We start from the raw sequence: 121896 nt of genomic DNA, 5'->3' as shown, positions 1-121896 counted from the left end.
TATAAGGTACAGATATGATTTTATTATTGTTTGTTTGGAAATTATATTTGGCTAAGGAGTTATGTGAAAGTTCTAATTGACAAGGGGCGGTCTGTGGTAGTTACATAATCTGGTATCAATTTGAGGATTCAGAGTGAAGGGGTGGAGTCTAGGCTATCAATCAGTCATAGCCAATAAGGCCCCTGTGTGGACACGGCCTTCTCCTGAGGATTCTGAGAACTCCGATATTCCTCCTTGGAGGTGGGAGACATTCTCTCTCTTGGTTCACTTCCTGCAAGACATCCTATGGAGAAGGCCCATGGAGAGAGGCCCATGGAGAGAGGCTGATGGAGCCAGAGAAGCCATGTGGAGACCCCTGCCACGCTGGATTCACAAGACTTCCTACCCACTGGCCCGTGATCTTCCTGCATTTGGTGTCATTGCATGTATTTCATGAGTCTCAAGAGGACTTTATAGATTGGTATTAGACACATGGGCTCACATCAGACTTATGGACTTGATCTGGACTGGGCAAGGATGTTTTCTCAATATTAAACTGCTCTTGAATGTAAAGCTCTTTCTTATACACATACGAGTGTCTATGAGTTTTGTTTCTCTAGTCTACCTGAACTAACACAGCCCAGTAGGAGGATTGCTGGGTCATATGGTAGCTCGATTTCCATCTGTTTCAGATGTCACCAAATCAATTTCCATAGTGACTGTACATCCCTACAGGTCCACCAGCAGTGGACAAGAGTTCCTATCTCACCCAGCCCCTCCAACACTTGTTACTTTCTGATTTTTTTGAATTGGGCTATCTTTGAGAATGTTAGGTGGTATCTCATAGTTGTTTTAATTTGCATTTCTCTTATGGCTAATGATTTGGAACATTTTCTCATATGTTTATTGACCATTCGGATTTCTGCCCTTGTGAAATTTCTGTTCAGATACTTTGCCCACCTCCTCAGCGAGCACTTAGTTTTTTTCTTTTTGGAAGCTAGCAGAGTATTGTAGTAATAAGGCCTTTGTCTGATGTGTCATTGCTAAAGATGTTTTCCCGGTCCATGAGCTCTCTTATTACTCCCTTGGTGATTCTTTCAATGTGCACAGGTGTTTTATCTTCAGAATATTCCACTTGTCAATTTGTGCCTCATCTGTATTTGTATCCTTCCCTATTTCCGATAGCTTATGTATTCCCTGCACCAAAGCTCTCAGATTTGTCCCAATTTCTTCATTGATGGCCTTAATAGGATGGGGTTTTACCTCAAAGTCTGCAATCCACCTTGAGTTTATTCTTGTGTATGGAGTGAGGGTAAGGGTCTTGATACATTTTTCTATAGGTAGATAGCCATTTTTTTTTCCAGCACCACTTGTTGAAGAGGGCATCCACTTCCCATTTGATATTTATCAAAGATTAGTTGTCCGTATGTTGATGCTTTTATTTCTGGGTTGTCAGTTCTTTTCCACTGGTCTGAGTATCTGCCATTATACCAATACCATGAGGTTTTGACCACTGTGGCTGTATCATAGGTGCTAAAGTCAGGTAAAGCAAACCCTCCCACTCTGTCCTTCTTCTTGAGGAGTTATCTACTAATTCTGGGCTTCTTCCCTCTCCATATGAAGTTGGTAGTCAGTTTTTCCAATTCTTTGATGAAAGATGATGGTATTTTTATCAGGATAGCATTAAACATATATAGTGCCTTGGGCAGAACTGACATCTTTACTATATTCAGTCTTCCGATCCATGAGCGTGGAATATCCTTTCATTTGTTGAGGTAACTCTTGGTTTCTTGTAGCAGTGTTCTGTAGTTTTCCTTGTACATCTGGTTTTTGTTTTTTTTCAGTCTGGTATATCCCTAGATATTTCAATTTGTGCTTGGCTATTGTGAAGGGTTCTGCTTTTTTGATCTCCTCTTCTGTGGTCCTATCCGATAGACTTCGGTTTGTTGACCTTGCATCCTGCCACTCTACCAAGTTCCTCTATTGCTACCTTGTACTCCCTTGTGGAGCTTTTGAGATTTTCAATGTATCAAATCTTATCTGTGAATAAGGATAGTTTCACCTCTTCCTTCCCCAGGCGAATGAATACCTTTGATGGCTTTTCTTTGCTTAATGCTGTTAGCTAAAACCTCCAGTATGCTGTTAAATAAGAGTGAGGACAAGAGGCCTCCTTGTCTGGTCCCCTTTTTCAGTGGGATTGTTTTCATCTTTTCTACATTGACTACAATGTTGGCTGTTGGTTTTTCATATATAGCTTATATTATATTGAGAAATTTTCCTTCCATTCCAATCTTCTTGGGTGTCTTAAATAGAAATGAGTGTTGGATGTTGTTGAAAGCTTTATCCACATCTATCGATATTATCATGTGGTTCCTAAAATTTTTCATGTCAAGGGGCCCACTCCCTTCTGATAGGGATCATAGATTTTTCCCCTGGAGAAGAGCTCAAAGACACCTAAGCTCAGAGAAGACCAAAGTTAGGCTGCCATCTTGACTCTAGAGCCTGCCCATCCTGTTACATACATCCTGTCACATGTAAGCCTCTAGTACCTCCCTTTCTATTGCGTGTACACCCCTAGCTCATTCCCCTCATGTTATGTGTTATGTGTATTTTAGTACAACCCTTCCTATTACATATGAGCTTACCGAGGCTTGCTTCCCTGAGATTCTATAAGTCTGTGAGTGAATACAGTATGGGCTCACTCTGGTTCCAGTCTCCCTTGGAAGAGGTGAGCCTGTGAATGCTTTATCTTGTCTGATGGCTCTTTAATTTTCCCCTCAGTTGCACAACTTCCCCTTGGGCCCATTTGGTGGTGGAGGCTGGTCCCCCACAATCCACTATCTAAATTGTGGTCCTTAGTGTGCAATTACGAATCCCTTAACATCCATGCTGCATTCTATGAAAAAGGGCACCATGTGCTTGGGACGCAGTTCAAATACCACGTTAAAAGTTCCTGGGAGCCTGCTCCGGGTCAGAGGACACAACGTAGATCTTCTTGGCCAAATTCTAAGCCACCGTCCCCCATAGTCATCCAGAGAAAATGGGTTCTAACCAAAACCATTTCCCCTGACCTTACTAATGAACTCAAGCAGGCAGGCATGAGCTTTTAAAACAGAAGGGAAAAGTAGTCGTGCATCACGGAAAGTCCACCACACAATTCTGTAAAACCTCATGATCTGCATGTCACGGGAGCAACGTCTGTCTGTCCTTCCCGAGCAGAATTCCTGGCCCTGGGTCCGTCCTTGCCCGTTGGCTGTTGCCGCTCTCCCTGGCATGGGCCATGCTGCATTTGGAGAGTAATTTCTGTGTCAGACTCAGAGGAGGAAGCTGGATAAATGCACTGTGGCACATCTGCAATGGGATGTGATGATGAAAACGATGAAACCCCTGGTGACGTGGCAGGACTTGGGGGACATGATGCCAAGTGACGTTAGCCCATCTCTAAAGGGCAAGTACCGTAGGAGACCGCGGACACATGTTTGAATCGACAGAAGGTTTACCTACCAAAGAAACAGACTTTGATAGTTAGGACAGGCAGGAGGAGAAGGGAGGGATGCAGTGGGCTGGAGGGTGGGCCCGTGTTGACTTGGGTGAAGGGGAGATCATGCACTCTAACAGGGAGATGGGAATGAGGGAGGGGAAAACAGGGCAAGCCATGGTGGGGTTTGATAAGTCATTGTATGCAAAAATGATGATCCAATATGTTAACCTCATTCACAATAAAAAGTTTTGTTGTTGTTTAAAGAAACACATGATACATGAGATTAGATACTACTATGAGTCGAATCATATGATAAACTCTATTTTTAAGTAGGGAAAGTTCACATTAAAATAAAGACAGAGGCACCAATGAAACATAGAATTTTCCTCTAGTTCTTTAATGTTTCCTCCCCACCACCACTATCATGACCCCAATTCTAACTTACAATTCCAGCTAGACCAGAGTGTGTACACGGGTACAGATAAGAGCTGGAAACACAGGGAATTCAGGACAGATAAACCCCTCAGGACCAACAATGAGAGAAGCTATACCAGGAGAGTAAGGGGAAGGTGGGTGGAGAAAGGGGAAGCCGATCACAATGATCTACATATAACTCCCTCCTAGGGGGAAGGACAACAGAAAAGTAGGTGAAGGAGACATCGGTCAGTGTGAGACATGAAAAAAATCATAATTATAAATTATCAAGAATTCATAAGAAAGGGATGGTAGGGGAGGGAGGAAAAAATGAGCTGATACCAAGGGCACAAGTAAAAAGAAAATGTTTTGAAAATGATGAGGGCAACATATGTACAAATGTGCTTGACAAAATGGATGTATATATGGATTGTGATAAGAGGTGTAAGAACCCCAAGTAAAATGATTTAATAATAAAAAATAAATGAATATAGAGTACAATACAGTATATATACGCCAGCCATCAAAAAGCGCATTCATGATGATTATCAAGACATGTATTCTAGGTTTTGCACTGTACCATTGGACACCTGGGAGCACAATTACTTTGTGTGCGAGACTGTGTGTGGGGCAAGCTATTGTGGTCTCTGCATCCATTTACATCTGATGCGTTCCATTTCCCCAATGGGGATTTCTGAATCTATTATAGTTTTATGTAACCCCAGACATAGATGCAGCGGGATGTTGCCCAAATAGACATGAAGTGGCGCGATACGGCCATCACTTCATTTCCGCTCCCGTCGTGAAGAAGTCCGGGTCAGCAAACCAGGGTGATGGATCACAGCTCATGCACTTTCCTTGCAGCCCGCAGATGTGTGCCCAGCTTCCATCCTAACTGCAGCAGTCTTTCAGGAGAGGCAGCCCATGCGTGGCCTGCCCTTCTCTCCATCCAAACACCATATCGCAATGTCTCAGAGACCCCAGGGTCAGTTGCTGCTCAACACGCAGGAAGCAGTGATCTTCCCGCATTCAACATCATTGTGTGAGTTGTATGAGCCTGAAGAGGAATTTATAGACTGGTATTGGACATATGGACTATTATCGGAATTATAGACTTGATCTGTTCTGGGCTGGGATGTTTTCTTAATATACAATTACTCTTTTATATAAACCTCTTTCTTATACACTTAGGAATGTCTCTCGATTTGTTTCTCTAATCAACCCAGACTAACACACTATATATGTGATACTATATCACAAAAGTATACAAAAAGATGCACCCCAAAATGTGTGTGTGCCAAAATAGGAAATCCCAGGTAGAAGCTGGAACAATGACAAGGTGATGAGTTATAACCCACTAAGAGTCCATGAATTCACACAGCCAACAAGCAAAAATAAATGTCGAAGCATAATGTGGTTAGAATCATCATTTGCAAATGCCACTGTAAGTGCTTTAGGCAATGTCATCCACAGTTGTTATTGATACATAGTATGGGAAGGTCTTCAAAAGTTTCTGGGCAAAAACTTATCTTTTGATTCCACTTTTTTATGAACCTTCTGAAGCTTCCTCATACCCTATCCCCAAAGGGTGCCCTGGTGGCACACAGGTTAAAGTACTCTGCTGGTAAGCAAAATGTCTGTGGTTCCAACCCACCAGCTGCTCTTGGGAGGAAGATGTGGCAGGTTGGTTCCGTAAAGATTTACAGGGGTAGAAACCACAGAAGGAAATTCTGCTCTGTCCTATAGGGTCACTATGAATTGGAATCAGTTTAATGGCACCAGGTTTTTTTGGTATAACAAAAATAATTGACCAATGTTCAATCATTTCAGGAGGTACTATCTGATTAAAACCAAATGCTATGATTGAAGGAAGAAGTTCAAGCTGTACTGGCACTGGTGAAAAGCATTGTTCCAGGAATTGAATTAATACCAAGTGAGATGATTCAGCAAACAGATATTGCACTGGAAATGGGTCACCATAAAAACAAAAACATTATATATATATATGGAGATAGTTATTTGTTGAGTTAGTTAAAGTTTATTGTGCCAACCTGGCCAATAAACATATGTGGGGTTAATTGAAAGGCAGAGGGATAAATAGATCCGTGAGGTTTGCCTTTCTAGTTCTCAGGTCTCTTGCTTTCTGATGGTCGGACCAGGGTGCAGCTGCCTTAGCCAGTTCCCTGCTTCAGCTGGCAAGGCTCACTTCCTGCAAGACATCCCCAAAGAGAAGCCACATGCACCTACCCCATTGCAGGACTGGGTGCTGGAGCAGCCATGTGGAGATCCCTGCCAGCGCTGAGATGCTTACACACTCATTGACTCAGCTTTTCTCCTGCAGTCACTGTCATTTTGTGTGTTTTGTGAGATGGAGGAGGACTTTGTGGATTGATGTTAGGCATATGGGCTAATGTGGACTTGTGGGCTTGGGCGGCACTGGGTTGGGATGTTTTCTTGATGTGCACTTACCCTTTATACATATAAGTTTCTGTGGATTTGTTTCTCTAATGTCCTCAGACCTACACACTTGTCTATGCCAAGAAATTGGGGTGAACGTTCCTTGGCTCACTTGTTAATCAAGATCCATTTTTGTACCTGTTCCAAAGAAAAGTGACTCAACAGAATGTGGACATCATTGAGGGATATCATTAATATCACCCACAAGGGAGAAAGGGGTAACGGATCGCAATGATTGACATACAACCTCCCACCCCCAGGGGGACAAACAACAGAAACATGGGTGAAAGGAGATAGCGGATGGTGTAAAATGTGAAAATAAAAATAATTTATAAATTATCAAGGGTTCTTGATGGTAGAAGGGTGGGGGAGGGAGGAGAAAAAAAGAGGAGCTGTTACCAAGGGCTCAAGTAGAAAGTACACGTTTTGGACATGATGGTGATAACATATATACAAATGTGCTTGATACAATTGATGTATGAATTGTGATAAGAGCTGTAAGAGCCCCCCATAAAATGATATATTGAAATAAAAAATACGTATCAGGCAAGAAGATACTTCGCAAATGGTTGCAGCAGTGTATTGATAAGGAATTGCAGAAGTCCACGCTGGATTCAGAAGAGGATGTGGAATGAGGGATATTGTTGTGGTGGCAGGTGGATCTTGGCTGAAAGCTGAGAGTACTAGAATGATGTCTACCTGTGTTTTATTGGCTTTGCAGGAGCACTCAACTTGTTATGGGGCCGGCAACACATTAGGGACAGCATCGGGAAGAATGCGGACAACTCTGGAGCACTCCATTGTGCTTGTGCGGAACTTACACCTAGACCAAGGGACAGTTCTTCAAACAGAACAAGAGGATACTGACTGGTTGAAAAGTCAAGAAATGCATGTGTCTGGGATATACCTTTTCACCACACTTACTCAGTAGGCGTCCTGATGGTGTAGTGGTTATGCCTTGGGCCATTTGGCAGGTTGGCAGTTTGAAACCACCAGTTTCTCTGAAGAAAGACTGGGCTTTCTAATCTTGTAAACGGTTACGGTCACAGAAACTCACTGGGGCAGTTCTCTCCATGGCAGTGGGTTTGATGTGGGTTTTATTCAACCTGTGGTGAGCAAGTAAACCCAGAAGGTTGCCTCAGTGTCACTAAACCACAACAGCAGCCGAAGTTGAGCAATAGCAGCAGGGAAGTTGCACTCCTTAGAGCAGTCAACCACGCGAGATCACAAAGTCGGCATTCGCCCGGAGACAAAACTCAGAAGGCAGGAAAAAACCAAGAAAGAAGGACACAAGGAAGAAATGGGCAGAATGCTGTTAAATTGTGTGAATCACAATCAGTGTCAGGAATCAAAATGTAGAGGCACCGTTGAATGGAAAACCAATTTGTTTCTGTAAACTTTCACTCTATTCATAGCAGAGAGAGAGTGTGTGTGCATGTGTGTGTGTGTATACACATATTCCTATACTCTATCGGTGCATAGGAGCACCGGTGGTATAGTGGTTACATAAGTTTGAAACCACTGCACCCTGACTGGCTCGTCTCTTCATTATGACCCTTGTTTAAGGGATGTCCAATTGTCTGCAGATGGGCTTTGGGTCTCTACTCCATATTCCCCCCTCATTCACATTGACATGATTTTTGGTTCTAGGTCTTTGATGCCTGATACCTGATCCCACTGACACCTCGTGATCACACAGGCTGGTGTGCTTCTTCCATGTGGACTTTCGCTGCTTCTCAGCTAGATGGCTGCTTGTTTACCTTCAAACCTTTAAAAACCCCAGATGCTATAGCTTTTGATAGCCAGGCACCATCAGCTTTCTTCACCACATTGACTTGTACACCCATTTGTCTTCAGCAATTATGCCAGGAAGGTGAGCATCACAGAATGTCAGGTCATTAGAACAAAGTGTTCTTGCATTGAGGGAGTACCTGAAGTACTTGAGTAGAGGCCCAATGTCTGTCTGCTATCTTAATACATAAATTTCCTTATCGTTATTTATAAAGGTTTACATATGTAATGCCTGTAATTAGGTAGGGCTATATGAATGTCCTTTGTCTCCTAGTTCTTTCCTCTAGTTCCTTTTACTTTCCTCTTTTTCCACTATCATGTTCGGCCTTCATTCAGGTTTCAGTAATTCCTCTTGGTTATATTGCCCTTGATCAAGCCCCACCAGTCATTCTATACCGTACTCACCATCAATTTTAGATCATTTGATGTTCCATTGGTTGACACCCCACCATGGTATTTTCAATCGCTTCATATGCATGTGAGTATTGGACATTGACTAAGGAAGACTGAAGAAGATCGATGCATTTGAATTATAGTAGTAGCGAAGAACAGTAAAAGTACCATGGATTGCCAAAAAAACAAACAGATCTGTCTTGGCAGCAAGTACAGCCCGAATGCTCCTTAGAGGCAAGAATGGCCACACGTCATCTCACGTACCATGGACTCTTTTCTGGGGAAGGACACCATGCTCGGTAAAAATAGCGAGGAAGGGAACAAGAGGAACAGCCTTTCTGAGATGGCTCAAACATAAGCACAATTGTGAGGCTGGCACAGGACCTGTCAATAGTGCGTTCTTTTGTACACAGGGTTGCTATGGGTTGGAACCAACTGGGTGACACCTAAAAACGACAATAACAACATCTACTATATATAATCTCAACACCAGCCACAGCCTCTGTAAAAGTAATAAGAATATCATGGACTACGGAAGAATGAATACATCTCTCTCCGTAGGCGTGAAGGTGGCGAGACGCCTCTCATGCCCTGCGGACATGTTATCAGAAGGGGCCGTCGCTGCAGAGCGTCATGCAAGAGCTAACAACACAGAAGAAGAGCCCCCGCGTGAGGGATTGATGGAGGAGGAGGACCGAGCAGGGTGTTGCCGCACATAGGTCATTGCTACACGGATTTTCTTCTCACTGGGGATTCAGCACAGCAGTCCTGGATGCTCTGCTGCTGCGCACTGAAGGGGTGTCCACATCAGGTGCCCCGGCCACCACAGAGCAAGGAAGGGAAAATAAAAACAAAACAAACAGGTTGCTGGTTCTCCTGCCCTTTTCTCGTCTCCTAGACCCTCTCTTTCCTCCCAACCCCAAATGAACAAAAAACCACCCAAAAGAAGATATTCTATCAAATAATTTGCATCCCATCGAGAGCCTCTGTTCCTTGAAGGCTCTGTGGGACTCTCGAACCAAAGGGTGCGGCCTCCTTCTGTGGGTAGATTTCTAAGTCCTGGCAGCTCTGGTGGCGTCGTGGTTACGCATTGGGGCCGCTCACTGCTGAGTCAGCAGTTTGAAACCACCAGCCCCTCCCTCCAAGAAAGAAAGACTGGGCTTTCTCATTCTGAAGAGTTACAGTCAGAAACCCACAGGGCCAATTCTACCCTGTCCTTTAGGGTCGCGATGAGTTGGCATCGACTCGTTGGGAGTCAGTTTGGTTTTTGAATTTTTAATTCCTGATTTGATTTATTGAGCTATGAAAGTTCTCTATCCTTTCTTAACATCACTTTTAGGAAGATTATTTTTCTCCCTGGAAATGCATCCATTTTTCCCTAGGTATACTCATTACGTATTGATGGGCTAACTTGTTCAGCGCCTCCAGGGTTGGTTGTGCAGAAGCGCACAACAAATCCTCCATGGCGGCCCCGTCCCGCGTGTGGAAGGGAGCTGGGTGCCAGGCTTTGTAGTTTGGGAATGACCTTTGACACCAACAACCGGGTCACCATGGGTCAAATAATCCAGGTGGATCACTCCAGCGAATATGGAGCTGACTGCGTCGACTCAGTGCAGCTGGCCGTCCTGGGCTGGACCAGCATCGGGCCAATGATTCAGAAAATGTGGCATCTAGCAAAGTTTGGCAATGCTGGCGTACAGGGTCCGCCGTCAGCCGGCTCTCATGTCCTTTCGGAAGGTGGCGGGATTTGCCCTGAGAGCTGGGATCCTCTTGCTCGGGAAGGAAGGCACGATGGCTTGGCCCACTGGCTGTGAACGAGCCCATAGCACTTCATTGTCACAACCAGATCCAGATGCTGATGGAGAAGGGTCCTGAAAAGGCTTCCTTCAGGACCTAAAGAAGTTTCGGGAAGAACTTGAGCACCAGGATTCCAGCGGGGTGTGTGTGTGTGTGTGTGTGTGTGTGTGTGTGTGTGTGTGTGTGTGTGGTGGTGGTGGTGATGTGTGTGCAGTGCGGTGACATACATATTTGTCAGAACTATTGATTTTAAATGGTGTCCACTCCTCCCTGTCTACAAGAGACCGCAGTCACTTTGACAAGGGATGGTTCCCCCAGAAATAGAAAGGCAGAAATGTTCTGTAAGTTTTCTTACTGAACTGTGAATGAAAATCCCCCAGCTCCACGCCTCTTGGGCCTCTCTTATGCTGAAAGGTCAGCAGTTCAGCAAACACATTAAAAAAACAGATTTAAAAAAAAAGGCTTCTCTTTTTTTTTTCTCACAGCTGGGTTTCCGTTAAGCCCTCCAGAATCAATCATGAATAAAGCAACAGACAGATCTGGAAGAGGAAACAACTTGATTTTTACTGGTAATAAAAATAAACGTCAGGGGGCATGAAAAAAACGATTCCGAAACTTAGCAGTTTTAAACGATGACAGACAGTTACTATCTCACAGTGAATACGGTCTGTTTGCCAGTAATTCGAGAATTCCTTAACTGAGCGGTTCTGATTCAAGGTCTCACAGAAGTTGTAGTTGCATGGCGGCCGGGGCTGTCAGCATCGGAACGTTTGGCTAGGGCAGAAGGATGCACTTCTCAGGTGGTTCGCTCACATGGCTGATGACAAAGGAGTTACTTGCATGTCCTCTCAATAGGACGGATGCTGGCTTCGCCCAGAGAGTGACCTCGGTTTTTGATGACCTCGGTTTGAATGCTATACACTGTGGTGAAGTGAATTCTCAATATGCCTCTTCTATCCATTTCTCTACCACTCCCACCAAATGATGGGCTGGAGCCATGCAAATAACCAGGAAATTGGTCAGTTTTGCCATTCCTCTGGGCGTGGAGACCATAAAACAGAGCCAAAGAGCAGGGCCAAGACAGAGCAGAGGAGCAGTGCAGAGACCCCTAGGCAGCGCAACAGTGAGGCTTCCCCGCCCACAGAGGCAGAGATCAAGGACCACGTGACTGACAGCCTGAGAACCAGAGAGACTTGGCTCCTGGCTGAGAAGAGGCCCTGGTCCCAAAACTTATCCTTAATGTTTTCTGACCCTGGCTTGTGATAACCTGTTTGTTTCCCTAGTACCTCTTAACTCACTGCCATCAAGTCAATTCTGACTCATAGCAACCCTATAGGACAGGATCGAACTGCCCCTGTGGGTTTCCAAGATGATAACTCTTTACGGGAGCAGCAAGCCTCCTCTTTCTCCCGATTCCCCTCATACGCCCCAGAATTGGGAGTACTGACTACGAGAGCTGCATGGCTGTTGCAACAAACTCTCATACCCAGCCAGAGACGTAGACTCTGTGAGGGAAATGGCTGCTGTCAGATCAGGGCAAAAGAAGGATGGAGGGTGGAGGTATGCCTGACCTCTGCCCTGTGGTAATTAGCTTTGGGCAGGTGTGGAGTTGGATTCTTCTTCCTGAAGCCAAATAAGTAATTGCTTACTTGCTATATAATAGGTCAGCCCTAGTCACTGTGAGAAATGACTGCAGGAGAGGGTAAATCCCAGTGTGGCAGTTACATAATTTCCACATCAACTTGAAGATACAAAAGTGTAGGGGTGGGGTCTAGTCTGTCAGGTCACAGCTGACACGGCACCTCCTGGAGCATAAGGATGTTCCTGGGATCTCTCCCCCCCCCCCCCCTTTACCTTCCTGCTATCAAGTCACTCAGAGAGCTTCCAGAACCACTCCTATTGGATCCATGGGATTTTGCACCCACCAGCTGGTGATGTCCCTGTGTTGTGCACCATTGTGTGCGGCTTCGGGAGTCTGAAGAGGGTTTTATTGGACTTAGGACCTAGTATCCTACTGATGGACTTGTTCTGGAGTGGCCTGGGATGTTTTATTGATGCCCAATTATTCCTTAATATAAAGCTCTTTCTTATATAATATAAAGCTCTTTCATACATGAGTGTCATTGGATTTTTTCTCTAGTCTACCCGACCTAACACAACCAGACATGAGCTTCATTGCCTTATGCGGATCATATTGTTTGGTAATTATTTGCACGTGCAGCTCTCTCTCAGTTTCCCCCATACAATTGAGGGCTCCTCAAGAGCTAGAAGATCCCCACAAGTGCATCCCTAGGTAACCTCATGACAGACAGAAAATATTGAAGTTGTCGAGGATTTCATCTTGCTTGGATCCACATTCAGTGCTCATGAAAGTAGCAGTCAAGAGATCAAACAATGCATCGCTCTGGGTAGATCTGCTTTACAAGATTGTGTTTAAACACTTTAAAGTGTTTAAGAGCAAGGCTATCGTGGTATTTGATGACTAAGGTGTTTCTGACCCAAGCCATGGTATTTTCAATTGCCTCATAGGCATGTGGAATTTTGACGCTGAATAAGGAAGACTGAAGAAGAATCAATGCCTGTGAATTGTGGTGCTGGCAAGGAAAGTATGGACAGGGCTGCCAAAAGAACCAACTCGGTCTTAGGAGAAGTATGCCCAGAGTGCTCCTTAGAGGCAAGGATGGTGGGACTGCGTGGCACATGCTTTAGACATGTCATCTGGAGAAGGGCCGCATGCTTGGTAACGTAGAGGGCTAGCGAAAAAGAAGGCCCTCAATGAGCTGGGTTGACATTTGGCTGTCACAGTGGGCTCGAACAATTACACGGGACTGGGCAGTGTTAGGTTCTGGTGTACCCAAGGTCACTATGGGTCAAAACCTTCTGGACAGCACCTGACAGCAATAGCAAGAGCTAGACTCCGTCTGTGTCATGCAGTACCAAATAAACAACAGGTCACAGAGTCGAGATGGCATCAGAAAACGAAACTTGCTAAATGAAAGAGAACTAATGTCCCAATATCGCTCACTATAGACCCCAACCCTCCAATTTCCAGTCCCTCTTATTACCCGTGGAAATCATCATGGAAAAGACATCAGCCCAGTCTCAGGGAGTTCTGTGGGGCCAGAGAGAGGAAGAGTCAGAATACATTATATTGTTTATAGAAATGCATCTCCTAAGAAATGGAAAACAGTGCCAGCCATTATTTTATTTATGGAACCCAAATCAAATCACAAAGATGCAAAGACCCAAGTAGGAGGAAGTTCAGCAGATAATTAACTAATCAGAGATGTCTTTCTTGTTCCCTTTGAACCTAAGGTTTTTACAAAAAGAAGGCTGTGTTTTACAATTAATTCCTGATCTAAACACGTAAATTACTTTCTCCCCCAGAAATGCCAACACCCTCAGCTTAATTGGCTGATGCTGAAAAGTCTGCCAACGTGGGAGGGAAACCAGACCAGAAGCCAATGGCTGGAGCTGGGAGGAGGAGTGCAGCGCCGGGCCGGAGATATACACGGACACCAAGGGGAGACCAAGAGACACTTGGGAGCACAGGTGGGCTTCTTGGAGAAGGTCTATGGGGTTTTCAATGCAGATTTTTCAGAAGTAGCTCATTGGGCCTTTCTTCCTAGTCTATCATAATGTGGAAGCTCCGTCGAAATCTTCTCAGCATAATAGCAGTCCCAAGCCACCAATGACAGGTGATGGCTGTACACGGAATGTCTTGAATTGCGTTGCAATAGATTGCTCAGGGATCTCCTGCATGTTGCTGTTCTTGTTAGGGGCAATCAAGTCATCCAACCCATAGCATCCCATTTCAAGACAGAACAAAGCACTTCTCCATCCTGTGTATTCCTCACCATGGTTCCTCTGCCTGAGCCCATTGTTGCAGATGCAGTGTCAATCCATCTCCTATATAGAAGGCAAGCATTCCACTGCTAATTCACCACCGGGTTGATAACAAACAAACCCACGGCTGCCAGTGTGATTCCAGCTCCTGGGACAGAGTGGAACTACCCACACGATTCCCGAGGCTGTCAATCTGTATAGACACAGACGGCTGTATCTTTGCTAGGTTCCTGCGGCCAGCCTTTTGCTTCGCAGCCAGCACTTTCACCACTGTGCCATCAGGACTCCTTGGTGGCATAATAATAGCTACTATTTATTGAGCCATTGCTCTATGCCACATACTGTGGGAAGCACTTTTCATGCATTAACTAATTGTTCATTCTCAGAACCACCTTCCAAATTGAGGATGTGTACTCTGATTTACAGATAAGATATTAAAGGTCAGAAAAGTGTAGCAATTTGTTCAAGGCCATACAACTAAAGAGTCCCAAAGCCTGGGATGTGGATCGTGGATGTGATTTGACTCAAAGATTCTGCTCTGAGTCTTGAACTATTCTCACAAAACCACTTAGAGATGACACACTTGTCTCGTTGACCCATATACAGGAGTATGTGCCAACCAAGGTCTACCTGCCTCCTCCAGGGGGCCTGGACCTGCTAGAGCAAACCCTATTCTGTGCCAGAGCAATTCCCCATCCCAGACCATCCCCACCCCCACTACCCCTCGAGATATCCCACTCCCAACCTTCCAGCTCTGGCCTCTTTCAAGATAGTATCCCTCCAGAGGGAGATTGGAGGAGGGGGGCTCGCATGGGAGCAGGGCAAGCCATTCTGTAGCAAAAATACGGATTTGATGTGTAACCCTCCACCCAATTCAAAATAAGCCATTTTGTTGCTTTGTTTTAAAAAAGAATCGCCTTTCACCTCCTTTCACCCTCTTCTCTCCAGTGTGGCCTCAGGGCTGAACTGAGATTGAATGGGTGTTGGGGAGGGTCTAAGGTGCCCCAAGGGTCCCAGAAAAGCAGCAATGCTTCTGTGGGAGACTGGTAAACTCGCCGATCCCACACTACTCAGTGAGTTCAGATCCAGCTTTTGACTTTGGAATAATTGTAGCTACCTTTAAAAAACAAACAAACATGTGGTGGGCGTTTCACGAGTGGTTTCCTCCATATTTAAAAGAATGTAATCCTCCTCCCTCCCCCAAATGATTGGTCCCATTTTATAAAAGAGACACCGTGGACAATCGTCAGGGCAGCAAGTCATCGTGAGTCTGGGATTTGAACCCGCCAAGGCCCCAGATCCCTTGTTGCCTGGGAGCAGACGAGGGCGGAGCTGGGGGGGCAGGGGGAGGGGTGGGGTGGGGTTGGGGAGAGAGGGAGGGCGAGCTCCGGGTCGTGCGCCGTGACGACAGCAGGTGCTGTTTCCTGCAGCGCGCTTGCTCTCAGCATCTTTCCTGGCTTTCCACCCCCTCCGCCGAGTGGAAGAAAAGGGTGGGGCCGCGTCCCTGCAGCAGAGGCGGCGGCGGCGGCGGCGAGAGAGGCTGCAACCGCACTGAAGGGGGGCGGCGGCGGCAGCAACGCCCAGTCTCCGCGGGAGGCGATCCCCTCCCAGCTCCGGAGGCTACGCTCGCACGCCGGTGGGAGGAAACAGAGCCGGTCCTCGAACCCCGCGGCCACGCTCCGGGCCCTTTCTCTGCGCCATGGCTTAAGCCCAGCCCGCAGCCACCTCTCCGCGCGTCGCTTCGCTCGGCCGGGGTCTGCGCGCCGCCGCAGCCGCAGGGAGGGGCGCGTCCCAGACGCCCTCGCCGCCGGGGACTCGGGGACGCGGTGCCTCTCGCCCTTCGGCGCCGCTGCCGAGCGCGCTCCGGACACCTTTCTTTGCAGGAGGATCGTTTGTCGCCGGCAACCGAGGCGAGGGGCTCGCAGACTAGCCCCGCAGTGGCTTGGCGGGCCCGACCTTGGGGTCAGGCGCTGTCCCCGGGTGCTCTCTACAGCAGCAGGACAGGGAGCGCAGGCTGACCAGAAAACCCCGGTGGCCGCCGGATTGGCTGGAGGGCCACAAGGCTGAAAGCAGGGGGTCGCGAGACGTGTTCCCGAAGCAAGAGGGCGAAGCAGCCTGGGCAGCCAGCATCATGGCGTGGCCGTGCATCACGCGGGCCTGTTGCATCGCCCGCTTCTGGAACCAACTGGACAAGGCGGACATCGCCGTGCCGCTGGTTTTCACCAAGTACTCGGAGGCCACCGAGCACCCCGGGGCCCCGCCGCAGGCGCTGCAGCCGCCGCCGCCTCCACAGCAGCAAGTGCCGGCGACAAACGCGCCCCCCTCGGCGCGCGCGGTCGCCATAGAGACTCAGCCGGCCCAGGGTGAGTTGGATGCAGTTGCCCGGGCAACAGGGCCGGCGCCCGGGCCCGGCGGCGAGCGCGAGGCTCAGGCGGCGGCGCAGGGCCGCAGCGGCCCGGGCGCGAGCTCGGCGTCCAGCGTGGGTCCCGCGGACTCGGTGATGCGCCAGGACTATCGCGCTTGGAAGGTGCAGAGGCCCGAGCCGAGCTGCCGGCCACGCAGCGAGTACCAGCCTTCCGATGCGCCCTTCGAGCGCGAGACCCAGTACCAGAAGGACTTCCGTGCCTGGCCACTGCCGCGCCGCGGGGACCACCCGTGGATCCCCAAGCCCGTGCAGATCCCCGCGACCTCCCAGGCCCCGGCGCCCAGCCTCGGGGCGCCCAAGCGCAGACCCAAGAGCCAGGAGCGCTGGCCAGTGCAGGCTGCCGCTGAGGCCCCGGAGCCGGAGGTGGCTCCGAGGATCGTCCTTGCGGCCGGAAAGTCGTCCGGCGGAGATGAGCGCGACACCCGAAAGAAGGCCGGGCCCTCCTGGATGCTGCGCCGCGCAGAGGGGCTGGGCTCCGAACAGACCCCAAAGCCGGCGCCCCCAGCTCAGGCGGCCGGCTCCGAGGGTGGCAAGGGGCGCGCGGTGGCAGATGCCCTCAACAGACAAATCCGAGAAGAGGTGACGAGTGCCGTGAGCAGCTCCTACAGGTGAGACGCGGACCGCCGCTCAGGTTCCTCTTTGGAAACCGCCCAAGACTCATTCTCCGGGTCTCAGCTTCACGTGCAGCGTGAGCTCCCATCCTGGGCCACCCCCCACCCCAACCCCACCCAGGTACCCTCCCGCGCTGGAAAGTAGTCAGTGTTACCCACCTCAGCCTTCCCAGGTCTCCCGCCTCTCCTTCTCCATCTTTCCCCCAGCCCCTCCTCAGAGCCCTGCTGCCCAACTGAGACCCTTAGCGATTTCCACCCGCCCCACCCAACTCACCTGCCGGGTGCTGCCCCCTTGCTGGCCGGGCTGCCACGCACAGCTTTGGAACCTTCACAGGGCCCCATCCTCCTGAGTCCAATGGACCGGGCCCTTTAGACTTCCCCACTCTCTCAGTCTCTGGGCGACACCCAAGTGCCACACCCTTCCCTAATCCCCCCGCCCCCCCAGCAGTTACAGAGGGCCCTTCTCGTTCCACCATTCATCTCCAAGTCAGATTCCTTTCTGCTCCTTATCAGCTATAGGCCACAACCTTCCCACAGGACCTCCCGCTCCTTTCTGGAAGACGCCATTACTAACAGACTTCTTTCGGGATTGTTCCCATGTAGTGATCTAACGTCAAACCGTCATCCCTTCTCGGAGCATATGCTAAGGGGCCCTGGTGGCTCAGTGGTTAGTCCTAGACTGTTCACCAAAAACTTGGGGTTTCCAGGCTGCTAGGAGCTCCTTGGGAGAAAACGCATACCCTGTGAGAACAGTTCTGTTTGGTCACCCAGAGCCTCTATGTGCCAGACCCCACTAGACAGCACAGGACAACATGACGTGGAATAGACTCACAACAACAACACTGTATATGGCGGGGGCTGCACTAGCCACCGTGTGGGGTCAGTGAAGTGGTTCAGCAGGAGAGCCCCCACTGAGTGCTTAGTACTTTGATTTCAGTGTACAGGATGCCTTGTGATTCTCAATCCCACTTCCTGCATCCCTCCCCTATGACTGAATCTGCTCGCTCTGTTCCTTCATCCCTTCTCCCTCATCACCTCCACCCCCTGTAAAATACTCTGATTCCACGGAAATGAATGGCTTCAAGCATGGAAGCCTCTCCCCATCCCACCCCCTTTTCTCTCTCTCTCTCTCTCTCTCTCTCTCTCTCTCTCTCTCTCTCTCTCTCTCTCTCTCTCTCTCTCTCTCTCTCTCTCTCTCTCTCTCTCTCTCTCTCTCCCCGCCCTTCTAGAATATTCCCTCTGCAGTGGCCTCAGGCCTTCCAGCCTGCTTTCTCGCGCTTCATCCATCTGATATCTGTTTCTGAATGCCCAGCTTTCTGTCTTGGCCTTATATTATAACCCCAATCAATTAGCTAATAGATCACAGTTGACTCTGCTGCCCATGTAACCTGGGCTTGGGGACCCTGGGGAGGCAGATGTTCCTGATGAATAATGGAGCTGGAGGGGTTCAGAGTATGGATTCTTTATCAATGCCACAGCCAGTCGCCTCCTTCCTGCAGAAGGGCGTGGTGGGGAGGACTGCAGTTAGAGTCCTTTGCCAAGACCCTCGGTGTCGCCTCATGGTCTGGGAATGGCCTTCTCCGCTGCACATGTCAAACCCTGTCTCATGCTGAGGAAGAAGGCAAGCATCCTCAGACAGCCTCTTTCCTTGAGACAAAATCCACCCCCGGGGTTTACCCTGGAAGGCATTTCCCAGTGAGAAAGGAAACCTAATCAATTGGCCCCTACTCCTTCTTCCCGGATTCCACTCCAACTTGGCGATCCTCTCTTCGGGTATTGTTATTGTGACCACACTCACCCCCCACATCCTCCCGCCCCAGGAGCACGCTGCTTCCATTTAAAACTCTGGATCAAGCAAGGACACATAACTCTTCCCTTGGCTCATAGCCATGAGGAGGTGGACGTTCCCAGTATCTTAAGTAGGCTACTTGGGGAAGGTCAGAGAAAAGAAAGGAAACAAAGGCGCATCAGAGCAAAGCCATACTCTCCTTCTTGGATCCTGCCATGGCTGGCTCGCTTTCATTCTTTGAGATCCCTAAAGGATGCCTAACTGCAGAGATTCTTGACCCGGCCTTTGCCACCACCCACTCCCATGCTCCCTCACTGTGGGAGGCAGTACTTACCACCCCCCAGGTAGGTGCTCCCTTCCTTCGCCTCTCTATGGTCTACGCCACGGACATATTTCAGATCTACCAACCTCCGTGGGAAGTCCTCTTCAGTTTTTTTTTTTTTACCCTCAACTTGGTTAGGTTTGTTGTGTCCATGAGTGGACATCCAGCTGCTCAAGGAGTGACCACACCTTTCAGAGACCAGCCAGTCTAAATGGTTTAGGTTGTCCCTTTGTTCCACAGACCCTCTTCCCCAAACAACATCGTAAAAGTAACCCTTCACAGCTAGAGAGAATGTTGCTGAACAATATCAATATCTTGAACAGACGATTTCAACATGCCTGGCAAATTTGAGGTGACAGCTAGCATTTATTTTTTAGTCTGGAAGAAAAAAATAGGGAAATGTACTTTGGATGAAAGTAGGCCTAACAAAATTAGATTTTCTATAAATTAAATATAGTATAAAGAGGGAAACCACCGTGATATTATAGGTTTATCTGGAACATTGATATTTCCTCCTCTGTTGCCTTTCGTTCTTTCTCTTGCTCTGCTTCTAGACATTTCCTGAGTTGGCCTAGGACCATGTCTGTTGTAGATGCACCATACATTGCCTTAGAAACCATGGAAGGCTCATTTGCATGATAATGTGGTTCACAGATCCTCTCTCCTATTCTACATACATCATGATGCGTTTACACCTCAGTGACTAGTTCGTCTCTTGGGCTTTACAGATGGCATCTGTCACATGGCAAATATGCAAGCCATTTCCTTAAATAGAGAAAGAAAATTCGATCCATAAGCTTAATATATTGGGAGAGACGGTGAAAGAAACCATTCAGCATCCGGAGTCATGTGTATGCCAATTTGTTCTCTGCTACAAAACACAGTAGACAACCTTGTCTGTCCTTTGGCAGGATGGTGTTTAGAAACCTCCCCTGCTTCACAGTTCCCCTAACGCATGGCCCGTCCCCAGTAGCCTGGGAGTGTAGCATCGGAGGCGTACTTTGGAGTTGTTCACAATCATAAGGTTGATTCATTCTTGCCATACTAATTTTACATAGCTGATATAAAATTGTGAAGCATGTGGGGTTTTTGTTTTGTTTTATTTCACCACTTTCAGTGGTAGGGGGTGAATGTCACTGGCCAACCATTTGTGACTTTGGACCTAGTGCACTCAGTGAGAATGAAATGAGGCATAACGAGGGGATTAAAATTCCCTTCCCAGCCAACCCCATTGCCCCAGCCGTCAGTTCGCAGGCAGAGAGGAGGGAGCAGATGCTCCCTATAAAAATGCTAATGCGAACCCTTTCCTGGAGAACATCAGCTGGGGCACCAGGAGAGAGAATTAATAAACCAGAGGCAAAATACTTGAAAAACGAGAGCAGAGACAAGGGAATCAGAAAAGGATCCTGCAATATCTCCCCTCCAGCATCCCATGAACGTTAGAGAGGTTCATCTGACTTAGTGGATGCTCTGCAGAACTTCTGCTACCTGTCCCTGAATTTGCTCCTGGGGTAGAGCCCAGGAAGACTTCAAGGCCGACCTCAGAGAACGAACCTGCAGTAATAGTTTTCCAGTTTGCCATTCCAAACCTAATGTCCGTGGATTTCCCGTTAATATTCTGTGCCCTTATCACTGTCACCTTGGCTACAAGATACTTTTGTCCCTGTTTGCCTCACCGCCCCACCACCATGAACGCCTGAAGAGAGGGGGTCGTAGTTTGTTCTCGGTACCTGTCACAGCCTCACGGTGTACCTGGGTGCCATCTCAATTTATTGGATTGAATGGAATGCTCAGGATAAAATTTACTGTAGGTTGTCTTCACCCCCATATCTGTTCTTTCATTGGATTTCTTCCAGAGAGCGACCACCTAGCCTCTGTGGTCTGCCAGCCAGGGTGCTGAGGAGGCCCAGTGGATGCTGTAACCCTCTGCTGGATGCTGGCCAGGCACTCGGGGTCGTGGCCACATGGCCATGTACGACAGAAGGAGACATTGGCCTGTTCTCGTGCCGTCCTCGCGACTGTTGCTCTGTGAGCCCATTGTTACAGCCGCTGTGCCAATCCATCTTGCTGAGCGAGGGCCTTCCTCTTTTTCATGACCCCTCTCCTTGCCAGTCCTTCAGGATCTGGTCCCTCCTGGGAACACGTCTGTTTCCCTGTCCTCCTTTCTAAGGGTCATTGCGGCTATAGTTCTTCTGAGACAGGCTTTTTTTCTTTCTTCTGGTAGCCGTGGTATAGTTAATATTCTCCCCAACACCGTCATTCAAAGACATCAATTCTCTGGCCTTTCTTGTGCATTGTCCAGTTTTCACCGCATCTGAGGCCGTTGTTATAAATCTTATGTAAGGAAGCCATACCTTAATCAAGGTGAAGTTCAAATCCTACAAGGCTAGCACTAGCAATACACGCCCAAATGGAGATGCACAACCAGAATCGTGCAGATCTGACTCTCACTGTACCCTCACTGAGCGCCATGTTGCTCAGCCTCATCCACACAGTGGGCTCACTGAGGAGCTTTGAAGAGACTGATGCATCGGTGACTTGCCTGGCGAATATGATATATATAATTCCCTGAGGCTTGAGTTGGGCAAATCCATATATGGTAGAGCTTGTCATATATTTAAGGCTGTGGTATTCTTAATGTTTTAATAATTTTCTTCATAAAAGTCTTCTATACACAATTCATTTTTAAGTTTTATCTTGTATGATTGTTTCATAATTGAACTGGATTTTATATGGAATGAGGTAGAGGACTAATTTTCCCCCATATAGAAAGTTATTTATCCCAAGATCCTTTTTTGGAAGTTCAATTTTTCCCAACTGTTTTATGATAGATGTATCTTCTATAATGTAGGATTTCCATATAAATACTTAGATATATGTTTAGGTTCTCGCTTCTATCCCATTGGCTTCAGATGAAGCCATGCTACCATTTTCCCCAAATTGTTTTAATTATTGTTCCTGTTGTGACGATTTTATTTGATTATATTTTCTATTTGTGCTTGCCAAAGTATGTTAATATTTATATACTAATCTCACATTCAGCAACCTTACCACATTCTCTTAATTAGTTTTTACTGTGGACTCTCTGGAACTAGCTATGGAAATAATGTATGGTTTTTATAAAAAGGCAATTTTCTGTCCTCCTTTGCAGTCGTTATCTGTCTTGTCGGTCTGTGTTGTTGCACTGACGAGGCCCAAAGGTGCAGTTTTGAGCAGTAAGAGCAATTAGGGACATCTGAGTCTTGGGACATGAAAATGCTTCTAAGGTTTCATCATCAAGTATAAAGCTTACTCTATTATGTTTCTCTGGGTAGACTGAAAAACAAATCCAGAGACACTCAGCTTGTGTGCGACAGTTTTATATCAAAGAGTACTTGTATATTAAGAAAACATCCCAGCCCAGTTCAGATCAAGTCCATAAGTCCAAGATTAGCCCATATGTCCTATACCAGTCTATAAATTCCTCTTCAGACTCACGCCACACATGCAATGATGCTGAATGCAGGAAGATCACAGGTCGGTGGGTGGAAAGTCTTGTGGATCCAGTGGCGGTTGAAGCATCTCAGTGCTAGCATGGGTCTCCACGTGGCTCCTCCAGCTCCAAGGCTCTGACTGCCATCAGCATAGCTCCATCTGGCTTGTCAACAAGAATGTGTAGTAGAGTGCTCGCTTCGGCAGCACATACACTAAAATTGAAACGATACAGAGAAGATTAGCATGGCCCCTGCGCAAGGATGACACGCAAATTCGTGAAGCGTTCCATATTAAAAAAAAAAAAAGAATGTGTAGTAGAAAGAGTGTGTGTCCTGCCTCAGGGAGGAAGACAGGCATTCCCAGTATCCTCAGGAGAAGGCCATGCCCACACAGAGGCATCAATGGCTATGACCTGATTGATAGGTGAGACTCCACTCCTTCACTCAAGTTGACAGGAGATTATGTATCTTCCACAGACCATCCCTTGTCAACTTGACACTTTTACATGACTCTCTAGCCATATTGAATTTTTAAACAAAACAAGAATAAAATCACATCTGTACCTAACAGGATAAAATGAAAATGCATATAATTCAATATATGCCAGCCTCCTTTAAGCACAGTATGCTATACATGAACAAAAGAACAATATTCTATACTCAACAATTGTAGTTATGTGAACACCAACATCTTAATCCTATGAATATCTTCCTCCACCTATGAAAGTTTGTAAGCCAGCCACTTCATGCCTTTATCCTCCCCATTTGAGTATCCAATTTCTATGCTGCCCACTTATATCAACCCAGTGATGTGAGGAGACATACATATTCTTTGATGTGAAGAATCTTCATTTCAGTTGGAACCTGTGAGTCTGCGTGCATAAGTAAAGTCAAATCAGAAGAGGTCGTCTATAAAGTCAGTAGCAATATGCACCAGTTTACAGGCTAAAAAATCTTTTCATCATTGCCTAACTTAGCCTCACCAGGGTGCCCATTGCTTGCCTCACCTTAGACCATGGACTCATCACAAATTCTCAAAAACCCTATCCCCCTTGTGCTAGGTCATGAACTTCAGACCAGTCAACCCACTCTCATCTTCTCCTCCAGTCCCCGTGAACAAGGTCCACGGATGTCAGTGGCAAGACTCAACCCATCTCTTTATTGCTGTGTTTCTCTCACTTCCGCATGACTCGTGGATCCAGGTGGTCACCTAGCAAGCATTTCAGCCTGCCCACAGGCTCCCTTTAAAGTTCAGTCCTAGAGATGAGGGTTTCTTCATGGGTCCGTTTTTTTCCCAGCCTCTGGCACAAGCCACTAGTTCAAAATTCAAAAAAGCTGGAGTTCCTTTTTGATTTTTAGTCTGTCAGCAGCCCCTTAGACAAGTCTCTTCGAATACAAATGTCCTGAGTACTCCAAAGCACTGGGCGGGGCTTATAATTTCAAAGCCTTCTTTGCAGACATGCCCTAAACTCATTTAAAGATCCAATTTTAGTGGCTGAAGACAAGAGGGTTTATAAGCTATTTTCATAGTTTCCAACAATCATTTCTATCAATTATCTCAATAACAACAAGCAGAAGAAAACAGAATAATCCTAGTACAGCCGGATCCTCAACTCAGACTTAAAACAGTCCAGTTCAATCCTTTTCTATCTTATCTTAATCTTAACTAAACTATTCCACTGATACAAATTATGCCTTTAAGCCTCTGACTGCATCACACCAGGGCCTTCTATTTTTTTTAAGTCATTTTTATTGGGGGCTCATACAACTCTTATCACAGTCCATACATACATCAATTGTGTAAAGCACACTTGTACATTTGTTGCCCTCATCATTCTCAAAACATTTGCTCTCCACTTAAGCCCCGGCATCAGCTCCTCATTGCTCCCTCCCTCATGAACCCTTGATAATTTATAAATTATTATTTTGTCATATCTTACAACACTGTCTGACATCTCCCTTTACCCACTTTTCCATTGTCTGTCCCCGAGGGAAGGAGGTTATACATAGATCCCTGTAATTGGTTCCCCCTTTCCAACCCACCATCCCTCCACCCTCCGGGTATCGCTACTCTCATCACTGGTCCTGAAGGCATCATTCGTCCTGGATTCCCTGTTTCCAGTTCCTATCTGTACCAGTGTACATCCTCTGGTCTAGCCAGATTTGTAAGGTAGAATTTGGATCATGATAGTGGGGGGAAGGAGGACGGCAGAAGGGAGCATTTAGGAACTAGAGGAAAGTTGTATGTTTCATTGTTGCTACACTGCACCCTGACTGGCTTCTCTCCTCCCTGCGGCCCTTCCATAAGAGGATATACAGTTGCCTACAGATGGGCTTTGGGTCCCCACTGTGCACTCCCCTCAATCACAATGATATGATTTTTTGTTCTTTGATGCCTGATACCTGAGCCCTTCGACACCTCGTGATTGCACAGGCTGGTGTGCTTCTTCCATTTGGGGTTTGCTGCTTCTCAGCTAGGTGGCTGCTTATTTACTTTCAAGCCTTTAAGACCCCAGATGCTATAGCTTTTGATAGCCGGGTACCATCAACTTTCTTCACCACATTTGCTTATGCACCCATTAGTCTTCAGGGATAGTATCAGGGAGGTGAGCACACAATGATATGATTTTTTGTTCTTTGATAACTGATCCCTTCGGCACTTCGTGATCACACAGGCTCACACCAGGGCCTTCTGTCGGCTGTTTTCACTAAGCAGCATGTCTGCAAAATTCAAGGGGTGATTTCGCCTCCCCAGCTCAAAATATACATTACTCACATTCATTTTTGCCATTTTAAAGAGGAGTAACTGAAGACAACAACCAAATGAAATAAAACTTTAACTTCCCATATTCTTTTTTTAAAAATTAGGGGCTCATACAACTCTTATCACAGTCCATACATACATCAATTGTGTAAAGCACATTTGTACATTCGTTGCCCTCATCATTCTCAAAACATTTGCTCTCCACTTAAGCCCCTAGCATCAGGTCCTCATTTTTCCCCTCCTTTTCCACTCCCCCCTCCCTCATGAACACTTGATAACTTATAAGTTATTATTTTGTCATATCTTGCCCTCTCTGACATCTCTCTTCACCCACTTTTCTGTTGTCCATCCCCCAGGGAGGAGGTCACATGTAGATCCTTGTAATCGGTTCCCCCTTTCCAACCCACCCTCCCTCCACCCTCCCAATATTGTCACTCTCACCACTGATCCTGAAGGGATCTTCCCATATTCTTAACAGAAAACAACCCAGTAAACTACATGTGGTTTACTGGCTACAGCCAAAGAAGAACTACCACGAGGCAGAGGTCATACAAGCATCCATTCTCCATCTTCATGATTTCCTTCTCTATAGCCCACTCCTGGTACCATAATGTTCATCTGGGTAGACTAGAGAAAGAAATCCAGAGACACTCGTATGTATGTAAGAGAGAGCTGTATATCAAAGAGTAATTGTGTATTAGGAAAACATCCCATCCCAGTTCAGATCAAGTCCATAAGTCCGATATTAGCTCATATGTGCAATAGCAGTCTATAAATTCCTCTTCGGACTCATACCACACATGCAATGATGCAGAATGCAGGAAGATCACAGGCCAGTGGGTGGAAAGTCTTGTGGATCCAGTGGCAGTGGAAGCATCTTAGCCCTGGCATGGATCTCCACATGGCTCCTCTAGCTCCAGGGCTCCGACTGCCGTCAGCATAGCTCCATCTGACTTGTCCACAAGAATGTATAGCAAGAAGAGTGTGTCCTGCCTCCACAGGGGAAGACAGGAGTTCCCAGAATCCTCAGGAGAAGGCCATGACCACATAAAGGCATCAATGACTATGACTTCATTGACAAACTAGACTCCACCCCTTCACTCCAGTTGACAGATGGTGTAACTGCCACATCTATAATTTCAAGAGGCAACTTTACATAAGGCTAAGAAACTGCTCTATATCTTAGTTTTCCATGAGGAGTTTCTATAATAAGTGATTCTCAACCTTCCTAATGGCGCAACCCTTTCATGCAGTTCCTCATGTTGTGGTGACCCCTCAACCATAAAATTATTTTCGTTGCTACTTCATAAATGTAATTTTGCCACTGTTTACGGATCAGACAAGCCCTGTGTAAGGGTTGTTTGAACCCCAAAGGGGTTGCGACCCACAGGCCGAGAACTGCTGTTCTAAAAACATCCATGGGTGCTCACTTTTGTTGAATACTTTTTCTGCTTCAATCAAGTTGGTCATATGGCTTAAAAAATGTTAATATATTTTTCTGATACTCAATGATCTTTATTCCTGGAATAAATCTTACTTGGATAAAAATATTTTTATGGTGCTGAATTGGTTTGCTATTTTTTAATTTGAAATGTTTGCATTTCTATTTGAAATTGGAATGTACTTTTAAACTTGTTCTTATGCAATATTGGTATCAAGATTATAGCTATAAAATTAGATTGGGTAGCTTTTCATTCTTTTCAGTTGATGGCAACAATTTATGGAAGAACAATTGTTTCTTAATTGCTGATAATATTCTCCTGTAAAACTTTCTGGACCTGGTGTCTTTTTTGTAGATTTCTAAAAATCTGAAACTACCAGCTTGATGTCTTTAATATTGATTCATGTAGTCAAGCTTTATATTTCTGTTAGAGCTCATCTTGGTCGCTGGTATTCTTTGGGGCCTCATCTTGGTATTTATGAACATAAACTTGACTATAGCGTTCCCCTTTAGGTTTAAGAGTAATCCCCTAGTATCTGTAGGCAAGTAAAAATGTCCCTTTTGTACCTTTAATGTTTATTATGCCTCTTTTCTTTCTTTCTTTCTTTTTCAGATAAATCTTGCTGAGGTTTGTATAGTTTCTTTACACTTTTCAGATCATCCAATTTTAGGTTTGTGCATGATTGCTTTTTTACCCCTAATAAATCTTGCTCTCATTTTACACTGTTTCTCTTTTCTGCTCTCTCAGAGGTAGACAGATACCAGGTTATGAACTCTTTGTAGGGAGGGAATTTGGACGTTCTTCTGAGGATGGGTGTGAGTCTCTGAGGGGAACAGGAGCATTCGTTTTGCACTTTGCGAAGCTCCAGCTGGCTTTCCCTCCTGGGGAAGGTAGATAAAGGGAAGCCAACCGGGAAGGCTATTGAAATAATTCAGGAAGAGCGAGGAAGCCTGACTGCGGCCAGCAGGTTGATTCTGACTCAAATGTTGCTATGGGCACAGTGAAAATGGCCCTTAGGGTTCCTTTGGGGACCAAACAGCCTCATCATTTTCCCTCCAAGCCACTGGTGGGTCTGAACTACTGCCTTGATGGTAGCCATAGGTTATCATCCACAGCACCACCAGGGTTCCTGTTCATGACATAGCATGGACATAAAGTAACCATTCTAGCTGACTGGAGTGTATAATCCAGGATGGCGCCCACGTTTGCTCGGGCAGTTGTAGTGGTGTTCTTCACTGGGGAAGGAGGATCGAGGGCAACAAAAGGCAGAGGTAAAAGTTGAACTTACTTTTATATATCTAAAATTGGAGTTTAGCACAAAAAATGGAGTTAAATGAATGGGTCTGAAGCTTAAGAGAGAGAGGTCTGGCCAGAAGTATCGATTTGAAAACTATTCGCTTGCCGATGCTATTAAGGCCTGAGAGGAGGTTGAATCAGCCCTGGCGAGAGAGTAGAGAAAATTGGCCATCAGAGAACGGTGCCCTGGCACATGAAAGTCATTGGAGCCTTGACCTCAGAAGGAATGTCCCTGAAAAAGATGAAGAAGGGGTGACCAGGGAGGAGAGAAGTGAACCAGGAGAGACTTAGCATGGAAACCACCAGAGTATCTAAGTCAGCAACACTCTATGTCTACTTGAAAAGTTTCTCTGAAGACCTACTGTGTGCGTGGCATTTTGCTGGATCGTTGCTTGCCCTTGTACAGTTAGCTCTCAGAGGTACAATGGTGGTTCAGGCTAACCCGCAGAGGAGAGGAGCGATGATACACACTCCTCATTCATGCTTGTTCTCCCCAGGGGGACCATGGCATCTAATGCATCGATGACCTCAGGGGTGAGTTAAACCACAAACCAAACTCACTGCCTCGAATTGATGCTGGCTCATTGCCACCCTCTAAGGACAGGCTAGAACCAGCCCTGTGAGTTTCCAAGACTGTAACTCTTTACAGGAGTAGAAAGCCCCCTCGTCTTTCTCCCTCGAAGCAGCTGGTGGTTTCGAGCTGCTGACCTTGCAGTTGGCAGCCCAACACTTAACCACTACTCCACCAGGGCTCTGCTCAGGGGTGGGTTCGTGGTGAAAAATCACGTGAATTGTCCATCCAGATTAGTACATAAGCACAAGTAAGCCTGTGTTTACCTTGTTTATTGGGCTCTCTGTCCCCATTAGGGAGTGTAAATTTTAAAAGAGGTGTTGATTCTGTAGGAACGCGCTGTTGCTTAAACACGCAGGAAGAGGAATAGACGCCAGCCTTTCCCCCAAGCAGACTCTTTGATGTGTGGGAGAAGGTGAACTTGTTGTTTACCTTTGAGTAAGTGAGCCCAAGGAAGCCTGTGTTCACCTGGCCATCTGACACTGAGGACTTTTCAATGAAAAAAGTCAAGCCGGCCAGCATTCTATCACCCAATACACACAAATCTAAAAAGAATTCCACAAATGTGCATTGGGATTAAGAGCCGTCTCTGTGATCAGTGCTGCCACGGACTCAGGGATTGCATCTGTTGCATAGATGTAAACAGGTGAGCTTTCAGAGATAACTGCAAGAGGATGGTGCCTGAGCCAGCAAACTAGCTCTCTTGATGGTCCCTGAAAATGTGACATAATTGAGTGTCTCCTACGTGCTTGGGCATCTACCAGAAGCCTTAGCTGTCAGCCTATTGCTGTCTTCACAGTAGTCCTGCAGGAAAGGCACCGTCACCGCTCGGTAAGAGAAACACCCACCAGGCCTCTAGGTCGTAAGACTGCCAAAGGCACATGGGGGTGCCAGGAGCCAGAATCCCCTCACAGGCAACTGGTTCATTTTTTTATTGTTTATTTGTCTTTTAACTGTGCATCAGGCTAAAGGCTTAGCTTTATTAGGCAGACAAAATTGGGTAAATAAACAACAAAACAAACTCACTGCCATCCAGTCAATGCTGACTCATAGCGACCCACTGTGGGCTTCTGCGACTGTAACTAACACTTTACAGGAGTAGAAAGCCCCGTCTTTCTCCTATGGAGCTGCCAGTGGTTTTGAACTGTTGACCATTCTGATTGGAGCCCAACACATAATCCATATGCGCCAGGGTTCCAAAGAAGCACCGGTGCTGAAAAGTTCCAGGTGCCCTGGTGGCAAATCTGTGCAGGGTCTGGGGGAGCACAGAGGAGAGGAGAGAGGTCAAGGCTCCAGGTCTGAGAGGCAGGCTGCATGCTGGAAGATGAAAAACCAAACCCAAGCACATAGACTCATATGACCCTGAAGGACAGGACAGAACTGCTCCCGTGCGTTTCTGAGACTGTAACTCATTATGGGAGTAGAAAGACTCACCTTTCTCCCCAGTGGCTGGTAGTTTCTTGCATCCAATGCGTAGAATCTACGCCATTCTTGAAAGATGAGTGTGTGTTAAATGGGAGAAGGAATCCACTTGATTAAACGCACAAGAAAGGGAATCGGAAGCAGTTCTATGGCGGCAGAATTTAGTGTCATTGGATAGATGATTAGATAGATAGATAGATGATAGATAGATAGATAGATAGATAGATAGATAGATAGATAGATAGATAGATAGATAGATAGATAGATAATGGTAAGCAGTAGATTAGCTTGGTAGTTAGGAGCCAGCTCCTTTATTCTATAGACAAAAGGAAGCAGCAGGATTTGATTTGGGACTGACTTTGGTAGGATGGATTAGAGAGGCTTAGGCTGAAGTTCTGAGTTCTGTGAAGAACCTGTCTGTCATCGAGGCCTTGATGCTGAACACTTCCAGCCAGGGAACCAGGGACTTCATCATGATGCTATCAGACAAAATTGTGTTGAGTGTGACTAAAATCAGGTGGGAGAGGAGAGGGAATCACCTAGGCTGCTTCCCGTATTCCCGGCTTTGGATTTCTGGAAGAACAATGGTTTCGTTCACTGAGCTGGAAAGCACAATTGCGGCAAGTTGAGTTGGAGACGTTGGCAGCCGCTCGCCTGGGACGATCCATTCGATGCTCAGGAGGGAGAACCAAGCAGCCAGGGGAAGATCAGGACACTGGCTTGTCGGTGGGACTTACACCCGTGGACATCAGGGTGGATGGGATAGCGAAAGAATGCTGAGGTCAGGGCCCAGGCAGCACCAATCTTCCAGGGCTGGGTGGAAGAAGAGTCAGTCGGTCTGGGTGGGCTGTTTGTGTCTGTGTGAGGACACCACTGTCCACCTCCCTGCCTCTGGCCTGGCACAGGATCAGCAGGAGACCCCCACGTGTGGGTTACATTAAGTATTTCTCCCCCTGCCCCCACACCAGCTCTCTTCCCCTTGTCCTGCTATAGTCCACCGTCAATGTGTATTTGTTTTCAAGCTGACTGAAGAGGCCTTTGTAGGTCCAGGCGTGGTGTCATCTTTGTCTTTGTCTGATGGGAAAAATGTGCCTAGACCTCCAAGCTTCAAAATCCACCACAAATGGCTCCCTAAGTCACTACCTCCTGGCAGCACTATTCCCTGTGGTTGCTGCCCATTTCATGCGCGACTTCAAAGCGGTGGCCCACATTGTGGTCTAGCCTAGATTGCAGTTTTGCAATCCTCTTAGCCCCTAAGGATTGTCCAAATTTAAACTGCAATCATTTGGCAAAAGGCCGGCAGTGGCGATGTGCGGAAGTCCTGACTCAGAGCAGAGGCCCATGCCCTGCAGCCCGTTTGCCAATGGCTTACACTGTGCCAGAGCCGTGAGCCTGCTCTTCCAGTTCGACTCCACGTCTACGGAATCAGAATCCACATTTTTAACAAGACTCTCTCCCACCTAGATCTTCTAAGATGATAGATTCTGCTTCAGTCTATCTGCTGGAGAAACGCAGGTTCTCAGCAGGGGCCTGAACCAGAATAAACCAGTTTTGTTCTATACCAATTGCTTTCATATATATATATATAACCATTCCTGTCAGGTTTCTCGGATGGGTAATAACTCGGTGTTTGACTTCGCACTAGAAAGAATTCACACCACAACCTGGTTTGTTATCCAAGTGGGTTTTTATAAAGAACTGGAGAAGTTTCAGGGTTTTATAATCTCAAAAGAGTACACACTATTTCAGGGAAGCGCGCCAAACTGCTTGGAAGCCGTGCAGGGGCCACAACTGAACACGGGCAACCTTGTCCGTGGTGGACAAGGTTGCCAGGGAGAGTGTGACGCTGGTCAACGGGGAGAACCATCTTGCCAGGGTAGTTTAAACCTCCGGTTGGGGAGGCGTGGTCAGAGGTATTGGTTGACCCCATTGGCTAAATTAAGCACAGCTGGGTCCCCACCCCGGTCATGAGCCTGGGTCTAGTTTGGGCTGCCCAGGTGTAACTCCCACCTGGCTGGGGTGGGGGTGGGGTTGTGGGAGTGGACTGAATTGGAGCATGCCCAGTTCAAGTCTTAAGTATTCATGGTGGTCAATGCTTGCCTGAGTCTCTTCCAACCTCCTCTAGGGGGTCTGTGTAGGCCTGGGAGGGACAACCCCTCTCTTCCTATCTTGGCTACCTAACATTCTGAATGCTTTCATGATGTTGAGAGATGGCAACAAAAGTACAAATGTGCTTGACACGATGGATGGAATGTGATAAGAGTTGTACGAGCCCCCAATAAAATGATTTAAAAAAATAAATAAGTTAAAATAAAATAAAAAGTTAAAAAAAGAAAAGAAGCGTGGTGCCATCATCACCACAATCAATTTGAGACACGTGCCTTTTAATTTCATAATGGCCTTTTGAGGGCGACAGGTTCTATCTCGAAAGGTGAAGCATGGGGTCAGGGAGGCCCGAGAACTGTGATCACCCTAGCAGTAAAGGACAGAGCTGGTTGGGGAGCCTGGCTCTTCTCACCCACCCCACCCCCACCCAAAGCCATGTCTTGCGTGTGCAGGCTTCAGCAGATGGCTGTCACGTCCCCTCCATTCCGCATACCAGTCTCTGCCAGGGCTGCTGGCTCCCCCTCTCCTAGCTCCTCCTACCCTTCCCCACCAGGCCTGCTTCTGCATTGCCCTACACTCTCCACGGAGCCCCTTCCACTCCAGAACCAGGCGCGATACCCCGGCTTTCACTCAAGGGTGTTTTGGCTCTCACCTATGTGAACTGGCGCTTCCAGCTTTAGGGCCAACTTCCCCTTGCACAGACCTGATAATTTTCCTGGGGCTTCTCAGTCCCAGCCACATGTTCAAATCACGGGGCTCCCAGTAGGTGCCTGGACAACAGAATCCATGAAAGACACTAAATCTTCCGGCCAGATCACACCCTGAGCTGGGCCCCTGACAAGTCTCACAGTTAACTACTGGGCTTGACTCACATTTTCCCTCATGCCCCCTTCTGTCTTCTTTCTAAATCCTCCGCGTCCTTCAGGGCATTTAGTCCAAGTTGTGAAAGAGGCTTACACAATGGGAGCAGGGAATTAGGTTGGATTTGTTTGATCATGATGCTATGTTTGTAATGCTGCAGGTTCAGTATTGCTATTCCAAATGCAGTGCAGCATTTCAAAGTTATGCAGAGGCTCTGGGCCACGAGAGGGAGCCCTGGTGGCAAGTAGGGTATGCAGTGGGCTGTGAACCTCAGGTCAGCAGTTCGAAACACGAGCCACTCCAGGGGGAGAGAAGAGGCCTTCTCCTCCAATAAAGAAGAGTTACCCTCTCAGAAACCCACAGGGGCAGTTCTACCCTGCTCTCTAGGGTTGCTGGATGCGATGGCAGTGAGATAGGCTGAGAGGCGTTCTGGGTGTGTCCCTCTGATCCCACATGAGGGTTTTCAAGAGCTGGGTTTTCAGCAGTAGTCATGAGGCCTCTCCTTGGAGGCTCCTCTGGGTGGAAGCGACCCTCTGGGGAAGCAGCTGAGCGTGTGGGCCACTTGCCTCATTCTCCCAACACAATACCTGCCTTGCAAGGTATTGACTTGACATTCCATGAAGGTGGGGGCTCCCCGTACTTCTGATCTACCTTTGCTCTCCTGGCACCTAGCTTAGTGCATGGTGTTTAGTGGATTTTTAATAGAGATTAATTGAACAGATGAATGAGTGGTGTCTGGTGTGTTAGTCTGGGTTGACTAGAGAAACAAGCCCAGGGACGCTCATAAAGAGAGAACTTTATATCTAAGAGTAATTGTACATTAAAAAAACATCCCAGCCCAGTTCAGATCAAGTCCATAAGCTCGATAATAGACCATATGTGCATTACCAGTCTGTAAATTCCTCTTCAGACTCATGTAATATGTGCAATGACGCTGAATGCAGGAAGATCACAAGCCTGCTGGAAAATCTTGTGGATCTAGTGGTGGTGGATGCATCTCAACGCTGGTGTAGGTTTCCAAGTGGTTCCTCCTGCTCCAGGGCACTGATTCCATCATTGTGGCTCCCTGGCTTGTCAACCGGAAGTCGTAGAGAGTCTGTGTCCCGCCTCCAGGGAGGAAGACAGGAGTTCCCAGAATCCTCAGAAGGCATGCCCTCACAGAGTCCTCATTGGCTGTGACCTGATTGACAGACTAGATAGACTCTACCCCTTCACTCAGGAGATTTTGTGACGGCCATAGATGGTAATTATGAACTCTGTGGCCTTTTGTGTGCACACATTCTGAACTGCTGGGAAAGGGAACCATTATGTGTCCAGAGAAAAGAGTCTCTCAGCCTGTATTTAAGGACAGCCAAGATTTCTGAGTCGATAATGTGGTAACCTCTTGGTACACATAGGAACTGAGTAGAAAGATTGGGTTCCTGCCACTTTGCATACATAAAAACATTGTATGCTTAAAATGAGAAGCATACAATGATTAGAATCTTAATGAAAGCAATTAGGAAAGATTGACTGCTAACATGTATTCATTTGCTCTGAAAATTAATTCAGAGATGTTCCTGTGCATAGTTAAGTGATGTTACCTAATGTGGATTGAATTGGTCATCTGCCCATCCACACATACACACACACACACACACACACACACACCAATTTAAGGGTTGTAGATCCCAAACTGGGTTTGTGCTCCTCATCCCTTCTGGATGGTTGTCTTTGTTACGTCGATGAGGTAAACTAGTATAGAGTGGACCTTGAGTCCATCTCCTTTGAGATAGACAAGAGATGAAGCAAGCGGGCAGAGATGGGGGGAGATGCCACGCTACATGCACAGCAACCGTTCAGGAGCCAGGCTCAGAAAGGACAAGGACCTTGCCCCTGAGCCCACATCTGGCACTGACTTCTAGTCTCCTGACGGATGCAAACTTAAATTTCCTCTTGTTCAAACCACCCTTTTGTGACATTTGCGTCTGAGCCTCGTGGGTGGTGGAGTGAAACTTCAGACTATGGCTCTTCTACCCAAGTCTCTGTCACTGCCATCGAATGACCCGGTGGGATTGGGCAAGGAGGGCGTGCGTAACCCCGACAGAGAGGCTCGGTCGGTGTTCATTACCAGCCCCTTGGCTGTAAAGATGCGCATCTTGGAAGCATGGACAGGAGGGGAAACCAAGGGCCTTGGAAGAGTCCGTTCACAATGTCTCTCTGAAGTAGGGGGGCACCGCGACCAGAGGCCCCTCAGACTGGCACGGAGACCCTGAGGAGCAGCCCGGAGACGGTGGATTATCTCCTCTCCTCCTCCTCTCCCTGGAGACTGTGGAACTGGGGGGCAGAGTGCCAGGCAGGTGGCAGCCTGGCCCATGGAGGCAAAGGCCTGGGGACCGCATGGCTGAGGGGTTCCAAACCAGAGGGAGACCCACCTGGCTGTTGGCTGAGAACTATGGTGAATTTTGTATTCAGCATAACTATGCAGTGGTGTGGGAGGAACAGTTGGTTGGTGCCAGCCTAGATAAAGAAGGATGGAACCTGGAGGCTTGTGTGACCCCTCCCCACCGCAGAAGGGAAGCCAGACGAGGTCAGATACTCCCCTGCCTTGCCATTCATTGCAATATCTAAAGCACCGAGTGGGTTGCCCAAGAGTGGATTGCTGATTATCTAGTACCTTCAGCCAGAGAGTGGGCTGAGGGTGAACACACTCTGGATGGAATTTCCCCTGGGCTTTTACGACTTCCCGGCTTCCGTGTCAGCACCAAGCTGACCTCCCCTGGAAAGCCCAGGACTAGGACTTGATTTCTCTCCTGCGGCTCTGAAGGGCTTTTCTTTGCATTGGAAGCCCACTTACCCTGACTGTCTAGAAGGCAGCGCTTGGCCCTTCTTTCATCCCTGTCTCTGGGCCTAGCTTGGGGGCGGGTGGGGGGGGGGGGGTCGGAGAGCTCAATCAGAGTTTACAGCTAGACTCTCAGCTACCTGATAACTCTCTTCACCCTCCTAGCCTTCTGGGAGTCATTGGACTCAAAAGATTCCCCAGCTTTCGGGATTCAACAGAGAAGGAAAGAGAGAGGCAGGACATGACACACACACACACACACACACACACACACACACACACTACCATTGAGTGGATTCTGGCTCACAGGGACCCTAAGGACAGGGTAGACCTGCTTCCTGTGAGTTTCCGAGCCTGTAATTCTTTATGAAAGTAGAAAGCCTCTTTCTCCGTGGGAGCTGCTGGTGGTTTTGAACTTTGGACCTTGCGGATCATAACCCAACTAGTAATCACTGTACCACCAGGGTTCCTTGACAGGGGTGTGCGTGTGTGGCGATTTATTTATATATAATGAGGAAAAAACACATTTACGGTAAAAATTCTATTCCTGAAAATTCAAATATAATAAAAATTGAATACAGTCTTTTGCAATACAGGCCTATTAATGAGAAGAATGAAGTCATATTTGGATGATTCCCTGGGGGTCAAAGTTCCTTTTAATCAAATTGACTGTGAACGATTCATCTACAAAAACCACTCTTCCTTCATGGCTGAGCAAAAACAGTCCCAGGGCTAGTTTGATGCATGAGCCACTGTTTGCCATGAGGCTCTCCCAGCGGAGGGCAGGCCAGTGTGCTGCCCAGTCTCAGATTCTCTATCCCCAGTAGCATTAACTGCCTAAGAATCCTTGGTTTGACTGTGCCTTATGAAGCATGTCTCTTATTCTTTTCCAAGTGACATAGTTACTCCCTTGTTCCCTTACAATGGAAAAGCAACAGGACGCTGATGAGCATATGAAAGTCTCTTTGTCTTCATCTACAATAGGTACCCAACCCATCTCTCCTAGCAACCAAGAACACAAGGTACCGCAGGCACCATTGTACAGTAATACTGATCTCTGGCTGCTACCGCTGGCCGTTTCATGTAAGGTTTCCCTGGGAGCTGAAATAGGCTTTTTATTTTTTTGTATTCTAGATGAGGAAGAAATGATATTAAAAGACTCAGGAAGCAGCTAATCAGCATGCTTAGGATCTGGCATGATTCCTTAAGATAAACAAATACATCTTGATTCAGCATTTCCCTGGCATCTCTGGGAGGTGGGCTGGGAATTGGAGAAAGGCTTGGCAATTCTAGCTGCTAAGAGTCAAAGGGAACAGCCCCTCTGGAGAGCCTGTTAGCACAGCACAATAGTCCTACACCCAAGAGCACTTGAGCAAAGGCGGTAGACTACAAATGCTGCCATATTATCCAGCCCGAGGGAGGACTCGAACAGAGAAAATGGCTCCTTTGGTTCTTTTATTCATCTCTGCCTTTTAGTTTATATTTAATGAGCCCTTCTTAGATCAAGACCCTGAGATAAGCCCTGGTGCTCTGAGGTCAGGGGGTTGGGACATCCTTCAATAGACGCAGGGAGTCTGATGGTGATTGCTGAAAACTGGGTTCACTGGAGAGGCAGAACCAATGTTTATCTCTATCTATCTATCTATCTATCTATCTATCTATCTATCTATCTATCTATATATATATACTCACACACACACACACAAGAAAATGGCTGAACATAGTTGGAAAAGTGGGCAAATCCAGGTAGTTTGCCTAAGAAACCTTCAAAGCATTTTTTGCCCCATAGAACTTCAAAAATACACTACAAAGAATAGTATAACACCATATCCCATCATCTAGAATTTTAAAATAACACTTTATTTGCTTCCATTCTTTTTTGTATTGAACCCTTTCCACCCCCCTCGCCCCAGTGTAAATTTCCACCAGGCCCAGGCCCTTCTGCTCTTCGCCCCTTCCCTGAGTGCCCCTCTGCCCCCCCAGCTGGGAAGCCACAGCCATCACAGCTGAGTGCATAGACTTCTTTCCCCGGGTTATGCATGATATTGTTGTGCGCATGTTTGTTTCTATGACATCCTATGCTATCATTCTGTGATTTTATTATTTGTTCAACATTTTATGTTCAACAAAACAAAATATTGTTTTCAAACACGCAACCATCTAAGGGAGACGTCAGCTAACTCCATATGGAACAAGCACACCAGCCTGTGAGATCCAAGGAGAGTAAATACTACAATCCAAGTCTAGAGGAGGAAATGGTGTCTGAGCTTACATTGTGAACACCTGGTTTGCAGAAGGCTGTGGATGCTGGAAGCCCCAAATCCACTTGCAGGGTCCCCACGTGAATTATGCCTCCGGTGAATCCCCTCTGATGCTAACTGAGGGATGGGCAAAACCAAGTCAGTTATCACCTTATTTGATCTCCCTTTGGACCCACGTTAAAGTTGGGTCAGTGTAAAAGAAAAAGAAAGAAAAGGAGCAATAAATGTAGACTAACCCCCACCCCTGCCCCGTGAATTCCCTCGGACCAGGCAGGTGAGCAGCCTTGCTATGGTGCAGTGTGCACTGGATTGTTGCAGGTGCAGTTAGGTTAAAATGTAGCTGTCTGCCATAAGATCTCCCTTATGATCCATTTCAATTTCTTCTAGTTTTTTATATTTTCTGCTTTCTTTTTGACTGAGGTTTTTAGCTGTTTTACTTTGTTATTCTTATGAGTTCGCTTTTAAAATATTTGTATTGAAATCCAGGATACAGGTAAATATAGAGTCAGTAACTGGAGTCATGGTGCTTTGGGGGTGTGGCAGGGGAGGTTGGAGGAAATGGGAAGCTAATAACGATGGGTACAAGAATGCAGAAAATATTCTGAAACTGACTCTGGTGATAATTGGACAACTCTTCTTGATGTGATTGGATGACTGAGTTGTGTGGCATGTGAATTATATGCCAGGAACACTGGTGGGGGAAACAAGCAAACAAAGTTAATAGTCGGAGAAACCTACAGGGGCAGTTAGTTCTACACGGTCCTCTGTGGTCACCACGAGCTGGAACTGACTTGATGGGTAGTAAGTAACCCTGCACAAAGAATCCAGCTCTTCCGCTGACTCCCTGCCAGGAACAGCGCCTTCGTCTCCGACATCCTTGGGGGGTGGGGGGGCATCCTTGGGGGGTGGGGGGCTTCAAACCCTGCTTCTTTTCGAAGTTCTTTGTGTTTGGATGACACAGAGAAGTCTAAGGGGCAAGGCCGGGGCTCAGAACAGATAGGGTCAGGTTTCTCAATGACGTTTTCTCAGGAGAGCCCTGGCTACCTTGAAGCATGAGCAGGTGCATTGTTGTGATGGAAAAAAACCAATTCCTTGACTCACGTTCCTGCCCCTTTCCTCACCTATGCAGTTTTCCATTTTCTTAAAACTTCTTCATAATAAGCCTCCCACCAAGCCCCCACCCCATGATAGTGCTTGGTCCTTTGAGGAAAGTCTATCAGGCCTACCCCACGGGATCTCAGAAAACAGTCCCCACGACCTGACCTCTCTACCTTGCGTTGACCTGGCCCAGCAGATCCCCCTGGGCAGGCGCTAATAGTGTTGGGCTCTGGTGCTGAACAAACCCTAACAAGACTAGGACACGTGTGTCAGTGAGCGCCCGTGTCTGCATCCACCCATCGAGACAGCCTCAGACACGTTTTGTTGGGGATAAACGTAGGCATATCTGAACTGGAACTTTCCGGTACAACTGTTCTTACTTACCCTCCTCCAGTGGATGGCCTTGTCCTCCGACTTCTTTCCACGTGACTGGATTTAAGACTGAGAAGTGAAGTTGCTGGGTTTTGGGTTACTTACATTTTATGAAATACGTCTCTTTTAACTGGCTGTAGCCATTGATAATTCAATTAACAGTCTCCTCGTGGCGGAACAGTGTATCCTTTAACTTATGTCTCTCCCTTTCCTCATCTGTGAGTTGCACGTTCACGTCCTGTGCCAGTTACTTACTGACCTATGTGATTCTGATCAACATTTTGCCTGTGGCTTGCCTTTGTCCTGCGGGCATTTTCATTTTCATATATTTATTTGGTTAGCCCTTGCCTTTGTGGGTTTTAATGCCTAAAATAAGAAATACTTTATGATCCCAAAGTGATAAGGATGCTCTTCCATACTTTCTTTTGATAGATATTAACTTTTGGCATTTAGGTTTTAAATGCAGCTGGAATTTGGCTGTGTGTGTGTGTGTGTGTGTGTGTGTGTGGTATGAGATAGGGATATAATTCCATATAGTTGTGTGTGTAAGGCCACTCATGTCATATCCATGGATTTATTTAACAGGCTTGTCTTTCCCGATTTAAAAAGCTCTCATTTAGCAAGTTCCCTCACTGTTCCGGGTCTGCTTCTGGTCCATTTCGTTGCACATTCCTAACTGCATGCAACACTTGTTGTTGCTGGTGGTGCTGTCTTCTGTCCCGGCTCATAGTGACCCTGTAACGAAGCACCCTGCAGTCCTGCACCATCCTCACGATTTGCTGTTATGTTCGAGCCCATTGCTGCAGCCACCGTGTCAACCCATCTTGTCAAGGTTCTCCTTTCCCCGCCCCTCCACTCTGCCAGCCGTGATGGCCTCCTCTGGGGCCTGGCCTCTCTCCCCTGACCACATGCCCAAAGTCAGTGAGACGAAGCCTGTCTTGGACATCTACCCTTTAACATTTATTTTGCAGTCAGTTCTCAAGCACCAAGAAAAGCACGGTTGAGCTTGTTATTGGACTTGGGTTACATTTATGTTAACTTGAAAATTGACATCACGATAATATTCAGTTTCTCTCTGCACGAATAAGATATATCCATCTGTCATCCAGACTTTCCTTTATGCTGTGATGTTTTTATTACTTTATAGGGGGTTTCCCACTAGATGTTCTCTAGAATGTGTTGTTATTGAGAATGAATTTTTTTCTCCTATATTTTCATTGGGTTTTTTTAGTGGAATACAGAAATGGTATTGACCGTAGTATATCAATCTTGTGCCAAAAACTTGCTGATAGCATTCTACTTTCTCTGTGGTTCTCTTGGATAGTCTCCTTACACCATTTTCCTTGTTCTGCCCTCTCTCTTTTAATCCCCTCCTGCTTGTTATGGAGCGGATGAGACGTTTCTGATCCCCTCTGTGTGGGAGTCATGCTTTCCATCTCTGTGTCTTGTTGGGTGTGTCGATTTCTGACGGCTGTCTGTAGCTTTAAGTCTGTAGATGTGATTTAACAAAGCGTCACACTCATCAGGCTCGACCTTTCACCATCCCTCTCGATTTTCACGCTTTCTCTCTCATACTGTGGCTCATCCTTGCTTTGTAAATCTTCCAAATTAGGTATCTCTTGGCTTGGAACTGGTTGGAAGCGGTCCGGTGATAACCGATGGGAATAAGAAGGCTGCCTAACCGCCCTGGGTCCTGGGCGAGCGATCTTGAGCAGAGCAGGAAACCGCAGTAGCGCCTCCCTCAATGACGGCGACCACTGCAGCACTTGGAATCTGTGCTGGCCGGCTTCTCTGATATGGCCACTGCTGCCTGTTTCCTACGGGGAGATGTGGCTAAGAGACAATGCGCATGCTGGCTTCATTTCTGCCCACAGGACTGGGTGGGTTTGAGCTTGTTGGAAACAACCCTGGGTCCATTCAGGGGATCTTATTTTCTAATACCCGATGGTTCTTCAGATGTGCTTGCATCCTTACAAGGACAGCTGCTCACCGTTGCATTCCTGGATGCCACCCGGCTGCAAGAGTGCCCTTGTCTGACAGTATCTTGACCCTGCCCTAGCTCCGTGGTGAGCGTTTTCTGATTGAGAACGTGTAGGCGGGCAGCAGCTTTCCCTTTGCATTCGTGTGCGCCCAGCACCCGCCGGAGCTGACTGGTATTGCGCCTATGAGAGATGTGCAGTCGCTCGAATTCTTGCTCCTTTTACATCACCTCCCCCTGGGCCTCATTTCAGAACGCTCTTTGTCTTGGGTGTTCTGCAGCTCGTGTGCTTCTAGGCATGGGCTTATTATTTCATGTGCGTCTCATGCTTGAGACTCCTTGCTTCCTTGATTTTGAAAATTCACTTCAAGTTCATGTGCAGCTCCAGGAAGTTCTCTGCCAGCATCTCTGAATAGTTCTTCCCTCCGTCTTTTCTCTTCTGTCCCCTAGAACGTCTATCAGACAGAGGCGGCAGCTCCTTGGTGCGGTGGTCGTCCTGCCTCTTAGCTGCTCCATGTTTTCGCTCTCTCCCATCTCTGTGTTTGTCATGTACTGACTGCATCCCCCTGAAAGAGATGTCAACTTGCTTAGGCCAGGCTTCCCAGTAGTGTGTGGCTATCCTCCATTTTGTTTTGTTTTTTATTACTTAACATTTTATTAGGAGCCCTTACAGATATTATTACAATCCATAGTTCCATTAGATCAAGCATAATTGTATGGTTGTTGTCATCATTGTTTTCAAGACATTTTCTTTCTTCCTGAACCCTTTGCTATCAGCTCCCCTTGGTCCCCTCCCTCCCCGACTCTACCAGCCCGTGGTGTCCTTTATTCTGTGATGTCTTGCAAATCCAAACCTCCCTAAATGAATGAGCTCATGGCCTGACCCAGTTCACCATTTTCCAAAGCTTTGTGGAATGAGGTGGGCCCTCCAAATGGACAGCCAATCTTCGAGTGTGAGACTTATCATCCCCACGACCACGTGAGCCATTTCTTCAATGGTTCGTGAGTTCTGTGAGGCATTGCGGCGAACTGCAGAGCCCTGGGACAAGAGGAAGTGTACTGAAGCAGGAGGCGGGGCTTGATGTCAGGGATAATGTAGTGGCGTAGCGTTTTTGAGAGGTCAGGCACTTGGGACATTTTAAATCTCCACCTCATTGTGACTAGTCTTGTTCTAATCTGTCTAAAAGAAATTATTTTTGCAGCTGGTAAGCATTGAACAACCAGTGCTCCAGGCAAGGATAGGGGAGAGTGGTGGAGATATAGATGTATGTGTTTCATTTTCCTGATATAAAGGTTGTGTAGCTCACAATTTAGAATGAACAATACACAGTATTCTGTTATTGTAAATCCTGTGTATCCCAGGTAAGTCTGCTGCGCACGGACACTGTGTTAAGGAGCGAGAGGATGTCACTTTGAGGGCTCGGGTGTGCCTGACCCAGGCCAGGGTATTTTCGATCCCTTCATGTGCATATAAAAGTCGGATATTAAATGGGGAAGAATTCAAATACATAATCCTATGAGTCACAGTCTTGGGGAGCAATGTGGAGGGCACCGTGGGCTGCCAAGATGAGAAACAAGCCCTGGAAGAGGTACAGCCAGATGCGTCTCTGAAGCCAGGCTGGCAGGACTGCATCTCATAGACTTGAGACCTGCTGTCCAGGGAGACGCAAGAAAAGCCATACTCACTGCCATCAAGTCAGTTCTGACTCAGCGACCCTAGAGGGCAGTGTAGAACTGACCCCATGGGTTTCTGACACTATCTCTTGACAGGAGTAGAACTCTTTCTATCAAGAAGCAGCTGGTGGTTTTGAACCGCCGGGCTTGCCATTAGCAGCCCAACACGTAATGCCCTATGCCACCAGGGTTCCTCCCGGGAGAAGTGCATCGTACTTGGTAGAGTAGAAAGGCAGCCACAATGTGGAAGACAGCGCGGCTGCAACAATAGGCTCCAATGCGACACTGGTTCTGGGGAGGGTGCAGGCAGCGGTGTCTCCTCTGTTGCACATACGGTTGTGCCAGGAGTCGAACCTGACTGGAGGGCGCCAACATCAACGCCAACACCACTTCCTACCTCTCACTCAGCCCGCCCTCAGTTTTGACAGTGCCGGTGCCAACCGTCGTGTCTACAAACGACACACAAACACTCGACTGTTACCCTCTTCAGCAAAGAAGGTACTCACCTCAGCGACACATGACTGTACTTCTGGCTTGAATGCCGGCTGATGCTTTTGTTTCTCTGAAGGAGTAAGATGAGGGTGAGGTAACAAAGATGTACGAAGGCATATGTCGGAACATCACACGTTTGTCAACACTGTCAGCTTCGTTGCTCAATCCAAGAGCAGTTCTCAAACACGGAAGAACATGCTTGGGGGCAGGGGGACTATTCCCAATGCGACACTGGGGACCCAACACACTTGCAAGTAGAACGTGCCTTACCAGCACTGACTCCTTACTTCAATCCAGTCACCCCAGTGATACGCCTTTCTGCTTTGTAGCATCTGCTGATTTTCAGAGTATCCATCCTCTCGCCAGGGTCCATTTCAAGCTGCCAGTGTGAGCCACTAACCGCAGGGCTGGGCAGAGCTGTGTACTCTTCCACCATTACAGCCCGCCCTGTCCTTCAGTTGTCAAAGACAGACATCGTCTCGTGACCGTAGATAGTGGTGAAATGTGGTAAAATGATTAGGAAATGTTTTGAGCATATATTTCCTTTGTTCCTAATATAATTATTCAACAATAAGTTTGTGAGATCGAAGTTTTCATCACGGTCGTAGTTAACAACTGTCTCCCCAAATTCTAGAAATTGTAGCCATTAAAAACTTAGCAAGCCAGTATGAGCTAGCTCCAGCACACCTGTGACCTGAAACAGATTCGGAAAAGCCGAGAAGGCTTCCTGAAGGACTGATGCCCGAGTGGGGTTTGGAGGGACAAGAGGAGTCTGGGGGAACAGGAGGGAGGCACCCACACAGAGGAAACAGGTGAAGGAAGGTCATCGCGAGCCTCCAAGGAACTGGCTGAAGGGGCAGGGAGGAGGCCGGAGAAGGAGGCCTGGCCGGGTCACAAAGGAGCTTATCAGAAGCTCAGACTCTCAGCCCTATCCTGGGCATCCTACATCAGGGACTGCCATTTTTGCCAAGTCCCCAGGGGGCTCCATGCACCACCATGAGCATTGGGGAACCCCCTGAGGGAGACCAGGCATTCTGAAGGGGTCCTGGACCGCCTGCATTGGAATCCCGGGCAGTACACCCCAAAGGATCGGAATCAGAAGCTAACCTTAAGTTCATAAAGAACTTGAGAGAGGAAGGGTCCAGGAGCCTGAAAGTGTAATACACCCTCCTGGGCCGATTTTGATGTACGCCAGCTGTGCTCACTGATCCCAAAGAGGCTTGATCCCCTCCGGGCTTGAATAGAGTCAGGACAGAACCCCTTAAGTTGTCCTGGCCAGTGGTTTCTTTCCCTAGATATATAATTGTCTGCCTGCATCTAGCAAACATTAGCAACAGCTGCAGTATTTATACGATCGAAAGCATCGTGAGTGCCTGCTCAAGGCCAGCGCCACGCAGAGATGAAGGAAAAATGAATGTGTGTGCGTGCGTGTGTGTGTGTGTGCATGTGTGTCCCATCAGCCAGCTCCCCTCGAGTGCCACCAACCATCTGCTCCAAGCAGCTGCCTGTCTGGGAGTCAGGGGTATCCATGGGAACCAGTGTGGAGGTTGCCAAGAGGAGTCTGGCTGCCAGCCAGAGGGGAGAGTGAAAATCAAGTGGAAAGGGACAGTCTCGTGGGGCTTCACCAGAACAGGAGGCGGTCAACTGTGTGAGGGAGGTGGGTGGGAGCTCGGCCAGCCCAGCACCCAGGGGAAACCCACACAAAGACCAGAGACCCAGACAACCGTACTGGGCCCAGCAGGATGCTCCCCAGTGGTCTAGGCGTTCCCACGTGAGGCAGTTAAACAGTAGTATTTCTCTCTCTCGTTCACTGCCTCCCCACCTCCTGGAATAGAAAATTGAATAAATACAAACCAGTCAAACAAACAGAAAGACAAATCAAATCTCCTCCAATCCCAGGGCTCAGAGCAGGTGCATTGTTTCTGGTGTTGGTTCATCTGTTGCTCTTCCTTACATCATACCACCTTTCCGGCTCTGTATCAGCTTTCTAATGATTCTTCTGAGTCTGGCGTCTGACCTTGAGAGGAAAGCCTGGGAATTGGAGTGAGGTGGCCCCGCAGGAACACACCGTGTCTCCCGTTCCACAACACCTCTGCAGGGTCACAATGGCAGGTCGGCTATTCCTAGAGCATCCTGCGCCAGCAGTGCCCACGGTTCACCAGCTTGGGAAGTGTGTGTGTGTGTTGGTCCACTGGCGGTCTGGGGGCCAGGGGGAGTTTTAGGAGTAATGCCCATGTGCTTGCTTTGGCAGCACATGTACTAAAACCAGGAGTATGCCCTGCCCTCCCATTATACGGATGAAACCGCTGAGACCGGCCGGCTAGGTTTCAGAGGAGGGGGCGCATCTGTGTCTCTCTCAGCTGCTGGTCCAGTGCTCACTCCTCCCCCAAGAAGCAACCTCCCTTTTTCCTGGTCTGCTCATAAATTTTATATCTCGATAATCAGAAATATTTATTCAAAGTCAGTCCAGTTTAACCGCTTCAAATGATCGGGTTTGTTTTATTGGATGTGTTTCTGCCCTGTCCCCTTCGTTGTTTATTGATGAGTTAATGCTGTCTGTTTGCATGGCTGAATGGAAACCAGGAAATGTGTCTTTTCCAACCCCGTGCCAGTCAGTGCATTTCCTGCGTGATGGAAGGCGCCTGTGATCACGCGACCATTCCATCTGGGCTGCCCTTGGCGTTTGCACTTTTGCTTGAGATAGCAATGGATGCTTGGGAGCAGCTTAACGATGGCTTCAAGATTCTCCGGCACTCCTGTACCCACCACCTATGAACAACGTCACTGGCGGAAGACTTCCGTTAAGCATCTTGACCTAACTTTTCAAATGAACCCATCAAACATTTTTCGTGAGCACTCACAGAGAACACTCTAAAACCTGGGCCAAGGAGAGAGTTTTGTCCTCAGGTCGCTTATGGCTTAGTCTGAGAGCCAAGGGAAGAGCTTGACTCAGGCGCAGTGTGAGGTGCGCACCACACACACTCAAACAGAAGTGTTTGGGGTCCTGTGTTAGTCCGGGGAGACTAGAGAAACAAATCCACAGGAACTCACAAGTATATAAAAAGAGGTTTATGTACAAGAGCAGTTGAATATTAAGAAAACATCCCAGCCCAGCCCAGATCAAGTCTATAAGTCCAAGATTAGCCCATATGTCTGATACCAATCTGTAAAGTCCTCTTCAGACTCACGAAACACATGCAATGATGCCGAATGCAGGAAGATCACAGGCCCGTGGGTGGAAAGTCTTGTGGGTCCAGTGGTGGTAGAGGCATCTCAGTGCTGACGTGGGTCTCGAAGTGGCTCCTCCAGTTCCAGGGCTCTAGCGCAGCTCCGTGTGTCTCGTCACTAAGCATGTCTCCCAGGGAGTGAGCCTGTGTCCCGCCTCCAGTGAGCTAGTTATCTCCTTAGTGGCTCCAAATGAGGTCATTAAGCTGCGACCTGATTGACAGGCGAAACTCCACCCCTTCACGCTGAATACTCAGATTGACAACAGCTATGTAACTACCACAGGTATAAAGAGGACACAGTGTGTTTGAGAATTCACAGCCCTGGTGGCTCCATCGGCTGAGCATTGCAGCATTGCACTGCTAACAAGGCCAGTGGTTCAAGCACACCAGCCCCTCTGAGGAAGAGATGCGAGGTGAGCCCGTCTGCTCCCGTAAAGACTTATAGCCTGGGGAACCACACGCGTAGGGTCACTATGGGTCAGGTTGGCTCAATGGCAGTGGTTTCTTTAGTGGTTTCTTTGTTCTGGAAACGGATTCATGAAGACTCGAAACGGATTCATGAAGACTCGCCCTTCGGCAGGGAGAGGGAGAGGGCGTGCCTGCTCCCACATCACGCTGCCATAGACTGGATCCCGACTCCTCGTGACCCTACAGGACAGAGCGGCACTGCCCCTGTGGGTTTCCGAGACTGTCTCTCTACAGGGGTACAGCGCCTCATCTTTCTCCCAAGGAACAGCTGGGGGTTCTGAACTGCTGGCTCTGTGGCCGCCCCGTGCCTAACCCACTGCACACCAGGGTGCCTCAGCAAACCTCATACACCGCCCAGCCCCCCAACACTGTCTGCTTCTGTGGTTGTACAGATCAAGTAAAATGCATTTCTTTCTTTCATTTTTAAGCTTTTATTGGGATATAATCCACGTATCACACAATTCAATCGTTCAATCACACCGAGAAGAATTGTATGATCATTAGCACAATCCATTTTAGAAAAAAACTCTTCTTTCTTGGATTCGTTGTTATGAGCTCCTCATTTTCTCCAACCTCCCTCGTCATGCCCCTAAAAAAGCACGAGTCCGGTTACTGTCTGCAGAGTCACCCATCCGGATTTCAGATAATAGAAACATACAAAAACAGAAAAGCTGACAACAATAACAAAATAAAATAGAGAAAAACCTCAATCAAAGAGAAAGCAGAAACTGTGAAACACAGAACACCTTTAAAATGGGTTGAAAGGGCGATCAAAGGGCAAGGTGTTCCACTGTAGCCTAAGCCCATCTGTCATAGTGCAGTCACTGTTCAGGGCATCTGCAGGATAGCAAGGCGGCTCGCATCCCTGCTCTCTGGTCAGAGGGATTCACTGGGGGCTCCATCCATGTGTGAAACACATTTCTTCCCATGTGCTTACCCCGGGATGCTTGCCGAAAACGCAGCTCTCTAGACCTGAAGCAGAATAGCCAGGCGGGCCCACGAATCTTCATTTGGACAAGCCTGTCTTGTCCTCCCTGGGCGATGGTTAACCACACTGAAATTGGACGCCAGCCCAAAGAAAACAATGCCTGGAACGTTCCAGAGTCTATAGGGCAAAACACTACGCCTGTCAAGGGGTTTGCATGTAGGGAGGCCTTTACGGTGCTTTGGTGTCTCGTGCAAGTCAGCTCCTTCAACAAGAAATGTTTGGGTTGCCTGCCGCACGTAGCATCCGCTGAGCTAGGCATGACTGGGACAGCAAGAAGGATACTGCTCCCAAAGCCCTGCCCCGCGCAGCGCCTAAGGGGCTCGGGGAGGCTGCCATCACAAATGTCCCCGCACCTCTCAGGAAGGGGCGAAGGCAAGTAGCCGAGGGCTCCGCTTGTGAGCAAACTGGAATCACACAGAGCATGGCTTCGGATGCAGCTGCATTTCCAGTCTCCGCGTTTGTCCTCTGGGCTTCCCATTCTCAATTCTGATAAGCAACCAAAAGTGACTTGGGCACTTTCAGAGGAAGAAAACTTCCTGAAGAATGGTTAAGTCCTTGGGCTTTATAGAGTTGGCCTTGGATCCAGCGGGTACCGTATGGACCCCAAACAAAACAAAGCCCACTGCCATGGGGTATATTTGGATTCACAGTGACCCTACGGGGACCAGAGAGCCTCATCTTTGCCCCTCAGAGTGCCTGTTGGGTTTACACCACTGTCCAACACTTACCTGAGAGAGCACCTTACTGATGAACAAGCAAGTGGAAATTAAGTGGGGGTTAAGAAGATTAGCATTTCATAAGCACCAGTTGCTACATGCTTTACCTTGGGGTTGGTGTTTTTAATCCTTAGAACAGATTTGTGAGGTACGTGCTTCCCATTTTACTTTAATAGTGTGTTAGTCTGAGTGACTAGAGAAACAAATTCAGAGACACTAATATGTGTATAAGAAAGAGTTTTATAAATGAGCAATTGTTTATGGAGATAACATCCCAGCCCACTCCAGATAAGTCCATAAGTTCAATATTAACCCATATGTCTGATACCGATCTATAAATTCTTCTTCAGACTCACACAACACATGCAATGACACAGAATGCAGGAAGATCACAGGGTGGAAAGTCTTGTGGATTCAGTGCTGGTGTGGGTCTCCCACGTGGCTCCTCCAGCTCCAGGGCTCTGGCTCCACCAGCGTAGCTCCATGTGGCTTGTCAACAGGAATGTCAAGCAGACAGTGTGTCCCGCCTCCAGGGAGGAAGACAGGAGTTCCCAGAATGCTCAGGAGAAGGCCATGCCCGCACAGAGGCCTCATTGGCTATACACTGATTGACAGGCTAGACTCCACCCCTTCGCTCACGTTGACAGGCGATTATGTAGCCGCCACATAAAGTGAGCCCCAGATACACTGTGCCATTTGCACATGGTTTCCTGCATTTATAGACGAGGTTCCATATGTGTAACTCAGAAACCTCACACTCCTGCCATGGAGTCTCTCCCGACTCCTAGCGCCCTGGAGGGCAGCGCGGAACTGCCCCTGTGGGTTTCTGAGGCTGCAGCTGTTTATGGGAGTAGAATGCCCATCTTTCTCCCTCGGGTAGCTGGTGGTTTTGAACTGCCAACTTTTCAGATGACAGCCCAACACGTAAGCCACCAGGGCTCCTTATCCCAACATGTACACAGGCTTGGCACCCAGTGGGGCAGGCAGGTCTGCTACGTCCTAGGGGGTCACTGGGGTTGGAATTGGCCCCGGGGCAACAGGTTTCATGTGGTGTAACGCATGGGTGCCGATTCCAGCCTGGTCTGTCTGATTGGAGAGGCTTCTTGCCAAATCCCCAGGGCGATTTAAAAGGGCACACACTCCTTTACTTCCCCACGAGTTACATTTACAGCACCCTGCTGCTGCGTCTGTATTTTAGACACATGAGCTCCCATGCACGGACTTCCACACAGAGACTTCTCATAAGACCTTTGGCAGAACAGCACTGAGTCTCGGCTGCCTACGTTGCTCCTCTGGTAATTATACAGTAATTATTCTGTTGATAATTATCTCATTAGCGGTTTGGTGAGAGAAAGCTCAATGAAGGAAAAACAAGTGGGTGGCTCTTTATAGCCACAAGATGACAGATGACAAACACCCTTTGAGTAGGCCTCAAACACCATTGAAAGAGGAGGGGGAAACTTTCCACACAACATTTTGAAAGTGCAGGCACCTCTCTTATAAGATACTTGATTCTCTAAGGATGCCCGGTTTTTCTTTTGATGTCTGAGTAGCCCATTTCTTGATAAACCTTTATTGCGAGTTGTGGGGAGGCTGGCAGAGCGGATACTGTTCCCCTCAGCAGTTCCTGCACATTTTCTTTCAGGGCCCTGCTGCAGGCCCCACGGTGTAACCTCAGTTAGCCAACTCTTCCTCCTGGTGCTTCCTGCTTCCCAGCCCCCTTTCCTAGCCCTTTTTGAACTGTGTCCTTGGGTGAGCACTGCCATTTGGATCCCAAAGGGGTGATGATCCTAAGGTGTGTGTGCCTCCTGAGTGGAGTTGCTCCCCTGACAGGCCTGTCCAGGGTTCTGATGGGCTTTTAGCCCAGGAGGTGAAGTCCATCCATTTCAGCCCTGAAAGGTGGCTAGGGTTGGGGCCATGATCTTGGGAGTTACACCACTCTCTATCGGACCAGTAAGCCCAGGGATATGTGTGTGTGTGTGTGTGTGTGTTTTGTTTTATGATTTTGAGTCGTGTTCCACATTTTCCTCCCAGTCCGGAACCTTCTAATGAGACCCCCTTTTCAGAGCAGGTGGTAGTGGCAGCCGGGCACCGTCTAGTTTGAAGTGCTCGTCTTAGCGAGTGGAGCCATTCTGGAAGTTTCAGCAGAGCAGGGCAGCAGCACCACGCTCCGGTCCTGCCGCCTCCAGAGTTTGTCATGTGGTTGTTCTTCCCCCTCTTTTTGCGACGCATCCACCTTAGTTCTTGCTGTTATTGTTGACTAGGATATGATTTTGTATCCATTTATTCACCCACTGATGAACAGTTGAGTCGTAGTTGGCTACTGTGAATCATGCCATTTATTAACATCCATATACACATTTTAGAGATATGTTTTAATTCTCCTTGGTACCTAGGATCGGAATTTCTGGGTCATATGGTAAGTGTGTGTTTAACTTAAAAACAACTTATTTTCCAATGTGGCTGTACCAGTTTACATTCCCATCAGCCATTGTTCCACACTGTTTCAAATCGTGTTATCAGTGCTCTGTATTTTAGCCATTCTTTTTAAAAAATTTTTATAGGAGTCTCATACAACTGTCATTGCAATCCATACATGCACCCATTGTGTTAAGCACATTTGTACATTTGTTGCCATCACCATTTTCCAAACATTTTCTTTCTACTTGAGCCCTTGGTATCAGCTCATGTTTTAGCCATTCTAATGGGGAATCAGGGAACGTTGGTAGTGTAGAGGTTATGTGTTGGGCTGCCAACCACAAGATCAGCAGTTCTAAACCACCAGTGGCCTTGAGAGAGAAAGATGAGGTTTTCTGACCCCATAAAGAGTTACCATCTCGGAAACCCACAGAGGCAGTTCTGCCCTGTCCACAGGGTCACCCTGAGTCAGCATCACCTTGTGTGAAGTCTGCCTCTGTAAAGATTACAGCCCTGGAAGCCCTGCGAGGGTTCTACTCGAGAGATAGGTGTATATACTATACTCGATAGCTATGTACTCTACGGTTCTGCTCTATAGGGTTGTGCTGGGTTGGAATTGACTTTTGACAAGTTTTGTTTTGTTTTCAATAACTGATGATATCGAACTTCTTCTCACGCTTACTTGCCATTTGTATATTTTCCATGCTGAAATGTTCACTCAAATTTTTTTTCTATTTTTAAATTGGGTTCTTTGCCTGCTTATTGAGTTTTCAGAAATCTATATTCTGGATACAAATGCTTTCTCAATATGTTTGACAGATTGTTGTCAGACTGTGGCTTGTCTTTTCCTTGTCTTAAATGGACTCATTAAGACGAAGAAGGTTTCATTTTGATGAACTTAATCTACCTTTTCCTTCCCCTTATTGTTTTTGCTTTTTGAACCATAGCTAGGAAATCCTTTCCCACCCCCGTGTCAGAAATAGGTTTTCCTTTGTGCTCTCTTCTAGAAGTTTTGTAGCTTTAGACTTTATGTTTAAGGGTGTGGTCCGTTTTTAATTTTGTGTGTGCGGTGTAATACTTGAATACATTTCCTTTTCATTTAAATATCCAGTTTCCCCCGTACTGTTGAAAGAGCAATCCTTTCCTCCTCGCTGAAAGGCCGAGCACCTTTGTCAGACGTAAGTTCATCTTCTATGTGCGCAGTGGTGTGGGGAGAGGGAGGGTCGGGATTTGGAGTGTCTGCCCGTCTCCATGAGGGGAAGACTCCCACAAGGTTCCTGAAGTTTTCATCATCTGCTCCATGAGGCAGCTTCAGGTGAATTCTAGATTCTATCCATGTCTGTCCTTACATCATGAACACTTCATGACTGTAGCTTAATAAGAAGTTGTCATGGTTGTTGAAAATATACACAGCTAAACACGTACCATATCCAACAACTCCCACACGTACAATAAATATACACAGCTAGACACACACCAAACCCAACAAGTCCCACACGTACGATTCAGTGGCCTTGATTACATTCTTCACATTGTGCAATGATTCTCTTTTCCTGAATTGTTTCTCCCGTGAACATTAACATAAACTCACGGCCCCTAAATGCCCTTCCAGTCTTTTGCATTACCGTGATCGGTTTGCTCCCACAGAGAGGGGTCTTTCCACCAGCGCACTCCTCAGGCGAGGCATTCCTGATTAAGCTCAAGGACTGGTTAGTCAAAGCACCACGGACGGCCAGACGAACAAGCAAATCTGGTTGGGAAGAGGCACAGCCAGAGTGCGCCTACTGGCAGAGATGGCGAGACTTCGTATCACGTCCTTTAGCCGCGGGATCAGGAGAGACCAGTCCCTGGAGAAGGACAGCATGCTTGGTGAAGTAGAGGGGCAGCCCCTGGACAAGATGGGTCAACGCCGTGGCTGTGACAGTGGGCTTGAGCCGAGGACACTCATGCAGGTGGCACAGGTGTGTTTTGCTCAGTGGTACACAGGGTCACTCGAACTCAGAACTGCCTCCGTGGTACCTCACAGAAACAAGTGCTTAAAGACTCTGGGGATATTTGGGGGTTCAGGTTTAAAGATGATCTCAGAGCAATCGTTTCAGAGCTTCAGCCAGCTCTGTGGTTCCCAAACTTCTGGAATCCATGAAATTGTAAAATTCTGTTCGGCATCTCCCCTGCCCCACCCCCTTGGCCAGGACTTACTTTGTAGTACGTTTTAAAGTCAACTGGTGTAAACCCTCCGGCTTTATTCCTCTTAGAGAAAGTTGTTTTGGCAAGCCTAGGTCTTTTCTATTTGCATATAAATCGTTGGATCAACCTGTCAAGATCAACAAAAAGCCCTGCTGGGATTGTAAGAATTGCTGAGTTTATATAGATCGATTTCTAGAGCATTTTTCATTCTCGTGTTGAAGCTACAATCCATGATGGTGGTCCATGTGGCGAGATGAGTTTTTGCCATCCGTCTTGGTTCTGTGAGGGCAGAAAACAACAGAAGCCATTAGGGAAATGTTCCCAGGGAGCCCTGAGGACCTTGTCCTGCTTCTTTGGAGAAACTTGTCACTTTTCCTCCAGGAAGAAGCCATCTCTGTGGGCAGTAAATTTGAGGTGCTGTGCAAATAGAGGAAGCCCTGTGCTGTCCATCGAGGCCGATGTAGTCGGCAAAGGGATGGATCTTTGTTATTGCAAACGGGGACTTGAAAATCCACGCAGGCAGATCGAGCCACTTGAGGCTACAAGGAGTCAACTCCACCGAGATGGTCAGCGGTCAGGAGAGAAGAGAGAAGCGGTGCCCTGTACAGCTGCCTGAAGACAGCCGGAGGGGAGGCGGGCAGACCGGGAGAGAGGGACGCAGCAGCGCGCTCGTGCAAGAACAAGAACAACCCCCAGCATATGTGCCCAGCCAAGAGGAGACCTGCCCTGAGGCGTGTGCCGTGGAGAGCAGGTGTGCACCGGGTGTGCACGCTGAGAGAGCTGTCTTACACTGGAGACGTGAGGGGTGTGCTCTTCATCTGGGGGGACTCTTCCCTGCCTTGACTGTGTACTTCCTGACACTGGTTCTGAGTTGCAGCCTGTTATTTCCAAGTTGATCCTGATCCCAAGTGAGAGCTGTTGCTTCCCTAACATACCATCAACCGTGCAACTGTGACTAGAGTTTGGAGTTCTCTAAGATACTCCGCAACTCTAAGAGAGGAAGCACAGCGAGTGGGGCAGGGGAGGGTAGAGTGGCAGGTATGCCCACAGAGTGGTGCAACTGTGTAGCGAGGTCGGAAGCCTAGGAACCAGCTTTGTGCCAGTTCTCACTGGTGAAATAGTACAGTTCGTGTAAGCCTTCATTTATTTAGTGTCCTGTCATTCTCCTCAAAGGAGCCTTACTGTGCTGCTAACTGCAAGGGCGGCTGTTTGAAACCACCAGTCCCTCCTTAGGGAAAGCGAAGTTTCCTACTCCTGTAAGCCCTGACCCGATACCCTTTATAACTGAGCGGCGTTTAAAAGCTCAGTTAGTGATTGTCAGAACCACAACCAACCTCGGTGGGAACCATAGGATAAAGTAAGTGTAGATCCACGTGCCCCTTTGTTATCTCAGTAGTTTTCATATCATCTGCCTTTAGGGTGTTCAGAGAGGACTGTCTCATCAGCAGGCGGATGGTTTAGATGGGGGCTGATGTCGATAGGATTTAATTCCACAGGATGTCCCACACTGGCCAAGGCAATAAGTGAAAATTAGAGTTCTTCCCAGTCTCTGTCATTTAAAGAATAACCAGCGTCAACTCAGAAGTTCACTTGAGAGAACACCAAATCGCAACAAGTTAGCATGTTTTGCAATATATATGTGTGAATATATTTTGTTGTTGTTGAATTTTGCAGTAAATGTATATTTGAAATATATCTATTTAAACATATATCCATTACAAAAGCAAAAACTCAATTAGCCTGGGGCTCAAGAAGTCATGCAACGATGCTACTTTTCAGCACAGCCCTTACGTGTTTCACAGGGGTTTATTAAGTACCCTCGGGGCACAGAACAAGAAGGGGGTGGCATGCATTCCTCAAGCACACTGGACAGTGCTCTCGGCCCCTTTCGCACATCGTCCCGTGGGAGCGTACTTCCGGAATCCTAGCTTTAACTCCACAGAGAGGCTGCACCGGTTGGTTCAGTGTTCTGTCTAAAGCCATCTTTCGCCAGGTGATGGACACTGATCCTTGGTGACCCAACTCCCCAGAGAAAGCAACCTTGCCTCAACTGGACAATTCTGTGTCAAGCGGCACAGCCAGCCACCCCAGCATCCTGACAGCCGATGACACTAAGCTGGGGTGGGGGGGTGGGGGGGTCATTGTCTTGTAACCTCATAGCTAGCACTCACCTTTTCCTTCCTGAGAGAGATTGGTACGTGTGCTTGTCTGCACCACACTTCCCGTCTTAGACCCTCCACAGCTACCAATGGCAGGTTCCTTATGCGGCACCCCATCCCCTCTACATTGCATGCCGCTCTTCATCCCCATCGCGTTGGTGTGCACTCGTAACGACCCTGGGCACAACCGAAGGAGACACAGCAGGCAGGTCCTGCATCACCCTCCCAACCGCCCTTGTCGCTGCAGCCGCTGTGTCAGTCCATCCATCCTCTTTTTCGTTTCACCAGCCCTCTTCCTCACCAAGCACAGTTGCCTGGCGCCTGGCAAACACTGCAATCTGAATGCACTCGTGTAGAATACGACTGAGTCCTGGTTTGAGTCGCTGCATCTGTAACTGCCTTGCACACGTGGGCTGTCTTTGTGTGAGGCTGTCGTTCCCGGGCGCCCTGGGAGCCATGCGCAGCCCGTGACCAGACTCACAGCAATTACCTGCAGATGAGCCCTTTAGCTAATGAGGGGGACCTGAGCCCCGATGCTCAGCGCTGCCAAATGGCTACTGACAGCCCATCTCTCCAGAGACGGGGAGAGGGAATCCCGCCCCACTCGTTTCTTGTCCACGTGAGATCTGGTTCCAACCCTTTCTCTCTTCTCTGCACACTGGCAGTTTTACCCGGGCCTGAGCTTCCCTTGTTGTAGAGAGAGACCCGCCATGGGTGCTGTGCGGGTTGGTCCCGGGCCCAAAGGAGGGCAGAGTCAGAACTCTCTATTGTCCCCTTTCCTCCTGTCACCCCGAAGACACGGAGACATGTACTTGCATGGATGACAAGCCCCTCTCCCGGACCAGTCAGTTCTGGGCAGAGGGAAGCCATCTCCCACACCCCTGGAAAGGAGGAGAGAGAGACGCCCCGTGAGCCATCTGCAACCCTCTCGGGTCCGGGATTTTGTTCTCTTGGCAGACCACAGACGATGTTTCCCATACCCACCTCCTGACGGGCGACTGGCTGCCTGGGTCAGAATTCCTGAAGGAGCCTGCTTCCCTTCCTCAGGAGCATTTAAACACAACACATGTGGGCGAGATTTTTGCATGGAGCCTTACTAAGTTTCCATGACAGCGTAAATTACCTATGGAAAGGGGAAGGAAGATTCTAGGCTGTTAAGACCACAAACACATCTTCTTGCTTCACAAAGCGGTTGTGGATTTGCTGAGAGGATGGGGAGAGAAGTTTATCTCGCGTCTTATTGTCATTTTCCGACTCCTAGCCAATGATCCTGAGGGTCGAGGGCAAGGCAATGGGCCTTTTTAATGATCCTGGTTGGCGTGATGCTAAGTCTCCCCTTGTTTTTCAAGCCGTGTTTTGTGTGATGGCTCGTGGGCTGTACTTCCCTGCAGCCAAAAAGTGTTTCTTGTCCGGTCTGTTTCCTTGTTCGTGTGCCTGGACCAAGCTTTTCCGATCGGAAAGGAAAGAACAGCTCATATTCTCTTCTTTACAACGCTTTCTTTCCAAAGGTCAGCCCCGGGCCCGTGGGCCTGGTGCCCCCCCCCCCTCCCTCCTGGGGCCTGGTTTCATCAATCACCCAGCGCTTGCCTCTGTGTCTCAATCCCTCCCGTTATAATTGCTCTCTCAGACTCCCCCTGAAAAGCGGCAGTAAAATGTGCTTAACTGGGACAAGGCCTTAAAAAGCTAACAGCTGTTTGTAGTGGATACTCGGGTTGGAGATTCAATAATCAGGCATTCATTGAATGCTACTTTGTTTGAGCCTAATGTGAAATGCTCTCAGAAACAAGTTGGCAGTCGGAGCTTCTGGCTGGATTCTGCCCACTCTGGGCACCAGAATGACGGCTGCAGTGGTCTGAGGATGCCTCCCAGTCCAGAAATATAACAGTAGTCAGACCGGCATTGAGAGTCTCCTTAGTTGCTCATACTTGAGGATAAGCCGACCCGACTATCAGCCGAGGCACCTAATTTTACCACAAAAACTGCATTAAAAATGTGCTGGAAAAATTTTTTTAATTAAAAAATAAATAAATAAAAATGTGCTGAAAAACTCGGCTTATGCACGAGTATGTACGTAATTCCCCCACCTGACCACACGGTTGCTGCAACCTTGTTTTTCTAACCCTCTGCTTGGAGGAGAGGCCATGTTTTTGTCTTGAACAAGCAATTTCGTAATGAAAATACATGCTCCCCTTCAACAGCTATGTCTTTCTGATAGGAATGCCCAGGTCCTCTCCCACGAAAGGGCTGCTTTCGAGACCTTGGTTCACCACAGTCCCACTGTGTGCAGGCAGACTTGTGTGGCTCCTTCAAAGACAACTTGACTGGCTATTTGCCCCTCTCGTGGACTCCGGGATCTCTGGAGCCATCGAAGCTGTACGGACTCCAGAACTATTGCCCTGACATCATCTTTAAGCCTTACACCAAACAATAACAGTAATAATAATAAATAAATAAGCCTTAAACCAAAAGTCTTCTTTAAACCAAATGAGGGTTGGTCCTAATGATTAAAGAATGTCTGCCTTCAGCACGGGGCTCTCTTAAAGGGTGATTTACACAGAAACACAGGGACAAATGCATCTCAGATGGGTCGAGGAGAAACCGAGCGGGCAGTGAGTGGATGCTAATGAGGGTGGAACCATTCAGAAAAGGAAAATGGGAATGGTTGCACCACCAAGGAATGTGACCGGGAACCCCAAGTCATCCATGTAGAAATTAGTGAAGCCATGTCTGTTCTGTTGTGTGTATTCTCAACAACAACAGCAATAATAACAAGCACCAAAGCCAGGGCACAAACGAATGTCTCCCAAAAATAAATAAGCGTGTCCACTGACGTTCGGGTCAGGTGTGGTGCTGGTTGGTGGAGCCGAGTGCAGACGGGCCCACACTTTTCTCACTCCAGAGCCTCGGTCTTGTTCATGGGATCACCATCGCTGCTCTGGGCCCGGTCTGAGCTTTTCCCCACCTGGTCCACCTTTGCCGGCCTCGTCCCTGTGTCCACCTGTGCGTGTCTTACAGGAGAGGCTGCATTTCTTTATTGCTGTCTGAGGCCCATGGGGAGCCCTGGTGGTGTCTTGGTTACTCAATGGACAAGGATCTGCACATTGGCAGTTGGAAATCAGCAGCTGCTCCAAGGGAGAACTATGGGGCGGAGAACACAGGGCTTTCTCCAGAGCACATCTCAGAAAACTCATACGACCAGTTCTACTGTGTCCTCTAAGGCTGCGATGAGTCAGCGTCGACTCAATGGCAATGAGTTTAATTTGTTTGGGGATTTTTTTGGCGGGGGTGGGGTTGCCTATGACTCTACCCCAAGGCAGGGGCATCTCATCCACTCTCAGTGTCTCATAGCTTCTCTGCGTTTACTGGACATGGTAGCTCTGCTGTGACCTTGAACTTGCTCTGCCCTGCTCAATCCAGTTTCTTCTGCCTTGCTGAAATGAAGGGAGTGCTTTTCCAAAGCCATTTCCTTTGCAGAAAAAAGAGAAAAACTCACTGCCATCAGTCAATGTTGACTCATAGCAACCCCTGTGGGTTTCCAAGACCATAACTGTTGATGGGAGTAGAGCGCCCAGTCTCTCTCCCAAGGAGCTGCTGGTGGTTTTGAACTGCCAACCATGCACTTCGCAGCCTAACGCATAACCACTACATCTCCAGGGCTCCATGGGGAAGCACCCCTTCTGCTCAGAGTTTGATAGCATCTATTTCTGTGTAACAAATGACCCCAAACTTAGCGTGACTTCATGCACTTTCTCAGAGCCGGGAATCCGGAATGGTTCTGCCACATGGCTTTGGCTCGGCCTTTCTCACGAGCTCATCTGAAGGTGTGCCTGGAGGGGAGGACCCAGAGGTAGGATGGCTGGCTCACAGGGCTGTAGGCAGGAGGCCTCAGCTCCTTGCACACACACCTCTCCATGGGACGGCTGCTGTGGAGGCTGGACATGCCCGGAGCGCGTGGCCAGGAGAGAACTAGGAGCAGGCTGTGTGTGCTTTGTGGCCCGGGCTCAGAAGCGAGGCACCATCATTCCCACCGCTTCTGTTTATTTGAAGCGAGTCTGTAAGCCCAGCCCATATTCAAGGGCTTGGAGAGTAAAGGCTCTGCCTTGAAAGGAAAAAAATTTTTTTTAAATAATAATTTGTGGACATTCTGTAGGAAATGATATGGACCCCATGAGAGACCCGTGCCACATTGTTGTGCCCGCGCCTCAGTTGGGGCAGCCCAGGAGCTTCCGCATGTCCTATCCTGTGGGTGAGGCCAGGGCTGCACCCTGCACATCCGTCATGGGCAGGGCCAGGGTGGCGCAGATGCAGGGAGGAACCCTCTCTACAGCTGGCCCGGCTGCACGCTCTCACTCAACTCACTCCCATGGAGTGAATTCGGACTCACAGAGACCCTGTAGGACAGGGTAAACCTGCCCAAGCTCAGGAACGCTGGTTACACAGTGGTGAGGCATTGGGCCTGCTAGCCACAAGGCCAGCAGTTCAAAACCACCAGCTGCTCCTCAGAAGAAAGATGGGGCTTCCTATTCCTATACAAAGTTACAGTCTCCGAAACTCACAGAGGCAGTGGCGGGCTACCCTGTCTTGACAGGGTCCCTATGCATCTCCAAGCTGGCACCAGTGAGCACCACAGAGCTGAAAGTCAGCAAAGGGCAAGCTTAACTCCGCCTTGTGGCTGGGGAAGGCTCCCAGAGGGAGGAATCCTGGACAGAAGGGCGTGTAGTATTTCAGCAGCTGGGGGCAGCAGTTTGCCCGGGAGCAGCATGACCAGAACCCTAGCTGCAGGATCTGTCTGGGTGAGCGCAGCGGGTCAGGGCTCTCATCGGCAGCGTGCGTGGTCGTACCTGCTGGAATAAATAGGGTAATGAAGTCAAGAGCTTTGCCCGCCGAGACTTTTCACTATCTGAGAATGCTCGTCAGTGGTGTGGATAAAGGCATAAGGCTCGCGGCCAAGTCGTCCTGAGAAATCATGATGTCTGGCGCCTCGGTTTGAACTTGACAAGGACCCCCTGTGCTGCCATGGACCATGCCCCAGGCTGCTAACCACAAGGTCAGCGGTTTGAAACCAGCAGACACGCTGAGGGGAAAGGAAGACTTTCCACTCCCATCAGTAGCGATAGTCTTTACACCAGACCCGTAGGGTCGCTGTGAGTCAGGATTGAGTTTGGCAGTGACCACGAGTTTGGCTTGGGGTTTACCTGTCTCCTGATTCTCAAGTGATCCTTCCAGTCCCCAGACTCTTTCCCTCCTGGGGAAGCATCACTCAGCAGGGGCTCTGGGCTCCTGTCACACTGGTTGTGTGCCAAGTGGCTCCTGACCCACAGTGTCTACTCCTCATGAGTTTCCAAGGCTGTGATCTTCATGGGAGCAGAGCGCCAGCTCTTCCCCACACGGTGGACAGGGACTCAAGATGCCGAGCTTGGGGCTCTCAGCCGTGTGCTTCAGCACCACAGCCCATCACCAAGATGCAGTTCATACAAGGGGGGCACTGCAGACCCCTCTCAGAGGGGTCCCAATAGGAAGTCTTGGATAGAGTGGGGGGAAGTATGGAGCAAAAGTCAAAACCATTTTTAGAAGCGATGAGGCTTACTGATCAGAGAGAGCCTGGTGGAACTCCTGAGACTTCGGCCCTCAGACACCACCACTGAACTCAGCCCGTGGTTCATCTGTCAGTCACAGTAAGCTCCACACTCCCTGCCATCGCCTCGGGTGGACTCATCCAGGCTTCTAAGGTGGCCAGGGAGGTGCCTGTGCCCACGCAGAACAGAAGGCCGTGGGACTGAGGGAGAAAGGCCAGAAGGCAGGAAGGGACAGGGAAGAAGGACCAACAAGCAGTACACCCAGGGAGGGCATGGGAAGGGTGCTGTGACGTCATGGGGGGCAATCTGTGTCACAAGACACGTGGGCATTGTTGAGAGGACAACCAATTCGCTCTGTGAACTTCCCCCCAGACCACAATTTTAAGAGAGAGAGAGAGAGAGAGAGAGAGAGATAACAAATAACAGCTGGAAGAACTTCCAGAGAAGTGTAAAAGAACTGTTTCTTTAGCAAGGGAAAAAGTTTCCCCATGGAGAAGTTAGAGACTTGTAGGCTGTGGGTTCTAGCGCTCAAGTGATCTTTAGCAATAATAGAAGCCCCAAGCGGGAGCAGCCTTCTGAAACAGCTGAACCAGACCCAAAAGCTTGACTCTCTCTCTCATTCACCAACCAAGTGCCTGGCTCTGTGTTGTGCCCAGACAACACCAGACGCAGCAGAGGGTCGACTCCACCGAGGGCAAGACACAGGCTGTTACACCCTCAGCCTGCAGGCCCATCAGCCATTCCCGCTGTAGCTATGTCCTTCAGTGAGCCTTTGCTGGTCCCATGCGCCCACCTCCCTCTTTAGAAATAAGCCTTGTTTCCATTCTGTTCTTCCGCGCACTGTCCCTTAGGCTTCATTCTGCTTGTCTTAGCTTCCCAGGTGCCGGCTCACTAAATCACAGACAGTGAAGCGTGACTTACTCATCCTGTGGGCCCCTGGTGTCATGCCCTTAGCTGATGCTTGGTAAACATGATCCCTCCCACATTTGGCTGTATATGAAGAAGATATATTTTTAATCAGGGAAATCATCTCTATTGTGATTATTTTAACAATTTTATTTACATAAAATTCATATATTACACAATTCCAAGGTTTAAATATATTTTAAAAGAGTTTTGAAGACATCACCAGATCAAATTTCACAACATTTTCTTCCTTGTGCTCATTAGCTCCCCGTTTTCCCCAACATCCTCTGCCATAACCCTAAGAAACTATACATCCAGTTCCCCACTCGACAGAGCTACCCATCCTGGAGTTCACATCAACAAAATCAGACAAAAGCAAAGCAAACACAAACAACGACGATAGCAAAATTAAAAAGAGGGTAAACCTCAATTGAAAAGAAAAAGTAATAAAAACTAGAAAAAACGTAAAATGAGTCAAGGAGGAACAAATGATAAGGTGTTACATTTTAACCTAACTACATGCGTCTACATGCGTATTAATCCATATCCAATGCACTCTGTCTGGCAGCAAGACTATTCAACATCTTTGGTCAACCGTCAGGGGGAATATTCTGGAGACTTCATCCATGTGGAGACCGTCCGAATGGATTTTGAGCTTTCTCATGGTCATCCATAGCCTTCCGCAAACTGGGTGCTCAGGATTAAAACTCTAATGCAGCTCCCTCCTCTGGTCTTGGATTTTATCATGTACAATCCTTGAGTCAAAGCTGGTGTGCTTTTTCCATGTGGACATCTCACTTAGATGGCTGTGCTTTAAAATATATATATATATATATATATATATATATATATATATAATTGACATATCTTACTCATTCCAATATATCCCTGCCCTTCCCATACCATTTTGTGGTTCAGTCCCATCGGATGGGGTTGTACAATTGTCAATGCGTGTTATGAAAGACCATAAACTCCTGGCAAGAGGCCCTGAGCATGACCAACCCGAAAATGTGTCCTGGATCCTAGGTTGAGGAGCGGGGGGCTGGAAGAGCTGATGTTATCGAATCTAGGCTGCGCCATATAAAACCCTCCCGGCACAGCAGACAGACAGCCAGAACACTTGCACAAGCACCTCCGAGAGTGCAGGCCACGCATGGCGTGGCCCCAGCAGGGTGCCAGTGCAAGTGCACTGGGAAGGAGGAGCCCTGTGGAGACCTAGGTTCAGATCCCAGCTCTGCTGCTCACCAGCTGTGTGGCCTTCCGTAAGCCACACAGCTGCTCACCAGCTGTGTGGCCTTCCGTAAGCCACGTGCCCTCTCTGAGCCTTAATCCCCTCCTTTGAAGAGGAAGAGTGACCCTCCTCCCTCCCGATGTCATTAGAAGGATTCTAGGGACTACGGATGTGTAGACGGACATCATTGCAGCTTATGGGAGGCAACCAATGCATGGTAGTAGCTAATTTTGTGTTTGTGACCTATGGTTGGTTGTTGGAGGTGTTATGGAGCCTTTCAAGGAGGAGTTACCAAGTTAATGGCGTCTGGGTTTATACCTAGCAGTCTGTCATGATTACCTTACAGGAGTCATTGACGAGGGTTCACCTTGAAGAAGAAGTACCAAAGTTGCTCAAGGTCGGGAGTTACCAAGCTTTTCCCACAATGAGGATGACAAGCAAGACGTGATGCAGAGAAGCAGCATGCAGCAGAGGCCGGCCTAGCGAGATGGCCCAGAAACAGTGCTTAGGGACAGAATCTACTCTCTCAGTCCTGGTCTGGGAGCAGGCAGAGGCAGGGGAAAAAACCCAGCTTTCTAACATCGCATATTATGAGCCATGGTTTGGATTCCTGGCTGATCTGAGTCCAAGGTTGGGAGCCCATCTAGCAGGTAGGGCTTCCGGTCTGCAGGGTGGGAGGGAAGAAAAATGGATCAGAGGGGCCAGAGCTCCAAATGTATCAGGGCCAGGCCTAAGTGTGTGTGAAGAGTCAAAACATGTCCGAGGGACAGAACGGGATCGACCACTGCCTTGATGCCAGAGGGGAGGGGAACAGTCTTGACCCTCCCCTGGAGAATCTTCACACCCTCTTTCAGTGTCCCCAGATCCCTCCCTGGGCCTCACCTCCCACAGCTCAGCCATCTGCAAGTCCTGCCAGTTCTCGCCATTCCCCTTGGATCCTGTCTCTGTCCCCATGGCTGCTGTCCTGCTCCAGGCTCTTCTCCCCTCCCCTGGTTCACCGCTCAGTGTCCCGTCAGCCTCCCACCTCTGCTCCTCCCCTCTGCCTTCCACCATTCATACCAGAAACCTGGCGACCTCATCACTTGGCTGTTCAACTAGGTTCAATACACCTGGCTTATTTAAGATCTGCAAGCGTTTAGACATTGGGTAGACCCTGTAAGACACGCCCTCTGCTCTTGAAAAGGCGGAGGCCCCTCAAGGATTCTAGAGAAAAAGGCTCTTCATTGTGGAGTCAGGAGGGAACTGGCATTTGTTGACTGACCACAATCCATTCTCAGCAGTGTGTGTGCTACAGGGGTCCTTGGGTGGGCAAATGGTTAATGTTCAGCTATAACCAACAGGCTAGAGGTTCAAATCCGCCCAGAGGTGCTGCGGAAGAAAGGCTTGGTGACCTCCTTTCCCCAAAAGCAGCCATTGAAGACCTTGGGGAGCACAGTTCTTGGGCACACCTGGGTCTCCCTGAGCGGGGAAGGGCTGACAGCAACTGGGAAATGCCTAAGACGCCGCCCTGGTTTGATGTTTGCACCCCATTACCATGCGCTCACCAGGAATTGGTGCTCAGACGCATGCGTTGAACTCAATCCACGAGCGAACGGGGTGACTTTTCTCAGTTTGGGAAGTGAGATCCCAATCTGAGGCTTGCCAGCCCACGGTCCCACAGTGCAGAGTGGGACCCTGAGTTCTCTCGCTACAAGCTCGGCGCACACCGGTAACCACAACTTTGCGCTCCATCTGTGGCCACCCTTCCCCCCAGCGTCCTGCGCAGGAATGCAGGCTCCCGGGGTCTGTGGACCCTGAGCCCTACGGGCTGAGCAGATGGCGGGTCGCTTCACTTAGGCTTTCTTTGATCCGCAGGAATGAGTTCCGAGCATGGCCAGACATCAAGCCTGTGAAGCCAATAAAAGCCAAGACCCAGTACAAGCCCCCGGATGATAAGATGTCTCATGAGACCAGCTACAGCGCCCAGTTCAAAGGGGAGGCCAACAAGCCCGCGCCTGGCGATAATAAGGTCATGGATCGCAGAAGGGTCCGCAGCCTCTACAGCGAACCTTTCAAGGAAACCTCAAAGGTGAGGCGCACCTGTGGGAGCCCATCACCTGCATGGCCTGTGGTGGAAGAGCTCAGGGGCGGGGCTTCCACCCACTCTGCCTTTTCTCTTTGGCACCAGAGGCAGGGGACCCTCCTCAAAGTGTGGTTACATTCAATAGGAGTAAAAAAGAAACGCTACCTAAAATCAAAGATCTTTAAAACATTTTTTTACTTAAAAGATTTTTAAAATCCAGCAGATTTCCAGATCACTAGTTTCTGATTTGAAGAAACTCAGGTGGGGCTGGGATGGCGGGAGCGTGGCAGAAACATCTCACCTGAGCCCTATGCCAGCTCCTGTCTTAAAATAGCTGTGCTTTGGGCCCTGACAGACTAGCCCAGGACAGCCGAGACCCCATCCAGCCCCCACTTCATCTTCAGCTCCTATCACCACGGACTCTTTTACCTCCCCGGCCCTTGAAAATGGCCTGTCTTTTCCCATCCATCCCCTTGGTGAATGCCACCCCCCACCAGGTCTCAGTCTGTCAGGATGCACCTCTCACAGCTGCAGCGAGATGTGGGCCACCTGGTCCGTTCCTGTCACAGAGAGTGGGTGGCAGGGTTTACATGTCCAAGTAGGTGGCAGTGGATTCAGGGATTGTTGTCTTTAATAACACTACCTGGCCCCATTTGCATCCCAGGATGCTTTCGTGCAAGGGAGAGAAATGGTGAAGATGATGAACCTGGAACCCCACATGCCCCGCAGCCTGGCCTAGGACAGGCTCAGGGGGCCTCTGTCTAATGACAGACAAAGGGCTGAGAGCCCTGCGCCAGCCCCCACGGAGGGATCTGCTTTGTCCTCACCTCTTGCACTCAAGTGAACTTCTTCCCCAGCTCAGGACGAGCTTACCGATACAGTGACCCAGCAACACAATCTGCAAGTCCCCTGTCCCCAGAAACCCCTCAGTCCCGGGCAAGCAAGGATGACTGGTTACCTTACTTATAGGTTAAAGATAGCTTTTTAAAAATGCAACAGAGCAAATACACACACAAGATCTCAGGGAGTCGGTGACTAACCGCTCAGGCCCAAGGGAGGTTTCAGGAGAGGAAGGAACTTGACCGTGGATCTGGAGATGGACTGTGGGGTCACCCGCAGTGGCTCCAAGCTGAGCCACAGAAGATCCTCCAGTAAGTAGGGGAAACCGGGACTTACTCCCCAATAGTCTGGTGAATACTGTCAGAAGTGAAAACCGTGGGGCGCTGTCCCTAAGCCCAAGTAAGCTCCTGCTTACCTTGCTTCCTGGATTCTCCTTCCTTGTCAGGGATGGTGCCTTTGAAAAGAAGTTTTAATTCTGCAGGAAAGTGCTGTCGGGTTGAGCGAGGGACAGAGCACAGTCACACTTAGAAGCAGAATCTTTGATGGGTGTATATGTGTGGAGGGCAATAAAATTGTTCACTACAGATTAGTAGTAAGTAAGTACAAGTAAGCTCACGCCTCCCTTGCTTATTGGGTCACTAGACCAAGTACTGGAGAGAGGCTGGGGAGAGCAGAGTGGACTTAGACTGGCTGAGCAGAGGCGGGCTGGGAAGTGCCAAAGGCCTGTGTGCAGCGGGAGAATGTCTGGCTGAGGCCATTTCTCCATGACAGAGGGAGGGAGGGACAGAGGGAAGGAGGCTAGCTCATGGGACTTGGGCTGTTAGAGCACCTCTCTGTGTCAGAAACACATGCTGATCCTAGAATCCTCTGCCTGGCGGGGGTGAGGGGGGGAAGGGGTGGGGAAAGGGATTGGGGGGGACCCACATCACCTCTGCTCACATTGCATGCCTGAAACAAGTCACGTGCCTGGCTCCCTGCTGAGTAGGGTGATGAGGTATGGCCTTCCCACAGGGAGGGGCAGCTAAGACTGCAGGATTGTATTAGGGGTGACCAGGGGTAAGGACCAGCAGGGCCACCTGGCCAGCGTGAGAGCTGCCACAGTAACTAAGCAGGGCTCTCAGAGGGGAGAAGCCAAAGGGCCTAACACCAAAGAGAAGACACACTTTACACACACACACACACACACACACACACACACACACACACACACACACCACCCCACCCCTGCTCCCTCAGCATCCGAGCACATGATGAATGATGTCTTCTGTCTCCACTCTTTCTCCTGCCCCTCCCCTTTTGTGTTTCCCTCTTTGCTGCCTGTTTGTCTCTCCTGGGCAGGTGGAGAAACCTAGCTTTCAGAGTTCCAAACCAAAAAAGACCTCCGCCAGCCACAAGACCCCGAGGAAGGCCAAAGACAAGCAGGTGGTGTCCGGCCGGGCCACCAAGAAAAAGAGTGCGGAGGCTCCCAGTGCCGCCGGGCCCGAGGACGCGGAGCAAAGTCAACCGATGAACAATAAACTGGCTGAGGCTAAAGAGTAAATGTTACCGCATTTTCCTTTTTACTCCTCCCCTTCCTTTGCCCTCCCCTTCTCCTGTTCATTAGTCTCATTGTTATTTTTAATTTTAAAACAACAAAAGGCCACAAAATTAATTAGAGGCTTCTCGCCTGCCCCGGCCCTGGGGCCCCTGGAGGTCTCGGGCTGGGAGGAATCCTCTTTCAAAGACTATGTGGCTTGCTGCCTCCTTAAATCCAGACCAGAGGGTCTGAGTGGGGCCCACACTCCCAGGCTGCTGAGCCCCGGGGACCCCAGGACACCTGCTTCCCAGCTGTGCCCGCCCCTCCTGGGAGGGAGGTGGCAGTGCTCAGTAGGGAGGAACCAGAGTTTCTGCAAGGCCACTGAGCAGGTCTCCTGGCGATCTGCCCCACCCCTACCCCTGCCCCAAGGTCTGTTTCTGTGGTCACTTGTGAACAGTAGGTAAATCCCTTCCTTTCCCAAATTCAGAAAAACCGACCCTGTGTTGTAGAAGCTCATTCTGGGCCTCAGCGCGTGACACGATTAGCGAGGACAAACAAAACAACCTTGGCCTTAATGTCTGTACAAGGGAGTGAGTGCTGACTGTCCAGCTTCCGTCCTCTTCCGTCCCCCTAGGCTGTTCTGTGAGAGCGGTCTGGCCTGTATTGAGTTTCCTGTCATTGGGCTTTCCCTTGTAGAGCAAGACATGGCTGGGTCCCTGATGTCTAAAAGGAGACCAGGGTAGTAAAGGTACGGTCTAGAAGTCATAGGAAGGTCACACAGGGGGAAGAGAGGATTGTGTTCCTCTGTTTACCCGCAGCGAGCTGCCTGTCCCTGCCCTGGACTGCCGAATGGGCAGAGCAGCTCGTGCAAGGTGACCGAGGAAGGACATGCACGTAGAGACTGGGCCCCTTGCCAGGTGCTTATCTTGCTTCAGAGAGGCACACCAGGCAGAGGGAGGAGGGGAAGTGATCCGGATAGTGATTCTTAACTATTCTCTTTCCAAACTGTCCCCATCGCTGTCCCTCCATGGGGAGCAAAGGACGCTGGGCTTCTGGTTATGGGGACAGTTCTGTCCCTTGGCTAAAGACTGGGCAAGGTCTCCGCCAAGTGGTTGGCAGGCCTGTGGGGCCTCCCTGATGGACAGAAGCAGCTCTCTGAGCACGTGTTGCGTGTCGTGTGGCCCAAGCCCCCCCTTAGCTGTGCCCGTGTTGTCGTTTGGTTGTAGGAGTTAGGGAGTTGGCGTGAAAAGATGCCCCAGTGCTCACACCAAACCAAAAGCCCACTGCCAGTCTGACGAGTCCGACCGGCACTATTCCCCCAGAGCGCTTCTGGAGCTGCGAACGAATCCTCCTGGAGCAGACAGCGCATCTTTCCCCTGCAGCGAGGCTGGTGGGTCCAAAGTGCCCAGCTTGCAGTTGCGGCCGAGCAATTTAACCACTGCACTGCCAGAGCTCCTAGTGCCCTGAATATGTAGCAGGAAAAAAAATTCTGTTTGCTAACGCGAAGCATCGTGATATGTGTAAATGGCCTGGCATGCTTTCTACCCCGCGTCTTGGCGAGTCCTGATTATTGTCCCCAGTGTTCTGAGACTGCAGGCCGATGGCTTGACGGCTGCCTTTCCTTTCGGAATAAAAGTGCTGAAGAGGGCAGGTCCCAGAGTCTCTTACCTGAAAAGCCCCTGAGGGCCCCCCTTTTTTAGAGGAAGCAGCGCTCCCATTAGCCCGCGGTTTGGGGGACCATCTGCTGACCATCCGGGCAGCAAGGTCTCTGCTTATGCGGTTTTTGTCTAGCACGTGGGATGTTGTTTGAAAATTATCTCAGTAGGTGCTATACAGGCTGTACTTGTTAAAAGAACAGGGATATGAGGAATGGTGTTCTGCCCGGTCCTGCAATCCCCCTGTGACCTCAGGATACAGAGCTGTGAAGAGAGAGGTGCCTTGCAGAAGGCGGATGAGGTGAGCAGGCCTGTCTCGAAACAACTAGAGCAGACCTTGGTATTGATTGCAATGGTTTGATAACTCGCCTTACCATTAACCAGAGAGTCTAGCCACACAATCTTAACTTGATCCTGAGAGCCCGCCCATTTAGGTTTGCTCTCTCAAGATCCGACCTTAGCCAGACGTGGTGGCGATGCTGGCCACAATTAGGATTGGTCCATAGCAGAGCCATATAGCTATGGATGTGTTGATTGAATGCCTGCGAACCAGGCACTATGCTGCATCCTTACAGGCATTGCGCATGGCGACACCCATCACCCCTCCATCTCCCCAGCAATACCACCAGAAGGATGTATGAGGCTTGATCCCAGATTTCCAGTTTACCCCAGGGCCTTCTCCAGCCCCCAGGCAGCCCCCAGGGACTAAGTTTGCCACCCTGTGTAATGCCCCTGACAGCCACATCCAGACTGTCCAATACAAGCCCTGATCCGTAGTGAACAAGGTCAGTTTCCACCACCACCAAGACTCTGCTTCTCAGGCCGCCTGGCTGGCTGCTGTCTCTCTCCCAACCCCATAGCACCTTCCTGCAGGATCCAAGCTTCTTTCAGTTCATCATCCCTGACAGGGATGGAGTCCCCAGGGAGCAGAGTCAGCACGGCCAACTTGCGCTTACTCCCTGCTCTGTCCTGGGCAGCGTTCTCCACAGATGAGTGACAGCAAGCACAAGTCCCCTTGCTTTTTGCTCGACCTGCACCCTTCGGTATCTGCCTTATTGTTAACTCGTCCCCGCCCGGAGGAAACAAACCCTGCTTGGGGTTCCTTTGATGGTTAGTGTGCCCCCAAGTCCCCCCCTTTCCTCTCTCATGGGCATGTACAAACCGGAGCGGTCCTGTGCTGTCTCCAAGCACACTGTGTGGAGCCAGTGTTAGTTTCACAAGCAAGTGGTTTGGGTTCTGCCTCTCTGAGGGTGACCAAGCTCCCAACACCTGCCTGTCCTGCCCCTCTCTTTATCCGTCCCCCTTGTCCCCCTGTCTTCCCTGGCAAGAGATCGAGGACTGCGCTGCCCACTGTCTGCTTGGCCTGCCTGCGAGAATGACCCCCCCCCTGCGTCCCCCTCCCCCATCTCCCATCCCCTGTCCATATGCCCTTGCCTCTCCGAGGCAGACAGGAAGTGTCTAATTCCGATTTTGTGGCCTGGGTTTTGTTGCATACCACAGATTGTCTATGTAACGTGTAGCGCACACCTCTCTCGGTGCTATTTCCTTCCCGCTGTTAGTAAGAGAATGACCAAAAAAAACAAACAAATTCATGTATAGCCAATTGATTGTGACGTGCTTGTGGTCTGTGCTTCCTCAGCTGAAAACAAACGAAACCAGTCTCAGTCTTTTCTGCTCTCAATAAACGCTCAAGACGAACGCCACGATCTTGACCCTCTTTCCTCGGTGAGGCCTGGCCGCCGAGCGGGCCTGCGAGCCCCTCCGCAGGTGGCGAGGAGGCCCGTGCTTGCCAGGGCTTCTCCTAACGCAGCTTGACTCACTCTGTTAGATCGCCTCTCAGGTGCTAATTGCGAGCGGTCAGAGCTAAGTGTGGGAAAGGCGAAGACGACCGGGAGACCCACTGGCCAACCAGGTAGCGTAATGTTCCATCACGCGTGCTCGGGGACCAGTGACTGCCTGCGCCTAGCACCACCTCGCCGCGCTGGGTGGGGGGCCGGCCTCTCACACTCTGCCCCTGCCCGTGCCGTGGGTTGGCGGAGATGCTTGTGTTCACGCATTTGGCCGATGGCCGTGTGGAGGCTGTACCTTCTGGGGGCTGGCTCACTGTGTGGGCTGTGGGTTGTCTACGGGTCTGTGCCTCACCTGGGGTGTGACCTAGCCAGGCCGTGGCAGGTCAGAGAGTCGGAGTGCAGATGAAGGATGGTTTCTCCGTATTGGGGGGGGTAGGGAGGCACAGAGGCTCTGTGGCTCAGGGGCCTTGGAGAATGGGTGGGACCAGCCCGGTGAGCAGGTATGGGGTTGGGAGGGATGGGAGGTGGAGTGGGAACCTCAAAGCTAAAGCCATGTTTGCCTCCTGTGAGCTCAAACCCTTTTGCTAGAGTGGGAGACCAGGGAGTTTATTCTGCATGTGTGAGACGCCCCGTCATCTTCCTGACAAGTGCCCACTGAGGACCTGTCTTGTGCCAGGCACCGTGCTAGCCACTAGGAAACCAGGATGGCCAGATCACAGTGGTGCAGGAAGGACCAGTGCATTCAAGCTGGTTCCATGCATCAGGGAGGGCCTCAGCAAGGGGTAGGCGTTGACCAGGTGAACTGGGCTGGAGGAGGCAAAGGCATGCCCAATAGAGGGAATTGCATGAGCAGCGATATGGAGGCCTCGAACACGGGAGCCTGGGCCCGGGAGGTGGGGGTGAGGGTGAGGGAGGGGATCATTCACCTGAGGAAGGTCCAGGCACAGGCAGCCCCTGGTCATGGGAAGATCTGATTCCATATGGTCTCCATTCCATATGCCCAGACTGCACCCCATGCCCCTGCATGCCCCCCCACCATCATGCTTCTTCCCCCCTCCTACCCATCAGAACACTACTTCAGCTCCTCTTTTACTTGAGGGGGGTGGGACTATTGCCCTTATTTCTGGGTTTGGGTGGGAGTAGGGAGTAGTGGCCGGAATCCAGGGTCACATCTGGGAAAAATCAAAACAAGCCCAATATGTTTGTCTGCCAGGTGAATAGGAAACAGTCTATTTACCCGCCCACTTTTTTTGGGCCCCCCACCCACCCCACCCCACCTCAGGTGGGAAACACAAACTATCGTTCAATAAATGAAACAAATACTCAGAAGTTTGCCATCTGGCTCCCTCGACCAATTGAGAGAGGGAAACAAAGGAGAGAAAGTGAGGGCACCCAGAGAAAACCACACCCCAAAGAGCACAGGCAGGCAGTGCCGGGGCAGGGACTGACCGAGAGCTGCTTCGATCTGTGGCTTTCAGAATGTGTAGAAGTCGGAGCACAGCCAGCTTCTTATTTAGGGTTGGTTGGCGTGGGTCCGGGGCCGTGTGTTAGGCTTGGGGGCTCATGCAAGGCAAGGCCTTCGTAGTGACTTAAGAACTGCCCTGCAGCAAGGGAGGGCAATTGTGAGCCGGAGTGCTTGTGAGCAGGGCTTGGCGCCATCACGTCACGTCAAGGTGGGAGCACATGTATATCACACGAAAGGTCAAGCAGAATCCGTCCCTAAGGACTTGGCAAACCCTCACCAGAGCCAAACCCACTGCCGTTGAGTTGATTCAGACTCACGGCAACCCTGTGACACACACAATGCCTTTCCACGAAGCCCCTGAGGATGATGAGCGCCCATGGGAGTGGGACACCCCCTGAACCATGAGACAGGGGGCGGGAAGGCAGGGCCACCCCTAGGCAGGGCTCACTCACAGCCCCACTCCTCTACGGCTTCTCTCAGGCACCCCTGGTGCTGGCGTAAGAGGACGGCCCATGGCTGAACTTGCTTCCTACAGCACCCAACCAGCCATGTAAGAACCAGCCCTCTGCTCTACAAACAGCCATCGCCACTAACAGTTCTTCCTGAGCGCTTGTGAGTCTGGACATTTCTTTCGCTGATTTTCCCCTCCCCATCGGGCTTTAACATTCTGTAGCCTGCGTCCCACAGATCTGAGGATTATCGAGTCCCGTTTCACAAAGGTCCTCCCACTGCATCATGCTCCAAGGCCCGTGGACTGAAACTCCTACGGCAGGTTGGCTTTTCAGGACCCCAAGTAGGAAAGGCTCCTCTTGGACCATCAGCCAGGCCCCACCTCAGTCCCTCTGCAGGGCCAGCAGCAATGGGAGAGCAGCTGCCCTGCCTGGAGACACGCGAGGCGGCTGTTTCCACTGAAAGGGACCAGCCCTCTCCTAACAGGGTCTGTCTTCCTCCAGTGCCTTAGATGCATTCACACCCAGACCACACTCACAACAAAACCCCACTCACCGCCATCAAGGCCTTTCCAACTCACAGCACCCTGATAGTGTAGCGGGCCCCTCGTTGTTGAGTCAGGTCAGCAGTTTGAATCCACCAGTAGCTCCGTAGGAGAAAGATGAGGATTTTTACTCCTGTGAAGAGCTACAGACTCCGACTTCTACTCCCATGAAGAGTTACAGACTCCGAACCCACAGGGAAGTTCCACACGGGCCTGTAGGGTCATTGTGGGTGGGAACTAGCCCCCTGGCAATGAGTTTGCGATCACAAGACCTGTCATGGCAAGGAATCGGACTGGCACCCTGAGTGGGCTTTGTGGAGCCCTGGTGCCACAGCGGCATGCTTTGTGCCGCAGCCTGCAAGGTCCGCAGTTCGAAACTGCAGCCGCTCCACAAGAGAGAGATGGGCAAAAGGTACAGCGCAGACACTTACAGAGCCAGTTCTGCCTGTCCTCTAAGGTGATTGCAGTGAGTGAGATGGACGAGGGCTTCATGATCCATGGTGGCTGGTGTCTGCTTAGCACTGGCCGCTGGTCAGTGTTTAAGATTCATGGGTCAGTGCTGGCTGGGCAACTCTGCCAGTCATTTCACCCACTCATGGTGTTCTTCTCTGGAAAGGGACACAGTAACACCCACTGCAGAGGGGAAGGCATGGGGATGAGAATGAAATGGGACCATAGCTGTTGAGTCCATCCCAACTCAGAGACCCTATGCAGGACAAGGTAGAACTGCCCCTGTGGACTGGAAATCTTTACAGGCGCAGAAAGCCTCATCTTTCTCCTGTGGAGCAGCTGGTGGTTTCAAACTGCTGACTCCGTAGTGAGCATCTCAACTTGTAACCCACTACATCACCCGGGTTCCCCTAAGGGACCCAGAGAGGACACTACATATACGATCATTTCATCACCAAATGCACTAGAAATCGGAAAGGCCCCTGCCCCTCCCCTCTCTAGTCTAGACATTGTGTTGTCACTCTCTCTGGTAGACAGAAAGCTAGTCTTCGGTTGAGTTCTCTAGAAGAGCAAGACCAGGGAAGCACATACCTAGAAATACATAAATACAATTATTTACATATAGCAGATGTAATATATAAAATCTTGTTTCAAGGAAATGACTCATGCAGGTGCAGAAGCTAGCCAGTCCCAAATCTATGGGTCAGGCATCAGGCTAGGGCCTTCTCCTTCCTTAGCTCATTTCACGAGCTGAGAAACCCAAAGGCAGCAGGTCAGATGGCAGGCTGCTGGCTCACATCTCAAGACCCCTAGATCAAAGGATGACTTCAGATGCGGGATGAGCTTCATCAGAAATCCCTATCTATTGTATGTAGGGCAACACATCTCCCACCCCGTCCCCAACCCGGGGAAACTCTTTCAATGGATTAGCTGCTCACGTCAGATCACAGCGTGGAGACGCACTGCATACTGTTTGTCAGACCACTGAGCATCGCGGCCTAGCCACGCTGACACGTAACCTTCAGAGTTCCCCACACATGAGGTCTAACAACACAGGCGGTGGACTGACAGAGAGAGGCAAGGGCTCCAGATCAGAAGGTTCCTCAGAAAGAACTCCAGTTATTCGTGACCTGGGGTCCATAGACCCAAACAACATCACGCAAACAGTTGGCGTATTTTATTATTAATTATTGTACAAAGCAGTTCTGTCACTTCATTGAACTCTTCTCGTGTGTCAAGTAGATGTGGGCCCCAGGGAGCCAGGTAACGCCTTAGGCAGGGGGAGTGAAAGAGGGTGGGCTGGTTTGGAAGGATGAGGAAGGGGCTGGAGTGCAAACGGTGGATCCCGCAGTTTCTCCCCCTCACCTGAAGGAGGCCGCGGCTGGCTAGGCACTAACCAGGTTTCAGAACGAGCTTGACCATGAACTAAAACGTAGCCCACACCCCACAGTTCCCCCTCTGGCTGGGCCACCATGGGCCCTCCAGCAGGCTTACCTAATATCTCCTTCAAACAGTGGGAGACAGATACAAACCGAAGGAACGTCAAAATTGGACCTGGCGGTTATGCAACCAACTCAAAGGTTGCGACTGCAGTGACCGGTCAGCTCAGGCCATACACAGGGCTTCTCCCGCGGCCACTTAGTTAACTGATTAGATAGCTGAAGCAGGTGGCTGCTGCGTAGAGAATGGCCCAGCAGATTTCAGATGAGACACACCAGCATGACACTGACACCCATTCCCCAGGGCATTCCATCAGAGACCACCGTTTTGTGCATTTTATCACAAACAGGGAAACAGCTTCAAATTTCTGCCCCTTAACCTCAATCACTGGTTAATTTGGCACTGTATCTTAACTACCTCAACCGGAGGCATCTTACCTGGGGCCAAGGTCGCTCCAGGAGCTGGGAGATAAACAAATTACTGCTCTAAGTGGCCAGAGGGATCTTCAGACATGCAAGCTGACCATGTCACCCCCTGCTTCAAACCGTCCCCGGGCTCCTCTGGCCGACAGAAGCACACTGCTCCCTCGGTGCGCCATGCTGCTTCTCACCTCATCCCTCTCCCCACGCGGTCCCACCTGCCCAGAATGCCCTCTGCTTCTCCACCTGGCTAACTCCTACTCATCCTTCAAGACTCCGCTCAGGGGACAGCTCCCGGAAGCCTTTCCCGCACCTGCCAGGCTGGGTAAGATGCTCCTGTGTGTGTCTTTATCATGGAACTTATCACATGTAATGAATGTGTCATCTGCTCACGTCTGTGTGTCCCCCACCCTCAAGGCAAGGGCTGGGTCCTTAGTGGTCCCAACGCCTACTACAGAGGAATGTCCTGGAAAGCGTGTGCTGACCGACTGAGTGAGCAGGACTGAGTGAGTGAGTGAGTGAGTGAGTGAGTGAGTGAGTGAGTGAGTGGCCATCTTCACCACATCTTCCCAGGTTATTCCCATAAAGGTGCCTCCGCCAGGCTTCATCTGCTTCATTGCTGCTGCGGCTCCCATGGAAAGAGATGGCTTTGAGAGAGGTTGTGGTCCCAGGAAGCCAGCTCACTCCTGTACTTGATGTACCTACTTTTCCTAAGTAGTGGTGACATCACAAGATCATAGTCTTGGTTGAAGGACAGTCCCAGATTTGGGCTATCCTGCCTCTGCCCAGTGCAGAACTCCAAACTCCAGGGTGACAGAGAGGTGTCAGGAAAAAGGCCCAGGACTAGAGCCAACAATGGGCTTTCTCTGAAGGAGCACTAAGAGCTTGGTTGCTAACTAAAAGGTTAGTGGTTCAAAACTACCATCTGCTTCCCTGGAGAAGAATGCAGCTGACTGCCCTTATCCTGACTTACAGACTTGGAAAGGCCATGGGGCAGTTTTCCTCTGTTCTGCGGGGTTGCTAGGAGCTGAAATTCCCCACCCCCAGCAGTAAGGTGTTTCATTTGGGCCCTCTTTTCAATCCCAGCTGTACTGTTGACTCGCTGTGTGACTTTCTTAAGATCCGTGAGCCTCAAAGAAGTAGTAATAGTGCCCGTAACCATCACTATCCAAATCTAGTTGGTCCCCAAATTCGGGAAGAAGGAGTTTGGCCAGTAAAAGGATACACAGCCATCGGAATCCGTTTGCTTCCAGAGTTTGGCATAGCAGGGCCTCTTAGTTCTGGTAGAAGGGGGTTCTTGTTCCTTCTCCCCAGGGAGGCTTTCAGCTCCCGTCAGGAGTGGCAGCTCAGAGCCTCACAGGGCAATGCTACCCTGACCTAGAGGGTCGCTGGGCATCTGCATCGCCACGTGGCCATCAGTTTGGTTGGGTTTGGGCGGTCAGGCCTGGTGAGGAGGCTTCTGAACACCCTCTGCAGGAGCAGCCTGGCGTTTCCACACAAGCCCTTGTTGGGGCACCCTTGTCAATAGTGGAGCTGTGCTGACCCCACTTCCTTATAGGCCGCCACCTGAGTCCTGAAAATCGCACCAGCTGGAGCGAGGGCATTTAGCCCCTCTTCCCCAGCACGCTGCAGCCTGGGATCACACTGACCCAGTGCAGGTCCTCCCTTCCCCCAGCCCTTCACCGGGCCCCACTTCCCCCAGCACGCCTTATAAATCACCCAAGAGTGTTTCCATTTTGGCAATTACAGGTTCCTTTTAATTGATCCCCTCGGGGGCCCAGGAGACCAATGTTGATGAATTGCTCCCCATCCCATCCTTTGTTCCAGATAGGGAGGAAACAAAAATCGATTTGCACGTTTCCAAGAGCACAAGGTCTGAGCCATTACCATCTGTCTGGCTTGCCTTCTTGCTGCAGTTTACAGTTTTTAAAAAGGTCACTTATCAGGTGATCAGATTCCCGGCTGCCCAGTGAGACCACCAAGCACATCCTTGGCAGTTCCTTGTTTAAAGCAACCAAGGGTACGGTTTAAAAGCTTCATGATGCTTAGTGTGTCTTAGCTCCTCGAAAGGAGCGGGGCAGTGGGGTTGGGGTGGGGTCAGGGTGGGGGATTGGCAGTGGTTAAGAGATCAGCTGCTAGCTCAAGGTCAACGTTTCGAGCCCACCAGCCACTCCACAGGAAGCAGTGGCTGGCTGCTCCCGAAAGAGCTTATTTACAGACTTGGAACCCCTGTGGGCAGTTCTCCACCCTGCAGGTCACTGTGGCTTGACGGCAGTGGCTTTGGTTTTAGCAGGCTGAACCTAGAGAAGCTAGTTCATAGCAAACACTTAAAAAGCAGAAGACTGATGCATCTGCCTGGAGGGATCCCAGCTCTGCAGAAAGATCTCCAGACTAGGAATCTGCCGCAGCTCCCTGGTGCGCTGCTGTAGCAAGCAGACATGGCCCAGCCGCAGGGAGCGGGGGCCTGACAGTGACTCAGCCTCTAAGCTCTGCTTCTTGCTTCACCCACCCTCACAACAGAGCTATGGTGTCTGGGCATCCCCCCACTTATGATGAAGACATCAAAACCCAGTGATGAAGTAACAAAGCCACACAGCTTGTAAGTGGTGAGGCAGGATCAGAACCCAGTTCTGCTTGACCCTAAAGCCCATCCTCTGTGCAGGAAGTCCACATGGCTCAGTGGATTATACATTGGGCTGCTAATCTAAGGTGACCAGACATCCTGCTTTTAACAATTTTTCCCCAGTCCCTCAGCGTTTTTAAAAAGTCCCGATTTTTGGAAATAATACACGACAAGCTAGGGTTTTCAGCTGCTATGTGGCTATTTCGCCAGGATATGAGTTTTATCAATGGTGTCCCGCTGGTGTCCCGCTTTACCAATGTTAAAATCTGGTCACCTTATCCGCTAATCGCAAGATCAACAGTTCAAAACCACCATCCACTCCATGGGAGAAAGATGAGGCTTTCTACTCCCATAAAAAGTTGCCGTTTCAGAAACCCACAGGGGCAGTTCTACCTGGTCCTGTCAGGTCCCTGTGAGTCAGACTGGGCTCAATGGCAGGGGGTTTGCTTTGGAGTGCAGGACTTGTGAGGGTCTCTGGGACACACCCCCCCCCCATGGTGAAGAAGATGTGTGTTCTCCTGAAATAGCCAGGCTCCTCCCCTGCTCTGAAACCATCAATGAGTCCAATGAAGGTGGGGTCTGATCAGTTCACCACCTCCACCCCCCACTTACTGGCAGCACGGCATCTCTAACTCTGCTCCTATTTCTCTTCCTGTGGCCACGGCAGTCTCATCTGAATGTGCTCTGTGTGGCCCCAACTGGTAGAATGAGCTGGCAGCGGCACAGGTAGGGACTGCAGGTGTGGGGGTGGAGTAGATGGCGTAAGGAACCCTGCTAGCATCCCAAGCCTTCAACATTGCTTTCCAAGGAATGGGAGCACTGTTTGAGGGGAGTAGTCAGGACAGTGGGGCTCTGGACATCGAGTGTCTGAGTTGTTCGGGGTGTATCTTGCCCCGAGACATTCTGAATAGCCATCCCTGCCCCTCTCTTGCCACTGAAAGGCTGTCCTGGGGCAGATGGCACAGAGTTACATAGTGCAGAGATCTTCTGGTGGCGTAGTGGTTTTGCATTGGGCTGCTACCTGCGAAGTCAGAAGTTCGAGACCATTAGCCGCTCTGTGGGAGAAAGATGAAACTTTGTACCCCCGTAGAGAACTGCTGTCTCGGAAACCCACAGGGGAAGCTCTCCACGGCCTTTGGGAGTCACTATGAGTCAGAACTGACTGGATGGTGGTGAGTGAGTGCTACGGGGGCTTGTCCAGGGCCCGGGGCAGCAGGCGAGGGGAGCAATGCCATGAGATGGCTCTGTGCACCTGCACCCACCCACCCCCTTCCACCATGGACCTTGGGGTGCTATTGGCCTGCCTGTATTGGCGAGGAGTGGGTTCATGCCCTTCCCCCTGCCTCTGAGGTGGTGAAAGACCTGTTTCAGACTTGTCTCTGGACTCTCGAAGGAGAAGCCAGTGGAAGGTTGTGAGCAGGGAAGGAATGTGACCAGGCCTATTAGCTTCGAAAGTGCATGGGGATATCTGAATGGAGACCAGGTGGATGAGACCAGAAGAGATGAGGTGGGGGACGCAGTTGGGAGGCTGCCACTGTGGACTGAGAGAGGATGGCTCAGCAGGTTGGGGGTGGAGAGGGAAGCAGGATGTTCGAGGGATGTTAAATGCTGAGTTGGAATGGATGAGACATAGGCTGGGTAAGGGTTTTGAGAGAGATATTGGTACCCAGGATGATTCCAGGTTTCGGGCTAGGCTGGTGTGATAGAGTAGGAACCAGGTTCAGGTCATGATAATTCAGCGTATCTTTCTGTTTGGCCACCTCTGTGCCAGGTGCTGTCCTGGGCACTGGGCTGAGGGCAGCAGGATTGTCCTGCTTCAGGAAACAAGTGGTCTAATGGAGGGCACTGACATGTGACAGGCTATCTGTGACCGGGGAGAAAGAGGCTTGCTATAGGAATGTGCTACAGGAAGGTCCTGGAAGAGCTTATGAGGAGGTGGGCTCTGGACCAAGCCTTCACAGATGAGCACGGTTTCCATAGGGCCTAGGAGCCCTGGTGTGTAGTGGTTATGTGTTGGGCTGTGATCTGCACAGTTGGCAGTTCAAAACCACCGGCAGCTCCACAGGAGAAAGACTGAGCTTTCTACTCCCATAAACAGTCCCCATCTCAGAAGCGCACAGTGGGGTCGCTGTGAGTCAGCATTGGCTCGGCAGTACTCTGTGAATGTCAAAACTTAGATGTCCCAGACCTCTGCCTAGCAGGGTCCCCTGAGCCTCTGTGGCGGTCATGGCACCTGACACTTATATTGCTGTCACACTTTACAGGTGAAGAAACTGAGGTGTCCTTGGTGCTTGTCATAGCAGCCCTGCAGCCAGGAAAAGCCCAGCAGCGAGTTGGTCTCATTTCTGGGAGGGTAATGCAGTCAAGGTGCTCAGGTTGGGAGGTAGAAGGGGCCAGTGTCATGTGCCGTCTTGAGACTATTTTGCAGCTGGCCCAGAGCATCAGATTGGATGGTACAGCTGGGCCAGGCCCAAGGACAGCTGGCCTGTGGTCAGATGGGGGTGGATCTAGCCTGCCTCTTGCTTACCCAGCTCTGGGTCAATATCTACCTGAAAGAGGGGGCCTTGTGCCACCCCGAGTGCTACTGTGACCCTGCTGCCGCCTCCTGCTGATGGTGGGGCCTTTTTACAGGTGCGGAAGCTGGGCAGGGGACTGTGAAACCACTAAGATTGCTGATGTCGGGGCCCCTGCAGTCCATTCCTGGCGGCCCCATAAAACAGGGTAGGAGGACCCCGTAGACCCTGGTCACCAGGTCTCCCCTCTGTCAAAGAGGCCGGTGGGGTCAAGCCGAAGACCTTTTGGTAAGCAGCCAAGCACACGGCCACTGAGCCATAAAGCTCCCTAAGTGGGGGTCTCACTGCCAATGAGTTGGTTGCCACTCATAGCGACCCCAAGAAACAGGGTAGATAGCACTGCCCCGAGGGTTGGTGTCAGCCTGGTTTGGGATCCCGATTGCTGGAGCAGAGGGGCTCCTGGCTCTGAGCCTGGCCAGAAAGGAGGGAACGCACATCCTAAATGAGGGCTTCAGCCTGCCTGCCCAGCCTGGCAACGTTACCCGTGGGTGTCCTGATGCCACACGCTGCCCATGATGCAGTGCGCCAGGACAGGGAGGCAGCTGTAGCAGCCGGTGAGGATTCTGAGAGCGGCTTGGACTCTAGGCTGGAAGGAAACAAGCCCGGGACTCAGAAAGAGAGGGAAGGGACGGATCGGAGGGAGAGGAGCAGGAAGTGGGAGAGGAAACGCCTAGACAGGGGATGGGATGAGGGAATCAGCCCCAGCCAGCGGCCAGACAGAGGCAGTGCGAAGGCCCATCGTGGGCATAGGCAATAACAGAGTGGTGTGTTTTCTATAGAGAATGTACAAAACACTAGTAATGCCAATTAAAAGTTGGTCGCTTTTTGTTATCATCTGCCAGCGATTCTCAATAACGTCAGACAAAATATTCCTCCACCTGCAGGGGAGATTAGATTGGGGGGTACCTTTCCACTGCTCAGCTTCTTGGTACGCCATGGGCCTTCCTGGCTTGCAGGGCCATCGGAGTGCATAGCTCGCATAGGGTTCCCAGCATGCACCCACCTATCCTGGAGGAAGGAGGAGCCCAGTGGAGTACAGAATTGGGTGGGCTGCTGGGATGCCCGCTGGCGGACTCTGAGTCCATGCATAGTATTGCCGTCGTCATCAGGGCACTGCCCTCTGTGCCGCGTGCAGGTTATAATCAATTGGCAAGCACAATGAATGATTCCTGAGGCTGCCCCTCCCCCCACCTACGGTCTATACTCAGGACTGGAATGTCAGATTCCCCTCCTGGCTTCTCCAGCAAGAGCTGCCTTGGCCAGGCTCCCCTGGACCAAGACTTATCAGGCAATCTGTGCTCTGCCCGTCCCTGGCCTGAGCTCTGGCTCTCACAGTGACCACCTCTCTCTCCTTTGCAGGAGCCTGGATAAACCTGCCGATGATTCACTTAAGAATCAAGGTCCTGTAGCCCTAGAGCCAGACAAGACTCCCGGTGCGGTGGTCCCGGGGCCTCTGAAGGAGCAGGGTGCTGTGGTCCCGGGGCCTCTGAAGGAGCAGGGTGCTGTGGTTGCGACGCCAGTCAAGGGTCAAGATCGTGTGGTCCTTGAGCCTATAAAGAATGAAGCTCCCATGACCTCAGCACCAGCGAAGGACCATGGTCCCGGGGTCCCAGTGCCTCTAAAGAATCAAAGCCCAGTGGTCCCAGAAAAAGCCAAGAACCAAGGCTCTGTGGCAACACAGCCTCTGAAGGATCCAGGCCCGGTGGTTCCTGAGTCTGTGGAGAAACAAGGTCCCTTGGCCCCAGCCCCTGTCAGAGATCAAGGTCCCCTTTTCCCAGAGCATCTAAAGGATCAGAGCCCCACACTCAAACCACCTCTGACGAATCAAGGTCTTGTGGATTCTGAGCCTGTAAAAATGCAGGGTTTTATGGCCCCAGAGCCCGTGAAGGACCACGATTCTGTGGTTGTGGCCCCTATAAAGAAACAAGGTCCCATGGTGCCATCCCTAATCACGGATCTAAGTCCCCGGGTCTCAGAGCCTCCAAAGAACCCCGAACCCATGAAGACTCAAGCTACTATCCTCCCAGTGTCTCTGAAAGATCAAAAAGATCAAGACCCTCTGGTGCCAGCTCCTGCAAAGGACCAAGGTCCTACGGTCCCGGAACCGCTGAAGACTCAAGGTCCCAGGGGCCTCCAGATGCCTACTGTCTCACCTCCACCCCCAGTCATGATCCCAACTGCTCCCCATTCGGAATATATTGAGGGTTCCCCTTGATGCCCACCACCTGCCATGCCCACGAAGGAATGAGCAGTGAATGTGCCCCACTCCTGGAGCTATTGAAGACATATTTAATCTGCATGAAACACATACCATATAGTCTTGCTGGAATCTAATAAAACTGGTCACTCTGTCTCAGCCGTCTCTCTGGATCTGTGTGTGTGTGTGTGTGTGCGTGCGCGTGCGCGTGCGCCTTTGCCCACCTGGGCCAGAGAAGTCTGAGAAATACCCAGGTCCTGTGAGGAATGACAGGAGATGCTAGAAGACAGGACTCCAGCATCCAGTCTAGGAGAACCTAGCTATGGGTCCTGAATCCCAGCAAGAGGAGTCCTGGGTGAGCTAAATCCTACAGAGGAAAAGGAACAGGGACCCAGGTGGCCTAGGGTAATCCTGGGTAAGTTGTTCAATAGGGGTTCAGTCTTAAAGTTCATCCAGAAGCCCAATGTTTTAAGAAACCAGACTTCTAATCATAAATCCCTGAAACCTTACAAGACCAGAAACCAATGTCTGCTGATGCTCATTTCTTTTTTAAGAAAATATTTTTATTGGCATCTAATCCACATATCATACAATTCAGTAGTTCACTCATTCAATCATATTGAGAATTGAACAATTACTATCACAATCAATTTGATCCTCATTTCTTATCCAAGATAGTTCAACCAGGGGCTCTTAACAAATAACTTCCATTCATTCATTCATTCATTCATTCTTGCATGTAGCAGACTCTTTTTCTTTTCAGGGAAGGACTGTGTTTTATTTTTAATCATTTTATTAGGGCTCATGCAACTCATCACAATCCATACATACGTAGATTATATAAAGCACATTTGTACATTCATTGCCCTCATCATTCTCAAAACATTTGCTCTCCACCTAAGCCCCTGGCATCAGTTCCTTGTTTTTTTCCCTCCCTCCCCACTCCCCACCTCCCTCATGAACCCTTGATAATCTAAAAATTATTACTCTGTCATATCTTGCACTGTTTGACGTCTCCCTTCACCCATTCTTCTGTTGTCTGTCCCCCAGGGAGAAGGTTTTATGTAGATCCTTGTAATCAGTTCCCCCTTTTCCAACCCACCTCCCTCCACCCTCCCAGTATTGCCACTCTCACCACTGGTCCTGAAGGGATCATCCTCCCTGGATTCCCTGTGTTTCCAGTTCCTATCTGTACCAGTGTACATCCTCTGGTCTAGCCAGATTTGTAAGGTAGAATTGGGATCATGATAGTGGGGGAGGAGGAAGCATTTAGGAACTAGAGGAAAGTTGTATGTTTCATCGTTGCTATATCGCACACTGACTGGCTCATCTCCCCAAGACCCTTCTGTAAGGGGATGTCCAGTGGCCTACAAATGGACTTTGGGTCTCCACTCCATTCTCCCCCTCCTCATTCACAATGATATGATATTTTGTTCTTTGATGTCTGATAACTTATCCCTTCGGCACCTCATGATCACACAGGCTGCTGTGTTTCTTCCATGTGGGCTTTGTTGCTTCTCAGCTAGATGGCCGCTTGTTTACCTTCAAGCCTTTAAGACCCCAGACGCTATATCTTTTGATAGCCAGGCACCATTTTGTCTTCGCTTATTCACCCACTTTGTCTTCAGCGATTGCATCAGGAAGGTGAGCATCACAGAATGCCAGTTTAATGAAACAAAGTATTCTTGCACTGAGGGAATACTTGAGTGGAGGCCCAATGCCCATCTGCTACCTTAATACTGAACCTATAAATATATGCACATAGATCGATTTCTCCATCTTCACATATAAATATATTTACATATGTACATGCCTTTATTTAGACCTCTATAAATGCCCCTAGCTCTAAATAAAGACATGCAATTAAAACAAAACAACCACAACAAACCAATGACAAAAAAACCAAAACAAAACACAAGAAAGAAAAGCTTGTAGTTAGTTCAAGGACTGTTTGTTGGCCTTTAGGAGTGTTTTTCAGTAGAGTCTGTTGGGGTGCCAAGCCCTGGCCCCAAAGTCTATTTTTGGTATTCCCTGGGGACTTCGTTGCTCTGTTCCCTTGCTGTTCTATTGCACACCCTTAGTTTTTTGCTTCGGTGTGGTAGGATTAGATCGTGCGGAATTCTCAGACTGTTTCCAGTGTTGTCCCCTGTATGGCTATGGGTCAGTGAGGGATGTCATGTCTCATAGTGGGGCCGGCCATGTGGTCTTCTCTGTGGATTGGCTGCTCTAAGTGGGAATATCGTTCTCAAGGCTTGGTGGGCCAGGATGTGCTCCACTCTCTCTTTCTCCCCCTTCATTTGCTCCCATGTGCTTTGATCAGACATGTCCTTCTCCTGAAGCTGCAGATTCAATGCTGTCCTCTGAAATAAATTCTTCTGGGGGGAGGGGCAGATGTCCACATAGTTGGATTGGGGCTGGCCCCTCAGACCTCTCCCCTGGTTCCCTACTCCGTGCTGGCATGTTGCCTTCACATCTTGGAGCATTGGGTTGAAGTTGCAGCAGACTTTTTCTTAGCACTGCTTTATGCCAGGCTCAGTGCTAAGCATGGAAGACCTGGCTTTAAGACAATATACTGGGATGTGAGTGAGGGCCTAGAGCAAGAAAAGACCTGACTTAGAGACTATGGTGGAGAGGAGATGTACCATCTAGCAAAGGAAATCACTGCATTCTTGTTGAAAGACAGTGAAGTCAGACAGGTTGCTGGGTGGCCCAAGCAGGAGTGGGAAGAGACCACAGGGATGTGGCTAGAGGGCCAGGGTCACCCCCTTCCTTCTGGAAATCATTGAGTGAAAGAACTATGGTTGGCATGAGGGCTTGACTAAAGGTCTAGGAGGTGACTACGACAAAATTGGGGTGGGGTGACCCACAATTCTCTTGACAGTTTGTTGTACTGTGATGGCTCAGGTGCTATTGGGATGCTGGGAGCAATGCCATCTCAAATATCAGCAGGGTCGCCTGTAGTGACAGCTTTCAATGCACTTCCAGACGAAGATCAACTAGGAAGGAAATTGCGAGTCTACTTCTGAAAAACTTTGACCAGGAAAACCCTATGAATGTCAGTGGAACAGTGTCTGGTACAACGCTGAAAGATGAGCCCCTGAGGTCCGAGGACCCTCAAACTCAGACAGGGAAGAGCTGCCCTCTCCAAGCAGAAGCAGAGCCAACCTTTCGTGACTGTCATCAGCTGGTGTGGTGTGACTCAGAATAAAAAGAAACAGCTACAAACACCCACTAATCAGCAGAATGGAGACTGTATGGAGTATGAGTCTAAGAGAACTGGAAGTTGTACAAAGTGAAATGGAACACACAAGGAGAGAATATCCTAGGTTCTAGTGAGCCAAAATGGGCTGATGCTGGCCATTTTGAATGGGTCAATCATGGTTTACTGCATTGGGAATAACAAATCAGAGAAATGGTGTTACATTTATGATTAAAAAGAACATTTTAAGATATACCCTGAAGTACAACACTGTTGGAAATAAGTTAATACTAGTATTCCGATTTGTCCACCAATCACTAATGCCAAAGATGAAGAAATTAAAGACTTTTGCCAACTTTCACAGCCTAAAATTGATCAAAGATGCATTGATTATTATTGGTAATTGGAATGCAAAAGTTGGAAACAAAGAGGAAGAATCAGCAGTTAGAAAATATTACCTGGGTCATGGACACTACTCTAGAGATTGCATGATATAATTTTGCAAGACCAATAACTTATTCATTGAAAATACGTTTTTTCCACAACACAAATGGGGACTATGCATATGGGCCTTGCCAGGTAGAATGCCCAGGAATCGAATCAACTACATTTGTGGGGAAAAGCTCACTATTATCAGTCAGAACAAGGCTCGGGGCCAGCTGTGTCCCACAGACCATCAATTAATCACATGCAAGTACAAGTTGAAGCTGAAGAAATTTATAAGTTCATGAGAGCCAGAGTGCTACCTGGAGTGCCTCACCTGGTTTAAGAAACCATCTCAAGATAGACTTGACTAATTGAACACCAATGTCTAGAGATCAGATGAGTTACAGGATGACATCACAGACATTACACAAGAAGAAAGACAAGGTTATTTAAAAGACAGGAAAGAAAGAAAAGACCAGGGAACTGATTACAAGCATCTACATGTGACCTTCTCCCTGGGGGACAAACAACAGAAAAGGGGGTGAAGGGAGACGTCGGACAGGGCAAGATATGACAAAATAATTATAAATTATCAAGGGCTCATGAGGGAGGGGGGAGCGAGGAGGTAGGGGGAAAATGAGGAGCTGATGCCAGGGGTTTAAGTGGAGAGCAAATGTTTTGAGAATGATGAGGGTAATGAATGTACAGATGTGCTTTACACAATTGATGTATGCATGGATTGTGATAAGAGTTGTATGAGCCCCTAATAAAACAATTTTTTTTAAAAAAGACCAAAATGAATGTCAGAAGAGACTCTGGAACTTGCTCTTGAACATAAAATAGCTAACGCAAAAGGAATAACGGATAAAGAACTGAAGAGAAGATTCCAAAGGGCAGCCCAGGGAGAAAAAGAAACGCATTATAATGAAATGTGCAAAGAGTTAGAAAACCGCACTCAGAAGACACACTCAGCACTTCTCAAGCTGAAATGGCTAAAGAAAAACCTAAACTTCAAGTTGAACTCTTGAAGAATTCTGTGGACAAAATATTGAACGACGGAGGACATATCACAAGAAGATGGAAGGAATATGCGCACTGGACCAAAAAGTCAGCATCCAGCCGTTTCGGACGATAGCAGATCGTCAAGAACCAATGGCGTTGAAGGCAAAGTCCACGCTGCACTGAAGGCTTTGGCAACAAACAAGGTTCCACGAATTGACGAGTACAAACCAAGACTTTTCAACAAGTGATGCAACACTGGAGGGGATCACAAATCTGTGCCAAGACATTAGGAAGGCAGCTACCTGAACAACTAACTGGAGAAAATCCATATTCCTACCCATTCCAAAGACAAGTGAGCCAACAGAAGGCAGTATTAATCTCACACGCTGGTAACATGTCGCTGGTAACTCAAAAATAGTTGCCGCAGTCCCTCCGCAGGAGGCTGCCAGAAAGTCGAACCAGAGTCAGGAGAGGACATGGAATTCGATCTATCATCGCTGACTTCACATGGCTCTCGGTTGAGAGCAAAGAACACCAGAAAGATGGTTTCTTGTGTCGTATTGACCATGCAAAGGCCCGCAACTATGTGACTCATAGGAGACTAGAAATAACATGCCCACCAAAAGTGTGAATTTCCAAACTCCGTTGTTCTTACGCAGAGCCAATACATAGTTCAAGAGACAGCCGATCAAAAAGAACAAGAGAGTCCTGAATGGCTTAAAATCAAACAAGGAATACATCCGGCTCGTATCCTGTCACCATACTTATTCCATTTGCATGATGCTGCTTGCTTTTGTTGCTGGTGCGTGCGGTTGGTGAGCGGTTCCCACTCTCAGCAGCCCTATGGACAACAGAACAGAACACTGCTGGTCCTGCACCCCTCATCTTCGCTGTTACTTCTGAACCCGTTGTTGCAGCCCGGTCTCAAGTCTCCTCATTAAGGTTCTTCCTCTTTTTCAATGACCCGACACTGGCCCAAGCATGACGTACTGGGCTCTCCTGACAGCATGTCCAAAGGATCTGGGAGAAAGTCTGACCATCCTTGTTTCTAAGGAGCATTCTAACTGTGCTTCTTTCCAAGACAGATTTCTTTGTTTTTGTTTTCTGGCAGTCCGTGGGAGCCTGTCAATGCTATAATTCAAAGGCACCAGTTATTCTGTGGCCTTCTTTATTCGTTACCCAACTTTCACTTGCAGGCGAAGGGATTGGAAATATAATGGCATGGATCTTTAATCCTCCCTCCTCAAAGTGACATCCTTGCTCGTCAAAACTTTCAAGAGCTTTGCCTAATGTGATCTGCCCGTTGGTTTCTTGACTGCTGCTTCCATGAGCAGCTGAGCAAGCCATCTAAGACGTTAGCCCACATGAAGGGAAGCACAGCATCAGGACTGGACGAAGACGCACTCCCAGCCTGCGATGCAGGTTGACACCACCTTACTTGCTGAAATCAAAGAAGACTTGAAGCACTTACTGATGAAAATCAAAGACTTTTGCATTGAATACACCTCAGCACAGAGAATACAGAATCCTCACAACTGGACCAAGGCGCAGCACCGTGACAAATGCAGAAGATACTGACTTGCCCGGGATTTCATTGTGCTGGACCTGCGATCAACACCGACGGAAATGACAATCGAGGCATCAGGTGACATGCTGCATCGGGCAGATCTGCTGCAAAAGCCCAGGATGGCAGCTTGAGGACTAATGTGTGCCTGCCCCACGCCATGGTACTTTCGGGCACCTCATAGGCATGCAAAAGGAGGCCTGAAGAAGGATCGATGCCTTTGACTGTGACGCTGGTGAAGACACTGAATGCATCATGAGTGGCCGGAAGAATGAACAGCTCCACGGTGGAAGACGTACAGCGGAATGCTTCCTGGAAACGAGGGTGCTGGCTTCATCTCAGGTAGTTTGGACCTGTTACCAGGAAAGACTAGTTCTTGGAGGACATCATGCTTGGTGGACAATCAATGGACAAAGGAAGAGCCCAAATGTGCAAATGTGCTTGACACAATGAATGGATGGATTGTGATAAGAGTTGTACGAGTCCCCAATAAAATGATTTCAAAAAAGAGAAAGAGAGAGAGAGAGACATTAAGATGGCACTGAGGTGAACTAGCAGGGAAAAAAAACAAGACTCAGCCCAGTGGTTGCAATTGCGTGTTTAAAGCTCTCAATCACTGTGAGGATGGCCCGGAGCAGAGCAGTGTGTCACTCTAAGCCAGAAGCAGGAACCATCAATGGCACTTCAAAAGAGAGGCATCCAGTTTCCAGAATTTCCAGGAAAGAGAGAGGCTGTGTGGCGTGTGAGTGCGGAGTTTGGCAGGCTTAGGGAGACTCTCAGCATTGGTCAGGGGTGGGTTGTGGTTGGATCCTACTGATTCCAGTCACAAGGCCCTGCGGCAGTGTCCCTTTTAAACAAATGCCTAGAGCTCTCAGGGAGCTGGAGGTAGAGGAAAGGCTCTACTTGTCAGGTCTCAAGAAATACTCCCACCCTTCTTCAAAGTTGGGTCCCACTGGGCACCAGCTCCCTTTCAAGTTCAGGAATACTATGTTACTTCAGCCCCCTCATGCCATTCCCGACAGCACCCCAATTATCTGCCCCACCCTCACAATCCCCATTCACACAGGCTCTTCCGGGCCTCACAACACAGGGGAACCCTCTGGCTTTTGCTGCTGTGGGCATTAGAATGGTCAGCGGCCTGCAGACAAGAAAAGGTCATCCCCAGGCTAAGACGGGTGAGCTGGCCGCTTCTCTCAGTAGCCTTTACCCTCTGATACACACCTTTCCCTGGGTCAGGTGGTGACGGTGCCATCTCAGATCGGAAAGCTGCTTTCCCTGGGGGGCGTCCAGCAAGTCTGGGAGGCCTTGGTTACCAGGGCTCTGAGAGACAGCAGGCTGGGGACAAGGGCGTGGAGACAATTGCTTTGTGTGTTTGAAAGGAGGGAGGGGGAGCCAAGGAAGCCTGGCTCAGGGGCTGTTGAGCCCCACAGCTCTAGTACACAGAGCAGAGAGAGGAGTGGGGTCCATTCGAAGGTTTGCAGGCTTTGAAGCGGTGGCTTGTGGAGCGCTCACCAGCTGTCAGGGGAACCCAGGTGCTCTGCAGTGTCAACAGCTGAGAAAGCAAAGAGGAGGGCGGGGCAGGACGCCAGATTTGGCCACTGAGACTTGGGACCTAGACAGCCCCGCGACAGCCATCTCAACTCCTTCATTTGTAAAATGATCCAGACAGGTTAGAGATCCCGGGAAGGAAACTTCCAAATCTAGGGTGGAGCCGCAGAGCCACAGGCTGCTCCAGCCCCCCATCCCCAACCCCCCACACCCCCACCCCCACCCCCACCGAGTCTAGCTGGCCACTGCAGAGAAAGAACCCCCAGGAAAGGTGGTCAGCTCAGGGTCCTCCTCTGGACTGAAGTGGCTTAAAGGGGAAATGAAAGAGTGCGATGGCTAAGAAGAGGTCAATGGGAAAACACTGCCCAGTCCTGACGGGCAGACAAAGATTAGCGGAAAACATTTCTCAGAAAACAGGACACCCTCCATGTGAGTAACTTTGTCAACACACTTGCCTCCAAGATCAGACCCCTGTTCTTGCCTTTAAGATAAGACACCTGCACGCACAAATATTTTTATTGACTGCCTCATCTGCTTCTGTGTCCTGCTTGCTCGCGTCAGCAAAACGCATGGAAAACTCCCCATTGAGATGAAAATCCTACGAAAACTCCGTTGTCTGGTCAGGACCATCTCCAGTCGCCTCTGCGGCTCCTAAGGTATTTTTTCCCCCGTTAGTTGTGTCCTTTAAAAAAAATCATTTTATTGGGGGCTCACACCGCTCTAATCACAATACACACACATACATTGTGTCAGTATTGACATCTTAAAGGACATTTTACATGGGTAGAGGCTGCAGTCTCGCTTCTCTGTACTCTTTTACTCACACATCTCTCTCTGTATATATATATATATTTAAAATACTTTCATAGGGGGCTCTTACATCTCTTACAATCCATACGTTCATCCAGTGTGTCAAGCACATTTGCACATGTGCTGCCATCATTTTCAAAGCATTCTCTTCCCACTTGAGCCTCTGATATCATCTCCCCATTTCTTCCGCTTCTCTCCCCCACTCGCTCTCCCTCACAAACCCTTGATAAGTTACAGATTATTATTTTCATATCTTATATCGTCCTCTGTCACCCCTCATCCACTTTTCCATTGTTTGTCCCCCTGGGGGGGGTATAGGTTGATCCTTGTGATCGATTCCCCCTTTTTCCCCCCACCCTCCCTAATCCTGGGATCTCTACTCTCATTGTTGGGCCTGAGAGGTTTATCTATCCTGGATTCCCTGTGTTGCAGGCACTTATCTGCAGCAGTGTGCATGCTCTGGTCTAATATGATTTGTAAGGCAGAATTGAGGTCATGATAGTTGGGGGAAGGAAACACCAAAGAACTAGAGGAAAGTTGTGTGTTTCATCGGTGCTATACTGCACCCTGACTGGCTCATCTCTTCCCTGTGACCCCTCTGTGAGGGGATGTCCAATTGTCTGCAGCTGGGCATTGGACCTCCACTCCATGCCCCACCCCCCCTCATTCACATTGGGTATGATTTTATTCTGGGTTTTAGATGCCTGACACCTGATCCCATTGACACCTTATGATCACACAGGCTGGTATGCTTCTTCCATGTGGGCTTTGTTGCTTCTCAGCTAGATGGCCACTTGTTGATCTTCAAGCCTCTAAGACCCCAGATACTGTATCTTTTGATAGCCAGGCACCATCAGCTTTCTTCACATTTGCTTATGCACCCATTTTGTCTTCAGCGATCGTGTTGGGAAGGTGAGCATCACAGAATGCCAGATTGTTAAAACAAAGTGTTCTTGTGTTGAGGGAGTACTTGGGTTGAGGCCCAATGTCCCATCTGCAACCTTAATTCTTAACATATAGATATGAGTACATAGTTCTATTCCCTCATTTTACATATATATAAAGGCATATATATATGTAAATTTGTATATGTATATTTATAGAGGTCTAAATACAGGCCTATATACAGGATATATATATCCTGTATATAGGCCTGTATTTAGACCTCTATAAATGTCCTTTGCCTCCTGGTTCTTTCCTCTATTTCCTTTTACTTTCCACTTGTCCCACCATCATATTCAGCTTTCATTTGGGTTTAGTAATTCCTCACAGTTACATTGCCCTTGATTAAGCCCCACTAGGCATCCTACACTCTTCTCTCCATTGATTTTAGTTCACTTGTTCCATTGGCCCTGGGCTGGTTCCCCCCACCCCCAACCTTCCTTTCTCCCACCTCCCCTTCTCCCGTAGTCCCCTGGAATCATTGATCCCATTCATTTCATCTCAATTATTTATCCTGCCTGTCTTATCTAGATAGACATACAGATACATTAATAAGTGCATAAACCTGGCAAAGCCAAATAAAACAACAAAGGAAGCCAAGACCAACAAAACAATAAAACAACAACCCAAACAAACAAGCAAACAAAAAACCCAACAACAACAAAGACACTGACAAATATGGAAAAACCTATAAATAATTCAAGGTCTGTTTGTTGGCTTTTATGAGTGTTTTCCAGGCTTAGGCTTCAGGATGCACTGCTGGGACCCCAGAGGGACCCAATGGAAGGACGGTAACTGGGGCTCCAGTGGGGGGACCTGGGAGGGACCCAGCAGGCCCCACGCCCACCCACTGAGACCAGAGGCTGGTGCCATCATCTGCATACCCTCTTCCCACTGCCCACCCCTCGGGTCCACGAAAGGCCACGATCTGTCCTCACACAGAACACGCAGTTTCTCACACACCACCACAGGGCCAGGGAGGTTGGGGCGGTGGGAAGAGGCTCCATGCAGACAGACAGCAACACGAGTGGGCAACAATGCAGTCCGGAGTCTTTCCTCCTCTTAGGACACACGTGTCGCAAATTGTAATTCTTCACAAGACTTGCATCACGGCCCTTTTGCTAGCAGCCATGAGCCTGGGGTGTGTGGCAGGAGTGACAATTGCTCTGGATGCCACTGGGGTGGTGGGGAGGGGCGGGGCCAGGGTCACCACTTCGATTGCCCATGGCAGTGCCCATGGCAGCTCGCTGCAAGAATCATCCAGCAGTTAAAGCTAATAGTTTCTTGTTTGAGGTCCTGTTGGCCTAGTTGGTTGTGGGAAAGTAACACTGAGGAAACATGACGAGGACCGTCTTCCTTAACTTATAACAGCGGGAATCTGGAAAGCTAGCATTCCACAGTGGGAAAGCCTCCACTTTGGTCAAGTTAGAGATGAAGTTGAAGTACATTATCCTGCTTTAAATATCGCTCCCACAGATTCTCCCCTAACAGCTCTGCTGCCTTAAAGTGAGCACATGGTGGATTACGTCTCCCTACAGAAGCAGACGCCCTCTTGCTCGCTCCTCCCGCCGTTTCACCCTGCCCCCTCATGCCTCCCCCCAGTGCAGGTATGAGGTTTCCTCACCTGGGAGCTCAGGGACCTTACTGTAGATTCCACCCACCTGTGATGGACATAACTACTGAATACGCACGTCTTATGGCTACCTATAAATGTCCCAGGATAGTAAGACACGCTCTTCTCTTCTCCCACCTCCATGGGCCCACCAGGAGGGGCTGAGGAGAGCATGCGACCATAAACTGTGTCTGACTCCTTCATTGGACTCTCTCTCCCATCCTCTATGACTTCACTATAGTCTTTATATGTTATCCCCATACAATTGCAGCCCAGGATCCTGGGCCAGAACGCTCCAGTCAGTACAACTGTCCTACTGACCCTTTGGTTGTTAGAGGCTGGCTCCCTCTGACAGTGGGTTACACACCCACTGTGTTGGGCTGCACACCACAAGGTCGGCAGTTCTATCCTGGGGAGAAAGATGAAACTTTCTGCCCCTATTAGGTCTACGGCCTCAGAAAGCCACTGGGGCAGTTTGCTGCCCTCTCAGTCACTAAGAGTCAGAATGAGGCGATGGCAATCAGGCTCTGATTTCACAGCGCTCTTCTCTCACAGCCTCCTCTGCTGCCAGCCCTGCCCTGCCAGCATCCACCCACCAAACTCTTCTTTGTCCCACCTTAATTTTCTAAAAAATAAGGACTATTTCTCCAATATGCCTTCCAACAAACTGGAGGGGGAACTTACCTGAAGACTGAGAAAGGCCAGGCCATATGGGGATGGGGGTAGGGGTCAGAGAAGGTGAAGAGAGGGCTGGAGGAAAAGGGGTGTATGTGGCTAGTTTTCTTTTTCAAATGGTCTCTCTTCAGAGGAAATGAGTAAGTGCACCCCCAAGGCAGAGTTTTGGTGGTTGTATTAAGTGCACGATGATGTTCAATAAAGGTGGGTGTCAGAAGGTTGGGCAGAGCCACAGGGTCAGTGTTGGCCTAGGCGCTGGTTCCCACAGCTAGGCCTCTGCTGGGTCATCTACAACTCTTGGCCACCCCGTGCACAACAGGGACAAAACCCTGCTGGGCCCTGTGCCAGCCCTGTGGGCAGTTGCAGATGGGCCATGTGATCCACACGGTCGTCATTGGCTGATCTTCAGAAGTAGATCACCAGGCCATGCTTCCTAGTGAACCTTAGACACTGAAAGACTCACTGACAGGCAGGTGGTAGTTCTGCTTTGATTGACACTGGCCGGGAAGAGCCTGTGGGCCTATCCCATGGAAAGGGCGAATTCTACCCCTGAATTACCATGGCACATTCCCTTCTCTTGCTAAACCGAACTGGATCTAGTCAGAGTCCCCTCTCCTCACTGCCAGCATCGGGGGGAACTCTAATATCAGTCATTTTAAGAGAGCTTCCTCCGGTTGCTGGGGCTGCTTGCTCCTCCGGGGGGCTGAGACAGAGCTATGGAACCTGAATGGGCAGATCCACTATTGATTTTTTAGTAGGGAGAGTGGAACGTTCTGGCATAGATGTCATCTCTATGGTTACCCCATCCCAAGCAACTGAGGTTTGGGCAGTCCCACTCCCTCCCTCAATACCATGCTTGGCTGACGTTCCCAGAGCCTCCCCGGCACAGATCCTGGTTTCCCTGCAGCATGTACATCTGTCTCCCCCCTCAGAGCACTGCAGCCCAGTCGCTGCCTTTTCTGCACACACTCATTCCATTCTGTAAATCAGCCTACTCTCCTGCGGGTCCACGGGAGCATCTACACTTGCATGCCTTCTTCACCTCAGGCCATCCACCTTGGCGTCCTCCATGCTCAGTGGTCCAGGGCTGCACCATTTCCCATTTCCACTAGCAATGTATGACGGTTCTGATCTCTCCACAGCCTCACCGCTTGTTATTGTCCATTCTTTCTTATCAGCACAGCAATGGCTTTTGTTGATTCCAAACTCTTGATTTTTCTTCCTTACTCAATGGGCATCTACACCACTCACCTGTCAGTTTGTCACACGGTGATAGCTTGCATGTTGGCTGTGATGCTGGAAACTGGGCCACCGGCATTTCAAATGCCAGCAGGGTCACCCAGAGTGAACGGGTTTCGGTGGTGTCCGCAGACTAACAGCAGAGGAGGAAGGAATCGACAGTCCACTTCTGAGGGATGGAAAACCAAACCCTTTTGATTTCGCACCTGCTGCTTCCATGAAGGATTTCCCTAGGCACTTCTGCTGCAAAAGATCTATTTAAAGCGTTCAAGGTCAAAGATGTTGCTTTGAGGACTGAGGTGTGCATGACTCAAGCCATGGTGTTCTCAAGCTCTCCGTGTGCACGCGAAAGCTGGACGGTGAACAAGAGAAAGGGGAGAAGAATGGAGTAATTTGGATTCTGGTGTTGGCAAATAATATCGAAAGTACCATGAGTGAGTAAACGTGCCCTGGAAGAAGTGCAGTCAGGTGACTCTGCAGAAGGGAGCGTGGTGAGACGTTGGCTTGCATCTGCCAGGCACGTGATCAGGAGAGACCAGTCCCTGGATAAGGGCATTAGGTTTGGTACAGTAAAGGGTCAGAGAACAAGAGGAAGACCCTGGGCAAGATGGACTGGCACAGCGGCTGCAACAATGGGCTCAAACATAGTGATGTCTGTGTATGGAGGGCACAGACCGGGCAGGGCTTCATGCTGCTGTGCCTGGAGTCCCTATGAGTCAGAGTCCACTCAAAGACACCCAGTAACCACAGGGGACTGAATGGATGAATGGGGAATACAGAAAACAAGGTTTGGGCAGAAGGATGAGTCTGGCACAGTGTTGGATTGGGAATTGCCAGTGGAACAGCAAAGGAGAGGTGTCCAGGAGACTGCTGGTTCTGGGAATCTGGGAGAGCCTGGGAGAGAGGTCTAGGCTGGAGGCAGAGATGGGGACCTCATGAAATGTGGCCCAGGTGCAGTATAGGAGCCCGTGAGAGGGAGGGAGCTCAGTGAGGGAAGGTGAGGGGATGAGCCTTTGAGACAGAGCTCTGGGGAGCACCAACCTTGAAGAGGCAGGGGAAGGAGGGCCCTGCATGGACTGGAAGTTGCCAGGGGACAGAGAACCTGACAAGAGTGTCCCCTTGAGGGGGAAGGAGGATGTGGCCAGCAGGGTCAGCCTAAGATAGGGCATGCAGGCATCGAGCTCCACGACCTTGAGCGAGGCAGTGTCTGGTCGCCACTATTAACTGCTCTGCAGAAGGTGCCATAGAGGGACCCAGAGAGAGGGAGAGAAAATGTGGAACAAAGTCAAAAGCGTCAATGAGACCAAGTGTGCTGGTCAGAAGGGTTAGGGGCAAAGGAGGACTAGAAACAAGAAAGCAGAGGAGGCGATGAGATAAAGGGGTTACATCCTGGGGACTGCAGTCAATGACATGGAACACAATGTGTGTGCACTGCCGAATGTAAAACTGATGTCTTGTAAACATTCACCCAATTCACTATTAAAAAAATATTTAAGCATCCGTTGATTTTTTTAAAAACATCCTTTTATCTGCTTTGCTAAAAGAGTGAATTATCTTCTTTTATCTTAACTTTTTATTGTGAATTAGGTGGGGGCTTACCTCTCAGACCATCATTGTTGTCTTCAACAGCTTAAACTGCGTATGAAACCTCCCAATCGCTTGCCTGGATTACTTACCGTCTACTGTAGATTGGAAAGGCATGAGACTCTTGTCCCAGGCAATGGTCACCAGTAGATGGTCCAAAACCGTGGGTAACGTGTCCTCCGTGGAAAGGAAAATCCACAGACTTCAGGGATTCGTGGGCATCGTTTCATGCTAATTCCTGATAACACGCCCATGAACATGTTGTCTGCAGAGACCAGTCCCTGTCTGGAGAAGGTCGTCGTGCTTGGTAAAGTAGAGGGGCAGCGAGAAACAGGAAGACCGTCGGCAAGATGGATCGAATCAGTGGCTGCAACAATTCTCAGGCCCTTTGGGGAAGGCTCAAGCAAGACTGGCCGTCGTGATGTTACTGAAGGGTCCTTCTGAATGATGCATGGGGTGAGGCTGTTTCATAGTAGCTCAGGCCAGGCTTCTACTTCCCAGGCCTCCATGTGTGTGTGTGTGTGTGTGTGTGTGTGTGTGTGTGTGTGTGTGTGTGTGTGTGTGTGTTGTGGCTCATGACGACCTTAGGGGGCTGCCCATCTCTTTTGGTCTGTGTGGCTCTTTATTAGCCTTTGTGAAAGATACCTGTGAGTCAGACCATCTGGCTGTTCAGGTGGTCTGCTGTTGCCGGTGGTCAGGAGCTTTCGGCTTGTCCTCCGCTCCCCTGGGCTCCCATCATTCCCACTGAGACCACGGAGCCATTCCCAGCAGCATCCCCGGTTTCCCGGATCCCATATGCACTTCTCGGCGGGTGTCGTGGTGAAGGGGTGTCTTCCAGGCCCTGGAAGTGGCATCCAGAAGTGTGGAAGATGCCCCTGGCTGGGACAAATGGGGCAGGTACGCAGATGCTAACTGAAAGAGTGGCACTTTTGAGTGGACCCAGAGGTGCCCCCGAAGAACAAAATATAAACCAGCCACTGAAAGCCCCGTGAAACAGTTCTACTCTGGCATGAATTTGACTCCGTCGGATGGCAAGTGGCTTTGTGTGTGTGCTTGTTTGTTTGTTGCATAGAACTTGGGTCGGGGTAAACGAGTGGATCTCACAGTCAATCCACCTCAACCACCTTCATCTTAGGCTCCCTGGGACACAGTGGGGTAAGCCTTGCGCTGCTAACCAAAGGTTGGCAGTGTGACCCCCCAGCTGCTCTGTAGGGAAAGATAGGCAGTCTCCTTCCTTAAAGATTGACAGCTTCATAAACCCCCTGCAGCAATTCTCCTCGGACCTATGGGCTCACTAGGAGCGGGTAGCAATTGGAATCAACTCCAGGGCGGTACCTTTTCTTGGCTAAGTCTTCAGATTCCTTCCTGGGTATTAAAGCATTTCAACGTGGATTAGCGTAGGCTCAGTCTATTGGTGTAGGTTTCGATCAACCAGCAGAGCAAACCATGAGGACCACTGCGAAGTGCTAAATTGGGCTTATGGAATCTCGGACAATATACCACTATCAATACAATCACCTCGGTGACAATCATGCTCCTCCATCGCTGGTCTAGCACCAGCAGGAAAACACTCCCACATCTACTATCTAGATCCCTGCTGGCATCAATTAGCAAAACCTGGTAATTCTTTCACTGGCTGCGTAGTTCTAGCAGATTTACCTCTCTACCGAGTCTCGGGAGGCAGGCAGGCAGGCAGGCAAGCAGGCAGGCAGGCAGGCAGGCAGGCAGGCAGGCAGGCAGGCGCCACCATCCCCTGTGGGCCCGAGGAGGAGCCCTGCCCAAGGCCTGGCCCACCAGGAAGACCTGCTGCAACAGTTGGCGGCTCTTGCACGGATTTCCCCAGCCCTTGCGTCTGGGCTGGTCTTGTGACTCGCTCTGACTAATAGAAGATGATGGAAGTTGCGGCAGTGCCAGAGTCCAGGCTCCGAGGCCTGTAGCTTCTGCCTTTGTCTTCTCAGCCCCCTGAGGCTCCCACACCACGAAGAAGCCTGAGAGGAAAGACTGGGTAGAGAGGGGCTCAAGAGACCCTGCTGAGGCAGCATCCAGGGATGCAGTCCCCAAGGGAGCCTCGACAAGACCCTCAGAGGACCGCCCACCCAATCCACAGAACTGTGAAATTAACAATAGAGGGGTTTCGTTTTAAGTGAGATAAACAGCTGAAAACCCTTGGCAAGGTCACTTCAAGCAGGGACGGCTTCTGCTGGTAAGGAGGCATGGGAGGTTAACGACAAGGGTGCTCTAAGTCCCCCAAATTTTCCCATACACCCTTTATTTCATTCCCTTCCTGGAATCGGTGCCCCCAAATCACCCAAGGCCTAGCAGCACTGTGAAATCAACCGACAAGGTAATTCAGCAACTGCAACAACAACCAGACACCCCTCTCCTATCTTAACGCTGTAACCCAGCTCGGCCCCTCCCTCCTGCTCCTGAGCCGGCTCGCCTCTCCGGTGAAGCCACTGATCACTGATCACTGGTGTCTGCAGGCAGCAGGTAAATGGGGAACAACAGGAAGAAAGAGGAACCAAGTAAAAAAAGTGGGGCAGCTTTCGGGAGGCGTATTTTCGTGGCAAAACCCCGATCTGCTGCTTGCCGAAATGGTCAGGTGAGTTCTCCTGCACCTGGGCAGGTGACACGCGGGAAATCAGAGTGGGGAGGAGCCTAGCAGAGGACAGGTTGCAGAGAGAAAGGAAGGGTTGTGGGGAAGGATTGGATCCCTCCAAGAGCGAGGCAGGGGCACCCATGTGTGCTCAGAGACTCTGGGGGAGGCATGGGCAGCCAGGGGAAGCCATGCTTCTCACGGGGGGCTGGAAGGACAGAGGCCTTGGTGATGGCCCTTTGAGATGGCCCTTGAAGGATGAGGAAAGGCTCCGTGGGCAGAGGTGCATCTGAGCACAAGGAACACAGAGGCAAGGTCCGGGCCAGGAGGGGTGAGTGGTTGGAGAAGGGATGTGTGGGAAGAAAGGGAGAGGGGAGGAGAGAAGGCCAGGACCTTGCAGGAAGGAGCCCGGCTGGCTAAGCCTTATCCTTCAGTGACCCGCCTCTCCCTCAGCCTGGGCGGGTCACCACCAATCTCTGTAGGAGCAGGTCCATTGACCTCCGTTTGGCATCCAGCTTGCCTAAATCTACCATGTGGTCCAGCTGTCCATGCTGGAAAGCCTCTTCCTCCCCTCTTTCCACTCCAACTCCAGCACCCCTTCTTGCAAAGTGTCTCCCTGTAAGTCATGTTGCATCACGGAAAGAGCCAGGCTTTAAAGTCACAGATATATGTTCGAATCCCAGGACCGCCACATGATCTCACATTCCTTAGCTTATCCCGCCAACAGCAAATTGGCCACATGGTGGGAGCCCTGGTGACCCAGTGGCTCATGCTCATGTGTCGGGCTGCTAGTTGCAAAGTCAGTGGCTGGAAACCCCCAACTGCTCAGTGGGAAAGACGGGGCTCTCTACCCCCACAAAGAGCGACAGCCTTGGAAACTCACCAGGGCAGCTCTACGCTGTGCTTCAGGGAGGCTGTGCATTGGAATCCCCTTGATGGATCTGGTTTTGAGAATTGGCCACATATTATTTGCCAAGGGTCCTGGCCTCACTGAACTGTCATCACCACGGTGTGAGGTCAATGCCGTGATCTTCTTCGTGTCACTATGGAGGAAACTGAAGCGCAGAGAGGTTAAGAAACTTGCCCAAGGTCACACAGTTAGGGAATGGCTAACTGGGACAGAGCCCCTACCATGATGGGTACCACCCACCTAGGGACTCCTAGTGGTCAACTCCTAAAAGATGAGTCCCCAGCTCCCCACCTCTGGGGTGCTCACAACCCAGCAGGGTCATCATCTCTTCAAGACTTTCCACCAACAGTGCCAACAGCTTCAGACAGAAAGGTTAGAGGCTCAAGTCCACCCAAAGTTGCCTTGGAAGCAAGACCTGTGATCTACTTGTGAAAAATCAGCTCGTGGAAGCCCGAGAGTCTGTGCAATCTGATCCCCCTGGAGTCGCCGTCAGTCTGAGAACCCCATGGCAGCAGGGAATGGTGGGAGTAGCAATGGCCTCCAGGTGGCGGGACCAGGATGGGCCACCTGGGCCACCAACACTATTCCCCTAGCCCTCTTCCCAGTCCTAGCCCACCCACCCTCCTCACCTATTCTGCCACCCTGCACACCAGCAACTCCACCTGAATCTGCCAGTGGTTGGGGGGAGCACAGGCTTCCACTACCTTACTCACTTTCCACTCACCTTTCACGCCACCCCACCCACCTCCCACCCCTTCCCGCACACCTTCCACTATCTCACCCCCCTTCTACCCAACTCCAACACACCTTCCACCCACCTCCGCCAACCTTCCTCCCACCTTCCACCTACCTTCCCCATTTATGCCTGGACAGAGGTGTATGGCCCAGGCCATCTGGGTGGCTCCCATTACCAGCTCTGGCATCTTTCACTACCCACACCCCTGGATGTGGGCGTGGGGCCAGGAGTCCTGGGTTCTAGGCTAGGTCTTCCCTACTACTGGGCTGTGCCTGTATCAGAAGGCCTTCCACCTGCTGGGCTATTGTGGGGGTTAGCCAAGAGGACACAAATGAAGGGCAGGCTATGCCCTTTTATTTTTGGCATCTGGCCAGTCCCCACGCCTGCCCTTCCTGAGTGGCAGGCAAGCCGGGGCAACCCAACTGTCTAGGATCACGTCTCAGCCTCAGTCATCTCACCCGTAGAACGGGGACAACAAACTAACCGGCCAAGCTGTTCAAAGGCTTTGTGCGGGCGTAGGGGAGTGGGGGGTGGAGATTTACACAGACGAAGAGATTTCCAGCATTCGTGGAAAAATCCCACTAGCTTTTCACTCCATTTCCCCACAAACGTTCTGAGGCCCCCTTGTATTAAGTGATCAGCCTGGTATTTGGGACCTAGAAGGGGTCCTGGCAGCCTAGTGGGCTACACGTTGAGGTGCTAACAAGGTCAGCGGTCTGCTGCTCCACGGGAGACACTTCTGCTCCCACAAAGACTTAAGTCTCAGAAACCCAAAGGGGCAGTTCTACCCTGTCTTCTAGGCTTGCTGTGGCAGAACCGACTCGATGGCAGGGAGTGAGGAGTCCTTGGCTGCCAATGGAAAGGTCAGCAGTTCAAATCCACTCGGCCACTGCAACAGCTAAGACCCGACCCAGTGACCTTGTATCCTTGTAAAGATTACACTCCAGGAACCTGGGGGCCAGTCCATTGTCAGATAGGTTTGCAATGAGTCTGAATAGACTTAACAGCACACAACACAAGGCAGTACCAGATGCTATGACTCAAAGCATTATTTTGATCAAGAAAAGACTTACCCAGAGGGCAGCCTGGTCACCCTCTCTTCTTTGATCTCCCCAGGCAGCCATGACATCCTCCTCTGGGCTCCCAAAGCCCCCACCCCCTCCAAGCACAGGCCAGTCCTCTATCCACTCAGCAAACACCTTCTGAGCACCTGGTCTATGTAAAGTATGGGACCTGGGTCAGTGCACACAGTGACGAGCAGATGGACATAGCTCAAATTTCAGTCGGGGAGAAAATAAGCAGGTGATCTTGTTGTACCGAAGGTGCCCTGGTGGTGACACCTCGGGCTGCTAACTGCAAGGTCAGTAGTTCAAAACCACCAGCTGCTCCACAGGAGAAAGAAAAGATATTCTACTCCCATAAACAGTAGTCTCAGGAACTCGCAGGGGCAGTTCTACCCTGTCCTAAAGGGTCACCATGAGTTAGTGTCGACTCGATGGCAGTGAGTTTGACCCACCATGTCAAATGGAGGTGGGGTAGGAGCTGCTGGATAGTGGGCAGTCAAGCCAGGCTTCTCTGAGCAGATAACAACCCTGAACCTGGGGCTGAGCCCTAGGTGACAAAATGCTACTCAGTAAGACAGGAGGTCCTGTCCTGAGGTCCTGAGGTCAGATAGTACACCTGGCAGGTCTCGGAGCAGAGATCAGGAAACTGGAGCAAAGTGAGTACCGAGCACACTTGTCACTGCCCCTAAGCTTCCACCTTGAGGGGAGAGCTCAGATTTCCTGCATCACCCATAGCCAGGGACTAAGGGCAGTGGTGCTGGACCCCCATTGTGGATGGAAATAGCAGCAGAGACTCCACTGCACCCCCAGTCCTGTCTAGGAGATGCTTGACCAGACAGGAGCCTCCAGGAAGGATGACAGGGATTCCAAGAGAGGCGATCACCCGCCCAAGGTCACATTGCCACCAGGTAGCAGATGGAGCTGGCATCGTTTCCTCTCCCTCCCTAGCTAGATACCAGCCTCCCATGCTAGGCCGTGAGGTAGGCACAACTTGAGGAAGTCTGGGCCATCAGAGGCAACTGTCTCAGGAGGAATCTGCCTACACAAGCCTGTGAGGGTTAAGTTTATTGTGCCAATGAGGCTTCCATAGGAACATATGGGCGGCATTTAACCAGGTCACAGCTTGATTGGAGGGCAACAAGGTGATCAGACCAGCGTGCTGCTGCTTTAGCTAGTTCTTTGTTTTAACCGTGTGCTGCAATACCGGTGGGCTGAGCCAACCCGTGGATTGGGCTGCTCCTTTGAGACCTGCTTCACCAGCTGTGCAAGTGAGTGGAGCTGGAGCCCCCATCAAGGCTTTGTTAAGCTCCATGCTACAGACTGTTGCTGCCCACCCTGCTGCCTGCTGGCAAACTATCTGTCTTGACCTTGGACCAGCAGCCTGTGTGGGTTGAAGGACCTTCAGTATATTAACGATTTCATGAAAGTGAGTTGAACTGAACCTTCTGTACTGCTGTGTGGACTAATCAGCTATTGTATTACTTTTCACTGTATAAACCTATCCTTTTTTAAAACATATATATATATATAATCATAAGTCTCCTGGTTTTATTTATCTAGAGAACACTGCATAACACAAAGTCCAGTATGTCTGATAACCCTTGAGCAGCAGTTCTCAACCTGTGGGTCAAGACCCCTTTGGGGGTCAAATAACCCTTTCCCAGGGGTCACCTGATTCATAACAGTAGCAAAATGAGTTATAAAGTAGCAATGAAAATGTTATGGTTGGGGTGACCACAACATGAGGAACTGTATGAAAGGGTTGCGGCATGAGGAAGGGCCTAGAGCAGGGATTGCCCAGTTAATTCCTTCCAAAGCCCCTTCCCCGCTCAGGTAACTTGCTAACAGTAGTGTCTTTGGCCCCGGGTATGGAGGGAGGCTGCTGGGCTGTGGATGTCCACTGAGAGCCTGCACAACAGCCGGACTGGAAAGTCCTGGGCTCCCGGGCCACACTGCCCTCTGGCTCCATGTGCACGCCCTTCTACAGGGCAGTCACAGACAATGAGCCAACCACCTGCCCAGAAACCATTTGCCAAGGCCTAGAATGGGCCTGCCGGGCAGGTCACTACCTACGGTTCCGATTGTTTTTAGCACACCTGGCTTAACAGAGTTTTTTGCCCTTCAGGAGAGTGACAGGTGATTCTCTAGATCCCCCATTCTTCTTCCATGCTCCAACAAAATGTCAAAGTTTTATTGAAAAAAACAAAATTATACGCGTACGTTCTTGGTTTGATAGCAACAAAGGCTGGGCTTTCCCCTTCCCTCCCCATGTTTGAAAAACGGAAAATACAAAACCCCAATCTAATTCCACAATGCCTGTTGCAAATGATCCTTGGCCAGTTGGCCAGGACCCCCTCCTGGGAGCTATGGTCCAGTCCCCACCATCAAAGCCAGAGCTCTTTCTGGGGTGCCTGTTCCTGGGGGGTGGTAGCACCTCGCTTGTAGTTGGCCAAAGTAGGGAGAAAGAAGGCTGGGACAGAGCTGGATTGAGCCTTCCAACTCGATTCCAGGTCACAGATGAAAAAGCACTTGGCGATAAATATGAACTCTGAGGCTTGATGTAGACGGCTGTCCAAGGCCCACAAGATACGGAGTACCCCACCCCCTCTCCGCCACAGCCCAGCATCATGGCATCTGGGGACCAGCGTCCAAGGAGAGTGTGGATCCGAGCTGGGAAGGTTGGTGATCCTGGTCTGTTTCTCCCACCCCACCCCGAGGAATGTCCAAGGCTGGTTCCTCACGTCCCCACCCCCACCCCCACCGCAGCACCCATGTGTTTCAGGAACCCCCTGACGCCCCACGCCCACCCCGGGGCCCTACAACTCATCCCGCATCTTGTCGCCCTTGGGCCGGACCAGGCGCCCAATGAATAGCAGGGAGCCGCTCTGGGTGTCTCGCACCAGGAAGATGAAGGGGTGGTCAGCGTAGAATAGCTTGGGGCTGCGCAGCTCCTCACGCCCGTAGATGTCCTGGTCAAAGGGGTTTCCCTCCGTGTCCCACTCGAAGGCGGTGGCATGGTACACACTGGCCAGGTAGAGGTCCTTCTTGCCCGACATCCGAGACAGGTCCGCCTTGTTCTTGTCAATGGCCTCAGTCAGGCCCAGACCAGCCAGGTGTTTCTGTGGAAGAAGGTGATGTCAGGGGAAGCAGCAGCAGGCAGGCTTCAATGACCCTCACCCTCCAGTCCTGTCCATCTCTCAAAGAGGAGGAACCTTCCATGCCCCACACACGACGTGGGCCCTTTCCAATGACTGCTTTCTTAATCTCACAATGATCCCACACAGGGTTTCTAATTCTTGCGTCACAGGGGAGGGCATTCAAGTTCAGGGAAAAAAAGTCAGAATTCAAAAACTGGCAATGGAGCAATCTTCAGCACCCCGGGGGAGCTGATGTGAAGCTCATGCTGCCTGACCCCCCAGCCCAGAGCCACTGCCCCAGAAACTTTGCTGGAATTAACTTTCCTGGGGGATTCTCAGCATGCCCGTGTCTGAGAAAGATCATTCTAGGGGGCAGCTTTCCATATTCTGGGGCGCTTAGATATCTATGACTTTGGGTATGTGGCTTAACCTTTCTCAGTCTGTTCCCTCCCCTGTAACATAGGGCTTATTGCGACACAGTCCAGAGACATCCGGGGTCGGTTCCAGATGTAAAGGGACGATCACAGTAAAGCGAGATGCACAAATAGGTGGTGTCCCAGTGAGTACAGTGAGCAATATGATGATATTATACAGTGGTCTATTGAGAGCAATTAAAAATCAGAAACAGAAAAACTGCCATCGAGTCGATGCCGACTGACAGCGACCCTGTGGGACAGGGTAGAACTTCCCCTGGGAGTTTCTGAGACAGCAATCCTTTACAGGAGTGAAAAACCCCATCTTTCCCCTATGTACACATGGTGGTTTCGAACTGCTGACCTTGTGGTTAGACGCCACTATGCCGCCAGGGCTCCTGTAAGTGGGCAATAGCCTCATGAGAAAGTTTTGAAATATTATGACCAAAATGGGACACAGAAACACAAAGTGAGCACGTGGTTGGGGAAAATAGATTGCCTCAATTCCAGGTTGTCACCCACATTCCATTTGTAACAAAAGGCAGTATCTGCAGAGTGCAAAGAAGCGATAAACACTATAAACCAAGGTATATCTGCACTTCTATCCCACACACTCACCGCCACCAAGTCAATTCTGACTCAGCACGGACCATAGGACCGTGCCCCTTTGGGTTCCCAAGACTGTAACTCTTTTGGGGAGTAGAAAGTCTCATCTTTCTCTTCTGGAGTGGCTGGTGGTTTCGAACCGCTGACCTTGTGGGTGAGCAGCCCAATGCATTCACCACGATGGCACCAGAGCCCCTACAACATTGTTTTGAGGACTGAGCATTTACTACACACAGGGGCTTAGAAGAATGACTGGTGTGGTCATCACCGTCTGAAGGGCAGGACTTCCCCCCCTTCCCCCTCCCCCCTCCACTTTGCCCATAGCAGAGCCCAGTCCAGCCATTCAGGGGTCTCAGGGAAGATTTGTGGCACAAATGAATGGACGCCCCAAGTGCCCCACTCCCGTAAATCCTACAGGCCCCAGACTGGGCCGTCCCTCACCTGCAGGTCATGGGTCACCTCCACCGCACCCTTGGGCAGGGAGATGGCCACTGCCTTCTTCTGCATCTTCCCCATCCAGCTCTTCAGCTGCTCCTTGGTCAGCAGCTTCTCAAGGCGCTCGAGGGGCTCCACGTGGTGGGGCATGAGGATGATGAGGCTGGAGAGCTTGTGGGCCAGGGGCATCTCCACAATCTGCAGCTTCTCCTTCTCGTCGTCAAAGTAATTATAGAGGCCTGGGAGACGGGCAGCAAGAGCACTGGGCATGCCGTGGCTCGGCTCCGGTCAGGGCCCCAGCCCCTTCAGACACTCCTGGCCCCCCTGCCCAGCAGGGCACTTACCTGTGCGGTGCATCATGGTGACGCCCACGGTGTAGGATCGGGTCACCATGAAGCCACGGTTGTCTACCATCTTGTGGTGGAATTTCTCATCCCAGTGTGCTGTAGTGGGAGGCGGAAGACAGGCTCAGAAGACAGGCCCCACTCCAAGACGTCCCCAGACACAGTCACAGCCCACAGCACCCCGGCTGAGCACCCAGCATGAGGACATGCTCTCTGCTTTGGGGAAGGGTCTTGGTCCAGGACATGCCATGGGCCTCCACCGTCAGGATGTTCCTATAGGAGGACCCTTGGCTCAGCCACCTCCATGGGAGCTTCCACATCCTGCCCTGGTACCTGTGCTGAACTGGGCTTCCCACTACCACTGCCAACTTGAAGGCCTGTGCCCTGGGCAAGAAAATCACCCTTAATTCTTATCTATGACCCCCCCCAAAAAAAAGACCCAAACACTGTGTGTGACAGTGGCCAGAGTTCAATCCTGTCCTTACAAAAGACCCGTGTTCAAACCCAAACGCAGCCTGCAACTGACCACAGGCTCTTCCCACCTCTCCCGCCTGCTCCGCTCACTTGTCACTTGTCAATGGGGTTGCCTGTGCTCACAGCCAGTCCACGGCAGAACTCAACACATGTATGACCCCCAAGCCTACCATTCAGGTCAAGAAACCCTGGTGGCCTCCTGGTTACCCATTGGGCTGTGACCTGAGAGGTTAGCAGTTTGAAACTACCAGCCTGCTCCACAGGAGAATGACAGGGCAGCTCTACCCTCTGCCCCACAACAGGTCGCTACGAACCAGCACCCACTCTATGGCAGTGAGTTTGGGTTCCACGCTGACCATGAGTCAGACACCCCTGGGCCACAGTCACCTCCCAGCACAGCCTGTTTCTTCTCCTGTGAAGTGAACTTGGCCCTGCCTGCCTCCAGGGGTGCTGAAGGATTCGGGGTGATCACAAAGGTAGAGAGCATTTCTCCAGCTCATAATGGGGGTTAGAATTGAGTGTTAAATGTAATGGATGCCAAGACGCCTACTCTGGAATTTTAACGTGTCTAGCACGTGTAGGGAAGACGGGGCTTTCTACTGCCGTCAAGAGTCAGAGTGCCTCCTTGACAGCTTGGGACGAGAAGGAAAAAGCAGTCAGCGTGTGCAGGGATGATGTCAGCACTCTCCTGACTGGCTCTTGGGCGGTATGAAGCCCCGCCCCCGGCCCCGCCCTCCCAGCTTTGGCACTCACGCTTGAAGAACATGGCATTGACCAGCAGGGCGCCGTCCGTGCGCTCCACGTCCTTGGTGACCTCGGGCAGCTTGCCGTCGGTGGTCCGCGCGGCCCACTCGTTGATGGACTGCAGGGCGCTGCGCTTGTCGCGGAAGCTGATCTTGGAGTGCTCGCAGTTGTAGTGCTGCTTGCTGCTGCGCACGAAGTCCTCGGCGAAGCTGACCGAGCTGGGCCCGTACAGCCGGCTGCCCAGCTTCCAGGTCACGTTGCGCGCAGTGCTGTTGCTCAGCGAGCGCAGCAGCTCCCCCAGGCCCGCGTGCACCTCCTCGTCCCGCAGCTGCTCCGCGCTCAGCACCGCCTTGGCCTGCGATGCTGTGGCCGCCTTGCCACCCAAGGACACAAGCCCCAGAGATGAGGCCACCACCACGGGCGACAGCAGGATGTTCTCCACCGCCTGGTCCTTAGCCATGGCCTGGTATAAGCTGAAGGCCAGGCCGGCACTGCGCTCGGCTAGTGTGGTCGCCTTAGGGCTCAGCTTCTCCGAGGTGCCTGGCGCTGCTGCCGCTGCCGCTGCCCCAGGCTTCTTCACCTCGGCGGCCAGGGCCACGGCCAGGAGACAGAAGGGGCCGATGAGCAGGAGGGCGCGCATGGCTGGGGGTTAGGCTGTGTACACCTCAGCGGACCTGTGAGGGCTGTGGAGAGAGGGTCGTCCTGAAGCCCCCGGCTGCCCTCTTTGCCACCAAGTCTCCAGGTGATGGCAGCAAGAAAGCCAGAGATCTGGGGAGCCCAGACCTGACCCCCGGGGCTACTCAAATAGGGCTCTGTGTGCCCACCTGACATCTCTATACAAAAAAGGGACCCTTGACTCCCAGCCTGTAAGTCATCACCTGGCCACCCTATTAATTCTAGGCATTGGACTTACAACGCATACTTATCTGGATGTCTGTTATCTATTTTTTCTGTTCCTAAATAAGGCTGTGAAACAAACCAGTTCAGTTCCCTGCTATGTCCCTCCCCAGTGCCTAGCGCACAGCAGGCCAGCGCTGCTCCTGGATGAATGCCAGACAGGGCCCGAGTCAGCCAAGGATGTGGGTCCTCACCAGCCCTGATCCCACACAGCCCTGCATCCTCTTCCAGCCCTGGGCTGAGCGGCCACATGAAGCCCAGATGCCTGAGCAAGGGTCACAGCAGGAGGAGCTGGAGACCAGCCTGCCCATGTGCCTGTCATCCTGCCCCTCCATGCTGATGAGTCACTGTTTGGTTCACTGATTAGAGGGGAGACCACGGACTCCATTCTATTGCCACAAGGTGACCTTGAGATTCTCTGGGGAGGGGTTAGTACTGGATTCCATCCCTCTCTGAGCCTCAGTCTGCCTTCCAAACTGCAAAGGCCTAGATGTCTGTGCTCAAAGCCTCCTCTTTCTGGGCAAAAACCTGACCTGCCCACAGCTCCTGAAGCAAATGGGAAATCCCCAGTATACAAGGTCTTTGAAACCTGGGGAGCTGGAGGGGGGTGCTTCCTGAGGAAGCAGCACGGGCAGGATGCTGTAGGAGTGGGTGAGTCATATCTTAAAGGAATAAAGACACCCCCTGTCCCCCACCATCACAAAGGTTGGCCAGGTGTCCAGCCTTCCCGGAAGCTTGGACCACATCCCATCGGACAGCCACTCAGACCACAGGATCTGTGGCTTTGGGGTTGCCCTCTCCACCCAGAGCAGTACCCCAGGCCCCGGAGGCAAGTCCCATTCCCCTCTAAAGGGATGCAGCTTCAATCAAGGCAGTCTCTGTGAGGGGTACAGTTGCCCGCTCCCTGCCTTCAGGAATTTCCCCTCCACTTCTGGTGGGGGAGGCGACTCTGAGAAGGAGCGAAGGGGAGGCTACAGTCCGAAACATGTGGAACCCCAGTGGGAGACCCTCAGGACTGTGGCCTGCCTGTGGGTCCCCGTTTCAGGAAGTTTGCTGCTGCAGCCTTGCCCACCTCCCAGGTGCGTGAGGAGGGGGCTGGAGGGAGGTGAGAGGGCCCTGGAGATGCACAAATACCCAAAGAACAGTATAAGAGTCCCATCCTAAAGTATAGATGGGGTTGAAAGTGGGGGATTCCCTGGAGTGGCAGGTCACCTCCCTCCCTCCCAGCCCTCGCTCGCTCCTTCCCCACCAAGCCGGGGGTGAAGGGAAGGTGGATGAAGGGGGTGGATTGGCAGAGTGACCAATATAATGCATTGACTGAATGAAGATGCTTCCAAAGTAAAACACTACTCATTCTGGCGCTGGGACAGCCCATGCGGTCAGCCTACTCTCAGGCCTCATCTAGTCCAGAGAGTTGAGGCGGATGCCGGAGCTCAGCTACCTCTGTCCGGGAGGGAGGGAGATGATAATGGAGCCATCTGGCTCCCAGCCCTGCCACGAGGCCGCCATCTCCCCAGCCAGCCAGCCAACACCCCCCCCCCCATCTCCACTCCTCCCCCAGCTAAGCAGAACCTCAAAGAGCTGGGAGGGACTCCTCAAGAATGCTCCTAATAACTAGTTTGGGATTCCTGGGCTGCCACACAGCTGCTCTCTGGCTCTCTAGTGACGTGGCAGGCAGGAAGCGGAATTCTCTCCGCCAGCCAGCAGAGGGGGGCTTCCAGCCCAAGGAAACTGGAGGCCTGGCATCAGGTCCCAAGGACTTGCTGGGGGCTCCAGGGGCCTTTGCTTCCCAAGTGCACAGGCTCTTAGCAGGGCGCTGGGCAGCCACGTCAAACCCATCGGGAGCAGAGGCCGGCAAGTCACTGCAGGCACCAACAGCCTCCCAAAGCCCAGCCCACGTCACCACAGAGAAATCCCAGCCTTCGGGCCAAGGTTAGAGAAGTCAGTCCCACCAAAAGCATACCAGCTCACATAACAGAGGGCTGAGCCCACAGCTTCGGGTGGGCTGGGGCTTTTGTAAGAGAGGAGGAAGGAGGGAGGCCAGAGGGCCACCAGAGGGTCTCAAACCCTGTGCAGGGACTGGAGAGTCTAAAGTACCTTGAAACTGCCTCAGAGGGGGGTCATTGCCTGCCTTTTTCATTCTGAAAGAAAACAGAAGAGTGAGGTCGACGGGACTGGGGCGAAGGGGTGGTGGTCAGGGCGGCCCCCAAGGTCCAGTCTCTATAGGGCATCCCATCTACACCCACCCGTAGCATGGCAGGTATGCCCCGTGTCAGGTCTACAGGGGACTTAGAAGTGATTCCTCACTGTACAGCCAGGGAAACTGAGGCCAAAGACTCCCTAGTTACCTAAACTACAAGGGGGTTAGAAGGACTGGGTCTCGCCCTCGGAAGCCCAACCCCCAGCCTCAGCCCCGCCCCAGGGCTGTACGTGGTATCAGATCTTACAACCAGTGCAAAAGAAATCTGTTAAGAAACCCCAGGGCAGAGTAGAACAAAGGGTGCAAACAAGAGATCTCCACAAGAGATCAAGGGAAGGGAGGTGGGCGGGTGTGGCTCCAGTCGTGAATTCCAGGGACCTGGAGCCCCTCCACTTTCCCTCAGCCTCCATCCGGGCCCTGGGCCCCAGAGGGACCAGCCGGAAACCCGGGAGGAGGAGGAGCCGGGATCGCCCTTCTTCCTCCTCCTCTTCAGCCATCTCAGGAATGTCCCTGCGCGGGGGCAGGGAGCCCGGTCTCTAGAAATGGCCTCAAGTCTGCAGTGGCTGACTCCGGGGACTAGATGTCTGCGGGGCAGAGTAAGGGTGGCGGTGACAAGAGGCCAGCTGGGAGCGTGCACATCCGGGCGATTCTTCTCGCTCTTTGACATTTTTTTTTGGGGGGGAGGCTCTGGTGCCGGCCCAAGCCCTCCTTTAACTGCCTCACCTACACCTCGGGCCACTGATAAGAAACTGCGGGCCGCCATCGGTGACCCTATCCAAAAAAGGAATCCCATGAGCCAAGAACACCACCCACCCACCTCCACCCTCCGGGAAATCCGAGGTGGTTCTGCATCTGCAGGAAGTTCAGGACACATCCTGGCCGCAAAGCTGGCTGCAAACGGGGAGACCTAGACCTCATCTCCTCGTCCCTGCTTCAGAGGCCTGGCCACCCCGCGCCTCCTCTCTGCTACCCTCACCCCAAATCTCTCGGGCCTTCTCCCACCCCGGCTCTGACCGCTTCCATGCTGTGCGCCTCACCACCTCGGCCGGGTTCGCCATCTCGGTCCCTCCTATGCCAGGACTCCCGACTGAGGGCTCTCGACTCGCCGCAGCCCCTTGGGGACCACGGGCCTGGCTCCCCACCGCCTCCGGGCCCCCCGCCCCTCACCTGGGCTAGGCTCAGCGGGCGCGGCGCCGGGAAGTTCCCTCTGAGGACGCAGACGGGATGTGTTCTCCAGCCAGCCCCCTGCTCCCTGGATCTATATATGGCGTCCCCCTCCCCTCCCGCCAGTCCCGAGAAAGAAACTTCTGGAAAAGTTGGAAAAGCTTCCGGAGGGCGCCTGGGCTCCGCCAAAAAAAGTTCAGAGACCTCCCCCAAACTGCGGGGCCCCCGCCCCCTTGCTCTCCAAGCACTGTCTCGGCCCCTGGGTCCTACTGCCCCGCCTCAGGCCCTTGCCCGACCAGGGCCACCCTGGTGTCCCCAGGGCTCCGCGGGAACGGGGCCCTCGCGGGCGGGACTCTGGGCTCCGGGGTGCAACTCCGCAGCTGCGCACTCTCACTCGGGGCTCTCTGTGCTGGCCCTCACCCTTCTGCGCCCTTCACCTGCCGTGAAGCTGCTCTGTGACCCCTGTTTTCCCCGTCTGACACTTAACTGGGTCTCCTTTTCCCATTGGCCCCATCTCCGCTCAGCGGGGGGGGGGTTGTGGAGGGGGGGCTCCCCGTTGTTTCAAAGGAGGTGGGCAGACTTCAGGAGACACCCTGAACTCCTATCACTAAGCTTGGACTCACTCCGGCCAATTGGGGAGGGGAGGCCGGGGAGTGAGGGGAAGGGTTGAGACCAGACCCAATAGCTTACTGGCACCCGGAAGCCCAAGAGCCAGAGACACCCAGGAAGGTTGAGTGGGCCTGGAGGAGGGCACCCATAGGCCCCTGGCTTCTCCACTGAGTGCTGTGTGTCTAAACAAGTTACTTCCTTTTTCTGGCCCTCAGAAATGTGGCCCCTGCTTCTCTTCCCATCTCTCTTTCTCCTCGGTTATCCCTGCCCCCTCCTCCCCGCCCTTCCCCACCCCTTTCTGAGTTCCCTCCACAGAATCTCGGCCACCGGATCAACTCCTCCCACCCTGCCGAATCACAACAGATAGAGCCTTGCTCTGAGTTAAGCTGGGTATTCATTACTGGGGGAGGACAGTCACAGTCCCTGCCCTCAAGAATGCACATTGTAAGGAGGGTGTGCATGTGAGTAGATAACCCCGACCCCCCTGCTATCTACTTTCCTTAGAAAAATGGGCCCAAGGACACAAGTTGGAGAGGCAGGGGCAGAGTAGGTGGACAGAGACATCCAGCCACTCATTCATTTATTCACGTGTGGAATCAGATTGTGCTGAGAATCTTCTCTCTTCCAGGTGCATGTGTGTGAATCCTGAAGGGCACAGGATTCCCAGCAGGATTCACTTGGGTCTCCAGCCTCACTGGGGGCTGGGGCCAGGGGTTCCTTGGCGATGGTCTGCCTGGGTTAGGCGACTGATGCTCAAAACACAAACACCTGTTCTAGATGTCTTGACAGGACATCTAGAACTGCCCCCATAGGGTTTCCAAGGGGGTGCTCTTCCTGGAAGCAGACTGCCACCTCTTTCTCCCGTGGAATGACTTGTGGGGTTCCACAGCTGACTTCCAGTGAACAGTGAAGCTCATAACCACGGTGGCACCATGACTCCTCCCCACTGCTCAGACATCTGATCCCAGGGACTGTGGGGAACCTTGGGCCTCAAAGCATCAGACTTGGAATCAATGTGAAAGCATCATCGAGGACTAGGCATCTCAAATGACCATTGTAGGATATGATACCTTAGATTAGCAACCGAGAGAATCTTTGGCTCCAGCTATGAATCTCAGAAGGTTCAATCTCAGTCAAGGGAAGTTCTGGGTTGGAAAGCATCTCAGAGCATCTTTCTGCGGCCCAGGCAGAAATCCTAAAACAGATGAGCATCCAGATACCTCCAGGCACAGGGAGCTCACTTCCTTCCGAACAAGATCATTTTTTTAACTAGCCACTAAACTCTCTGACCTTGGAGTGATGGAGTCTCTTCAGGGTAATGGTCCTCCTTCCTCCTACCCGGCCTGCTGTGCGTGACTTCTAAGGAGTAAAACAACAGTGGTTTGTCAGCTGAGACTCATTGAGAACCGCACGTGTCAGAGTAGAACTGGGCTCTTCCAGATGCCTCTTGGTGGACTCGAACCCAACCTTGCTGTTAGCAGTTGAGAGCATGCAGCACCCAAGGACTCTGCTCCTAAGGATAACCGGGACCCCGGGCCACAAAGGCCTCTGAGATTTGGCCCCAGCTCACCATTTGTTGAGTGAGTTAAGGAAAGGTTCACCTTGGTTTCTGTCAGGTCCAGATATCGAAACCCCACAAATATTTCCCACTCTCACAGACTTTCCTTTCCTCCACAACCGCACCAGAACTTGAGAGGATGACCTGAGAGTGCTAATGACTGTCCCACTTCAGATAGAGTAAAAAGAAGCAATTCTCTCTATTTACAGATAGGGAAACTGAGGCTCGGAGAGACTGTCAGTCTCCCATGCCCTCACAGCAGCACAGCAGCCTGTGCAGCCTGTCACTGCCCTGGCCTCCCCCTGTATGCTCATGAAGTGTCCCTGGGGGCTCTGGAAGGCTACAACCTTCTCCTTCCCCTGCGTCCCCAGCACCTGCATCATAAGGCAGGCATCAGAGGGTCTTGGGTCAGCCAGCCCCTGAGAGCTTGATGGGAAGTGGCTACCTGAACCACGATCCAAACCTGGTCTCCCTGAAGACAGAATGGTAAGGGTGCCTTTAAATCTCCCGGATCAGCACACACACACAAAAAAGTCAAAAACCTTTGCCACATTATTCTTAGCTCTGGGCCCATTCCAGGCCTGCGGACTGCAGCCCTCCCCCCACACTCTGAGACTGCGCTTTCTGGAAAGGCACTCTCTCTGAGGGGAGAGGCACCAGAAAACGCAGAGACACGCTAGCGCAGAGACACGCTAGCGCAGAGACAATTTTGTGTGGGGGCTCCTCCAGCGCCTTCAGCGCCCTGCTGTCACCGCCCCTGCTATGCAGGAGCCCAGCTGGAGTCCTCTGGGGCATCCCAAGATATGGGCAGCAGGAAAGAAGAGCACCGGGAGGAGGAGTCCCACTGCATTCACAGGACCCAGAGGAAAACTGTGGCCCATAGAGGACCAGTCATCTTCCCTGTTTCCCAGTGAGCTAGACAGGCCCAGGTCCACCAGCTATTACAGAAGCATCTTTCTTTGGCCCCAGGAGCTAGATTAGCAAACTCTTCACCCCCACAGAACCCTAGACAGGGGCTAACGTGTCGTGTAAGTATCAAACACAGTGCCACATTTGATCCACAGGAAGGAAGAAATCTCCTGCTTTTAAATGGAGATCAGAGTGGCTAGGCGACATGCTCAAGGTCACAAAGCAAGTTAGAGTCAGGAGTGGAACCTGAACCAAGTTCTGTTCGACTGTGCCGTGGTCCTGGGAAGGGGTGGAGGAGACAGGAGTGACATTTAAGGGCTGTGTCACAGGAGCTAGTCACACTATAGAGAATCTCACTTTTAATTATAGGACAGAATTTGGAAAGGCGTTTAATCTCCTTTTCCTTTTCAGATGGGAAAACTGGGGCCCAGGTCCAGCCAGCAGTCCCTCAGGAGCCAGCCAGCACAGGCAACATGTCTTTGAGCCAAGATCTGCTCTCCACTCAAGGCCTGACGGGATTTCTGCAATCTCCAGTCCTCCCTGGTGTAGCATGGGGCCTTGTCATCAAATCGGCTGCCTCTGTGCTGCCACGTTGGAGAGTGGGAGGTTGGGTGAAGGGGGCGGGAGCTTGACCACTGGTCCCTCCCTCCCGGCCTGCTTTCACTCCCTCCTTCTTTGTCCTCCCTCTGCGGTACCTTCACCCACAGATACATAACACACAGTTTAACACATGCCACCCGACGTGCTAGATACATGCATGTACCCACCCACTCCCATGCTGAGTGAGCACCCAGCACTGTACATGCACATACATGCCTAACTCTCCTGCAACCCCAAGGCACCACACAAGGCATATCTGTGTGTGCCTGGGCTGCGCATGCACAGAGCCAGAGAGTCAGGGGTCACGCTCCTCTCTTCGCCCTTCTTTGCAGTGGAATTTTGGGGAAGTCACTTCCCTCTGAGCATCCATTTTCCTTTTGTAAAATGAGAGGGCATCAGGAACCCCAATAGCGTGTTGGTTACTTGTTGCATTGCTAACTGCAGGGTTAGCAGTTCGAAACCACCAGTTGTTCCTCAGGAGAGAGAGAGGAAGCGTTCTATTCCCGTAAGGGGTTATAGTTCGACGGAGTCGCTGTGTCTGAGTCGGCATGGACTTGATGGCAGTACATGTGTTTTGTCTTGAACTCCTCCTTACCATTCCACTCCCTGCCTCGTAACAGCCCCCACTGCCTCCACCTGGAAACACACGGGCATTTCTTGAGCACCTACTATGTGTGGTTGGGGTGTTAACCAGGCCAAGGGTTTTGTTCCCATTGGGTCATGAAATGAGACAGGAACAGAAGGCAGTATCCTCACCCTATTTCACAGTTCCAGCCATCACATCAGCATAAAACTCCCCCGTGGCTCCCAGCAGCCCCTGGAGGAAGTCCAGGCCCCGGAGCTCCGGGCAGAGACCTTCCAAGAGAGGAAGTCCCAAGAGACACAAGCCCAAAGGAGTTTGGAAGGGGGGAACACATCTGGCTTCTGGGGGCATTGGAAGCTACCTTCCCTCCCTGGCATCCCACCCCGCTGAAGGGAAGAGGCTCCAGCCGCCTGCAAGACTAGTTTTGGAGCGCTGATGTCATGCTTGCCACACAGTGTCCTGCCCTTTCCCCCCACCTCCCTGTCATTTCACTCCCTCTGCTCATTTGCTCCCCCACCCCCTGGAACCACAGGACATCAAGGCAGGGAGCACAGGGGGCCCAGGCCTGTCTCAGGACACCCCCACTTGTTTCAGCCTTTTTAACCCGGGTCATTCCTGGACCCCTCATCTGTAAACTGCTCCAGCCCAGTGTGTGGAGGGACCATCAAGTCCGTTCCGACCCATAGCGACCCCACAGACGACCGAGTGAGACACTGCCTGGGCCTGCATCTTTCTCAGTTGTTCTCACACTTGAGCTTTGTTGCAGCCTTTGTGTTAGACTGTCTCCTTAAGGGCCTTCTCATTCTCCCCGCCCCAAACTTATGGAGTGCAGAAAGCCCTGAGCTGGCGGCTCAGGGCCCTGGGACCCTGTTCTGGCTCTCCCTCTTTTCACCTGAGTGTCCACCACCGAGGGCTCCGCCCCGGCAAAGGGAAACAACGGTGCTCAGGCTGGGAGCGGCTGGATAACAAGACATTGATAGGGGAGCCCTTTGTGAACTCAACAATGCCGCAATGCCGTCCTTGGAGATGACATCTCTGTCACCACTGAGAGTATCTCCGGACTATATAAAGGGACTCACTATCTATTCACACATAAACTTTTGAAATGATGTGTGTTCTGTTTGGGGTAAAAAATCCAATTTCAAAACTCTAATTCAAGGCAATGCCTTTTTAAAATAGGCGCCCAGGCATGCAAGCGTCTCAGAAGGTTTGTTTGGAGACATTCGATCGCACTGCCCTCCCTCCCATTTCTCCGTGAACTTCTTGAAGGCCCCTCATATGGGGTGCTCATTCTAGCAGAGGCCTGGAATGCTGATTTCCAGTTGGAGGTGGTCTATTGTGCAGCCATCAAAGACAAGGAGGGGGTGCAGCAGGGAGCCACGTTTCTTACGGAGCAAGAACGTCTGGATGGTCAGATAAAAAATAAAGCCATTGGTAAAACAGCATGTCTCTGACTGTTCTATGCTGAGCTACAGACGTCTGGGAGGATGTTCACACTCACCAAACGTCACAGTGGGCTTGTGTGGACCTGACTTCTTGGTTTAGGGGTCATGGTCTCATGGAGCTTATTTACTGCTTCTCTTCTGGCTCCTAGTCCATCGAGTAGTACCTGGGGTCTTCAAAACTTGCCAGTCGCCACCCAAGATACAGCAATGGAGGGTTATTCACCGGTGAGCAGTGAGCTCCTGAACCACAGACCAGAAGAATTGGATGGTGCCCAACTGTCTTTACGAAGGGTTCTGATCAAAGATTGCGTAGAGGAATGCTGATCAAAAGAAGCACACTTCAGAACAGATTCTCAAATTCCATTTCAAATTCTCGTAGAATCCAGACTTCCCGGAGCCACGAGGCTGCACAAACCCCTGAAACGACCGCTCTGAGATCCCCTTTAAATCTTAAACCACAGCTATCTTCTTCAGACCAAGCAGTAAGCTGAAAATGCGGGTTCCAGCCCATAGCGACCCTAGAGGACGGAGCAGAACTGCCCCTGTGGTTTCCGAGGCTGTGAATCTTTACAGGGGCAGAGAGCCGCATTGTTCTCCTGAGGAGCGGCTGGGTCAAGTTGCTGACCTTGCAAGCTTTACCTCCTTCGTCACCCAAACAACAGTGCAGTTCAATCTGTAAAGAACAGCCGCCGTGAGCAAGGTGCTCTTGTAGAAGATCGATATCGGATCAAAGGGGCAACTGGAACCTAGAGAGAGGCCATGGGGCAGTGAGATTACGCTAGTCCTGGTGGCGCTGTCAGGCAAACTTCAGACGTGGTGGTTAGCTGTCAGGCTAACCACAAGGCCAGCAGGTCAAACTCACCAACCCTTCTGGAAAGAAGGATCAGGCTATGTGCTCTTATAAACACTTACAAAGTCTCGGAACCCTACACAGCAGGAGGGGAGAGTGTCGGCCCACGGGCTGCTGGGTAGGACCCACGAAGGCATCAATACCAGTTAACGCCTCAGAGCTGACCAAAGAGAAGCCATTGCAGCCAACACACGAAGGGTGGGTGAGTTGCTTAACTGTTTGAGCAGGATGGCCCGAGAATGAAGTTATAAATGTCCACACGGCCCTTGGAAGGAAAAAGGCTCCCCACCCCTGCTCTCTAGGGGCGGAACCCCTGGATAGGATGGCAGTGGATTTGGTTTGGGTTTTTGAGATTGATATGAATGGGCGAGGAACAGTTTTGGAAAAGAGCGTGGAAGGGTTGCGTAGTTGGAAGAACGTATCGATGTCACTGAACGGAACACGGAGACACTGTTGAGTGGGTGTATGTATGTTCTGTGTATATTTTCAACACCAACAAAATACAATGAACTTTTAAGTGTCATGGTCATTGCTTTGGGGTGTGGGCATATGGCATGCTTCCCACTTAAAAATATTTTTTAAAACATTTCTCCTCTTGGAAGATCTTTACAATGGACTTGTAGTTAAGAAATAAATAATACGGCGTGTGTATACGTGCGTGTATGCATATGTATACACACACAAACGGGCTTCAACAAGCTCGTGGGAAATGGAATGAAGAATAATGGCATTGTCCCGGGAGCTTTTTGAAGGGCCCTCAGATGAACATGGCCTTGTTGGTTGCTATGGAGTCAGTGCTGGCTCACCAGAGGCTGTGTAATAGGTGAGGCCCTGCCAGCTCCGTGATCCTGGGTCTGTTTTAGCCCATCCTTGTACCTATGATTATGCGTCAGATTCTAAGAAAAGTCTGGAAGGAAATACTTTTTAAAGGGCTCCAGGGTGTTTATATTTGGAGAGGGCAGCACAGGTCATCTTGGGTTTCTCCTTTCTGCACCTTTGCATTTTTTATTAGCATGGCTTCGTTTCATCAGAACCAGTTTTTCAAAAATCAATAACATGAATAGCAAAGATCTGCCCAGAGAGAGGCCAGGCTCCAGCTGGCCGCCCCGGACTGTCAGACAGGAGCCGAGGTAGGCTGGGCCTGGCAGGACATCTTGTCACACATGGAGAGGGCGTGGTGATGGC

At 50.4% G+C, this 121896-nt stretch overlaps 2 protein-coding genes and 1 non-coding gene across 4 annotated transcripts; 2 read left to right on the top strand and 1 right to left on the bottom strand.

Moving 5' to 3' along the window:
- The first annotated feature begins 15597 nt into the window (after positions 1–15597).
- MAP6 (microtubule associated protein 6) lies at positions 15598–83978 on the top strand. 2 transcript variants are annotated; one of them, XM_075546289.1, is made up of 4 exons: positions 15598–17191; positions 65667–65880; positions 68053–68249; positions 82999–83978. In XM_075546289.1, exons 1-4 carry the CDS (start codon positions 16290–16292, stop codon positions 83852–83854), a joined length of 2169 nt encoding a protein of 722 aa, XP_075402404.1. In that variant the 5' UTR covers positions 15598–16289; the 3' UTR covers positions 83855–83978. The 2 variants fall into 2 exon arrangements, with proteins under 2 accessions (XP_075402404.1, XP_075402405.1); XM_075546290.1 differs by lacking the exon at positions 82999–83978 and having other exon boundaries at positions 68053–71768.
- On the top strand, positions 22968–23074 carry LOC142447461 (U6 spliceosomal RNA). The gene has a single exon (XR_012784161.1). It is a non-coding gene; the product is annotated as a U6 spliceosomal RNA (small nuclear RNA).
- Positions 83979–105913: 21935 nt separating the features above from the next.
- SERPINH1 (serpin family H member 1) lies at positions 105914–114320 on the bottom strand. Its single transcript, XM_075546288.1, has 5 exons — positions 114161–114320; positions 109906–110579; positions 108679–108777; positions 108341–108573; positions 105914–106862 (listed from the first exon to the last, which is right to left on the bottom strand). The coding sequence occupies exons 2-5, from the start codon at positions 110534–110536 to the stop codon at positions 106560–106562; spliced, it is 1266 nt and encodes a 421-aa protein (XP_075402403.1). The 5' UTR covers positions 110537–110579; positions 114161–114320; the 3' UTR covers positions 105914–106559.
- Positions 114321–121896: the final 7576 nt, after the last annotated feature.

This window comes from Tenrec ecaudatus, chromosome 4 (genome assembly GCF_050624435.1).
Source record: "Tenrec ecaudatus isolate mTenEca1 chromosome 4, mTenEca1.hap1, whole genome shotgun sequence".
NCBI classification, from domain to species: domain Eukaryota; kingdom Metazoa; phylum Chordata; class Mammalia; order Afrosoricida; family Tenrecidae; genus Tenrec; species Tenrec ecaudatus.
This window is presented reverse-complemented; position numbering and strand designations above follow the sequence as displayed.

Excerpts from the sequence above, each read along its gene's own strand:
- SERPINH1 (XM_075546288.1), bottom strand. The coding sequence starts at position 110,536 with ATGCGCGCCCTCCTGCTCATCGGCCCCTTCTGTCTCCTGGCCGTGGCC. Across the intron at positions 108,574-108,678 it reads CACCATGATGCACCGCACAG|GCCTCTATAATTACTTTGAC; the intron begins GTAAGTGCCCTG and ends CCCGTCTCCCAG. Across the intron at positions 106,863-108,340 it reads AGGTGACCCATGACCTGCAG|AAACACCTGGCTGGTCTGGG; the intron begins GTGAGGGACGGC and ends CTTCTTCCACAG.
- MAP6 (XM_075546289.1), top strand. The coding sequence starts at position 16,290 with ATGGCGTGGCCGTGCATCACGCGGGCCTGTTGCATCGCCCGCTTCTGG. Across the intron at positions 65,881-68,052 it reads CTTTCAAGGAAACCTCAAAG|GTGGAGAAACCTAGCTTTCA; the intron begins GTGAGGCGCACC and ends TCTCCTGGGCAG. Across the intron at positions 68,250-82,998 it reads AAACTGGCTGAGGCTAAAGA|GAGCCTGGATAAACCTGCCG; the intron begins GTAAATGTTACC and ends TCTCCTTTGCAG.